Source organism: Leucopleurus acutus (genome assembly GCF_964270905.1).
Source record: "Leucopleurus acutus genome assembly, chromosome: 2".
Taxonomy (NCBI): domain Eukaryota; kingdom Metazoa; phylum Chordata; class Mammalia; order Artiodactyla; family Delphinidae; genus Leucopleurus; species Leucopleurus acutus.
Window position 1 is genome coordinate 2,277,136 of NC_139143.1, and position 144,179 is coordinate 2,421,314.

At 43.4% G+C, this 144,179-nt stretch overlaps 1 protein-coding gene, 1 long non-coding RNA gene and 1 pseudogene across 3 annotated transcripts in view; 1 reads left to right on the forward strand and 2 right to left on the reverse strand.

Moving 5' to 3' along the window:
* Positions 1–1,723: 1,723 nt before the first annotated feature.
* CAMSAP2 (calmodulin regulated spectrin associated protein family member 2) lies at positions 1,724–99,876 on the reverse strand. Its single transcript, XM_082832695.1, has 17 exons — positions 99,281–99,876; positions 80,349–80,608; positions 44,017–44,178; positions 35,359–35,442; positions 26,601–26,742; positions 26,169–26,308; positions 21,351–21,444; positions 19,239–19,323; positions 16,322–16,404; positions 15,985–16,054; positions 13,536–15,669; positions 10,429–10,565; positions 9,794–10,014; positions 7,740–7,812; positions 6,873–6,988; positions 5,249–5,367; positions 1,724–4,614 (listed from the first exon to the last, which is right to left on the reverse strand). The coding sequence occupies exons 1-17, from the start codon at positions 99,417–99,419 to the stop codon at positions 4,309–4,311; spliced, it is 4,365 nt and encodes a 1,454-aa protein (XP_082688821.1). The 5' UTR covers positions 99,420–99,876; the 3' UTR covers positions 1,724–4,308.
* LOC309978765 (glycerol-3-phosphate acyltransferase 3-like) lies at positions 59,257–61,240 on the forward strand (annotated as a pseudogene). Its single transcript has one exon. The product of its transcript is annotated as a glycerol-3-phosphate acyltransferase 3-like (transcript).
* Positions 99,877–135,612: 35,736 nt separating the features above from the next.
* The window catches only part of LOC309979127, an 18,518-nt gene continuing 9,951 nt past the window's right edge, over positions 135,613–144,179 (reverse strand). The window contains exons 2-3 of the long non-coding RNA XR_014327188.1: positions 137,815–137,982; positions 135,613–136,021 (exon numbers count right to left, since the gene is read on the reverse strand). This is a non-coding gene — a long non-coding RNA (uncharacterized lncRNA). The remainder of the gene's footprint in view (positions 136,022–137,814; positions 137,983–144,179) is intronic.

Below are 144,179 nucleotides of genomic sequence, written 5' to 3' on the forward strand. Positions count from 1 at the left end.
CGTCTTTTCAGGCCACAGCACCTACGGCAGCGGGAAAGGCTGCCCCGTGTGGCCCGGGCGGGGAGGGGATCTGAAATCCCCGGGCTGACACGGCGGCTGGGACGCCGTCACTTCTTAGCTTTGTGTCCCTGACAGAGTCACTAACCTTCCAAGGCCTCGGCACCCTCGTCTGTAAAATGGAGATGTCAATGCTCGCGTCTCCACGGAGAGCCAATCAGAGGACCCTTTAAGTCCTCAGGCGATGTGAAAGGGGACGGTTTCTGTTTGGTCGGGGCTGAGAGCCACGTTTCCTCACATCGACGTGAACCACCGCAGCCGAGCGTAACTCAGCGACACGCGCCCCCACTGCGTGTCTTCAGCCCGCGGTCTTCGCACCCCAGCAGATGCTCCTGAAGGAGGGCGAGGATTCAACACCTCAAGCCACAGATGGGGTGGAGCAGAATAAAGGCACCAGGAGCTGAGGCTCCACAGTGGCTTCGCTTCGTATGGTTAAAAAACCCCACAAAAACCCTTCGCGGGCCTTAACATACGTTTTTGTTAACTCAGTTGCCTTTACCCTCTTCAATGGAAAGTAAAAAAATCCTTTTTTTCTTTCTTTCCGACATAAATAGGAACTCACTCTTGTCCGGGCACGTGGAAGGGAACCCGGAGGTGCAGAGAGCGGGCCACCGAGACGAGGTTCTAGAGCCCCGACGTGAAGAGCAGCTTACGTACCCCCCAAATGACACAAATAGTTAATTTCTCATGCGTCTCTGAAAAGCAAAACTGCCATTTTAAGGAGATGCAGGTCTACTTTTTAAGCACCCGTGATTCTGAGGGAGGGCAGAGTTTCAAACTCACGCCCGATTCCTAGGTCAGAGCCTCACAGCCGTGTTCCCTTTGCTGTTATCTCTCCGCGTGGACAGGTTACGAAATAAAGGCGCCTGTTCCTATCCACCAGGCTACCTTCCTCTGCCCTGAGTAAGGACTCCCAATGAGCCAGGCCAGGGGGCACACTCCCGGGCACCACGGTTTGCGCACGCTTCTCTAGTGTCGCCTGAGTCTCACGGTTAAATACTTTTCAGTTTTGAAAATGGAAGCGCAACTCCGTGCTGAGGCCCGAGTGTCCTGTCAAAGGACCAAAGGCGGAGGACGCTCTCGGGCTTGGCAACCGCAGACGTTTCTTCAGGTGTGGAATTATGCAGGAAGGATTTCTGTTGTTGTTAACCGGTTGTTAGATCTTTCTTTTTTTTAACTGCTCTGCTCTGAACGAAGAGAATCAGCAAAATCAAAGTGAAACTTCGAGAATAATGGCCAAGACCCGGCTTCCCACCGCTGCCAGAGACGGGGGGGGGGGGGGTAGGCGGTGAGGGGGTCGCCTCAGCAGCCGTTCAGTTCCAAAGGTACAGAGGGTTAGTTCTGACACGATTACTAACTCACCAGAAGAAAGTGAAGCAACACGGACAAAATTAGTGTGGGACGAGCACAAACACTTACACGCCACCACACAGACCGTCTGAGCCGAGCACGGAAGGCAACAGACTTTCAGCACTGCCTAAGTCAGGGTTCAAACAACGTCTAGTGTTAGTGGCCTCTTATGAATATCTCAACTGTTCAGTTTAAACAGAGGTGAAGAGATAGGAAGAACGATATGATGAGTTTGCCCAAGTTCAAATATTACCCCCAAAACCCGTATTTTATTCAAGAAACAGAAAAGGTCATTTGGTGCCATGCTTTTATTCAAATGAAAGGGGAAAAACTACACGGTACCAGGAAGTAGCAAATAGGACAGTCCTTTACAGCACAGCATCGTAAAAAAACCTGTAAGCGATGCTCCGGGGCGCACAGTAAGCACACCAGACGCTGCACCGCCCGAAGTGCCCATGAAACCACAGTTAAAAAGCTGAATTCGGCTTTAAAAACAGCCAAATAAAAACGGTTAACAGTCGTTCGAAAGCAAAAGGGAAAAGCCGAGAGGAATGAAAAGCTTTCCAAGGCTGTGTCACGTGGCAGAATCTGACAGGCCGCACTGGTAACCGTTACGGGTTTGTTTGGCAAACGTGACTGAATAATTGTCCTAATAACGTGACCCTCCAATGATGAGAAGCACCAATGTGTTTCAATAAGGTTGACGGATATCTCCAGACTTTATGAAATAGCGTAATTTTCATGTGTATAATTTTCGAAACATAATTTTAAAAAAATCTGCAGACTTAAATATATCCATATTCTTTCCGCATGAAGAAAGCAAAACATACTGAGAGCAAGGAACTTCTGTGGCAACATTCACATTCTACCTTTAGACACTGTGGACATTGTTGGACACACACAAATTTGAGAATAAAGGGTGGTCCTGTCCGGTTTTACACAGTTAGTTCCTCCATTGTCTGGCAGCCAATTAAAAAAAATTTAATGGCCAAGTAATATCACCAAGAAGATTGCTTTGATAAAGGAAATTTAATTGATTGAAAAGAACAAATTTAGTAATGTAGAACGCTTATTAATTCTCCTTTTGTCTCTATTATTTACCACATTTTGATTAGATTCACTTACTTTTTTTTTTTTAAAACCAGTCAATCTAAACATGTATTTGACAATCATTTCCTTCTCATTGTGATAGAAACGGTTGTCTGAAAGGTAACATGTGCAGTCCCCCAGTTTAAATCTCCATATATTATATACACAGTATGTATACACTTAAAATATAAGAGTTACATATATCCTGGTCTCTTACATGCAAACAGTAGATCACAAATAGTTCTGAGCTACACACATATCTTGCACAGGTACTGGAAAAAAATCTGTGAATTTTTTTTTTTTACAGTTTTAACAAATATACATAAATATAAGGACATAAATTACAGTAAAATATTGACAGCATTTGAGAAAATGTTGACAACCCAGATGCACTGATGCCTAAAGGCCTTATAATAATAGAAAAGTACAGTTCAGGGACATCTCATTCCTACTCTTTTTAAAAAATAAGTAAATACATCATATGAGATATTAGTTATTTCTCTAAACCACTCAATTAGAGAAATGTATAAATTTTAGTCTCTACTTCCCGTGAAAGAAAACAGACTACACATCTCATATATGCTACAATACTGTCTTTCCCTCGAAGTTTACACGGTTGTCACAACACTGAAACATAACAGGGTCACAGAATCATTCAAGTCTTTTCCTGAGAATGAAGTTTTTCCCCAACTAACCCTCTGGTATACACTGTTAAAGGAACAAAGACCACATAGAGAAGATTTCAAGTGTGTACTTAATCTAAGCTGAACCACTTGAAAAGGATAAAGAAGAAGAAAAACTCAACGTAAGCAAAAGAATGTGAAGCTATTTTAAAATTAAAACGTAGCCCTTGGTACATGTTTAAAAATTCTAAATATAATTTTTTATATCAGTTATAAATATAATGTAAAGACCTCTTGAGAACTCATGGCAGGAAGTCTTACATCCTCTGATTCCGAGACTATTCTCCAAGTGTCCTTTACTTCCGCCAGCTTATAAAGTGACATACTTTCAGAGAGATAGGAAGCCTTTTCGTTAAAAGAACAATCCAAATTATTCTGAGTTGGCCAGAAGTGGTGTAAAAACAGCACTGATTTAATCAGCAACTTCTTATAACATCTTCTTGGTTAAGCTCATGTGGTTTAAGTGAACCTATAGCAGCTCTTCACGACTTCTCCTCTTATTTAATAGAGAAACATTAATACTTGAGTGAATAATAAATATGGAATTGTAAATACTCAGCAGAATAATTCTTGCAAATGCTCTAACACCATTAAAACATGAGGGTTGCTGTAAAACTAAACACTAGTGTTTCTCTCGGCATCCTAAGAAAGACGCAAGTTACCTCTGAAGGCCTATTTCCTACTCGCATGATCTCCACGTGAAACAAAATACAAAGGTATCTTGGAACAAACCCCCAGCAGAGAAAAACAGCAAAATAAACCATCTGAAGACAGGCATGTACGTTAAAAAGTTCTTTAAAAAAAAGCAACAAACAAAACACACAATTCGCAATCTTAGCCGTATTTCAACTAGTGTCCATATGAGAACTCAGTGCTTCGATGTATCGAATACTGAGCAGGCGAACCTCCACCTGTGAGCTGGACAGCGCGTCACCGCCTGGCCTATCACCCGTGTGGGTCCTCCTGCACTCCAAACACTGCGGTCTACATTCCAGTTGTCATGACAACAGAGCTGGATGTCCAGTTTCAATTAATAAAAGTCTGTTGGCAATTAGAAAGGTTTTCTATAGGCAGGAAAGATGAAGTGCAAATTTAGCATGAATGTTCTGAAGCGAGTATTTCCCGGTTCCTATGCTTTAGTGGGCAAAAGTTTCTTGGGCGTCACTGGTCTCTTGGTCTGCCATAAATGGCTGTGAATGGTAATGGCATCAACACTGGCAGATAAAGTCTTAGCGGGGATGTGGCTGAACTGTTTCCTGTCAGAATTATATTTGTAAAGGCCCTCGATCATCTTTTTAGTGATAGATTTAGGGCCTATCCCAGTCAGCTTATTAATCTCTTCAGTCTCTGGGCAGTAAGTGTACAAAGACCTGAACTGGCAGCCTGAATCCCGGAACAAGATTAGGAAGTTGTTGGCATCTGACTTCTCCATCTCCTTTAGGATAAGAAACAAAAATAAAAGCCCTTAAACATTTTGCCGAATATAATTTATATAACTGTGTTACATTGCTTGGCCAGTTTTTATGACATGTAATTTAAAATATAAGTTCTTAGTAGCCAAAATGAGGCATGCAATCCACGTCCAGCACACGGGGATTGAGATGTGTGCAGACCTTACCGCTGAGGTCCTGTTGGCTGTGCCGGAATTGTAATCCCGGAGGGACTTAAAAGGGCTGCAGGGTCTGCTAACTCTCGGTCTCAGTCAAACTGTCTCTACCACTAACAACCAGGCACTGGCGATCTCCTTCGCAACAGAGCTTCGTTTTAAAAAAGGCAGATCACGTTATCTGCATTTATGAAATGTGAATGAGTGACTCTGGGCAAGAAAATAATTTATAATTTTATATTATCATCTTAAGTCTATGCCTAGTCTTTAATAAAATCTGCGGTCTTCCAGAATCCCGTTTGAAAGTAAACTCAGTCTAACAATGAGAACATAGTTAACAGATCTTTCATATGCTGTTGAAATTCTAGGAGTCCCCTGAAGAGAATTTCCTCCTGAACTGAAAGAGAAGACTCCGACAGTTTTACAATGTTGCCAAGTCTAATTTTCATGCAAACATGCTTACCTCCAGTATTTTTTTCTTCTGACCTTCATTTACTTTTCCAGCCAAACAGCAATGCGCTAAAGCATTTTGTATTATGTGCTTATTGGACTTTGCACTGGGTTCTTTGAAGAGCTTTGGTCCTGTGGCAGAATTTAATAACAGTAATAAAACAAAAACAGCATTCCTACGTCAGAAATACGACTGTGTTTAAACTCTGTGATGGAAAACCACATTCTGTGCCTGAGGGCCTCTGGCTGCTCTGCAGCGGTCAGAGCAGGTCAGAGCACTGTTGCATCCGCAGGGACACCCCTGGGGGCCTTCGCGGGCCTTGCTGTGATCGTCACACTGCCCGTCTCACCTCTCTCTCGGGTTTGGTAAGGTGATTGGTGAGCTTAACGCACAAGGGGACCGCAAGTAACTTTAGCTTTTAAAAGACAAGAAAAAGCTTCATCTTTTTCTTCTTCCGCACCTCTGGGGTTTTTTCTTAGCATTTTTTTTTTCACAACGGTGTCTGTAAAGCACAGAAACCCTTTTTGCCACTTTGCTGGGACATTCGCGCTCGTGAAGGGCCGTGTGTTGGCAGGCTCCCTCCCCCTCACACTAACTCAGCTCTGCCCCGAAAGGCCCTCGGTAGTGTGCCGAGAAACTGGTTCTTTGGGAAAGAAAAAACATGAGCCCTGACCTTTACCTATTTCTAGAGTAAACTACTCCTACCATGGCTGACTCAGGGCCAGCAATTGTTCTGCAGCCGCATAATTCCTGGAATTTTCACAGTCAGCCCGTGAGCTGGTCTGAGCTGGTCAGGTGCCTGCCGCAGGCCTGCAGCTCTGGGCTCCCAGCGGTGCTGCAACACGGCCATTAAGCTGGCCTTGAAGGCTGACACGCTGCTGAAGGGGGCTGTCTTAGAGGCCATAGAACAGGGAGGGAAAGCTCACGCCAAGTCAGCCAGCTTTGCCTCCTTGGGCCTTTGGGGGCCGCTTCCGGGCCACACGGATGCAGGCGGGACGCGGGCGGTCTCTGCTCCTCCGCACTTCTCCTGTCCTCCCACCTACCTCTCCAGGGCGCTCACATTTCCTCTCCTGCTTCTTTTCTCTAGTTCTTACCTACTTTCCATTCCATGAGCTTTTCCTTCAATAACACCTCTGCAAACAGAGGCTGGAGGCGGGCCTGACGGGGACGTGCAAGGCTGGGTGCCCTCCTGGACCCAATGCATTCCCATGTCTTCTAGAGCCTCTCAACAGTTTTTCAAGACGCACCGTTCCAGATACTGAAATCCCAGCGTTAGAGCAGGGGCTCGGTGGACTCTAGCTGTTCCCAGTACTCAGGACCGATGCACTGCTGAGGGACCCTCTCTAAAACTTCTTCAAACCCAAACTACAACACAGAAACGGCCTGCATTTTTAAGGGAGAAGTAGAGGAATGAGGTGTTAAGTGGTACTACCTTTTAGAAACTTACCTTAATTCTTCTGGGACAAACCATATCACTGAAACCGACTTACCTGAAAGTGACCACCTGCGTTCACTGTTTCGGATCAGTCTTCCGTGTTTAGACCGAGAGGCAAGTCAGTGAACCTTTCTTAGCACAGCCTGCGGCTAGTCTCAGCCCCATGTTAAACTGTTTCCCTAAAAATGCACAGGCACTGACCTGTGTACTCTGTTCCAGAAGCCACAGAAGAAGTGGTCGAAGCGTTCTCCCAGTCCTTTTCGCCATTTCTACTGCCACAACGGCTTGGGGACAAGAAGCCTTCTACAGACTCTGATCTAAATAATAAATAACATTGTAATGCCTCAGATAGAGAAGAACATTTGGGGTTCCGAAGGGTGTACGTGGGCACCAAACACACTCAACCCAGAGGCTTTAAAACAAGACGACGGTGATAACTTCGCCTCCTTCACAGCCACACATCCAAGTCCTGAGGACGCCGCAGGCGCTCCCTAAGTGTCTGCTGAGTGACAGAATGAATGGTTTGTCCGCAGGACAATCGGCAATTAACGCAGTGGGCTGGTAATACAAAGATCAGAGCTCAGAGCTGATGACTGTCCCTAGAAACGCTCTTTTCTGTATATGGGTGTTATAGTATAAAATAATGAAATACTGATTTTTAGCTTCTAAGGGACATATATCCTAGAGAAAGAAAGAGACAGCGTACAAAAGAGATCTCTCCTAAGTCACGAGCAATAATTCCTTACTTTGGAATTATTCTAAAGGGGAAGAAAACTAGAGGCCGGCGCTATACCGACGAGGTACTTTCTGTTTTTACCATGATTATATCACAATCGTAGTGGCAACGACTGATGTACAATTACGGTTAATGTCTTATTGGTGTCATAATTCTAAAATCCTGAAAGATAAAAAACTGAAAGATGAACAGACCTCTTTACATATAAATTTCTTTGAACAAAAACCCAAACTGTCCTAGCGGGCAACACTTATAAACATTTGTGACTACGGTCCGTTCACTGGGAAATACAAAGTAACGTTTTCTACGAAAACGCTTATGCTGCAACTCACCTCGGGGTCCTCCTGCCTGAATGCACACTCTCGCTGTCGCCTGTGTTCAGTGACGCCAAAGAAAGGCTAGAGACTGAAAAGACACGACAAATTTGTGATCCTGAATAAAAACAAGATTAGAAATTCAAAAGGAACAACTGGAAAAGAGTCTGCTCATTAGGCAACACCAGCATATGAAAACGGAGCTCACGTAGTTTCTTTTCCTTTTTAGATGCATAATATGCTTGCATGCATGTACGCACAATTTATTCAAAATGAGCAAGGAACTACTTTTGAGAAATAATGAAGTAAGTGAGGAATTAAGAGGTACAAACTTCCAGCTGGAAGATAAAGGAGTCACGGGGATGAAATGTACAGGGTGGGGAACATAGTCAATGACTGTGTAATATCTTTGTACAGTGACAGGTGGTAACTAGACTAACCCTGGTGATCATTTTGAAACGTATGGAAACATCAAATGAATCACTATGTTGTGTAACAGGAACTAACACAGTGTTGTAGGTCAATTATACTTCAACAAACCAACCAACTCATAGATAAAGAGATCAGATTTGTGGTTACCAGAGGTGGGGGGAGGGAGGGGGAACTGGAAGAAGGTGGTGGAAAGGTACAACTTCCAGTTACAAGACAAACAGTCCTGGGGATGTGATGTACAGCAAGACGATTACGGTTTATAATTTATCTAACACTGCTGTGTGATACATGACACGAAAACTGCTAAGAGTAAATCCTAGGAGTTCTCATCACAAGGAACAAATGTTTTTCTTTTCCTTTAATGTTGTATCTATGCGAGATGAGATGATGGGTGTTCAGTAAATTTACTGTGGTCATCACTTCATGATGTGTGTAAGTCAGGTCATTATACTGTCTTAAGCTTATACAGTGCTGTATGCTAATCATATCTCAACAAGGCTGGAAGGAAAAAAAGAAATAATGACAAAATTAATTGCTGTTAGGATTTATTCCAGAAACAACGTGGTAATATGAGATATAATACAGGGATTATAAGGAAAAAGTTAACAGTAAGAAAAATTAACAAAGAAATTAACAAGAAGAATAAAATATATTTAGGAGTATCTAATTACCAGGTAGAAAATTAATTTATTAATTTCAGCCAATACTGGGTATCAAAAATTTTCACTGACTAGAAAAGGTAGAGTTCTCTTTATTTTTTGAATTGAAGTATAGTTAATTTACAATGTTGTGTTAGTTTCTGGTGTATAGCAAAGTGATTCACTTATATATAATATATATATATATATATATATATATATACACACACATTCTTTTTTCAGATTCTTTTCCATTATAAGTCTATTACAAGATACTGAATATAGTTCCCTGTGCTGTACAGTAGGTCCTTGTTGGTTCTCTATTTTATATATAGTAGTGTGTACCTGTTAATCCCAAACTCCTAATTTATCTCACCCACCCCGCCCCTTTTCCCCTTTGGTAACCATAAGTTTGTTTTCTATGTCTGTGAGCATTAGAGGTCTCTTTAAACAGTCAATGTTATGTTATTTTCCTTCAGTTTTAGAATTACTCTAGGAATTCTCTAAAATTTTCCATGGCATTTAGTTTTAATAAAGTAAACATTAAAAAAATAAGAATATGCATGTTGAATTTAGAAAAAAATATTATCTCAACTCCAGAAATTATAAATTTGGATTTTTGACCATTTATATCTTAAAGGAGGGACTCATGAACTCCTGATCTTATATTCCTGGTTATACTGACATGTTCTGTACACATTCCTGGCACACAATGCTTATCCTTCAATTTACCAGTACAGAAAGGGCAGTTAATGATCCAGGGAGCTGACGTCTGAGGGCGAGCTCCCTGCCAGGTTAGTGTTTAAGCTGGATGTTCACCCCTGCGTTTGCTCTGTTGGCCATATGCATGCACACATAATACACTCAAGTCACCGGAAGCATCCTCTGCTCGTTCTGGTTCTGCACACAGGGAGTGTGCAGTTCAGCCCCGAGCACCCCCTGCCAGCGTGACTGCCCGGGCTGCTGTGGCTATGAACAGACTCCTCACAATGCACGTGTTACCTGGAGGACCTTTTATGGGTGTTTTGGGGGATTCAATGTGGTCTCTGTGGATAGACTTCGGCCGCTGCTTTTTCTGCTTTGCTCCCTGAGGCCGAGGTTTGATGACCGTGTCCATGTCTTCCATGAGCTTCAGCTGCTTGCGCCTCAGGTACTCCTGCCGGATGAACTCCCGGCGGGCTCGCTCATCTTCCTTCTTCTGACGTTCTTCCTCGGTTTTACGCCTAGGAAACAAGCGGGTACATTTCTTTGTGCACAACACTGTCAGGTGTGCACTTACGTGAGAAGGAAGAATGATTCAGCCCCTGGGAAACTGGTTCATTTAAAATGTACTTGAGATAATTTAGGTCACTTAAATATACCACTAATAAGTAAGTACTTAAAAAATGCGTGTGTGTGTGTGTGTGTGTGTGTGTGTGTAAAACCCAGGAAAATTACTTTCAATTAATGTTTCTGGAGAACTTTAAGATGCCCCAAACTCAGGATAAAAATATGCAACCAAGTAACACTTTGGGAAAATAACTTCTAAAAAGCACCCCAAATCAGCGTTGTCTCTATATTCTGCAAAGGTCCCTAAACACCGTTAACAAGAGCCAGGGGGACACCACCTCCCACGGACCCCGCGCAGCAGCCCCCACCTGGTCTCCTCTTTCTTGTGCTCCATCTCAGCTTCCAGCTGTTGCTTCCGCAGCTGGGTCTCTTTCTCCCTTCTTAATCGTTTCTCCAACAAAGCTGCCCGTTTCATTGCCATATCATTTTCTGCTTTTTGATCATCCTAAGAGTGAATGTCATTGAGAAAGAGGAAACATCTGAGGCACCAATATCCTCATGTTCAATGCTTGTGGCCACATGGAGGGGTCACTCTTAATAACTGAAAATCCAAACTGTCTAGTGAAGCTCACTCCAACCGCACCATAGATGCACATGTTCCAAAATTATGAGGGGAGAAATGAATTAAAGTGGTAATACTTTTATCAAGTAACAGAGGACACAAACTTCTTTGATTACATGTTTTCAAAACTTAGGAAGTTAGCAAAGAACAACATAAAAAGGAAAAAAAAAGACAAAGTTTTTTTGGGCCCTGATAAATAACTGATAGAGTGGAGAGTTTCCCCACAATTTTTAAAACTGCATTTAAATTGTATTTAAATAGATGCTTAATATAGAAAACTCGAGTAAAAGCATCAAAAAAATGAGCTACCCAAAGCTGTATCACATAAATGAAGCTATTGCTGCATTATTTTCTTTAAAAAGTTGAGGTCCTGACAGTTTGCTTGCTGGGTTCTGAACTATACCACAGGTTTTTCCTTTGAAGAGAAGACGAGCATACTTATACTCCTAACCCCAGAGCTAGTTCATGACCTGTAGGTGTCCTGAGCCTGCCCCAGCTTCTACCTGAACGCTCAGGGAGCTCAGAAGTCAGGAAAGTAACCAGCTGTAGAAGTGGTTCCCTGTCGTAAGGATGCCTTGCTTATTAATTCAACAAGTGTTTCCTGCGTGTCTAATACATTCACAACATAGTGTCAGACATTACAGATACTAAAATATGAAAAAGATAGGGCACCTTAGGTTAAGGAGCTTCTAGATCCCACGGGGAAGAGGTACAAACAAGGTGCTTTGCACAGAAACCCAGAGAGAGATGAACTCTGAATGGAGAAAGTCAGAAGATACCATTCAAACAGTCAGTCCAAACATTCACACGTCTGTGTCAAACAAACTACACACACTGCAATTTGCCAGGCACTTTACTATGCTCTGGGGATAAGGAGATGCAGTGTCTCTAGGAGTTCACAGTCTAAGAGAAATCGTAACAGAAGCAAATCACAAGGTAGTTGGAAATTCTGGGTCAGCGGCATTACTATGAGGATGTTTAGGATACAAGAGACCCAGAGGAGAACATATTCACATCTACCCAAGGAAAGGGTAGATGAAAGGCTGCAGCAAACAGATGAGGCCTGAAGTTAGTCTTACAAAACATCCCAAACAGAGTTATGGGGGGAGAGGGTGGACCAACAGGCTTGGATCAGTCTGTGAAAGGCCCCTGAATACATGCTGAGGGGTTTAAGTTTATCCAACAGGCAACTCTAAGAGACTCTGTCGAGTTATGCTACCAAGTGGCAGTGTGACGAATGGGACCATGACAGAGGCAGAGAGCCCCGCGAATGAGCTATGACCACGGTCCAAGGGGGGAGTACTGGGCAGTGAAAACTGAAGTGAGGAAACGAGGGTAGAGATGGACTGTACGTTTTACACCCAAGGATGCCCCTCTGTTCTCCTTTCTCTGCAGGAGCAGAGGTAGCAAGGTCTCTAAAATTAAACACATCTATTACTGTCTACAGTAGCAGCCTATTAAAAAAAAATAGTAGTTCTACACGGTTAAGAGACAAAACACAGCCCACATTCAAATTTCTAAACATTAAAAAGGGCCGAGAGGGCCATCTCTCTATGACCAACTTCAAAGTAAGTTACCAGGTTCCAATATTTAATGATCCTAAGTAAAACTAGCAGTTGTAACTGCTTCAGTATTGCTGCAGTATTGCTGCAGTATGCTGAAGTATTCAGTTGTAAATACTTCAGTTCAGTATTTGCGGGTTTTGACCCCAATAGGACTGCTGTACGTTTCATTTAAAACCCAAAATTATAAACTGTTGCCACTGAGTGCTGTCTTCCTGTCTATATTCCCAATTGTGGAGCTATTCAGGATCACAAACTCTTTACTTCAGTCCCTTAACTAAAAAAAGGAACACGAGTAGCACACATATACATGTTTCTGATTATAAAGAACCCTGTATTATTCCCTATAGGGAATTTGGAAAAATGTAAAGATGAAAAAAGGGATGACAGGAGAAACATTTTTAAATAATATTAGGCTCTTCTGGTTCTAATATCTATGATAAATTTCAAGATCTTACCATCACGAGGTGATACTGCTCAGTATTTGTGTTAGTTGGCTGTAGTATTGTTTAAACACATGTCACATCCAACACCGACCCTGAGATTAGGGGTCATATGCTACACCTTCGCCAATGCTTCTAGAGAAGCTATTTCAATGACAACTGCTCCAATTATATACTTTTAAATGTTTCACCTTGCACGAGTCTGTCTGGTCAGTTTTCAAAAGATTTTTTTTTTTTTTTTTTTTTTTTTTGTACGCGGGCCTCTCACTGTTGTGGCCTCTCCCGCTGGTGGAGCACAGGCTCCGGACGCGCAGGCTCAGCGGCCATGGCTCACGGGCCCAGCCGCTCCGCGGCACGTGGGATCCTCCCGGACCGGGGCACGAACCCGTGTCCCCTGCATCGGCAGGCAGACTCTCAACCACTGCGCCACCAGGGAAGCCCCAAAAGATTTTTTAAAAAACAATACATACAAGGGAAGATGGTCAGTATTAAGAAAATAAACTAAAACAGACTTACATGCAATGCCAAGTTATGAGCTTTTTACAAAGTGGCCACTGAACATCTTTTGGAAGAGTGTGAATCACTTGGTTTTCAAAAGGCTTTGGTGAAAGTGAGAGAGTCAGAGGGACAAAAACAGCACGTCTAAACATGTACCACGATGTGATGAAAGGAGGACTGTTCTAGAAACCAATGTGCCCGAACAGAACTGCAGTCCACAGGGGCGGGCCAGAATACATTTTAGGGTTAATGGCAGACCTGGAACGAGAAGGGCGGCTGCCGAAGCAGCAAGCGCGCCAACTGAAAACACCCACCAGCGGAGAGGCCTGGGCCACGCGGGTCAGCGTTACCTTAAAGAAGAATCCACAGCATACTTTCTGGTCGTCATCAACTGGTTCTTTATCACTTTCTCCGTCATATTTTTCAACAGATACATCAGCCTTTTCAGGGGCTTTCAAATCTGAGAGGGAGACTTCAATCAGATTAGCACTTTTAGGAGCAGCGGGTGGGAAGGCAGGTCTGCAAGGAGGCTCTGCAGGCTGACTCACGCGGTCCTCGCTCCGGGCGGGCCGCGCCGGGCCCTCGGGAGCCGCAGGGGGCGGAGCCTGCGCCTCCTCGTCCTCCGGGGTGTGCCCGTGCTGCTCCCGAGGGCCCGTGGAGCCCTCCCCCTCCTCCTCCCCCTCCTCGCGTCCGGACTCCTTCGCTTCCGGCTCTCCGCCGCCCCCCAAGCACACGAAGGACCTGGTCTGAATGGGGACCTGACTCGGGGAGAACCTCCTGAGCCGAGGGAGGCTGTCCACAGAGCGAGGGGGCGTCAGCGTTCGGTGCAAGGGCGTGAGTTTCAATTCATTTGGCCTGGGAGTTCTCTGAGTTTTGACGGAGAAGGAGGCACTCTTCCTGGCAGCGGGCTGCGGAGACGGGTGGGCAGGGCGGGGGGCTTCGGCCGGCGGCCGGTGGGGCTTCCCTGCGCGGGCCGGCCGGTGCGGAGAGGGCGGGGGCGGGGAGATGACCCAGGCCTGCTGCTCGCGCATGTGCATCAGCAGCTCCTGCTGCAGCGCCAGGCGCTGCATCTCCCGCTGCAGGACGAGCAGGGAGGCGTTGAGCCTCTCGATGGAGCGCGTGTGCTCCAGCAGCTCGCCGTCCTGCGGCGGCTCCTCCGTGGGGCCCGCCGGGCTCCACGGCCCCTCGGGGTCGCCGGGCGCGCTCGGGGACGGCGGCCACCTGCCCACGGGGCTCTCCGTGCCCTCCTTGGGGTCCGCCGGGGACCCGCTCCTCGGCCCGTTCGCCTTCTGTGGCTCCTTCTCCGGCGGCCGCTCCGCGTACACTTTCCCGTCTTCCGCGCCAGCCGCCTCCTCCCGGGGCGGGGAGGGGCCGTCCCCTTTCCTTTTCACCACGGTGAGAAAGGCCGTCCGCCCCATCTTCTGCCTCTGCTTGGTGAACGCGGCCTCCATCTTCTTCTTCTGGGCCTCGATGGCCCGCCGTTTCTCCTCCAGCTTCATCCTGAGATGCACCACCTCGGAGGCCAGCAGCTGCGTGGTGTCCCGGCCGTGCGGAAGGCCCGTGTCCTCTGGGGTCTGTGCCCAGGCCACCACGTGAGGGATGTTGAGCTCCGAGCCCTCCGGCGTGGTCTTCTGAGAACTGCTGCCGCTGCTTTTTCCGTCGGTGTGATTCAGCTTCCTGAACTTCTGTTCGGCAAAGCTGGTCATCTTCACGCCGGAACTGGAGGAGGCGCTGCTACCGGGCTGGGACTTGGTGCTGACGGTGCTGGGACAGGGACTCAAGGCCTCTCTGGGGTTGTAGTCCTGGAGGAATTTGGATGTGTCGTCCACGTCAGAGTCCAGACTCACGGTGTAGTCTCTCAGGGAAGAGTCTTCATCCATAGTTTCCGGAATGTCCTCTGAAGGGACGTGGATCCCCGTGTCCACCTCCGTGTTGTCAGTGACGGGGCTCGAGGCGCCTTTCGTGTCCGCCATGCTCTCGGGACTGGACTGGCTGCGCGGGACGCTGCAGTTCAGGACGCCCACGTCCTGGCTGTGGAGGAAGAAGCCGTTGGCAAGCTGGTCCGGCCGAGGGGTGTGGGCAGGCTGCTCGGTGTCGTGGATTATCTGTAACGCCTCTTCGATGCTGGGGGTCCCGACCTGACTGCCGAACTCATCGAGGAGCACCCTGCTCTGCAGAGCTCCGTTCGGAAGCCTGTGAGCCATGTTCTGCTTAGAACCTACTTCGTTTGTGTTTAGGGGCACGTAGGCCGTCAGGTGGCCGTGAGAGCCCACCTGAAGTTCTTCTTCAATGCCTCCTGCTCCCTCCTCCCCATTTACTGGCTTGAAGGACAGATTTTTCCTAATGTTCTTGGATACACGACTGTTGTTCAGAGTAAGTCCTTCGTTACTAATAGAACGAGTGATTCCTTGGTTTGGAGTGGACCTCTGTATACTACTTTCTTTATCGAAAGAAATATCAAATGAAACGCCATGCACTGATGATCTAAAAAAAAATTAAAGAGAAAATCTTTAAATAATCCCAGAAAGGAAACAATCTGATCTCACTGAACAGCAACAGTTATTTGAAATTATGCTTCCTTTCTTTCCCATTTCTCATAATCACATTGTCCTCAAGGCGAGGGTAAGGCTGTCGGGCCACCCGTCACATTTGGCCCCTTTGGTCACTCTATCATCGGCCCACGTTGCCCTTTTCAAATGCAGGTACTAATTAAATTGCAATCTGGCTAACAAGGGGGTGGGGGCGGGGGATGAGCAGTTCTTGAGAACGTGAGTACACTAAAAATAAGTCTCTGTGTACCTTTTCTCCTTGGGCCATGTCCCTATGAAGCCGTCAACATAGGACATAGATGAAGACCTTCTTATTCCTCCTTCAAATGCATAAAAGTAAAAGTCATTGAAATCATGTAAAAAAAATTTAACTTACAATAAGTTAACAGATTTCACATAAGGTAAGTACATGTGGAGAAATAAAGATCATTTTGTTAAAAGCAAGCATAGAGAAGCAGCCCTTTTAGTGTGTCATATGTAACACTGTTTAGAAAAAAGAACTGGATATTTTTATTTACATTTATTCTCAATCATTTTCTAGTTAACCACTTAAATGGCATTTTCCTAGGCTTTTTCAAATACATTACCTGAGGCTGAAGGATGAGCTTGGGGACGTGAGTGTCTAGAAGGCAAATGAGGACGAGAGTGTGTAAGCGCAGCTCCTTCCCCACTGCAACATAAAATACACGTCAATCAAATGTCATAAAGTGTCTAGCTCTTGCATATAAATTTTAGATACAACAGCTGAAGTCGGAAACAACACTGTCACTTCTGACTCTCCATCCTAAGTGAAAAAAAAAAATAATAAGGAAACATAATATAGTGTTTAAACCAAAGAATGGCGGTGATTATATGTATCTCTATGTATTTTATGTCTTTTAGCCCAAGAGCTTGAAACACTACTTTCATGTACAGCTCAATGTCCTTATGAGACAAGATACGGCACATTATTTTCATTTTACAAATAGAAAGACTGAGAATTAAAGAAAGTAAAGTTGTCAACTTGCAGTATTCTGGTCGAATCTCAATCTCTGAAAGTACAGGAATGATGAATCCTTGTGAAAGAGCCTGGCACCCCCTGCTCGTGGGCAGTCTGCACGTCTTTAACACTTACATTTTTTCTGATTTAACTCCACCCTGTTCCAGTTAATGCAGCGGATCACACAGTCTACTTCTCAGTTTCTGACGACATTTGGCCACAATTTAGTTTTTCTTTTTCTACGTTTTCAGTCCACCACGGCCTACCTCGTAGCAGGTGGAACTAAGCATCCCGACCCCAATGGGCTGAGCCTAAGCTGGGAGCAGGACGCCGTGACCTCTGCAGCTCTCTGCGACCACACTACCTCTCGGCTAATGCAAACTGCGAAGGTGAACAAGCAGCTAAAGGATACAAAGGTAAGCCACAATGCTGCATTCTTATTATTTAATGAAAGCTTAATTCACGAGCTTTCCAGAAGCAACAACGCCCGGAGCACGTGCACACCTTCGCTGTCGCTTAGCTCCCACAGCCCCCGCCCCTGCCCCGCACATCAGTTTCCTCTCACTGGCGTCCCGGGTCGTTTCCTGGGAAACCCGGGGAGAGGACCCCACGCTGCTCCCTGTCTCGTCCGTCTCTCTCATCCCCGCTCCAGCAGCCTTTCCGCAACCTCTGCCCTTCCTACATCTACAACAGGAGCATAATCCTGAAGAGATGCAAGTTCAGTTATTAAAATAGGTTCACTCTTTTCTTCTTCCCCAAGTAATGGCTAAACTGTGGTACCTTCCTACAGTTGCCTTACTTCCCGCCTGCACAGATGATTTTGATGTGGGGTGATTCCCGTACAGGTTAGTAGCCAAGCGTGTGCAGTAGCTGCTACCAATGTCTTGCTTTGCTGTCTTCTTCCTTTGGCTTTTTTTCCTCGTAAGGTCACCATTCAGGTGTGATAACATTTGTAAATGTGGCTGCATTATTCCCAGGAAGAGCAGAAATCCTTGAATCCTTCCCCAAAAGTTCTACAATGGGAGAACTACAAATGGACCATATGGAAACTCATAGAAATGAAAGGATTACACAATGACTCTTCAAGGAAAAGGATTCAGACATCCATCTGGTTATAGGAAGTTCTTCTGCTGGGAGAAAGGAAAAAGGTAGCCACTCAGATATCTGAGAGACAGAGAAGGAATGAGTCTTCCAGAGAATCTTAAGACATTTCCCAGTGTCAGAAAGGTGGAAGGTCGTCCACTCAAGTTCCTAGAAATAATAATCATGGAATAACCTAGTCTTTAACTGGAAAGTTTCAGAGGTTTTAAAGATTTAACAGTACAAGAGTTACGACCCAGAATACTGAGTGTTTTCTAAATTTTCAGGGAAGGAAATGCCACTATCCAACCGACCCAGGAAAGCACTGAGGAAGTAGCGTGTACAAAGAAGTTTCCGACGGGATAAAACAGAGACGCTCCTGGATCAGCCACATTCTAACCTAATCCCTTTGTGGTAAATCTCGGGGGTGGTTACGAAATAGAAAACTTAGTGTAAGTAAGAAAATTTATAGGAGTCAATCAGAGGGTAAGGGAAGGAAAATGCCTTCTTAATCTGAAGGAAATACTTAGCGAGATGAGAAGTTCACAGCGCTAAGAAGCCCTACCGAAGGCAGTAAGAGTACTGTAAGGGTTCTGTCCATGCTCGTTAGCACACAGTGGAGAGAGAGACTTCTTAGATGTGAGGAGGGGGTGACAACTGCAGTACAAGTTCATATTTCATGCAGAAAGATTCAATTTCTTACTCATAATTTTTAAAATGTATTTTTAATAGATCTGCTTGAATTTCTAAAAAAAAAAAAAAAAAATCCCAAAATACATCCGTTTTAAACTTAAAATAAAAATCAGGTAAGTTAGGGAGCCCGAAGTCAATACACATTTTAGGTTCTAGTAAATACGCATTCAAAGTGCTTACAGGATCTGCTGAAAGACAGTTTCAAACAAATTAATGTCTCTATCACATACTTGGGTCAGAAGTCAGGACTACCCGGCTATTAAATGTTTACTTTGCTTCCAGTTCAGTTCCTGATACTGAGAACTAAAGCATGAGACAAAGATTCAACAGGACAATAAATATTCCACTGTGCTCTATGAATAGCTACAGTAACCAGCAAACAAAACAGTAGGGAAGACTGCCTCAAAGATTAAAAAATTATTAAAAAATGGAAAATTAAACAATGTCCCCCTGGCCTAAGGGTTACCTGTCGTTTAAGCATCATATAATCTCAATATAAACAAGTTATGCAGCAGAAGTTTAGTTTTAGGCCGATTTTTTGGACCTTCCCACCTTTCAGTGCGATTCGTAAAAGCCTATTTATGAAACATTCATTTCAGTGTAAATTTCAATTACGGTGATGTTAAAACAGGCTTTAATAGGGTAAGTTAATTGAAACGTACTTAGTTCAAAGTCCAACTGAAACTTTAAAAACTCTAATGTAATAAGATTTTGATTTCCTGAGTGAATGGAATCGATGTTCTGGACTCTACCTTGGGGTGAAGTCAGAGCTGTCCAAGGCGTTTCTCTGGGCAGCAGTTAAGACAGGATCTGAGGGCAGATCGTCCACAGGTTCAGCTACAGGAAAGGAAAAAAAACCCTCAGAATTACATAGTTAGCATGTTTCCAACACTGCTTCAGGAATTATGAGCCACTTATGTTTAAGTTTAACCACAATTTTCCTTATTACTTATAGAGAAATCTTAGCATATTTAATTTTCTCCTTAAATAATTTTCAAAAGGACAGATTTTCTTTAAACTGTTCTTGGAAGTGTTCTGGCTTAAAAAATCCACTTGACTGGGGCTTCCCTGGTGGCACGGCGGTTAAGAATCCGCCTGCCAATGCAGGGGACACAGGTTTCAGCCCTGGTCTGGGAAGATCCCACACACCAAGGAGCAACTAAGCCCGTGCACCACAACTACTGAGCCTGTGCTCTAGAGCCCGCAAGCCACAACTACTGAGCCCACGTGCCACAACTACTGAAGCCCACGCGCCCTAGAGCCTGTGCTCTGAAGCAAGAGAAGCCACCGCAATAAGAAGCCCGTGCACCGCAAAAAAGAGTAGCCCCCGCTCGCCACAACTAGAGAAAGCCCGCGCGCAGCAACAAAGACCCAACGCAGCCAAAAATAAATAAATGAATTTAAAAAAATCCACTTGATTAAGGCTAATTGGGAAAAAAAGGCTTAATATAAGATAAATAAACGTATTTAAAACAAAAATAAACGAGTGTCTAATTTTGCTAAAAGCTTTCACAGAACTTCAGTTGCACATGGTCACTTTTACATCTATGAAATAGTTGGTATTTTGGTAATCAATTAGAGACAATTTCATTGGTTAGTAATTAAAACCACTGTATAGTTTACATTTTTGTAAATAACGCTCATTTATTGTTTGCTTTGGAGGCCTAATGTAACAGCTGTTGAATATTTTGAATAGTGGGCTTCACAGATGAGATCACACAAAGCGACGTACATGAAAACGCTATGTTAACGGTGAAAAGCTGTACAGTATCGTTTGTGGTAACTACCGAAGACACCTGGCTTTACGCAGTGGCCTTCGGGAAGGGCCTCGGCTGCTCTCTAGGTCTGCCTCGTTACACGACAGCTCTGCCCTAAGCAGCTCGGAGGCACAACAGGTTAAACACTCATTTCCTGCATGTTTTCCAGAATTTGGCCTGGGACGCAGTGGGCCAGCCGACTGAAGGCAGCTCCTTCTACTCACCAGAGTGGTATCGCCCTCCCACGTCCCTTACCCACTGCCGCCTGAGTACGCAGTTTTCCCTCCTTCTTGATCTCTTGCTCTTCTTTAATATTTTTTGAGGGAAGGGGTGGGGATGGGGAGAAATAATAAGGGAAAATACAAAAATGGGGCACCAAGGAAAGCAGCTAGCTAGCTGGCAGGCACAGTAATCCCACTTCGTGCTGGGCAGACCGCTGGCAGCAGGAAGAGCCCAGAGTTACGACGGGGGCGAGTTCTCTAGTGGGCCCACACCTATCATGTGGAATTGATTTTCCCCTACAGAAATTAAACTCTGGTCTTATAATGGAAGCTGATGGAAAATTTGTTCTGCTTTCGAGAAAATACAGAAAGATTTTTTTTCTTCATTTCCAGAGATCTTTACAGTAACTCACCCCTTTATTTATATCTATGGGCAATCAATAGATCGTGGAACCGTAACAATCACAAAACCTACTAGGGTTAAGAATAAATATAACAAGCCCCTTTATGGTTTAAGGGCAAGCTCAAATTACAGATTAAAGCCAAGCCATAATTGGAGTGGCTTCTGGGCAACAATGTTAAAAACTCAGACTCTAACAGGGAACAAAAAGCTAGGGATGGGGGTAAAAGATGCAAAGAGAGGAAAGTGGGAAAACAGTTAAAGCTACAAGTCCCACAGCATAAGCCGTGGAATGCAGGGCTATTCTCGCCACCCCCTTTGCCTCCCCTACACCATGTCTGTCACGGAGAATTTAGTGGCTTTAAACGTTGAGAGAGACTTTATCAAGGCTAGACTAGGAAACAGCAACAGGCTTCCCTGTAAAAGAATAACCAGGTGAGGCTATCTGAACGCTCCATCCTGCTTGTTTACGGGAACATTGATCACCTCCTTGCGGACGAGCATCGCGGGGCTGGACGAAGGAGGGCTTCACGACCTCAAACCACCAGAAGAGCTCCGCCATGAACACCAGGTAGTTACTCTGTGCGAGAGGCAAGAAGTTAGGAGAGAAAGCAGGTAACGCCCGACCAGAAAGCAATGACAGGGAGTTACCTATTAAAACACAGCTCGAAATAGCACTCACCCATCAAAATCTGTGATTTTTTTTTTAAAGAAATGATAAAGCTTATAATCCCTAAGGCTGTGCCGTGGGTTACCTTCTCAGAAGCTTTCCATTCTCAGTTATATTCCTTTCTCCTGTATGTTTATTCTTCTCCTCAGCTGAGTCCTTCCTGCTTGGCTTTTACACCTGCTCAAACCTCTGCCACTGAACGCAGCCGAAACCGGCACGCGATCCTTCACCCTCCGGCATGCGCCCACGTGGCCTGCTCATCGCTTCGGACTTCTGTAACACCGGCCTCTCCCAACAACCTGCTCTCAGCCCTCCTCTCCCTAATCCACTCCAGTCTGGCACTCAGGCGCCCTCGCTCTGAGCCAGCATTTGCTCAGGTCACCAATGTCTGTGTCACTAAATGAAACAGATTTTTTTCGTCTTCGTTGCCCCCAAGCCCTCAGCAGCATTCGATACCCCTGATGTCTGAAAACTGCCGCCCACACCCACCAGCTATCGAACGGCCCCCAAAGGCATAACTGCACTTGCACATGCACTTTCTGTTTCTCTCACTGTGCCAGCCGTCTTCCCCACAAGTCTGATCAGATCCCATCCTTATTTCCCTGAACGGCAGCCACCTTCCCGGCGCACAAAGCAAACCTGGGAGTCACCGCGACACCGGCCTCTTTCTCCCCTCATACCCGATTCACCGCCGAGGCCTGCAGGTTCTGCGCCTCAACAGCCCTGGAATCCCCCCACTTCTCTCCACCTGCAGCGTCACTACCCTCACTCAAACTGTTTCCGCCTCTTGGTTAGCACACGGGCATTTCTTCTTCGGCTTATGAAGCCAAACTTTTCAAAATGAAACGCCCCTTCCCCCGCTCGCCCTCGCCCTTGGGAGACTGACGATAGTTTACAAGCGGGTACCTGATTGGGTCCCTTTTCAGTTTCCCCAGCTTCATCTAATACCATATTCTCCAGGGTTCCTCATCTTACCCATCAGACTATATGGTCAAAAGGACAAAGCTGTGCTCACTACTACATCTTCAGTGTTTAAGACAGTGCCTGGTACATAATAGATGTCCAATAAATATGTATTGAATGAACATATAAATGAATGAATAAACATATTATAAGAAAGGCCAGTCACTGGCAAAGCATCGAAATGTTGATACGGAATATCTCTGGGTAGTACGATGATTGTGATTTATAGTTTTTCTTTATACTTATCTCATAGTATACTTTCTAAAACCAAAGTACAAAATTATATCTAAAGCATCGGTGCTAGGTTCCAGCTCTACTAGTGCAGTTCACTGAAAGCTGTGTATATCTTTTGGAAAAACACTGTTTAAGTACCCCATAATTGTCTGTTGATAGGAAATTAATTACTATCTTAAGGACCCTGGAGCTCAACATCACTAATCATCAGGGAAACGCAAATCAAAACCACAAGCAGATACCAGCTCACACCTGTCAGAATGGCCATCGTCAAAAAGATAAGCGATAACAAGCGCTGATGAGGGCGTGGAGAAAAGGGAACCCTTGTGCATTGTTGGTGGGGATGTAAAATGGTGCAGCCACTATGGAAAACGGCATGCAGACTCCTCGAAAAATTAAAAATAGAACCACCATATGATCCAGCTATCTGGGTACATAAGCAAAGAAAATGAAAACAGATCTCTTGAGGAGATATCTGCACTTCCATGTTCACTGCAGCCAAGACATGGAAACGACCCGAGTGTCCACCAGCAGATGAATGGATGAAGATGTGGTGTACGTGCAGCCACAAGAAACAAGGGAGGTCTGCCATTTGCAACCACACAGACGGATCTCGAGGGCACTGTGTGAAGTGAAATAAGTCAGACGGAGAAACACAGACACTGTACGGCATCACTTGTACATGAAATCTGAAAAAGCCAGACCCACAGAAACAGAGTGGTGGTTCCCAGGGACTGGGGTAGGGGAAATGCAGGAGTACTGGTCAAGGCTGCAGATTCCCAATTATAAAATGAATACGTTCTGGGGATCAAATAATTATAGTTAATGATAACTGTATTATATACATGAGAATTGCTGAAAGAGTAGATCTTAAATGTTCACAACAAAAATGGTAATTATGTGACGTGATGAGGGTGCTGACTGATACTATGGTGATAATCTTTCTGCTGTATATAGGTGAATCAAATCAACAGGCTGTACACCTTAAACTTATACGATGTTATATGTCAATTATGGAAAAAATTTATTTTAAGCACCTTGGTAAGATAACTGTCCTAATAACATAACTGTAACGTGTCTGGCCACTAGATGTCAGCATAGTAAGAAATAATTTTCCCAGTAACTAGTTTATGAAGAGAATGTCTTTCTGAATTTATGATGATTAAACAGCAATAAATCTGTCACTATGTTCCTGGAATGGTACCAGATTAATTTCATTTAAGAGCTCTTCTTTGCTTCTTTCAGTTAAGACAGTCATGCAGCTGTACATTAACGTTCTTAAACACTGTAAATGACATCAAGGAATACAAACATACGGAACATAGAATAAAAAGTAAAAGTATGCTTTAACTCCTCTCCCTCAAATCCTAATACTGCAGTCAGAAGAAACCACTGTTAACAGTTCCGTGTTTATCTCTCTACAGACCTCTTCCCACGGCTCTGTATGTGTGCAGATGTGCATACAAACAGAAAAAGGATTTTTAAAATATATGTAAATTGCATCATGCCGCACATAAGGCGTGCTCCCCGCAGGCTTCCCTCAGTAACTCCTAGCGAGCTTTCCGCCTCAGTAAGATACCCCTGCCTCCTTCAAACAGCTGCTTTACAAGACGTTTCAAGTGTGGCCCTCCCAAGGTGGACTGCTGCCAACTCTTCACCGCCACGAACAATCCTTATACGTCCTTCTGTGCACTTTGAATGTGGTTAGACAACGCCCATCTGCCCTCTAAAAAGAGCACACCAGTTTACAAGTCCGCCACGAGGGGAAAAGAGGGCTCACTCCCTACTCCCCACAAACAGCTGTTACTCAAGTTAACAAATGACAAGGCGGCCAGCACCATGGACTGAGCAACCTCTTGCGGGCTTAGAGCCTTAAAATACTCATTTGAGGTCAAAACCGTGGTTCTGATAATTTAGCAGAGAACACAGAAAGTGACCAAAGTCTTCTCTGCAGATAAGTATCTATTTTTAAAGTGCCTGATTGAAGAAAATGTCTTTGTATCCAGATCATGCCCAGACTAAGTTGATCTAAACGTCAGGGATATATGTTATTTATTGGAAGTCCAAGGTATACAACTTAAGCAAATGTAACCTTACAATTCAATGTATTTAACGAGGTCATTTTTTTTCTTTGAGATCTCAGTAAAAGTATTTAAAATTTTTAATAGGAAGCGCCAGAAAAAGTATTAAGATAAATATGAAAATATCTCCTAACTTCCATTTTGGTAAAAACGGCAAAGTGTAAACATTCAAAATCCGTCCAGGTTTTTCTTGTGATGTGCTGGACAGTGGGGAGTGAGCGCTATTCTGGTCAGCAGGGGCAGTGGCTTATTCTGGAAACGCCGTTGCCCCTGGCTCCGCCAATCTGCCTCGCGGTAACCGAGAAACGGGTACAGGAGAAAGAGGCCGGAGAACAAGAATTTAGAGCGTCACGAGGCACTAGCGTTGCGCTGGGAGGGGTCCTTTGGCAGCTTCCATGAAGGTGGGCATCGCAGGCACAATTAGGACATAAAGCTGTCCCTCTCAGACTTCAAACAAATCGACTGTAAGATCGTTTATTCCTAAAGCCTTTAAACAGAAGTGTTAACTTCAGGCAGGTGTACGAGAGCCGTGAGGGAATTCTGCAGCTGCAGCTGCCGGTAACAACAAGGGCAGCGTTCCCACCATGAAGTTCTGGAACCTGTAGCTCAGAAGCCATCACGCCTTAGACACGCGTCTGTCTTCACCACTAGAAAGAACGCCCTGAAAGGATGGGGGTGGGGGGGTGGGGGTGGGGGTGGGTGTCTTTGTGTTGTCTGCTGAGTTATCCCAACCACCTAGAACACTATGAGGCGCTCAATAAACATTTCTTGAAAGAAAGGCACCAAGCAACGGCCCGAAGCTGAGAGGCCATGTGATGTCCTGAAGCAAGGGACAAGCGTATGGCTAGTAAATGCGATGACTTCCTAAAAGGTTCATTTCCAGGTAACTGTGATATTTCCTTCCCTCTTCCTTTCCCAAGGCTCTGCCTCAAGTTCTGGGACCTGAGGGCCCCTTCTTCCCAGACAGAGTCCACAGTCCTGCTGAGTGTCCCGAGCGGCCACACCTCCTGCACGCTCCCCTCAAGCGGCAGCAGCCCTCCAGGACCCAGAAACGCTTACTGGCCCGTCCTCTGTTTCGCTAACAACATCAGAACAATGGTTTAATTCTGTACTATGACATTAAGCTTAGCTTTGCACTACAAAAGAAACCTGTAGCTAACAGTGTAGGTTTTTAAGAAATAAGAAATAAAATAAAATCAGCAGAAAAATCAAACAAAAACGATTTTTTCAAGAGTTCTTTTGCCTGAAATTACAGTTAATTTTGTAAGCTTAAAGCAGCTATACTGTTTATGTACCTGGTTATATGTTTTTTCAGCAAACTTGAACAAACAAAGGGGAAGAGGATGGTTGAAATACCTTTATGGAGGAGGCGGCGTACAGCATGTCTTCCAGGGCGAAATGGCAACACTGGTTCAAATATTCTTGGCAAAATTCTTGAATCAGCTGCAGATTATAGAGGCTATCAGCCAATGACATGGTTTCTTTCAAGCAAATGTCTTCAAACAGGAAAAGAGCCAGGGTTAATTCTGATAATGTACATTTCATGTTCATTTTGTAATTACCTTAATACAGATACACAACTACGTAGAATCTGTCTGACCCACACACGTAACGGCAGTGATCACTACACAGAGGCTTGGAGACCAAGCACTCCTTCGCTCAACTACTTCCTAGAATTATACATAAATGTTCTTCTTAAAAGAAGCCGTCATTACTTATTAAATTTACTGCCTTAAATATTTCTTACCATCTATCCGCAGTTTCGAGACATTTCAGTGGAACACTTACCTTCTAATCTGACGACACCAGGACAGTAAAAATGAATAAGGGCAGCTAACGCACAGCCATCCGAGCCGTCTTTCAACAAATTTTCTACCAACGGAATGCAAGGCAGTTGCTTAAGCAATGTCTGCTCTTTCCTGTAACGAGCCTACATTTAAAGAAAAAAAAGGGTGAAACTGAATAAGTACTAAGCAACATACAGGAAAAAGACAGTATTGTAGATTCCAATGTATCAGTAATAAAATATAAGTCAAGAGAAATGAGAACTACTCACCAACATCCTTCTTTTCTAAACATCACCTAGACCTCACTTTACCAACAGCACTTTGGTTCTGAAGCCAAGTACTTAACGTAACATTACAGCGCTCATTTACGTGAAATTCACTTAGCCTAATTTACACGTGAAAGCATCACAAAATGGATTTTGAACACTTGTTATCCAAATCATCAGTTCTGCTCTTTTGCAGATGATGAAATTCTTTCACTTTAAGGGTAGACTTCACTTAGACCACACGTTCTCACATGGAAAGAGTGAGACTCGAGCTGAAAGAATGAGGAGAGTTGGGAGAGCGGGCAGAGGAATGTGAAACCATTCTTAAAGGAAATGTGGCGAGAAGAAACATCACGTTAGGAACTGGAATAATATTCAATACCATGAAGGTATTCTGGCTCCTCATCTGAATGCTGAGACAATGCAAATGAAGTGTAACGACTCTGCAACTGAAAAACACCCTCCTGGCTGAGGTTGCATTAACCAATACCAGAGCAAGTACGAGGGTTTCTGCTCCCTCGCAGAAAAACAGATGACATTCTTGTTTTCTAAAGACGGGCTGGCGTGAGTGGATACAAACGTGTAAGGCGGTTCTCTAGACATGAGACGTGCTGTAGAACTCAGAGGTCACGAGAACGAGCTCTTAAGCCAGATCACCTAGGCTCAAGTCCTGGTTCTGCCACTTCTTAGCTCTGTGATCTTGGACAAGGTACTTCAGTGCTCATTTCTCGCTTTCCCCATCTGTGAACTGGGGACAATCACAGTACCTACTTCACAGCAGCACGAAGGACTACAGAAGATGATGGACAGAAAGTGCGATGCACACACGGGCACACAGCGGGTAATCGCCAGTGGTCAGCTGCTACTAGCTATTAGCTCTCCTCAGGCCAAGAAAAGTAATGCTGAAGGCTTAATGAAGGTGCACACTGAAGTACTTTCTTAGCAAACTTTACAATTATAGTGGTTACTGATATTTAAATACAGCTTTTTTTAAGTAATCAAAACTAATTTTTCTTCTAACTCCATCTAACCTGATTATATTTCATAATTAAAATACAATTATGAAATATAATACTTTCGTGAGAATAACAGAAAAATATTATAATTTACTGAAAGAGAAAATTTACTATTTGGTGGTGAGGTCAGATTTCCTCTAAATGATATCCCTCAGAAGAGCACACACGTTCAAGGAGACATTTATCCCTATTTTCCTGTCACTGGCTACTCAAGAGCAAGGTTCATGGAACATCTCTTCCTCCGAAGATTTTCAGAGGAGCTTGTTCTTATGAATCAGTGGGGACTAGACATCTGTGTTTAATGGTATGTTCCAAACTCATAGACTACCTATATTCAGAAAAAAAAATCACACAGCTACACTACATAAATTCTTTAATTGATTACTGACTTTTACATAATCCTTAGAAAACGTCCTCATTTTGCTGCTGGCAGATGGTTTAAAAATCAGCCATGAAAAAAGAGGAGAGAGGAGGGGAGGAAGGGGGAGAGAGAAAGAAATCAGCCAGTGGCCTCTTCCGGCCTTACGCTGCCCCTCACACTTGGTAGTAAGCACCCTTCCAGGTCCTCTTGGGCCGGCTAGAAACAAAAGAGCCACCTCTTGGGAATCCCCTACATGGGCTGGGCTCAGGGCCAAACTTCCCAGATCTCCAGGTCTACCCTTGTTTTCGGCCCACGGTCTGAACTGGACTGAGCTGAGTGCCCAGCGTCATGGAACAAAGAACTGAACTGTGTGCTGTGTTGTACCGCACCCTGCACAAGGCACACACAGACACACACGTACAGAGCTTCATAAGGCTGCAGCCACAGAGGCCCACGGCTTAGACCAATCAGAGGTTTATACGTGGCACGCCAAAACATCTTCCTGAAGATTATATCCTAGGACAGGCATCAGGTAAACCAACTTTTAATACTCCCTGAAAGTTCATCTGCAGTTCACAAAGGTTACAGAGTCTTTTATACTTGAACATGCTCTATGCCTTACAAACTTACTGCTCTTTCTACAAATGGAGAAATCTGGCATTTAAAAGGGACATACTTTCCATCTTTCAACATTATGGTGCACTTCTAAGTTACATTTCTGTTTCTGAGGGTGTAAAATACTTAAGTGGTCTAACCCCCAGATGTCACCGTGAAAGATCAACTCTTCAAGTCAAACCAGAATTCAATCTAGCTCAGGTCCAGTGCTGGGAGGGACACAGAACCTGTCACTTCTTTATTACACAAAAAGTATCCTCTACAGTTCAGGCCAAAAGGAAATGATCCTTTCAAAAAGATGACTTTACAATACAAATAATTTACATGTGCAATTCATATTCACGTTTACTAACATTATTAAAACTAATGCAAACCTGTCTCCATACTTTTTTTGTTACCTAGTTACTGATGGTCTGTGAATACTGACAGACTAGCTTACACTTTAAATTATTTTTAAAGCTTCTAATCCAAAATTTGACTAGATTTTAAAAATCTTTCTGTTTTACATTATGATCAAAAACACCTTAAAATCCAATCTCTACTAGTGACTAACAGAATTCTACGTAATGACCATATCGGCAAGACATAAACGATACCATTCTACAATTACACTTCTGGAGAGCAAGTTGAAGAAGCTGTGCAAACTTACTGGAACCAATTTCCAAAACCATTTGGAAGGAGACTTCAGAGGAAGCAGCAGGAAAAAAGGGGAAGCAAAAGGTAAAGGGAAAATTCATCAGAAGTTTTTAAAATTAACAAGTTATAGTAAAGTTTCTGTTAGTGGAGTTCCAAGTTTATAGTTCTCAAAACATTTTTTGAAGGTTAATACTTTACAATTTAGCTTAAACTATAGAGGTTCCTAACGATAAAGACCACCACCTTCCCTCCCCTCTCTCCTCTCCCAACATGGATGTGCGTTTTTAGGGTACCCAGGACATGCTGTGTACTTCGGCAGCAAAGAATTTTACCTCCCAGTTCTGGGATCACATGTCACGTTAGAAACTAAATTTATATCACAAGAGGGAGTAGAGAGATTCTAGGGCTGGACTTGCAATCATTAAAATTCTTAGACGTTAGGAGGCCAAGTCTGATAAGGTAGACTTCTTCCCAGAAGGAAAAGAAGAAAGACTGTTTCGTAAGTGCATGAATAAAAGCAAATAACAATGTAGAATTGAACACAGTGATCATTTCTTTTAATGACATAAAGAATGTCTTTCAATTAATGGGGGATAAAAAACCAGTTGGCAATTCTCACCAGTTAGTATTTTTATAGAGTCTCTAAGGCAAGTAGCTACTAACACAAAGAGAATGTAAATGTTATTAATTTTACTATCTAGGGGTGTTCCAAAGAATATAATTTTATGTCTTTAAGAAGATGAATATACAATAAGCCCATAATTTCATAATTTGTAACTGTTTATCTTGGTATTTCCTAGCACAGTTTTCTGGCAGCCCTAAATAAATATTTGTTGAAGTGAACCAAACTAAATGGGGTCTGAGTTAAAATTCCTATTCAACTTCTATGCAGAAAGTTTTTCCTACAGAAATTAATAGCACAAATAACAGTATTCGGAAAAATAATATAAATGAGGTATTTTCAAGAACTTCAAAGATCAGAAAAATGTCATCTCAAGAATCAGAAAAATACCAGCTTCCCACAAAGAGATAATATTTCCAATAATGTTTTCTTATTGCATCGGGAAGAATAACCCTAATAATTTTTTTGCATGTATTTGAATCTCTCGTTTAACCAAAAGTTTTTGGCAGCTGCGGTCATAATAGCCATAAAAAGTGCACGAGCAGGACCAGAGAGCAGGAAGCCCCCGGGAACGCGTCAGGATTCCCAGTGAATGACAGGAATTTCAAAAACAGGAGTTCTCTCGTTTCTGAGACTAGAAGAATCCATAACACAGAAACTGACGATAACAAGAAACTACTATGGATTATACAAAACAGAAGATAAGCAAAGGAGTCTCTCGTGGTTCAAATGAGTCCGCATTTCTTGCAAAATATTCAATACTTGACCTTTTTACTAATTCAGACAACTCTGAAAGAGCTCCCAGTGGCTGCAGCTGGAAAAACGGAACAAGTCAATACCACAGACTGGATGGTAACCCAAACTATACAACACACACTGGAGCCCATAACAATACAAATTCACACAGACTGGATTGCACCACCAAGTACAGGGCACATACACACCCATCCACATTGATACAAATAAACGGCTGAAGGACATAAATAGATGGAGAAAGTACGAATCTCACTTACAGAATTCCAGATGGTGTATATACTCTTCCCTTCAGGGAGGGAGCTTAACTTCCCTCTCCTGGAACACGGGGTGGATTCAGTGACCCACTTCCAAAGAAAAGAGCATCAGAGGGGGAAACAGAAACTTTACAATGAAGGAGACCACTTTCAGCAAGTGGTCAAGGTGGACACCATCAGTGACAAATCGTGTTCATGCCACGTGCTCCCTGATGTGGCGTGATGAGATGTGAAGCCACTTCTGTGGTGTTCTTCTCAAAAGGCCCACAGGCCCAACCTCATCACAGGACACAGGAGACAAACCCCCATTCAGGGACACTGGTAAAACACCTGGTCAGGACACAAACTGGTATAATGTACATAAAGTCTGTAGTTTAGTCAATGAGAATGCACCAATGCTATCTTCTTGGTGTTGCCAAATAGGCCACGATTACGTAAGATGTTAACATTGGGGGAAACTGGACGAAGCTGTACTATCTTTGGAACTGCTCTGTAAATCTAAAATTATTCCACAACAAAGTTGATTTCAAAAATAAATACACATGAAATTAGGTGAAGGTGGGCAAAAGGCACAAACAGTTACAAGATAATAAGTACTAGGGATGTGATGTGCAGCGTGCTGTCAACACTGCTGCATGTTACATAGGAAAGCCGCTAAGGGGGTAAATCCCAAGGGTTCTCATCACAAGGAACAGATAGGTTTTTCTATTCCTTTATGCTGTATCTATACGAGAGGATGAATGTTCACTAAATCTATTGCGGTCACCATGTATGTAAGTCAAATCATTATGGCGCACACCCTAAATTTACACAGGGCTGTAGGTCAATTAGATCTCAATAAAACTGGGAATGAACGAATCAGTGAACAAATGAATAATGATGGACAGAAACAGATTATAACCCATTAAATAAAATAAGAATCCATCAGTTCATACAGATAATAAAGAGAGGATAGGTAGATTGATAAACAGATGAGGTCACATTTGCTTATAATAGAATCCTAACTAATAAACGTAGAAGAAATGATAAAGTTAGAGAATTGCCATTTTGTAACCGCCATAGTAAAAAGTAACTGAAGTAGGTATCGTCAATAAATGCTAAGTCTAGGAGGTGGGGAAACACTAAGAGGAACAGAATATTTACAGTCTCAAAGCACCCTCCTCTCCAATTACTTATTACGAAAGGAAAAATAATCGTCATGCAGTCAAAAAAACCCAAACAACATCTGAACCAACTGATCAAAATTAGTATCACCTAGTAGGGGCAAATGGATATCACACGCCTGTGGATACAATACTGGGAAAAGGACACACTTTACATAGTATTCTAGGCTAAAAAAAGCACAACTTAATCTAACGATGAGGAACTATCAGAAGAACTGAAATTGAGGAATATTCTATGAAAATGACCTGTATTCTTAAAAAATGTCAAGGTCACGAATGAAAAAGAAAAGCTGAGGACTGTTCCAGTTTAAAGAAGATGAGAGATACAACAGCTAAATACCTTACCTGACCCTGGACTAGATCCTGGACTAGAAAAATATATAAAGTTCAATTGGGATGACTGACAAAACTAGAACATAGGCTGTAAGTCTGATCAAAGCACTTTATTGACATTGTTACCTATCCTGTGGTCGTGTAAATGAATAGCTTTCTTCCTAGGAAATATACATTGAAATATTTAGGGGTGAAGGGGTATGATACATGCAACCTTCTTTCAAATGTTTCAGAAAAATGTACACATATATACGTCTGTGTGTGCAACATGTAATGCACAGAGCACACAAAATGTTACACTGATGAATCTGGGTAAAGGACATGTAAGGGTTCTTTGAACTATTCTTGCAACTTTTTGTTAAATCAGAAATATTTCAAAATAAATGTTCTTAACAAGTTATATTAAATCCATCCCAATCCAAATCTTTGTAGGGTCTTGTACCCAAATGCACAAGACTACTGATCTATAAAGCTGCTGAAGAAATCTCATTTTTATAGTACTCTTAGGCAAAGATTAAAATCACGGTACTAGGATATCTAACTAATGTATAAGTTTCTTCAGACCAAATCATCTTTATAAAATATTGCTTGGAGAAAAAAAAGTTATGGTACCATCTCTGAATTTTAAAAATGTTTAAATATATACATAAATGTGAAAGTTGATAAGGAAGAATTTTGTTTTTACAAGAATGTAAATCAAGAATATAATGATTATATTTCTAGCCAAAGCAAATAGTTCAAATGCCCAAAATCCCACTGTTGGGTAACAGAGCAAGGCTGCATCACCTACTCTGTGCTTGGCAGTGTGCTCTTCATGAGGACCCCTGTACTTCACAGACTATGTGAAATGAACACTTACCTTCACAAAGATTTTCACAATGAGAAAAAGGATAAAATTCATTTGAAAATGAAGGTATTGAATCTAAAACATGGCACAGATGAACTTATCTACGAAACAGAAAGAGACTCACAGACATAGAGAACAGACTTGTGGTTGCCAAGGGGGAGGGGAGATGGGGGAGGGATGGAGTGGGAGTTTGCGATTAGCAGATACAAACTATTGCATATAGGACGGGTGAACAACAAGGTCGTACTGTACAGCACAGGGAACTATATTCAATATCCTGGGATAAACTGTATGGAAAAGAGTATGAATAAGAATGTATATATGTGTATAACTGAGTCACTCTGCTGGACAGCAGAAATTAACACAACATTTTGTAAATCAACTAGACTTCAATAAAAAAGTAAATGAAAACAAATAATAAAAGAGGAAAAAAATGAAAATGAAGGTATAAATGCTATGCTTGTGCTCAAGTAAAAATGTGTACTGACCCAAATATTTAAGTGAAGCACACTCATTCATTCATTTACTCAATCACTCACTCAGCAAATACTGGCTGTGAGGTCAGTATGTACAATTCCATGGGCCAAGTGCTGTGAAAAAGTCAGAGTGACGTGATCCAGTAGTGTCTGGATACCATAGTTTGCTTTTCTTAAAGGTCACTTAATCTGCAGTTGTTTGGAACACAAATAGCATTTTTTTCCACAGAAACAAGGTTTACTGGATCCTATGTCAGCATATAAAATCCCCATTTAGTTTATAATGTGTATGCAAAACTACAGAATTAAATCATATATATAATAAACGAGGTTTCCATGGAAATCCTGTAACGCAGGATGATGCTGAACCTTATTCCTGATTAGAGCCAGGAGCAAAACGGGGGGTGGGGGGGCAGGATTAAATCCATCTCTAGGGCAAGGATTTCTACTACTAAAGGGAGGGAAAGAGCAAGGGGGGAAACTGGAAAGGGCTGGGGGACTCAAGGGACAAGGCGGGGGCAGAGCTGGGGGAAGCAGGGAAGCGGGTGCAGATCTCCACTGGGGAAGGTGGTCAACAAAGACAAGAATCAAGCCCAGGGAAACCACTGTGACCCCAAGCACCAGATTGAGACAGAAGTGTAGGTGGTCTCCGCACAACTTGCCTGGCGCAGCTGGTGATGCACAAACCAGCTTTTTCCCTTTCCCTCCTCCGGTCTCCTCTCTTACAGAGTATCAGTAACTAGCAGCATTCGCCCAAAATGAACAGACGTGCTGTATAATAATGAAGAGACTTAAAATAACCCAGATGGAAAATAAAGTCTCTGCATAAGATAATTTCTTATACCTCAATTCAAATGCTAGACAACATGTTTAGAGGGCTCTCATTATAATATATTAAAAGATGTAGGAAATATACTTTAGGTCTTAGTATATAACAAACACAAACACACAAGTGTTTGGAGAAAAAAACTCTAAGAGCCTGTTCAAGAAGTTTAAAGAATTAATCCGTGTTAATGTTTCTTCTTCCTTCACAAAATAACCATATGTACAACTTACAATTCCTGGAATGTAATTTTAGAGGCTGGTCTTACTACAAGTCATTATAAGGCTGATATATTGAAAAATGTTTTCCTGTTTCATATATTTTATCAAACAAAGACAAACCCATTATTTTTTGCCAAAAGAATGTCAGAAGCTGAGCTCTAGTCATTAACAAATTTTCCTAAACACCGTCATCCAATTAACCTTCATTTTGCACTGCTACTTACTTGGTATTTATGGAAAGGCTTTCTACGGTACAGTTAAGATCACCAAAAACTAATTTGATGAACACACTCTTAACGCTTCCCCAAACAGCACACACATATGAACACAGGGTCTCACAAAGGCGCCTTTTTTTCTTAAGAACATGTACCTTTTGGCCTCCTGAAGCTTCCACTGTGTGGTGGTCTTTCAATTTCTGTGTTTGTTCCATTATGTCTTTCAAATGTTCATTTACCTTAAAATATAAAAACATTAATTTGAATTTATAGTCAAATATAACAGTAAAATAACATGTACCTTAAAATGCCTGTGTTCAGATCTCTGATGTCAAATACCAGTACCATGCAAATGAACAGAATTCCATTTTCCCAACCAGAAAAAAGTATTTTACAGGTGTTCTGTTTGAAATTCTAAAATTCATGACTTTACCAAATACTTGTTGAGTACCTAGTACATGTCAGGTACTAGCTGGAGTGCTAGGGGGAAAAAAAGGTACTTGATAACTTCTGTTTTAATGCTTGGGAAACAATAAAACTTTTTTCAGTAAAAAGTTTACAATCTCTTTTAGGACTGCTAAGTGAAAATTATTTTCCTCAAAAACACTCGGAATCAAACTCTTTTTTTTTTTTTAAATGTCTTCCTTGTGTTTTATTCTTTTCTTTAAAATAAATTTATTTATTTATTTATTTTTGGCTGCGTTGGGTCTTCGTTGCTGCACGTGGGCTTTCTCTAGTTGTGGCGAGCAGGGGCTACTCTTCATTGCGGTGAGCAGGCTTCTCATTGCAACGGCTTCTCTTGTTGCAGAGCACGGGCTCTAAGCGCCCAGCCTTCGGGAGTTGTGGCACGTGGGCTCAGTAGTTGTGGCTTGGGGGCTCTAGAGCACTGGCTCAGTAGCTGTGGCGCGTAGTCTCAGTGGCTCCGTGGCATGTGGGATCTCTGAGCCGGACGAGGGCTCGAACCCGTGTCCCCTGCATTGGCAGGCGGATTCTTAACCACTGCGCCACCAGGGAAGCCCTGAATCAAATTCTTAGGCTGTGATCTCATAGGCATGTCCCTGGATCATGAGTAGGTTTTCATGTGGTCATAAGGCCACAGTTAAAATACATGAAAAAATTTTGCATATGGGAACTTCTTAGGGAGAAGAAGTTATCTTCTTCAGTTATCTTCCCTGACTTATCTATCAGATTGTTCAAACAGCCCATAATTCAAGATGATTAAGAGACACTCTGTCTAGTGCAAAAGTATTTCTTCAGAATAGTTCAAACAAGTTTGGATTCTGAGTCACTGATTTTAAGGTCAGTCCAGTAATAATAAGCAAATGCTCAAGTTAATTAATAATGGCATTCTGGAAACTCTGAATGGTATTATCAACCACTGTAACTCTAAACTAAATCAATAATTTTCTAACCTCTTCTGCTGCTTAAAATTCAGTTCAGTGCCTAAGAAAAAAAGACTGAAGAATTTGAATTTATGATAAATTTAACTAACAGTTACGATACACTCCGAGGCGTTAGAAGGAATTTAACCAACACACAGATTCATCTTGGGCTGTACTGCCAAGTAGGCTGCCGTGCTCTAAGATCTTAGGGCGCCGACTTGGCAGCGTAAAACACTCTTCCGAAGAGACAGCAGACGCAGAAGCGACCCGGCTCTGACTCAAAACCCCCACTCACAAGCCACGACCTTAATAATTTCCTGATACCTGAGCCCTCGTTGCCAGCTGGAATAAAACCTACTTCACAAGAGGTCTGGAGACGATGGCTCTAAGACGGTCCCCAGTGATCCCCCTGAGTGTGGGCAGGGCCTATAATTTGCTCCTACCCAACAGAATACAGCTAAGGGGATGGGATACCACTTTGGCGCTTACGTCTCGCACACTAAGACCCACTCTCTCCTGCTGGCTTTGAGGAAGCACGCAGCCATCCCTCGAGCTGCCCTACAGAGAGGCCTGCATGGTAAGGAGCTGGGGGCAGCCTCCGGCCAGCAGCCAGTGAGGAACCGAGGCTCTCCGTCCAACTGCTGGACCTAAGCCCTGCCAACAACCATGTGGGCTTGGAGTGGACCCTCCACACCCAAACTTTCCAATAAGACCCCGGGCCTGGGCAACACCTTGACCCAACCTTGTGACAGACCCTGAAGATGGAGCATGCAGGTAAGCAAGGTCTGGATCCCTGACCCACAGAAACTGGTAATCCTGAGATGATTATAATAAGTGAGTAAATAACTGAGCTACCAGAAGTCTTAAGCAGTTAAGTTTGTGGTAATTATTACAGCAAAACAACTAATACAGAGAATAAAAGAGATAACGTATAAAATGTACCAAGTAAAGTGCATAATACAGAGCACAGACCCCATAAATAGAAACTACTGCCATTACTTAGAAACAACACACCCCCAATGTAATTCCAGATATTACATGTCTGTAAGGGCTTTAACAAATCCTACTCAAAATACTTTAAGTTGATGTAATGGCATAAATCATCCAAAATACCAAACTCATGATTATAAGAAGATTTTACATGTTGATAATTCATTAACTTTCTAATAGGGAAACTACACGGAAAGTACAAGACCTGGTCACTTCAAGTTATTTAACCTACCTGGGTACACAAGACAGATAAATGAGATAATTAGCTTAGTAATTCTTAAGCCAGTTCCCAGATGCTGCTTAGAAAGTTCTAGCACTAAAGTTGAGTCATGACATTCTTTGCGCAACTCATAGATAAAAGTTAAAGATGTGTGTGTATCAGAGAGCCCATCACGACTTGGAGGCGGTTCACCACTGGAACGAGCGCTGAGGACCAGTGAACTAGAGAACATACAACGAACAGCCGGCGCTGGCATACGAATTAAAAATAAATGTGCTAAAACGTCACATGCATTTTTAAATATCCATTAATTTAAAAATGGACACTAGCTTTTATTTAATTTTTTTCATTTAAAAATACAAAATAGTCCTGTGTATCCTTGCCTTGATTCAAGTCTAAAGTCAGTCAATACTTTTTCCTTCCTCCTGAATAATACAAAAACCTTAGAAAGGCTTTAATTCAAATCACCTCCTCTCACCCCTCATGTTACTTTAACCTAGCAACATAGTTCTCCCTTTTTAAGGGCCTCAGAATTAGGCACGATGATGATTTTTTAATAACACTTGCTTAGATTTACCCATGTGCACACCAACCCCCATTTTTATCACTGCTTCCTACACCCCACCTCTTCCTCTAGGTTCCCCTTCTTTCTTCCTGAAGTACAACCTTTCAGTACTTCTTTCTGCAAAGGTCTGAATGATAGACCACCTCTGTCTGAACAAATCTCGATTAAACTTTAGTCCTGGGCCAAAGTACAGAACTCTAGGTTCATCGCTATTTTTCTTCGGCACTTTGATGATCTTGCTGCACTGTCTTCTGGCTCAACTATTACTGCTGAGATGTCTACTATCGCGTTCCTTTGAGAGAGACTGTCTTTTATCTGTGCTTTCTGCAGTTTCATTGCTATATATGTAGGCGTGGATTTATTTTAATTTCTCCTGCTTCAAACTCACGATGGTTCCTGAATTTGAACGTCTATGCCTTTCATCTATTGTAAAACATTTTCATCCACTGTCTCTTCAATTATTCTCTCCCCAGCCTACCCACTCCCTGTTAACTCCTTTTGGAATTCCAATCAGGCCTCTAGGCAAGTCTGTTAACCTCAATGTCATATATCCCATCTCATCTCTCTGGGCTGATTCTGGGTAACCTCTTCTCGTTAATTAACTCCCCTCTTCAACTATGTCTAATCTTCTGTTTAATCTTTTTATTTCAACGACTAAAATTTTCAATTTCTAAAGTTATATTTTATTCTTTTTCCAATATACCCTCCACGCTGCCTTATTCTTTCCTATGGCCTTTATTCCGTGTTTTATTTTCAGCCACTCAAGCATTTATTTTTGTCTTTTCAGACTGCTCTGCTCTCCGCAGCTCTGGCGTGTGGGCCTTGTTTGTCAGGTTTGCTGACTCTCCCGTGTACGTGACGGCATCTTCATCATTTCCTAAAGGCTTGTTGTTGGTACTTTTGCATCTGCGAGAAGAGTGTCCCTCCCCCACTGCTGGGGACTCCCACGGTTTGGGTGTAGAAGTGACCTTCAGAGCAACTTTACCGCTGCTGGTCTGCCAGGTGCCAGGAAGATACCACTGGCCTGGCACTGGGCTTTCTGGTCATCTGTCGCCCCCCCACCCCACGCTCAGTCCAGGAGACCTCCTCCCCAGACCTGGAGGGAGATGCAAAGTCAGCCCAAGACGACCCGACAGGCCGCATCTTCTCGCCAGGGGGTGGTTTAGGTGTGGGCCTGAGAACCACCCTCCTGGGGGAGGCCTTCTGGGGGGAAGGTTCCTTTGCTGATAGCAGCGCCCAGAAGACCCTACTCTCATCTTTGCCGGACACCGTTATGACTGCACGTGTACGACCTCTGGAATCACCGCAGCCATCGTAAAACCATGCGTGGAAGTAGCCCCGTGGCAAAGCTGGAACCCCTGCATTACTGATGACACTAACACCGACAGGGCCCACCTCCAGGTGGCACTTAAGAGCAACGACATCGCGGCCGGTGTGCTCGTTTCCACTGAGGGCGCGAGCTCTTGGTGGGTGTCCACAGAGGTCACGGTTCCAACTTCCCGCAACCGGCAAAACCCACGGCCTCCTCTGGCATCCAGCGACTCTCGAGTCCCGGCAGAGGCTCCACGGCCCCTGAGAGGCCACCAACGCCTGCAGCCCCACTTTGTTTCTGGCACCCGACAGTTTCCTTTTCTGTCTCTGATGCTCAGCTCTGTAGCATAAACCTTTCCAACTGCATTTTATCAAACACGTCCAGGAGTTTGTAACAGGAAGGGCTACTGCTGAATGTGACACGCTGCCAAAATAACTAAAATGTTCTGTCCCGGCAACATGTGTTACAAGGCGTCATAACGTCCATGCATCTTGAAGCATTTTGATGGATTTACCAATTATGGGGGGGAGGGGTTGACAGGGCCCAAACTTGGGAAAGTTTATAACTTTTTCTGGGTTTTTGGTTTGGTCCTTTTTCTTAGCATTTTCTTTTCTTTTCTTTTCTTTTTTTTTAAGTTAAAAAAGAAACACTTTCAAATTCAATATCAGGTAGTTGTAACTGATCTGTCAGTTTGGAAATATCCTCATGATTTTTTAAATAGTCCTTATCTGATTCTCTCCACAAAGCAAACTGGTCACACGTGAACATTCTGAACCACTATTCCTTCACTTACTCATCCACACAGTCAACAGCGACTTACTGAACTCCAGGCATTATATTAAGAGGCTATAGGGACACAATGGTGCATAAATACCGTCTAGTCCCCCGTCCTCACGGAACAAGGGAGACGGAACAAAAAAGGAAAAAAGGGTGAAAAACTCCCCCCCACAAAAGCAATCTGTAAGGAGTGGTACAAATCAATAAAGAGGAAAATCACAGGAGTGGGGAGACCTATCTTGGCAGGAACACTGTCCCAGCGGCGGCCTCTGAAGCGGCAGCCACGACACAGAGAGGAGGATGAAAGACAAGCAAAGGCCCTGCGGTGGGAAAGCCTGGTGTGTTCGAAGGAGCGAAAGAGAACGGGAAGGCTGGAACCCAAGGGGGGCTACAGATGGAACTAGAGAGAGGTGGGGCCAAGTAACAGAAGGCTCCTGTATTCACAAGTCTCGTGTGCCCTGCCTGACTTAGCCGTGACAAGCTTGTCCTCTGTGATCTTGCTTTTTTTAAGTTTAAGCTCATTTACAGTCAACAATGTTGGTAACTATTCTAGCCATGTAATTCCCATTTTTCTATGGTAGCTTTTTTTATACTTGTATTATCCAGAAGAAAAGGCAACTAGGTCAGGATGAGGCAAAATAAGAGCCAGCAGGAGAGCGGAAGGTGACGTCACACCCAGGGAACAGACGCCGGCTGGGGGAACCAGCGAGAAAAAGCCACTCTGAGCTACTCTGAGGTGCAGGTTCAACCAACTGGTTCCAACCATGACCTGAAAACTGAAGAGGACACGGCTGCCTAAAGGTGTTGGACGTTCCGAATCAGGTAATCTCCTTATTTTCCGTAGACTCCCAAAGCTCTGCAGTGCCGAGCCTGATTCTGTGGCTTAAACGCCCTCTTCGATGTATTAAACACCATCGCTTTGCCAAACACGGCACTAGTCCAGGCACTTACCACCAAAAAAAGAAAGATGGGCACAGTACCTGTCCTCACATCGATTATTCTAGTTTGTTCAAAGGATTAAACTCGGAAAAGTGCTATAAAGGAAACAGAGCATCACAGTAGAAAATAAGACTTGCCAGGTGCCTACTTTGGACAGGCTGCGAAGGAGAGCGCCATCCAAGCTGAGAAATGATAGCGCAGAGGCACCGAGCCGCGCAAGAGGCTGGGCGATGGGCCACCCAGGAACGGGAAGCATCGCGTCCAAAGGGCCAGAGGTGAGACGCGCAGCTGGGATGAAGGTCCTGACCTGGGTCGGGCTGGGGGGTACTTTGCCGGCACTGGTCCACTTGACATTTTCAGTGTAAGATGTGAACTCAGCATGATCCGAGTGGCCTGACAGCAACACCCTGGGGGTCCTGGTTCTGGTCCTGCTGAGGCAGCAGGTGTCACCCGGAGCTTCCCAGGGACACCGAGGAGAGCTCTGGACATGACGGCAGGGCCGGGAGGGGGAGCCGCTGAAGGAGGAGCGCGCCGAGTGCGGTCGGCCTGCGTGGCTCTGCCCTCAACCCACGCGAGGCTGAGTGGCTGGACTCGAGCAGGGAGCTGCAGCCCCGGTGGCTTGAGGAGCAAAGGGGTCAGTCACCGGCGTGGCTGGGTACCAAGGAGGAGCAGCCTGGCCGGAAGGACTCGTTCATGGAGGGGACCCCAACCCACACGGAAACTGCCACAGATCCTTGGCTGGCCTGCACTGTGCTAGCAGGAAGGGGCCCCGGAGCCCAGGGAGGGGACAACTGCTGGGACCCCGGCAGGGCGGGTGGCGTGGCGCTCGGGCTTGGGGAACGCCCGGCGGTCCCGAGGCTTCCCAAGGCTCACGTGTGAATTCGAGATGCGGACAGAAAAGCAGCCACTGGATTTGTCCAAACGGGAGCCTACAGTGGCCTCAGCAGCGACTTCAGGGTGGGAGTGGGGGAGGGGATGGAGAGGTTCCGTGAACAGAGAAACGGGGTCTGAGGCGGATGGGGAAGCTTTGTTTACCGAGAGGGGAGACAGCATACCAGCCTTATTTAGAGGACGACCTGACAGGGAGGGAGTCGGGTGGCGGAGGAGCGTGAGTGCGGCCCACAGACCAGCGCTGGGACATTACCAGGAGCTTCTCAGAAGTGCAGACTCTCCACCCCAGCCCAGACCTACAAGCTCCCAGGAGATTCTTTTTTTGTTTGTATTTTTTTTGTGGAACGCGGGCCTCTCACTGTCGTGGCCTCTCCCGTTGCGGAGCACAGGCTCCGGACGCGCAGGCTCAGCGGCCGTGGCTCACGGGCACAGCCGCTCCGCGGCCTGTGGGATCTTCCCGGACCGGGGCTCGAACCCGCGTCCCCTGCATCGGCAGGCGGACTCTCAACCACTGCGCCACCAGGGAAGCCAAAGGTGAACGTTTTTAATAGTGGGGGTGTGAGAGTGAGGGAAAAGAGTTAATCAAGAACGGAAGGTCTGCAGTGGGTCGTGAAGGCCACGTGGTTTCTGACGATGAGTGGGTCCAGGATAGGACCGTGATCCCTACAGCTAACGAGTGGAGGGCAGAGTGCCACACGGGCCTTTGACACTGACGCCCATACTACAGACCACGATGGCAGGTGCAGGAGTCTTCACACTTAGCTTCTTGTTACAAGCCCCATGCAAGCACTCAGCGGAGGACACCTGAAGATACAACTGCTTTTCAATCCGTTCGGGTCTGTCTTGCTCACAGATAAGGTCTGATTTCTCTGGGGTTACAGTTGTAAATGAAAGAGAATCAAGAGGAATTAACTATTCAAATTGGTAAAGGGAGCGACAAATCGACAACTGAAGCATCTTCAGAGCACAAATAAGTAATCACAGCTCTATAAAAATTTCCAAGAGGAGGAATCTACAATCTATATAGTCTTATGCAAGTCAGCCAAGCAAACCTAAAAATCATCTAGTTGGAAATGAGAAACTTATTTCATTCCTGGATGTAAAAAATACTTACTGAGCGCTTGCAGCGTATAGTTAGTTCCCTACTTGGAGGGCTCTGAGTTTTCTAATAATCTAATATGAACTAGATTAATCATTAAATGTATATTGTGGAATACATAAAATCTATTTCCATCATTTTAACAGTATATATATATTTTTAAGTCTAAAGGGAATGGGAAATTTCAGGTAAGATCGCACAACTTTTGTTTTCACTTTGATTTCAAACAAAAAGAGTAATGGAACCTGTCTTAGCCCGTTCAGGCTGCTACAACAAAAATACCACAGACTGGGTGGTCTGTAAGCAACAGAAATGTATTTCTCAGAGTTCTGGAGGCTGGGAAGTCCGAGATCAAGGCGCCAGCAGACTGTGTCTGGTGAGCCCGCTTTGTCACACGGCAGAAGCGGCGAGGGAGCTCTCTGGGGTCTCTTGATAAAGACAGTGGCACAGGTCCCACGCATGAGGGCCAGGCCCTCACGACCTAGCCACCTCCTGACACCACCACATTGGGGCTTATGACTTCAACATTTGAGCTGGGGGGCAGGGGGACACAAACATTCAGTGTGCAGCAGAGTGAGGATGTGTGATGTTTTCTGGTTCTGAGACTTTTTTTTTTACCTGAGGGAGCATATCCCTACCTTATTTATCCAGTACATGACGGCATCCTCAATGTCATAGGGCAGATCTGTGGCTTGGAAGAAAGCCGAGTACTGCTGAGCACACGCGGCCACCTTCTCCACACTGACCATCTCCACGGTGTAAGCCATCATGAGGGTGTCCATCATGGCCAGGTGAGCGCTCTGGAAACAGAAACCGAGAACAACCGTCAGAAACTGCTGCTTCTATATGTTTACATATTAATAATATTTCCGTACGAACAGGAGCAGAACGCGAGGCTATGGAAGACGAGCCTTGGTGAGAAAGCACAAATGGTCCAGGCCGGAGGCGAGCTGACGGAACGCAAGTCATCCATCACTCAGATACTTCTGAGGATCTATGCTCAAGACACTCGTCATCGCCTGCTCAGAGCACACTCCTTTTGCTCTTGTCCTGCCTTCGGAAATGTCGCAGTCATCGGCTCGGCAACGCAACTTCAAACTTCAGAGCAGTCTCTGCGTAGGTGCTCTCCTCACTCCTCTCGTCCACGTGGTAGAAATGTACACATGCTACTTGTAAGCTGTCTCTCAAGGCTACCCTCCTGGTCTGGTGGCTCCGCTCCCATTCCCCTGAACAAGGCAAAAATCCTGAGTTTCCTGTGGCTCCAACTTCTTCCTCACGCTCTGCACCCAGCACAGGACTTCTAGTCTTTCCTTTGTGGCTGCTTTTTGGGAGGGGTGGTTTCAAACAGAAACGTTATATGGGGGGAGGGGGTGTTTCTTAACATTTCCCAACATTACAAAGTATCTAAAGTCGAAAGTACCCTCTCCCCCTCCTGTTTCCCAAGCAGCGTCTACGGTTTGGTACGTATTCTTACCAAAAATGTAATTTTGGTAAGAATTTACACTGCTTCCTATTCTTTGGCGTCACAAACAACGCTACAACCTTGTGTGTCTCCAGGGACGATTCTCCACCGTGGGGCTACTGGGCCCGAGAGCAACCGCATGCTAGGTTTTGATGAATAATCACTTATCTGCTCTCTAGAAAGGCTGCAGCAACTTTCACATCCCCCAAGAATGTTAGCAAGGGTGCTTGTTTCCCCACGCTGTTTGCCAACATTAGACATCATTCCCTTTTCATCATCTGTATCGGTCTGAAGGTTAAACAGCCCACTCCTGTTCAGGCTTTGCATTTCTCTGATTGAGGACGGGCATCTTTTGTACGTTGGGCAATTATTTGTATGTTTTCCTCGGAAAACTGCTTGCTCGTGTCTTTGGCCTACTTTTCTCTTAGGTATACTCACCTTTCTTTATTTCTTGATTTGTAAGGGCTCATTATTTATTAGGTACATTAGCTCTGGACCATTCAGGTAGCAAATACTTTTTCCTAGCCTGTCTTTGGACTTTCAACTTTATTCGGAATGTATTATGCGGCAGAGAAGTTCTAAGTATTTACTCGGTAAAACCTGTCAATCTTAACGTTCTCCTTCACGACTTTGGAATTTCTCCCAAGTTTGCAAGAGGCTCCCCCCGCACACCCCCAAGAATATAGAAATAGTATCCTCTACTTTTTCTGTTATTGATACTTTAAATCCACATGGAATTTATTTTTGAAGATGTTATCAACTAGGGACTAGTTATTTTTCCACATCAGAGACGTCATCACATCAGAGACGTCATCATATCAGAGACGTCATCATATCAGAGACGTCATATCATGCTCCCCTGAAGTCTACCTCATCTTCTGTATAATAAAGTCTAAGGCCCCCCCCATCAATCCAGTTTTACAACCCGCATTTCCTTCCCCCAATCTACATTCCATTTAGAACTGCCTCAGAAGAGTGTCTGCTGCTCCCCAAACCTGTCGCCAGGCTTCCAGCTCCCATGCCCTCACCTGCTGTCGCCACCTCACACTGCAGACTAAGTCCTGTTGTTGGTCTGACTGTCACCCTCTTTCCGACCCCCTTTCCAATCAAGATGGATCATTCTTCCTACAGAGTGAGTATACTATTTATACTTGCATGAAATTCTCTTCTTCTTTGAGTTTTATTGTGATGTAACTGAAATGCCACGCTGTGTGAGTTGAAGACTGGACATACAGATATTGTGAAACGATGAGCACAAAAGGTTTAGTGACACGTGCACTGAATTCTGACTTCATTATCTGAAGCAGGGCACGGAAATCAGTATCTGTAAGAAGCTCCCCGGATCAGGCTAACGAGAAGCTGGCTGAGGACCACAGACTGTCTTGCTGCAGGACAGGCACCATCTCCCTGGTGAGACAGCGAGACCCCAAGGGCAAGGGCACTGTCTGAGCATCTTCGCACTCCTACACCTCACACGGTAACTGACAGCGAGCACGGGCTAAAGGAAGGAAAGGAGCTGGCCTACTGCTCACTGTAGAGGGCGAAGAGCTAGCTCGACTCTGGAGGCTGAGGAAGTGGGTTCTGACTTGGAGGTGGTGGGCCAGCGTACTGAAAGCTTAGCGGTGTTTACAGGAAGGCAGGCGCTCTGTCTGAAGCGGTGCTGTGCTGAGGGCTTTATTAACATACTAGCTCTTCCAGTTCCAATCTTTGCGGAAGTGAGGCTGGAGATAATATACATTTGTTATAACCCTTAAAGCTCTGAAGGAAGCATCGTTTATGTTTTTAATGTGAGGAAGCTGCAGCTCCAGAAATTAAATAGTTCGTCCAAACCCACGTGCTCCTCCTATTGCGTCGTGTGGTTGGCAGAAGCTAAGTCACGTACCAATAGTTAGGCAAGAAATATGTTCTGGAAATGGTAAACAGACATCATATGCAAGAAAGAAAAATCAGCATCATTATTTGAACCTCAAGTCATATTTTCACATTCTCCCTCTTTTTCAGGCGGCTACTGTCCAGAGAGAGACCCCAATTCCTTCTTCAGACTCAGAGTGGACACGGGACCAACCGCAGCGCGCCCTTCCACTCAGGTGATTTCTGCGTCCTCTCTCTATTCACTCGAGCCCTAGGGAGCGGGGTCCTGTCTTTCTCATCTTTGTTCCCAGCACAAGGTTTTGAGGGCAAAGTCTGAGTAATCAGTATTTACAGCATTACAAAGCATAACTCTTTTGAACAAAAATGTGGGAAAACATCTCAGGAGCTGTAAAACCATTCACCTCCTCTTCACTAAGACTCCTTCTCTTGGCAATTTATTCTACAGATACAATTTAAGGGAGAAAACGGAGCTGTAGGAATGAAACTGACCGTTACAGAATTGTAGATAACAAGAAAGGAAGCAATGTTACAACCACAATGAGCGATTTATGCCATCCTAAGCTATTTAACAATAGGGGAAAATGTGCACAATACAATGTTGAGTAGAAGAAACAATGCCATACCACAACAATGCTCAAAATAAATATATAAATGGGCAGACGTAAGTGTATGTACATATACACCTTGAATATACATATATATATATATATATAACAGGAAGGGAAAAGGAATGAATAAAAATAAAACTTACTTAGAAACGACCTTGTTATAATATGCAAAAAATACATTAAAAATCTATAGTTTACTTCAAAACTTAGGATAGTAAACACTAAGTATAATTAGTAACACATTTTCAGAACAAAGCTCATCGCACTGATTACTTCACTTCCTAAATTTAAAAACAGACTTAAAAAAAATTCCACTACAGTGTTTACAGATATTTCCATAAGACGTTCACCCACTTTTAAACTAAGAACCTTCAAATTTTATTATGATTTCTTTTTTACCCCTTAACCTTAGGAGGTAGAAGTAAATTTAGGAATTATATATAACAGAAACTATATACATAATGAATCTAGAAAGCATCGACAGTGAAAGATAAGCTGTAGGCTACAATCAATCCATTTGGAACGATTTATGTCTCTAAATAAAATACACGCATTTAATTGTTTACCCAAAGCATTGAGGTCAGAATAACAATAACGGCAGCTAGCACTGAGTGTTATGCTCCAGGCAATGTTTCCCGCATTTGTGTCAACTCACTTGATAACTCAGCGCTGTGAGATGCACTCTTATTAAACCTGTTTTACAGATGAGAGAACGGAGCCACCTGTCCGAGGTTACAGAGCCAGGAGGTGCGGAGCTCGCACGGCCCAGCAGCAGCCTGCAGACCCCAGGGCCGGGCACCGCGGTGGCAGTGCAGAGCCCGCCACCCAGGAGCAGCAGCAGAAAGGCTAGTGAGGAAGGAAAGCAGGAAGGTTCCCTGCATTTTAGTGAAAAAGGCAAGGACAAGGAGGCCCGGGAACTCACTGAGGCCTCTACTAGCTTCTAGATCTGGGTTACAGGTTACATTTTTGTTATCTCCGACCAGTGGAGTCTAGACAAAAATGATTACATTTAGGTATCAGAAATGAAGGTTACGGCTATTAAATAAAGAAGAGCATCGAAGTGTTGCAGGTGAGAAGGCTGTTAATGAGCCTCACAGATTAATAACATCCAAGTTCTACTATTTCATGGCTTTTTTATTCTTTTATCAGACGTAGGACAAAGAAAATATTTCCGAAACTGAACTCAGGCCTGTGGCGCAGTGGCCGGTGCACCAACCGTGTCCAAGCCCTCCTAGAGGGACACGGGAGGGAACAGACTTAACAGACGGACACGAACAGGAAGAACTGGAATTATTCTGCTAAAATGGCACACAACAGCGTATACACATCACGCTATAGTTTATCGAAGTTAATTCCGATTCAGAAAATAATATTTTACATGTCATTTATTTATATAAACAAGTTCACCAAAATTTTCATTTATCCTTCATTTACATGGAGATACAAGGAAAACAGCACTTAAAGCCCTACTGAGATACCACTTCCCACCAGGAAGGCTATAATTAAAAAAATCAGATAATAACAACCATTGGCAAGGATGTGGAGAGAAATGGGAGCCCTTGTGCCCCGCTGGCGGGAATGTTAAATAGTGCAGCCACCGTGCAAGAGTCTGGCAGTTTCTCAGAGTCTGCCCCAGCAGCTCTGCTTTTAGGTTCATTATACCCAAGAGAAACGAAAACGTGTCCACACAAAATCTGTACACAAATATTCAGAGTAGCATTATCTGTAAGAGCCAGAAAGGTGGAAACAAGCCAGACGTCCATCAACTGATGACTGGATAAGCAAAAACGATACAGCCATGATATTCTGAATGGAATATAATTCGGCAATAAAACGGAACAAAGCCTGACATAGGCCACAACATGCGTGAACCCGGTAAACAATGTTGTTTTCTAAAATGGATTGTGGCAATGCCTACACAACTCTGAATATGCCAAAACCATTGCACTGTACGCTTAGAATGCATGAACTGTTTGGTGTGCCGATGATACCTCAAGTCGTTACCCCCCCGAAAGATGAGATTGATTTATGATGCTCTGCTGACCCTTTTCCAGTGCAAAGACCTCAAAAATGACCGTTTAGGTCTAAGTTAGGCAGTTAGCTATATCCATGTGTTTGCAAAGTATCTTCAGAAGGACTTCAAGGTGAAGGGACACATTTTTCTGGACAGAGAAGTATTTTAGATATTATTAAAAAATAAATTAACATTTGCTTACTACCATAAGTTTGTTTTCTACATTACGTTAAGCAGGAAACATCTATATATGAATTGATGACAAAAAGAAAAACAAATAAATATGCTGAGTTAATTCTATTTTCCTCCCACAGATATTTACGTTCACTTTCTTTTTTTTTTTTTTATGTTCACTTTCTTAAGCCTCCAACTAATCTGGATAAAAGGTATAGTTTACTTTAAAAGATTATTATTTACGATCTTTCTTAGATACTGTTCATTATTTTAGTAGCTAGGATCTTAGCGATAGATTTCTATAGTTGGTATGAGAATAGAAAATTTCCAGAAAAACCATTTATTTCCAATCATATTGTTGGTCCCCTTATATGATAAGAAAATCTCAGCGTATCAAAAATTCAGGCTATCAAAAGTAGGCTGGACTCACAAGTGTAGGTAGTGTGCTACATGAGGGGCAAGTTTTTTGCTAACATCACAAGGGTCTTTGGCCCAATGAGTGGAGTTTGATAGTAATACTTGCTACAAATGTAAAAAAAAAAGTAGGCTGGTCCATGGAGCAAAAAGCACTGGCCTTAAAGACACAGGCAGGACTTCCCTGGCGGTCCAGTGGTTAAGACTCCACGCTTCCACTGCAGGGAGCATGGCTTCGATCCCTGGTCGGGGAACTGAGATCCCACGTGCCATGAGAGGCGGCCAAAAAAAACAGCGGCAGACTATCACTGAGACAGCAAAGAGTTTAGTTGTAACCTACTGGAGGATCCAGGCATGGCTGTTCCAGTCATAATGATGCTGTATTCTACCTGTAGTAAACACACTCAGGACCAAAGCGCGCCAGTGTCGTTCCGCTACACCAGACGGAATGGTGGAACTGGGCGCCTTGGCAAGGGAGGTGATGTCCGTGAGGTTCAAACTCTTAACGTGAATGACATTTGCTTGTGACCACACAAAAGTGATACATCGATTTTATTTGGACGCATCTGGTTAGACATGTGAATGGGGTAAAGAGAGAAAGGTAAAAAGTACGATTGCCAGCATGGGACTGTTAGCACAGTGATACTTATTTAGCTGCCATTTAACTCTGCCTAAATTGAAAACATACCGTAGGACACACAATAAAGCAGTCGAGAGTTCTCTTTAATCTGTGTCCATGAGGGCGGCACGAGCATCTGGCTTACATTCTGTCATCTGCACTTGGTGAATCTGATAATCACACACCCAATGGAGAACTGTTTCCGAGATAATGTTGAACCAAACTGATATCAAGCTTTATTACAAAAGGAACACAGGCAAGAAACAGTGCAGCCCAAATGTCTATCAAAATGCAAGTCCCAGGCCAATGAAAGAAATGCTGTCTCCTGAGCAGCTCCATCACTTCCTCTGGACTATATTTAACCTCAGCTGGCAAGTTAAGGATGTTTACCTGAGGCTGCACCGGGCGGACGCAGACAGGGACTGCACATTAGCAGCAAATAAATACGGTAAACACAGGAAATGGTTTACAGCAGTGGTTCTGAATCGGGCTCATCATCAAAAACCACAAATTTCCTGGCCCCGAACGTCAGAGGGGCCCCAGAATAGCATCCTGACAGGAGCCCTGCCCCCAAAGGCCCGCAGCACGACAGACTGACAGTGACGCCACTCCAGGCGCTTCCCGGGGCCCACCGCCCTCCAGGGTCTCCTCTCCCACGGCTTCTCTGCGTGAGCCTATGGTCCAGGAGCGCAGGTGGTGAGCAGCCTCGACCCTGCGCCTCCTGCGCAACCCTGGGCAAAGCCCGCAATTTCCTTATGCTTCACTACCCTCAACGGCAAAGTGGGCTGACAACAACAGTACGGGCATTTCGTGCCCTGACGACAACACGGTTTACGTCAAGAACAGGGCTGGGGTAGGCACCTCTGTGACCAGGAGGTAACCTGGAGAGCCCGGCTTCCACCGGGCTGGAAGCTGCCCCGGCACGCAGGGGAAACTGCACAGAAGCAAGTGTGGACGTGCTGCGTGCTTTCTAATTAGAGGCTGGCTGGTGGATGATGACATGATGACACAGATGGACGTGGATCTCAGCCAGCAGAGGTGGACCCGGGAAGCAGTGCAGCTGTCCCAGCCAAGACTGCACTCGGCTGGGGCTGCCCTTGGGAAAGGGCCCTGGGCAGGTGCCCCTCTGAAGAATGAAACAGGAGAGAAGGCTGTGGTGGCAGTTTTGGATTGGAGGCTGCCCTAAGAGCTCATGATCCTACGTGTACGTCTCCCCTAGCCTAGAAGCAGGAACACGATAAATATACCTGTGCCCATCTCCACATTAAAATAAACCCAAGGCTCTTTAGAGAACGGCTGATTCCAAGTCAGAGACAGGAAAAGCACAAAGTGAGCCTGGAATAGCTAGTTGGGTCAGAAAGAAGAAAGTATTCAAAGACTGCTGGGGAGCTGTTAAAAGGATACAGGAGTCAGCCTAGCGGGGCGTCCCATTGGCCAAATATGGGCCCACATGAATACAAAAAAGATTAACAACAAGGATGAATCATAACACAAGTAATCAAAACCAAAATGAATCCATGAGTCCACAGTGATGATCACTAAAGGGGAAAGGAGGATGAGAAAGCTTTTCTTCACAGAACAATGCCAGGTAAGAAGTACAAAAGGAATGAGAGAATTTTTAAATCACTATATTGCAACCACCACTGCAGTAATTCATTCAGGCACAGATCACCCAGAGATGCTAAAACCGCCAGGTGGTGTATCACTGGGAACACAATATGCAACAAATGTCAAAGTATCACTCCACATAATGCCCGCGGTTACAAAGGGAAAAGTGGTCAAACTAGAATCACCAGTAATGGGACATGATAAGATTTAATCAAGAGTATAACACATCACCTATTCATGTCATAGCGTTCATGTCGAAAGATCTTACTTGGGCTTCCCTGGTGGCGCACTGGTTGAGAGTCCGCCTGCCCATGCAGGGGACGCGGGTTCGTGCCCCGGTCCGGGAAGATCCCACATGCCGCGGAACGGCTGGGCCCGTGAGCCGTGGCCGCTGAGCCTGCGCGTCCGGAGCCTGTGCTCCGCAACGGGAGGGGCCCCAACAGTGAGAGGCCCGCGTAACGCCAAAAAAAGAAAAAGACTTTACTCTGAATCTTGTATTGATATTCTTATCCCACAAAATTACGTTTACAGAGCAAGCTTTAAATGCTGTCTAGCTAAAACAGGAGCTGCTGATACATGCACAGAATAAGCTGTTTCTGTTTACCTTTTTAAGTCCTAGGTAACTGTTGGTGGCTTTCTCCCCAAACCATACCACACAAGGAATGCATTCCACATGTGTATCTGTCCATTAAACAAGTCATCAGATGGGTACAGGAGAATGTACGGCCTTAATGAAGTTCTAATTAAGCGATACTTGCCAGTCCTGTTGCTACAATTAGATACAGAAACTGAGGAGTTTTTGATAAGCCAAAAAGAAAATCTATAAAAAATCAAGAAAAAGGCTTAAAGAATAAAAGGCCTTCAACTGAGGTACATATAAGCCCCCTAAACGATTGGTCAGTACACAGAGCAAAGAGGTCGGAAAACTGTCCTGGCATCAGTGCCATCCAGGTGAGGCAGGCTTCTCTGCAGCACCCCTTCCAGAAACAGCGCCACTCCTAAGAAATTTTAGGATCTAAAGTGAAGATAAATTTCATTTCTTTCAGTTACTATTTTGCTTTACCACACATTAAGTAACCATTTTTACAAGACATATGTAAATATATTATTTTGAATTAATTAACATACTAATATTCAGTTTACAAAAGACCCAGGAAGAGAAATAGGGCAACAGAAACCGAGCACAATTGCTAAAATTTACTGACCTCTTATCACAGGTCAAGTACTACATTAGATGCTTCCCCGGCCTACTCTAATTCATCCTCACAACTGTGGAAGGTAGACAACAGTGTTGTTCCTTATATAGACAAGAAATTGGACCGCAGAGAGCTTCAGAACCAGTCCAAATGCAGACAGCTATTTGCTGCCACCCGAGCCTGTCCTGCTCTAGCGACAAAGGGCTCCAGCACCACCACTCTGCCTCACCAGCAGAGACGCGTTTGCCAAAGGGCACAAACCATTTCTGCTCCAAACTGTAGCATTTCCTTTCAATCTTAAACGTCCATCCTTCATACACTTCTTTTAAATCAAGCTTTTTATTTTGAAATAATTACAGGTTCACATGCAATTGTCAGAAGTAACGCAGAGTTGCCACGTACCCTTTACTTGGTTTCCCCCGACGGTAACATCTCGTAAAAGCACAGCGTAACGTCACACCCAGGAGACGGCATTGACACAACTAAACTGCAGAAGCTGTCCATCCCAAGGGTCCCTCCTGTTGGCCTCTTACAGCCACATCTACCTCCCTCCTGCCCCTCCCTCTCCTTAGACCCTGGCAACACTGATCTGTTCCCTGTTTTTACAATTTTGTCCTTTCAGGAATGTTACGTGGATGCTATCATACACTATGAAGCTTTGGGGATGGGCATTTTTCACTCAGCGTATTCTGTGGAGATTCATACAAGCTGCTGTATTTCTCGATCGGTTGTTCCTTTTTATTGCTGAGTCCCAATAAAGCTCTTGAGACACTGATTACTCGAGATGATGACCGCTGACACTTTTATAAATGTAAACACATCAGCTTGAGCTACACGTTGAACATCCAACAGAAACTATCTCACGTACACTTTTAGGGGCCTGCTAAATAGATTACACTGAAGTACTAAATTAGTCAACATCATAGGTGGCTGAACTTTCCCAGTTTAACTGACCTTTCTTATGAACATTTAAAGCTCTAACTAAAGTTTGCACTCTTAAAAAGAAGGTTGTAATGGCACAAAGTAAGAAGCAGTTTATTTTTGGTCAGTATTAACTGAATTCTTGACCTAACCAGCTTATACGAAAGGTAAATGTCTGTGAAGGTGTTTAAGGAAATAATAACGATAGGTGGTAGCTGCCCCAGAACACGTCTTCGATGGACAGCACAGGAAAAAGTCTAGAAATGTAACAGACCGCTCCAGCTCTCAGTGGCATGTCAGGCTCTCCAAGCGGCGACAGGAGGCGGTGGGCTCAGAGATACCTGTACACGCAGGGTTATCCACTTCCTACCAAGCGTGCTCAGCCCGAAACAGACGAGCACACGCACGTGTGCACCTGTACACACATACAGAAAAATGCCAAGCCTTAAAGATTTCACAAGGACTTGTCGGGCAGTGAATAAAATGCACATCTTAGTTCTTGTGCTTTTGTATGTAATCTTCAGTTGACTATTTTTAACTCATGAGAAAAAAATCTAAGCTAATTTCTACTCATTTCTTTAGGTCTTGGACTACACATGGCATCACCCAGAAAGGTTTGCCTGATCACTGCTCCCCACCTCTGACTAGATTGGGCTTAGGTGCGTCTCTGGGAGGTTCCCCAGCACCTAGAGCAGCAGCAGGTCCCATGAAGCAGTTGCCTCTTCCCTGTCTGTCCCTCCTGCTGGACTCTACGTGTTCCGATGGTGTAGCTCTGTATTAACACACATTAGGTGATCAGCAGAGAAGAGCCTGCCGACGAATGAGCACGCAAGACACACACAGTGTAGCGCTGACTGGGAGAACCAGCCCTCTCATGACACACCCTAGAGAACTGAAAACAGGTATCCCAACAAGAACGTGCAGATGAATACTCAGAGCAGCACTGTTCACAGTAACCAAAAGGTAGAAACAACCTAAATGTCCATCAGTTTATGAATGGATAAACAGAATGTGTTCTACCCCTAGTTGGCAATAAAAAGGAATGAAGTATGGCTATGTGCATAGAAGAACCTTGAAAGTATCATGCAAAGTAAAGGAGCCAACCAAAAGGAGGCCACATATTGTATGAGTCCATTTATATAAAATGTCCAGAATGAACAAATCCACAGAGACAGAAAGGAGACTAATGGTCGCTGTGGGCTGTGGCAATGGAGTGGGGAGGTTCGGGAGGAACTGTTGATGGGCTTAGGCTTTCAGGTGTGCGGTGGAAGGTTCTGGAGCTAAGTAATGGCGATGACTGCACAACACTGTACTTAATGCCACTGAACTGTACTCTGTAAAATGGTAAGTTCTATGTTTTATATAGTTTATGATAAACAGATAAATAGATAAATAAACTGGTCATACAACCAAAACAAACCCCAAGATTTTTCCATTATTAATGAAAGATTTCAACCCATAGAACCAAAAATTTAAGTAAGCCCTTTGCAGAATATATATAAAGAAAAATGCACATAGGCATCTCATAGTCAAACTTCTGAAAAAAGGGGAAATCTTGAAAGAAGCCAAAATATTAATATATGAAGAAAAACAGAATTAAAAAGAGAAAGAGAGAAATCCAAAATTAGTTGAAGTTTTTAATACTTCTTTTTCAAGAATCAGTAGAATAACTGAACATAAAATCAGAAGGGGTATGGAAGACTTGAAAAGCATCAAGCAAAATGACCTGATGTTTACAGAACACGATACCAAAGAACAGTTCTTTTCAAGTACACATAAACACTCACCAAGACAGATTCAAATGCTGAGGCATAAAACAGTCTCAACATAGTTAAAAGGACTGAAATCATACAAAATATGTTCTCTAACCACAACAGATGTAAATTAGAAATCAGTAATAAAAAAAAAGGTATCTGGAAAACATCTAGGTACTTGGAAATTAAATCATCTGAATTTCTATGAGGCAAAGAAGAAATCACCAGGGAATTCAGAAAATATTTTGAACTGAATGGTAATGAACAACATTCACTGGTTTTTGACTCCATGTCAAAATTTGCAGGTTGCAGCTAAAGCAGAGCTTAGAGGGCAACTTATGGCTTTCAGTGTTTTTAACAGAAAAGAATACTTTTAAATCAATTACCTATGATCCATCCTTAAAAAGCTAAAAAAAGAGGAGCAAATTAAATCAAAATAAGGAGGAGAAAGGAAATAATAAAACTAAGAGCAGAAATTAATGAAACAGTAAAAAAGCAAAAAAAAAAAAAAAACAAAGTCCTTGAAAAGACACAAAATAACCAAAACTGACATAAGAAACAAAAAAATTTATAGCTGTAAATATAATTTACAGCATTTATAGCATTCACCACCCACCTAAACCTATTTTTTTAATGAAGTTGTAATTTTAAAACTTTCCCGCAAAGAAAACATCAAGCCCTGATGGTTCACTGGTGAATTCCATCAAACATTTAAGGAAGAAACAATGCCAATCTTAGACAAAGTCCTTCAGAAAACAGAAGAGGAAAGAACATTTTGCAACTCAACGTGTAAGGTCAGTATTACTCTGATTCTGAAACCAGACTAAGAAATTAGAAGAAAAATATCTTTCATACAAATGGCTGCAAATACCCTTGAGAAAATATTAACAAATGAAATCCACCAATATATAAAAGAGATAATACATCATGACCAAATGAATTTAACTCCAGGAATTCAAGACTGGTATAATATTTGAGAATCGATCAATGTAATTCACGTTAACAGAATAAATGAGGAAGCCATATGATCATATCAACAGAGGCAAAAAAAGCATTTGACAAAATACAGCACCTATTCATGATTTAAAACACACACATACACAGAATTCTTAGCAAGCCAGGAATAGAAGAGAACCTCCTAAACTTGATAAAGAACATCCTACAGATATTCAAAATTCCTACAGATAACATCATGCTTAACAATGAGAACCAAATACACTCTCCTTAAGACCAAGAATAAGGCAAGGATGTCTGGTCTCACCACTTTTATTTAACATTGTCTGGAAATCTCAGGCAGTTCAATGAGAGAAGGAAAAAGAAGGCAAACATACTGGAAAGGAAGAAGTAAATCTGTTTATTCATGAACAACAGGATCGTGCATGTAGGGAATTCTGACTACTCCACAAAAAGCCTACCAGGAACAAATGCAAGGTTGCAACATACAAAAATCAATGTTCAAAATTCAACTGTATGCCTCCGTATTAGCAATGAACAATTGGAAATTAATTTTTTAAAATTCCGTTTATAATCAAAATAAAAAATATGAAATAAAGTGAAATTTCACAAAATATGTGTAGAACTCATACACTAAAAACTACAAACACTGCTGAAATAAATTAAAGAAGACCTAAGTAAATTGGGAAAAGATAGCATGTTCACACAGGAGGAGTCAATAGTGCTAAAATATCAATTCTTCCTAAAATGATGTATAGATTAACACAATTCCAATCGATATCTAAGCTAAATCTAAGCTTTTTTGTAGAAATTGACAAGTGACTCTAAAATTTATGTGGAAATACAAAGAACCTAGGATAACTAAAACAATTTTGACAAAGAACAACAAAGTTCAATGACTGACACTGCCAGATTTAAGACTTATTGTAAAACTACTGTGATCAAGACTGAGTGGTACTGGCCTAACAGACACATGTGTCAAAGTCAGTCAGTGGGGAAAGGACGGTCTTCAACAAATGGTTATGGAACAACTAAATGTTCTGGTTAAATCAATAAATAAACCGTGACGCTTCCCTCCCATTATACAAAATAATAACAATCCAAAATGAGTCACAGAACTAAACGTAAAAGCTAAAACTATAAAATTCTCGAAGAAAAAACAGAGAAAAAACTCTTTTACAACCATGACATAGGCAAAGACTTCTTAGGACATAAAAGCACTAACCATAAAAGAGAAAAATTATAAATTGGTCTTCATGAAAATTTCTGGAAAGACATTATTAAGAAAATGAAAAGGTAAACCACAGACTAGAAGAAAATATTTGTAATACATATAATGGACAAAGGACTTGTAGTCAGAATATAAAAGAATTCTTAGAGTAAGAAAATAAAAAGCCCAATAAGAAAATGAGAAAAAGATTTAACACACAAAAGACAACGTATGAATGACCAATAAGCATATAAAAAACACTAAACTACATTAGTCATCAAGAAAACGGAAATTAAAACCATACGGAGATACTGATTCACACTAGAATGGCTAAAATTAAAAAAACAACACCAAAAGTGTTGACAAGGATGTGGAGCAACTGGAATCCTCATACACTGCTGGTGGCAAAATTAAAAATACAGCCACTTGGGCTTCCCTGGTGGCGCAGCGGTTAAGAGTCCGCCTGCCGATGCAGGGGACACAGGTTCGTGCCCCGGTCTGGGAAGTTTCCACGTGCCGCGGAGCGGCTGGGCCCGTGAGCCGTGGCTGCTGAGCCTGCGCGTCCGGAGCCTGTGCTCCGCAACGGGAGAGGCCACAACAGTGAGAGGCCTGCGTACCGCAAAAAAAATAAATAAATACAGCCACTTTGGGAAACTGCTGGACAGCTACTTAAAAGTTAAACACGTGCTTACATATGGCCCACCAATTCAACTCCTAGGTATTTACCCAAGGGAAATGAAAATATATGTCTTCACAAAAATGTACACAAATGTTCACAGCCACTTTATTTGTAATAGGTCAAGCCCTGTAAGCATCAATGTACACCAGCAGGTGAATGAATATTGTGGTTTTCATAAAATGGAATGATACTAGGCAACAAAAAGGACCAGACGACACATAACAACGTGACTGAATCAACAAAGTATGAGCGAAAGCATCCAATTTCAGAAGTTCGTTTTTCCCTGCAGCGGTACGTGCTGGGAGGTGGCGGCACTGACTCCTGGGAGCCGGGCACAGGGACAGCCGTCACCCTCGGACCTCCTCCGGGGACCCCTTCTGGGTGCGCCGAACCATGGATGGTGTGGGGCTGACTCTGACGCTAGGAGCTTCGGCCTCTGGGGTGTCTCTGGGCATCTCCGAGCTCAACGTGAAGACCCTGGTGAAAACTTGAGAGTGGACCACATTACAGATTGAAAAAGGAGCCTCAAAGGAGTCAGTTCTTAAAAACTCAGCTTCCAGAGATGAGTCACCCATGGAAAATGGGCTGTCCGGGTCTGCGAGGAAGGGACTTGGAGCTGTCTGACGTGTTTTATTTCTCCAAGAAGGTACTGGAGGCCACGATGGAAGGTGAAGTGACCCAGCGGTTCTCCTCAGAGGAGCTAGTGTCATGGAATCTCCTCACAAGGACCAATGTAAATTTCCAGACATCCGTCCGTGGCTCACCATGGTGTGGCGCTGGGCGTCACAGTGCGCTACTGTGTCCTACTGCCTCTGAGAATTACCTTGGCTTTCACTAGGTTTACAGCAAGTACCCTGGTTGGACAGCTGTCAGGAAGCAGCCTCAAAAACCGGCTGAGTGAACTTGTCCACTGCCGGATCTATGTTCATGCCCTCCCTGTACTACTCGCTATCATAACACGCAGTACAGACCCCAGAAGGGAGGCATTTGTGTTGCAACCATACCTTCCTGTAGATGTTTTATCTTGACAGTGGATGGATGCTATGCTACGGTTGGCCAGGTGCATGCATGGTGGATGGGAATTATTCAGAGCTATGGTCAAGGCTTGTCCACATGTCTGGTCCGAACGCTCAGAAATGAAGGCCTGACACCTGGTTACCAACAGACTAAAAGAACATATTGCTGATAAGAAAAAATTACCCATACTCATCTTTCCTGAAGGAACTTGCATCAACAATACTTCAGTCATGATATTTAAAAAGGGAAGCTTTAAAACTGGAGGAACCATACATCCAGTTGCCATTAAGTATGATCCTTAGTTTGGTGACGCATTTTGGAACAGCAGTAAATACAACACGGTGAGCTACGCGCTTTGAGTGATGACTAGCTGGGCCATTGTCTGTGCTGTGCGGTACGCGCCCCCCATGACCAGAGAGAAAGGAGAAGATGCAGCCCAGTTTGCTAATAGGGTTAAGTCTGCACTTGCTGTACAAGGAGGGCTGACTGAGCTTCCTTGGGTTGGAGGGCTGAAGAGAGCCTAGGTGAAGGACGTCTCTAAGGAAGAGCCACAGAAGAAGTACAGCAAGATGACTGTGGGCAACGGGTATCTCAACACGGAAGCAGACTGAATGCCACCCAGGCTTTCCAGAACTAGCCCTCGGAAATGGAATGTGGTGGAGCTTTTTTTTTGTGTGTGTGGGGGGGTGCACTGTTTTGTTTTACCGTTTTTGTTTTTTTATTGTTAATCTTTTCTACTGGATGACTGTCTCTACCTCTTTATGCCAGAGGCAGAATCCACGGTGCCCTTTTTGGCTTTTGTTGTTGTTACAGCATTAGCCTCATGAGCTGTTAAGTAGTTTACTGAGTTTCAACATGTTCTGCCTTTTGTAAAACGACTGTGTCACTGTGAATTGAATGAAATATTTGCACCGGAAAAAGTACTTCTAAAACATCTGTGGAACTCAGTTGTGTTTGGAACTCGTTGATACAGTAATTCTCAAGAAAATACCCCGAGCTGTGTTCATGATTAGCTTTCTCATGCCCCCTCCTCCCATTTCCTTCTATCACTTAAACATGGATTTCACATCACTCGAGTTACTGTTATGGTTTTGTTCTACTGCCAGGTTGAAAAGAAAAATGGAGGACAGTATTTAGGAGAAAGGACAGATTTGTGGCCACTTGATCTGAAAGTTGAAAGGAAATTAAATATTTTTTACTAGCGTGCTAGAAGAGACCTTCTATTTGGTGAGCTTTACCAAAGAAAACGAGTCCACGTTACTGTGTGTGCACGTTTGTATGTAGGCAACTTGCGAATAAGTTAGCCAGCAATAGGTGATAATGTTTTTAGTCTTCCTTGTTTGTATGCTAAAGATCTATACTTAAGGCCTCTCCCATCTACTGATTTGTCTGATCTTGTAACCAAACACATTTCAAATAGGAGCCTTTGACAACTGCGAATCCCACTGAGTGTCTTCAGCGGGGGCAGGAGTGAAGGAAGCACTGTTCCTCCCCTTCCACCCCTTCGTCCTTTATTGCAGAATTTTCCCAGTTTCTTGAACAGGAAAATAAGTGGTAAAACTACCTTTTGGAAACTGAGCTTTTAATTTTTTTAAAGGGGAAAGTAAGTGTTTCCCGACTCTGCAGCATAAGCAATGTTGATAGCAATATAGTGTCATCCAAGTGTTATTTCTCTTCTGGTAACCATGTACAAAATGTGACACCGTTTTACGGTGAATATAAGTAAATTCTACATTTCTAAAAAAAATAAATTAAAAAAATAAAAGTTCATACATTATGCTTTCATCTATATGAAATTCTAGAACAGGCAAAACTCACCTACAGGGACAGGAAGGAGACTGATGGAGATCTAGCATGGGATGCAGATAGGGACCTGACAGCAAAGAGGCACGAAGGGATTCTGGGAGCCAATAAAAACATTTTATATTTTAACTGGAGTAGTATTTACATGAGTGTATACATTTGTCAAAACTCAAACTATTTACTTTAAATAGGTACACTTTATTTAAATGATGCCTCAACAAAGCTGATTTTTAAAAAGAAAGCTCTGACCTGAAAGTCACTCAGACTTCATTGAGATTCCTCTTCTTCATCTGTTAAATGTGGATAATACATAATTTCTCACCCCACAAGGCATCAAATGAGACCAAAGTACATCAAAGTACTCTAGAAGTTGTTATGTGACACAATGATTTGTAGTGTTTTATTACTTCAGGTATTAGTCAGTGTATGACTATGGGATTAGCCTGCAGAATAATTTATTACCTAAAGATAATCTTCAAACTTCATCATAATCATTTTTTTTTATTATTATTATTTTTTTGTGGTACGCGGGCCTCTCACCGTCGTGGCCTCTCCCGTTGCGGAGCACAGGCTCCGGACGTGCAGGCTCAGCGGCCATGGCTCACGGGCCCAGCCGCTCCGCGGCATGTGGGATCCTCCCGGACCGGGGCACGAACCCGTGTCCCCTGCATCGGCAGGCGGACTCTCAACCACTGCGCCACCAGGGAAGGCCCCGTAATCAGTTATTTTTATGTTCCCCCAAACAAATGCTACATGGATCGATACTTTAAGGAATGAAATTAGGAGTGTGCCTGGCCCACTAAGAGTGGGGCTGCAATGAGCCACCAGACAGTGGAAGCAGGAAAAGACAGCCACCACGGGGACAGCAGAGCGTGCGCTGCTTTACGGAAAACCCACAAAAGTAGATGATTATATCCAACACATCGCGATTTAAGTACAGAACGTCTGTGTTTTTCAAACGTCCTAACCATAGTGACCTGGGCAAGTTTTATTTTTACGACCGTTTATATATGGCAGCCCAGGCTCGTCCACCACCACTCAACATAACTGCTGCCACCTCATGCCAACAACGCAGAATGACAGCTATGTTCTTTCATTTGCTAACCAATGTGACATTCCTAGTAGAGCTGAACCAGCCACATATGGTGTACTTCAAAGTATGTTTGTGTTTTATAGCTTTCCAGATTTGAAAGTTTTCCAGGCATATGGATATGCCGAGCCAAAAACTGCCTCAAATCTCAAAATCGAAAACAAGTTGCATAAAATACACCGAAATATGCTTCATCATATAAAAATAACCATCAGTAAAAGCTCCAGTTAACACTCAAAAAATTACCCGAAAGGAAGTTGGTCAGCAGATTTCTTTCAGCTGGGTACGTATGAAGACTGCACCTGACAGTACTAGCTTTACCAGAGAAAAAAAGAAAGTGAACCACACGAGGTTCCGACACAATCACAGCTGTTCCCTGACCTGCCCACCATGCAGTCAGGACTCACCTGCCAAGCACTGTCTACGGGGAAGAGACAAAGGAAGGTCATGATGTCTCTCCCTGGCGATGTGGAAGGTTACCACCCAGGTTTTTAGAAACTACAAAGACAAGTTAAAGTTGAACAACAGTGGGCAAAATGTCACAAGATTTGGACACAGCTATGGCAGAAACTCAAACAACAAAGTAAGAAGCAGGAACACCTTTCCTCCAAGCCACCAAGTAGAGGTCACCACTTCCTTCCAGATGAAGGCCTGTTGGCAAGCAGTGCCGAGACACACATGCCACAGCGGCAGAACTAAGACACCTAACTTCACTGAGGCCGGCATCACGGCCTCTACACATAGATACTGGCCAGAGGTAAAGAGCTGTAGATCTGGGAGGTACCTCACTAGGTAACTGGCAGGAAAACGAGTGCTTACATGAAAAGAGTTTAAATATGTATAGGAGCCAGTGCACTTAGAACAGATGCTGTCAGCACGAGACCCCCAAACTAATCTGGTGACGTAACTCTCAAGAAATGCTCCTACCTACGATAAAACGGTCAAATCTCCCCTATGTTCATTCTAAGGTGAAGAAATGTGTAAAGAGATCAAAAGACTATCAAGTTTTTTTGTTAACCCTCTGAGCTGGTAATACAATACCTTACTGTCCACATAAAATGACACGACTATAATTTTGGTAGACCATAACAAACATAACTCCTTTAAAACATTGATTTTTAATGACCCATTAAGTACTGACATTATTCAAATCTAAATTCTAGTTTAGATCACTAAAAAATTCAAGAAATAATGCTATTATTTATCAATAACAATGCTGTCTAACAAAAGAAAGATAGAAAAAAATCAGTTTTCCTTGTATTTTCAGGCTTTCTTCAGTAACGTTCTTATAGCTATATGGAAACTAGCAGTGTGGCATCAATTCTGCCAAAGATGGGAAGGAAAAGCTGAATATAAACAAGTGGTACCAGTGCACCATACTGCAATTAATAAAATGTCAAAATACCCAAAGCATTTCTGAACCTATATGCCTCATCGTTTTTTTTAAAGGAAACTTTTAAGGTTTTTTTCCAAAACTACTTTAGAAAAATCTATGAGATCACTCTTAATATATCATGATGTTCTACATATTGAACAGACAGGTTAAAATATTTTCCCAGTCTGGGATTTAAGACGAAAAGAATAATTACCGAGCAAAATGAGGATAAAAATCATTAAGAAAAATAGATGTCATCAGAACAAGAAGACTCCTGATACTATCCAGAAATGTTCAATTCTTCATCGCACACCTTTGTTCTCCACAATGTCTTCTGTGCATTACTTAAATATTGGTTGCTTCTAACAGTTCCATCCCTAACCTTCTCTCTTTCCTCTAAAACATGCCCTCCCCGGTCATCTCAATCCCATGGCTTCAGCTATCCAGGACTACCCAGGTGATTCCCAAATCTCTATTTTCAGCACACACCTCAACAGGCATATCTTCACTGGAGCGTGGCCATTCCCCGCACTGCAATTCCTCCTCTCCCCGTTTCCCTACCTCAGGAAAGGTCACTACGATATGCACTCAGCCTGCTCAGTCTTAGTGACACAGCCTCCTTTTCTATGTTTTAAACATGGAACTCTGATCACGTCACTGTTATACTTACAAACCTTTCAGTGCGGGGAGGTTCTAAACATCCATCAAGGAACTGGGCAAATAAATTATGGTCTTTGGGCTTCCCTGGTGGCGCAGTGGTTGAGAGTCCGCCTGCCGATGCGGGGGACACGGGTTCGAGCCCTGGTCTGGGAGGATCCCACATGCCGTGGAGTGACTGGGCCCGTGAGCCACAGCTACTGAGCCTGCGCGTCTGGAGCCTGTGCTCCGCAACAAGAGAGGCCACGACAGTGAGAGGCCCGCACACCGCGATGAAGAGTGGCCCCCGCTCGCCGCAGCTGGAGAAAGCCCGTGCACAGAGACGAGGACCCAACACAGCCATAAATAAATAAATAAAATTTTAAAAAAATAAATTATGGTCTTTTCACACCACAGAGTATTGTACAGTCTTGAAAAATGATGGCATCGGTCTATACTCATCAATATGGAAAGATGGTTATGACCCTTTCCAGGCGCTCTCCCTGCCCCTAACTCCACCGTCTGCCATGCCTTCCCAGCCCTAACTCTCCCTGCTCAGAACTCTCTGCTTAGTTTCTCCATCTGCTAACAAGCAAATTCCTTCCATGGTTTGTTCAGATTTCTGAAGCAGAGACTCTCATTGGCTTCATTTATCACCTTGGGCTAAGCAACTAGGCAGAAGCTAGGGGTCAACCACTCCTTGGATTTAATCTGCTCTTAGCAAAAACTGGCTCTGGCCAAATGCAATAAAACTCTGAAGTTACTTCATAATTGAACTATTTCTAGAGAAATACCACGTAACTCTATAATGAAAGAATCTGAGCAACCTAAAATCTACTGTAACTGGATTTAGTTTCTAAACTATATCCTTGGTATTAATAGACCTAATTATATCTCAGGCATACTTCACTTCATGAAAACAAACTGGTAAAAATGCATTAATTAATTCTGTGTTATAAACAGAATTAATTAATGTGAAATTTTTTTAAAATTTCAGCTTTACTGACATAAAATTGTTAAGACATTTAAAATGTACATCCTGGTGATTTGATATGTGAATATGAATTGTGAAGTTTTTTTGTTTTGTTTTGTTTTCTTACATCTTTATTGGGGTATAATTGCTTTACAATGGTGTGCTAGTTTCTGCTTTATAACAAAGTGAATCAGTTATACATATACCTATGTTCCCATATCTCCTCCCTCTTGCGTCTCCCTCCCTCCCACCCCTCCCTATCCCACCCCCCCAGTCGGTCTGAATTGTGAAGTTTTAAACGGCACAGCTGGATACAGAAAGCAGAGGTGGAGAGGGAAGTCAACACATGCTCATCAGCTGATTATCTGAAAGCAGACAGGCGCTTACTATATTAAAATGGTAAAGTAGAAAGCCAACAATCTCATCACTTAATTAGATTCTCAGGGCCTCCCTCCCCCAGAAGACCTCATGTGGAAGCTCAGTAAACATGCGTGTCGTGTCATGAATAATCAGAGCTCACGCTTTTCAAATCTGTAGGCAAACAAAAACAAAAACCACATCTCTACCACTCTCGGTTGTAATTCTGAATGACTTCTCTTTCAAAATAGATTTAATTCTTAATTTAAATATTCACTAACGTCTCTTCTTCCTTCACTGAGGCAGCATCTTCTCTGGGCCAGGAGCTGGGAACACAACATGATCAACACAGCCCTGATTTTGTGGAGCTGATTCGGCACAAAAAGCGCACTCCCTGTCGGCTGGATGGAGAACTGCGAAGTAGTAAATGATTTTTCCCTATTTAGAACTTTATCTGAGGAATTTCATTTTGGCTCCAGCATACAAAAATAAGCTGAACTCTGTGATTCACTCTTTCTAAAAAGACGACTTCTTATAGAGTTAAAAAAAAAAAGAAAGAAAGAAAGAAAAAGAAAAAGCTTTAGTAGATAAAGCCGTTTGTTGTGTGTAGGATCAGTACTATCTCTCCATCCTCATCTCCCAAACAGAAACCCAAAAGGCTTCAGAGTAGGGATAAAACGGAACCTACTGCAATCCAGCAATATAAACATATATGCTGTACACCTAAAACTAATACAATGTTCTATGTCAATTGTATCTCAATAAAAATAAAACACTGTAAGAAAGAAATGGAGACAAATACAATATTCTATTTCCTTCCAGATTATTATCCAAGATTTTCCACCATTGCTTTTCCAATTAGTTTTAAGTGTTTTTCTGAAGTAGCTTTATCATCCAGACAAACAACAACAACAAAAATCTAAACCCTTTTAATCATAAAATTGGCTTAAGGAAAAGGAAATACACTCTCTCTTCTAAGCCCTCACATCCTTCCCTTTAGTCCATACCCAGGAAAGGGAAATATTGATAAGAAATGGACTCCGGCCAAAGCAATTGTGAGAAAAAAGAACAAAACTGGAGGTGTCACGATCCTTGACTTCAGACTATACTATACTGTCATCAAAACAGTACGGTACTGGCACAAAAACAGACATATAGATCAATGGTACAGAATAACGAGCCCAGAAATAAACCCACACACTTATGGCCAATTAATCTACAACAAAGGAGGCAAGAAATACAGGAGGAAAGACAGTCTCTTCAATGAGTGGTGCTGGGAAAACTGGACAGCTACACGTAAAAGAATCAAATTAGAACATGTTCTCACATCATACACAAAAATAAACCTCAAAATCATTTAAAGACCTGAACTCCTAGAAGAAAATACAGGCAGAAAACTCTTTGACACTGGTCTTAGCGATCTTTTTCTGGATCTGCCTTCTCAGGCAAGGGAAAGAAAAGCAAAAATAAATCGATGGGACCTCATCAAACTTAAAAGCTTTTGCACAGTGAAGGACACCGTCAACAAAACAAAAAGGCCACCTACTGAATGGGAGAAGGTATTTGCAAATGATAAGGGGCTGATACCCAAAATATACAAAGAACGCATACAACTCAAATCAAAAACAAAACAAAGCCAAAAAAAAAAAAAAAAGACCAAAAGAAAGCAACCAAAAAAACAAAATTTTTCTTAAATGGGCAGAGGACCTGAATAGACATTTTTCCAAAGAAGACATACGGTCGGCCAACAGGCATCACGAAAAGATGCTGAACATCACTCATCATCTTGCTCATGACCAACCTCAGTGGCCTTTCAGTTCCTGAAACACACATCCAGGCCTTTAGCTTGCTGTCCCTTTTCCCTGGATTGTTCTTTTCCCAGATGTCACACATACTGCTTCTTTCTGGTATTTAGGTCTCAGTTCAAATGTCAACTCTCTGGACAAGCCTTCCCTGACCACCTCCTATGAAAACAGCATTCTTCACTCCCTCCACCTCTTTCTTTTCGATTTATTTTCTTCAGAGCGTTTACTACCATCTGCAATTATCACAATTTGTTTAGCTTTTCATCGCTCGTCTTTGCTACTCAAATATTAGCTCTGTGCAAGCAAGGCTTGGTCTGTCTCCTCATCTCTGTCTCCTATCGCCTAGACCTACAGTAATTCTCAACCAGGATTACTGAATGAATCAAGCAGTTCATACTGTACAAATTACAAGTCAAATAAATGTGGCCCTAAAAATTCCAGTTCCTGAACATGTTTCGTCCAGGAAACTCTTAGCAGGAACTTTATCATCCAGACGTGAAGCTGACTTATTTTGAGGCTCCCTCTGTCAGCGATGCTCTCCCCCTTGTCTCGGCCTAACTGAACCCTCACGGACACCTCTGCTCCTTCTCGCACACAAGGCTGCCCCAACCATTCTATCCATGATGGACCTGCATACGATTCCCCCGATCGCTCTGGCACATCATCCCGCTTTTATATGCTTCACAGTCCTTCCTCATCACTCTCTAAAGTTACCTTTTTAATCTGTTTACTAGCTGGACTGTTTACCACAAACTAAATATTTTAGCTTCAGGAGAACAATAATTAGCATTCTTAGATCCCTGAAAGTATATAAGAACTTCCTGAAAAGACAGGCCCCAGGGACGGCTTTGTAACACAGCTCACTTTGTAACACAGCTCATTAAAACCCTCTTTTCAACCACAGAACAGTGTGAGCTCAGAAGAAACCGAGTATTACAAAGATTTTTTTCCCCCATTACAGAAGCTCATTTATCCAGGTGTCTAAACACAGGCAAGCATTCAAATGGAACAGTCTGTAAAGTTTTTTTTTTTTTTTGGTAAAGTTTTTAAATAATCATCTATTTTCCTCCTTTAAAGCTCATCACTGACATTAATTAAAAACAATCTGCTAAACTGCTACACTCTACAAAGCTACAAAAATGGGTCGGTATCATGGGGATGGGGATGGGGGATCAATCTGTTCGACACAGACTGGGGTGTCGGTGGCTGCGAACCACTGCTGGGACCGTGCACCGCTAGACAGCACTGGACCGTAAGCGTGCAGATTAGAAAAATCCGCATTTCTACACCAAACCTGCTGAAACAGCTCACTGTTGGTGCTCCAATTATATATACTAATGCTGTATATATCATATAAATAAAGAAAAATCATCCTCTACAGTACTACCTACGTAAGTTTAGTAACCTACAGTGAATAGATAGGTATCTTTCTTCCCTTCTTAAAAGACGAAAAGTCCTAGTTAATATACATTTACTTCACCTTCAGTAATCATCAAAAAGTACTGCTGGCAGGTCTGTAATATCAGACAACTTCCTAAGTATCTTAGCTTTTGCTACTTTGAATATGTTATGGAGATGAGATTACAAACAGAAAGAATAAAACTTTCATTATTTACAAGTGAATTATCTATTTTACAGACAAAGTTTGAAGTAATTGGTTACACCACACTTTAGACACTAGCTCTGAAAGTCAAATTTTTTCAAAAGAATACGCATCTGAATCTGTAATGTATACTGCATTTCAAGTCAAATAAAATGATTAAAAAATTTTAATTGGAAAATAAGACAGATATCAAAGTGTTATTTCAGGAAAATTAATCTGGCAGCAGTATACCATAGAAATTAGATAAGATAGAAAGATACAGATATAGATATAGATATTTTTTGCCTCACTGTGTGGCTTGTGGGATCTTAGTTCCCAGACCAGGGATTGAATCTGGGCCCACGGTAGTGAAAACGCTGAGTCCTAACCCCTGGACTGCCAGGGAAGTCCCTAGGTAACATAAATCGTAAGGAGGCAAGTCCACATACAAACTCTATTCCCACAGTTCTTTTCATTAAAACAGATACACGTTGGTAACTTGTATATTAGAATACATTTTTAAGAAAAACATGAGTATGGTTATTTAGTTTTCAGTACCAAGACTGTCATTTCACCATTTTTTCTCTATAAAAAAAAAAAACTTAACTAAACAAGCAATTTTAAACGTGGGTTTATGCCCCACTCATGGTCATGCGTGAAGTAGGTTCAGTCAATTGCAGTCCACATTTTTTCCAAATAGAACAGGAAAAAACTCAAGTTACAAGGATAACTGTCACATGCGTTTATCTAGCTAGACCAGGCGTGGGTCCTGAGGCAGAATGTATTTCTAACTGTGAGTCTTAGTCAAGAGAATTTCAAAAGTCCAGGCCAGGTGGTTGTGATGGTCTCTTCGCTCTAAAACGTTTACTTTTACAGTTAAGTCTGTCCTCACCTGGAAATAAAGGGAAATGAGTGGCTTCTTTATTTAATGTTTAGCTATGTTTCTTTTAATGGCAGGCAACAGAGTCTGTGGAACTAATTACGCTAATTTAAACAACAACTGGGACTTACTGATGGGGACATTGAAGCAGGGCACAGACTCCGGGAGCGCTGGACCAGTGGGCTCAGGAAGGACAGAAACCGAAGGGCTCTGGGGCCTCGGCAGGGCGCCTGCAAGCTCGGCCTCGCCTTCCACCACAGTGCTGTGAGTTTCTCCCCGCACAATGCAATCAGCCCTCCTACATCAGGCAGCCTAACTCCTGGATAAACCAGCGACAGCAGGGAGGGAGTGCAGACACGGTCTCTGGGGAAACAAACCCTCCACCATCCCAATTTGTCTAAAACATCTGATTTTTATGGCCAGAAATTAACATTTCATTTTTAAGCACTATGTACTAGGCATAATATTTGGTTCGATATGATCAGTATACATAGTGTATGTGTATATTAAAACATTAAATTATATACCTTAAATATATGCAAATTTTATCAATAAAGCTGGGGAAAAATGAGAAATATAAAATATGTTTTCGGCAGATAAAGGAGACTGTGCACTATATGTAAGAGCAAGTCTTTTAAAATAATGAACATTACACTGAACATTATAATATGGACGATATTTTTCATTTCACATATTCTTAGAAACTTGGGTTATTAAAAGTTGTATTTTTCCAAAGCAATGTTGTGAAAATAAATCCTGGTGTAAAGCATTTTTAAAATTTAAAAATTATTTTGCAAAGTGAATCACTGTATTTTTAAAAGTCTGTATCTTCAGCTGTCACTAAATGAGACGTCCCTATGTAAGAAGAGTACCTGCTGTGATCTGAATGTCTGTGTTCCCCCAAAACTCCTATGCTGAACCCTAAAGCCCCAGGTGATGGTACGAGGAGGCGGGGCCTCTGGGAGATGGTCAGGTCCTGAGGTGGGGTCCTTGTGAACAGGATTCGTGCCCTTGTAAGAGAGGCTCCGGAGAGCTCCCTGCCTGTTCCCCCACGTGAGGTCACAGCGGGAAACTAGCAGCCTACAACCCAGAAGAGGCCTTCACCAAAACCCGACCGTGCTGACTCCTTGACCTTGGCCTTCCCAGCCTCCAGAACTGGGGGGGATAAATTTTGCTTGTTCATAAACCACAGAGTCTGTGGGATTCTGTTATAGCAGCCTGAAGAGACTAAGACAGCCCCTCGCTTGGGCGACCGGAACAACTCCCTTTCCCGCCGACCTCCCCTGCTCTTGGGGTTCCTAACCCTCTCCTCTCACCATTCTGTGTGTCTGCTGCACACCCTCTCACTGTGTCACATCCTGCTTCACGCTGACATTCTCTGCCAGTCTCCCCAGAATCCATGCAGAATAAAATCCACAAGGACAGGAACAAGGGTGGCAGCACAGCGTATGTGCAGAACAAGCACTGGGTCAGGAGTCAGGGAGGCCCGAGCCTGTCACTGTTCTGTCACCAACTGGCTACACAATCACCATCTGTTCACTGCCTCTTTGCACACCTGTTCCAGTCGGAACTGAACAAGTAGTTACTCACAACATCCATCCATAAAGTTTCCTTACTTGTTATAAAAAGAGATGGTAATAACTGCCCTATTTACTTTTCCTAGTTGTTACCAAAAAAAAAGTGTAAATGCTTTATAAACTGTTAAGCACTACAGAAATAGTAGGGGGTTTTTTGTGTGTGTGTGTTGGGGTTTTTGGAAGGCCATATGTATAAATGGGATGAGCGTGGGCTTGGGAGTCAGCAGATACAAGCTAAGCCCGAGCATCAGCATTTCTCACCTGTCTGCCCTTGGGCAAGTCAACTCACCTTTTGGAGTATCAGTTTCCTCATCTGTAGAACAGTGATACTAACACCTGTATCACATATTGCATGGATAATTAACATCTGTAAAGTATATTCAACTCTCCTCACACCTGACTTCATCCCCACAACCTTCCGCCTTCGGTCCTATCCCGTTTTCACACTACAGATCCTTCAATCCATGTGACTCCTCACCTCAGGTCTCCAGGAGCATCTTTAGGGCAGAGACCATAGACTTCATCACCAACGCCTAACCTAGAGTACACAGTGGGAGCTCAGTAAGTACATTAAAGAAGTGAATTCCCATCCATCTTCTTGGTGAAAACATAAATGTAACATAGCAAACTAAAAAACCAGACATTTCTAACAAAATGCATATCAATCTTACTCCATTCCTTAGTACAACAAAGACCCACTTTCACTTACATACATCCCTATGTTTTTCAACAGGTGCTAAGAAGAAAAGAGAAGCTGAAGACGAGACTCAGAGTAACCTTTACCTTTCTGACCAAAAATAAGACGTAAGACCATCAGCTCAAGATTTTTAAACTAAAAGGCTGTCCCTTTACTTATTTTGTTTTTTTAACCTATTAGGTAAAAGTATCAGCATTCAAAACCACCAGGAGCAACAGAGGATGGGGAGCTAAAATCTAGAGCCTGAGGCTCCCAGAACGAAGCGAAACCAGAGAGCTGGTTTTCCCAGCTTCTAGCAGTTAGCCAACAATTAATTACTTGGAGTTGATCTAAGGGCTAAAATCTTTTGGCCAGTCCTTATCCTAGGTTCTCTTCTTCATTTCCCAACTGAGGACTTGACTTCAGACTATATTACAAAGCTACAGTCATCAAAACAGTGTGGTACTGGCACAAAAACCAACATACAGATCAATGGAACAGGACAGAAAGCCCAGAGATAAACCCATACACTTATGGTCAATTAATCTACAACAAATTGTAGAGGTTTGAGGCAAGACTATTAAATGGAGGAAAGAGAGTCTCTTCAATAAACAGTACTGGGAAAACTGAACAGCTACATGTCAAAAAATGAAATTAGAACACTCTTTAACACCACACACAAAAATAAACTCAAAATGGATTAAATACCTAAACGTAAGACCTGATACCATAAAACTCTTAGAGGGACACATAGGCCAAACACTCTCTGACATAAATTGCAGCAATATATTTTTCGATCCATCTCCCAGAGTAATGGAAGTAAAAATAAACAAATGGGACCCAATTAAACTCAAAAGCTTTAGCACAGCAAAGAAAACCATAAACAAAGCAAAAAGACAACCCACAGAATGGGAGAAAATGTTTGCAAAGAATGCAACCGACAAGGGATTAGTCTCCGAAATTTTCAAACAACTCACGCAGCTCAACACCAAAAAAAACCAAATATCCAATCAAAAGATGGGCAGATGACCTAAAGAGACATTTCTCCAGAGAAGACATACAGATGGCCAAGAGGCACATGAAAAGATGCTTAACATCACTAATTATTAGAGAAACGCATATTTAAACTACAGTGAGGTATCACTTCACACAGGTCAGAATGGCCATCATCAAAACAATCTACAAACAATAAATGCTGGAGAGGATGTGGAGAAAAGGGAACCCTCCTACATTGTTGGTGGGAATGTAAATTGATATAGCCACTATGGAGAACAGTATGGAGGTTCCTTAGAAAACTAAAAATAGAAGTACCATATGACCCAGCAATCCCACTACTGGGCATATATCTGGAGAAAAACTTGGTTCAAAAGGATACATGCACCCCAGTGTTCACTGCAGCACTGTTTACAATAGCCAAGACATGGAAGCAACCTAAGTGTCTATCAACAGAGAAATGGATAAAGAAGATGTGGTACAGATATACAATGGAATATTACTCAGCCATTAACAAGAATGAAATAATGCCATTTGCAGCAACAGGGATGGACCTGAAGATTATCACACTAAGTGAAGTCAGTCAGACAGAGAAAGACAAATACCATATGATATCACTTACATGTGGAATCTAAAAAAAATGATACAAATGACCTTATTTACAAAACAGAAACAGGCTCACAGACTTAGAGAAGGAACTTATGGTTACCGGGGGGAAGGATGGGGGGTAGGGACACAGATTAAAAAAAAAAATCATCTCAATTCCACCTCAAAAACGCTTCTGCTGAAATTCCACGGCCTCCAGCGGTGTCTCTCCCATGGCAGAGTGACTGTAACACAAGTCTGATGCCCTCCTCCCTGGTTTAAAGCCCCATCACTTCCAGGATGAAGTGACACTTGGGGGACACAGAAGCTCATCCGTGCCCTGCCCCCATCCAATGGTCTGGCCTCGGTTCTCATCGGCCCCGACACGTACACTGGGCTAAAGCTGTGACGGTGCACACGGCTCTCAAACCCTTGGCCCTCACGCACCATCTACAACAGGCGCTTCTGTGCCCACCTGGCAACCCCTTCAGAGCCGTCAAGACTCAGACTCAGATTAGGACTGAGTTTGGTGCCTCTGAACTCCTGAAACGTACGTACTACAGTGTGCTGAGGTTTCTATAATCTCCGGTAGAAAGTGAGCCGCTGAAAGACAGGGACTCTGTTTCATCACAGCAGGTAATACAGAGTACACGACAGAAGCTCCGTAACTAAACTGAATAAATTAATAAACGGCCTGACTGACTTCAGTTTTATTATACATATAAAGGTTACTGTGAGATCATCTGGCGAAATAAGCACGAGTCGTCAAGTTATTTCTATGAGAAGGTAACTTGGAGTTCTAAATAACTGTTACAGATAAACTCAGACACAAGAAACACGGCTGTAAGATACCAAGAGATGCTGTGACTTTGTAACTGAGGCGTATACGCTACCTCGAAGTACTAATGGAGCCCAAACTAGGTACATGACCCATGGGAAACAGAAAGACCCGGCGCTATGCGTGAAGAAAGAACCCTGCTCAACGATAGCTATGAGAATTTAAAATAATTTTTCACAGACAAGCTCTGCTCTTAAGTTTGTAAGGCACTATTATACAAGGGTGACTAGAAATAAGTACCTTCTCAACCACTACTATAATGTTACACGTATAGAATCCTTTTCCTCTAAAGTGCAATTCTGAGCCTTCTTACATGGGGAAAAGATTTTTTAAAGCTTCTACATGGGTACAGGACCCCGAGTTCCAGCGACAGAGGTGCCAAGGAAATCCCAACAGCAGCTGCTGACCGGCCCAGTGTGCTGGCAGTTGGCAGGGAGGCAGGGAGGGAAAACAGGAGGAAGGAGGACTGCACGACGCTCCCCCAGCTCGGCTCGTCCGTTCCGCGCTTTCCGTGTGCGCAGCAGAATCGGTGGGAACCGGGGGATCACCACGCACAGGCTTAAACCACCCCCCAGGAAGACCTGACCACAACTGCTTCACCCGCCCTCCGTCCGCAGCCCTTCACACACGGCTACAGGAGCAGAAGCCGGGGCAGAGGGCTGCGCAGGCTTCCAGAGGCACACGGCCCTGCTCCCTCCCGCCTACAGCCCCCTCTCTCCTCCCACCCGCTCCCGTCGGCCCACCTCCCAGGACTTCCCGTACCCAGGCGAAGACGAAACTACAGCCAGCCGCAGCGGAGCTGGCCTGGATCCCGCCTCCGCCCCTCCCTGCGCTGGCTCCGAGGCCGAGGCCGCGTTCTCAAAGCCTCAGCTTCCTCACCCGTACAGCGGGGACCATACACTCTCCTCTAAGGACTGTTGTAAGATTCAAATTCTGTGAGACGGGGGATGAAACGTGGAGGCACACTGCCGGGCACAGGGTAAGCTAAACCAGCAGGGCTTCCAGGTGGGATGGTACGGGAACATGTATACAGATGGATATAAGCAAATCAGCACACAAAGTGCTTCCCAGTGTTTTGCCATGTTTTGCTTGCTTGACGCAGGCTGGAAAAAAAAGTCAACAAACCACCGCTACCACCACCACCACCGACAAAAACCCCAGAAAAACAGTATGAAAACTTACCCCATGATCCTGTAACCACAAAAAGAGCTACAGACCCTCAACTTCGGCTCAGAGCCTCCTCACCATCTAGGAAGCCCACCCTATCTTTCAGCCTCATCTCACATTTATGCCTCCACACAGGCAGCACTGTAAGTAGTGACATATATGCTTTCAGTTCCAACTTGGGTCAAGAATTCCTTCAGGGCAGTCACCTCTGTCACCCACCCCTTTTCCCAACCACTGGAAGCCCATTAACCATTCATCCTCTGAAGCCTTTCCTCATCCTCCCCGGCAGGAATCGTCACGCCCGTCTGTACGTTCCCAACGCCTATTGCTTACACTCATACTTAGAGCACTTGTTTCATGCTAGTTAGCATTTTTGCCAATCTTCTTCCTCACGGGATTCTAAGTTCCACATCACTCAAGTGGAGGTGTCAGCGGTCAGGTGAATGCACAGACCACAAAACGTAACAAAATAGAGTAACACTTCTTTACCTACAGGAATGTCCTTCTTGAGGGTAAACAAATATTTCAGTCATCTTTCTGTGTTCTAAACACAGCTTCACGGGCCTGCCGCGACTACAAAGCAGTGTAATGGACAGGAGCAGGGATACGTACTAACTTTCTAGCTTATGTTTTCTGAATATCCAAAAACATCCCTTATAACAATCCTGACAGTTCACTGAGAGAACATTTTATGCCTTACTTATCAAATGATTTATCGGCCCACTTTAATTTCCATTAATTAAGCAGAGTATTAAATCCTTTTGCTACTCATTAAAAGAAAGCACTTCAAAATAAAATTTTTGTTATATGAGGATGATTGTTCCAAAACAAGATCTGATCAAATAATAAATGGTATTTTATAAATCAAATATGAAAATCAATCTCCTTGTTTCATATCACACATACTATATACATTTACTTTGTGGAGTTTCATAAACATCAACTCTTATTTCCTACATATACAAACGTGGCTGGAAAGCTGATTTACAACCAAGAGTTTGATTCATAAGCAGTCAACGGTTTAGACAGCATGAGTCCACATATTAAAGTGCTCAAATCCGCTTCCAATTACAGCAGTCTAAATTAGAAAGTCACAGTTTTAGCTCATTCAGATTCTAATTCTACTTTTGCTACTAAATAACAGTGCTACCCTAGGCAAATCACTCAACCTCTCTAAATTCTAAGTTTTACGTATTTGAAATGACTCTGGATTAGATCAGATTTCCCAGATCCCATTCTTATCATACAAATCACCTTGAACACCTGTTTGAAAATACATGTGCTGACCCCTCTTCTAAAGGCTCTATGCTAGCAGCTCTGCCTTGGGGGCCAGGGGGTCTGTGTTCAAAGTTCCCACGGACTCGTGTTCCCCAGGCTCCTCCTGTTTGGGAAGTCTTCTACTACACACTGGTTTCTGATCTCTAACGCTCTTTATGGCTCTAAAGTTCTATGAATTTAAGATTTTATGACATGGATCAAATCCCCCAGCCCAACCTGATGGTATCGAACACAGTCCACACGCAACTTCATTTCGCTGTGCAGGAAAGGTCAAAAGCTATCATTCTTAACATCGGGCTCCATTTGCTGTACAAGTCCCTCAACTTTCAAGCCATCCTACACACCAGTATTTGTGCTGACAGATAATCTGACAGCTAACGTGATCTGGGTCAGAACACACTTCTGGTGGAAGGCGCTCCCCTGTGGTTTTAAGGCACACAACTCGCTGTACGTTTAACGCTGACTCACGTGGTAGCGTCAGCTCTCAGAGCCTGTGCTTCTAGCCCTGCAACTGTGCCTGGTTCACAATCTGTCCTTTACTCATATATGTGTGACAGCCATCAGGCAGACCACGACTCTACAACCCCTTCTAGCGATCTGACAGATAATTCAGTTAATAGTTATGAATAAACTTTAATACGTCATAACTATTAACTGGCTTTGAAACGTAATGCCTGAAAACACTTGCCCATGGTTATAAATACAGAAGAAAACATTTTAAAGGCTATACTCTCAAAATCTGTCTTTAAAAGCACTGTGATAGAAAGCATGTGCTCTGCAACGGGTGTTGTCATTTTTTTAAAAAGGCACTGCTTTCAATCCCCACCCACCCCAAGTTAATAAAATCTGGTTCGTCAAACTTGCCTTAGAATGATATTTCTGCTACCACCACACATTTCTTTCCCCCAAAAGGCTGTGAGGCAGCATACAGAAATAAAAGATCTCAAACACACCAAGATAATTTAGAGGTGGGAAGTGTGGTGGGGGTCAATATATTCAGTACAGTTAAACATACCAGTTTTCATTATACTTCTCAAAAAGCAGGACAAGGCAGGAAACTGATTCTTACTACTGTCAAACCAGACCAAACAGTTTCTCAGGAAACAAAGCTTTTACTAGTACTCTGAGAAATTTTCTCACATGGGTCTTAGAAAAATAGTTAGAGTACGGCATCATCAGTCAGTCAAAATTTCACAGCAACTGGAAAACTTTAAATCAAACTGTAAGAAAAACTGAAAGTATACAATTAAAACACAGCTCAGTAGGTGTGACACCGCAAGGGTGAAGGTGATGTAGTCAAGCATGAGTGCCTGATGCCCACAGACAGAAGCCAGACCCAGAGGACCAGAGGCCGTATCATTTACATCACGTTCCTTAAATCTCATCTACTGGAGTCAGATTTAATAGCAGGGTCGATACAGAGTGAAAGAAACCTGACAGGAATGCGATTAGTCGTCTACCAAACTGCATCTTCACACACACAAGCTGCACTAGGAAAAATAATGAAGAAAATGTGGTAGGTTTGTTTCACTCTTATTAAAGAAGGTCTAAAATAGATAACCTCCTCTAATGCTACAAGGACCAGGTCATGTGACGTGTATCTTTGGTACCTGAAAGAACGGGTACTGAGCAAACACAGACACAGACTCAACGTCGCGGACGTGCTTTATAACCATCCATTTGGCCTGAACGATGGAAGCAAAGATAATCAGAGCAGGAGCATCCCACTAGCGCAGTGACTGCAGAGAGGTGGCGGTGAGCGCCTGTGGGGACACCTGAGCACAGAGACAGGTGCACAACGATAGGGGGAACCCGCAAGGTGGACCTGAAGCCGTCAGTGAGAGGTGAAAATCTCACATCTGATAATAAACACTCTTAGTTTTCCTTAATAATTCTATTATACATCTATTACTAAATTCATTAAGTTTTTCTTGAGACATCATTCTCCATTTCTTGAAAGTAACTGTTTTTTTTAAGAAGGAAAATAGGCAGAAAGCAAAAGCGGGTCAATCATCTCTTTCAGCACTATATTCGGGAAACTAATTTTCGTTCATTCTTCGAAATTCTTCAATTTCAAAACTTCATATCTTCTTCTTGTATATTTCTCTCCTTCCTCCGAAGTAAGGAATGTCTCATACAAGAGCATGATTTAATTAAACGTGCGAAGCCGCTGTTCTAATGCCATTCTTGACGATGCCCAGCGGTTTGTAAACCTGGGCTACAGCGGTACCGCAGATTGAAGCGGCATACGAGGCACCTGAGCGTCTGTGTGTCTCCACAGACTCTCATGAGAGAGGCCTGCCTGCTAGTCCCAAGCCAGCGCAGAGCCCTTCATTGTGTGTTTTCCACAAGAACGCATTCAAGTTGTTAAATAAACTAAAGTATCTGATATACAGACATTTACCAAGAGGTCATTCAAGCATGTAAATGAACACTTACAAATCCCATCTCTTTCCTAATGAGAATAAAAGGATGCACTTCACATCTCTTCTAGTCTCTAGGATGGAAAAAAGTTTTTAAATCAAAACAGAAATCACTTTCCTTTAGTTGGAAATTATGTAATTGTTTCTCCCAGGCGTTATAATAGCACCAAACATTCCAAAACAGTTTATTAAAATCTTCCTTAATTTGTTCACTTTGCTATACACCTGAAACACAACACTGTAAATCAACTATACTTCAATTTTAAAAAATCTTCCTTAATCTGAAAATGAGTCTTGTGAGAAAAAAGGTATTTTTTAAACTCTAGGCAGGGATGCCAATGCAATTGTAAAACCTATGTCCCTCTGCATTATAATACAAGTCACAAACGAACACACTTGAAGCAAAATAATCTTGGGTGTATAGACTCACCATCTGTATGGGCTTCTTGTGGAGATCTCGTTCTGTTACCAACTTCTCTTGGTCAGTGACATAAAGACCTTTCTGTGCTAAAGCCTGGATGACAGCGTCATGGCCCAAAAGGGGTTTGGCGGCGTCGCTCTTGAGAATGAGGCTCCCAGCGCGACAGTACAGTTCAGCCGAGAGAAGCAGATTCACAACAGGCGGCTTGATGTGTTCCTGGTCATACTGATCTGTGTAAAATGGCTCTCGAAGCTCCTCTGGCACATTTTCTACAAAGATTAAGGGGAAACAATTTCTTACAAGGCTTTTATAAAAGAAACACAGTTTATCTAATAATCATTCATGTCTTAAAAGTTAAGATTCCTTCTAAAAATAACAATAACCCTTTAGCTGAAAAGATGATTTAGTCGACCTTGGCAGGTAATCTGGAAAGAGAAAGAGAGAATTTTCCTCTACGGAAGATACGGTTCCGAGAATATTCTAAAAAGCGACTCTACCAAGCCATCAAGGAGAGCCGTCTTCTGAGTCCGGGCAGTCTGCGGAAAGTATTCCCACGTGCACGCTGGAACACAGAGATCAAGCTACAAGGCTCCGAAGAGCCCATTCCGGCGGATCCGCTCACATTCAAGCGCTCACGATCACAGCTGCTTCCGGGCACCGCTAGGCCTCGACGCCTGGGAGTAGAAAATCCTTTGCCCAAAGCTGCCCGGCTCGCCGGCTGCCAAGCAGGACGCGCCCACTGCGCGCCGTCCCTCCGCCTCCCGCCGCCTCTGGCCTCTCCTTCCTGCTGGCCCGCGGAGGCTGCTGAGGGGCAGCTACAGCTGCGGTTCTCGGAGAACCACCCTTACAGGTCCCGAACGCCAGCAAGCCCTGTTTCCTCCGCCTTCCCACGACGCCCCGCCCCACCCCAAAAAGCCTTCCTGGGCACCCAGCTGCTCCCTTCGAGGGAGACAGACAGGGCAGCTGGGCGATGGGACGGCCTCTGCGCTTCTCTCTGGCGGCCAGGCCATCGCCCGGGAAGAACACCAGGCAAGGACGGGCGTCGTCCCCCGCGAGGAAAGGCGGGCATCTGAGCAGGAAGCTGGCGCAGAGCCACAGTCACAGAACCTGGCAGCTCTGGCCCGACACCAGCCAGGCCCCCGCCTGCCTCCTCCGGAGAATGAGGGCTCGGGGCCACCCGCCGCCCATCGCGGCTTTGAGGAGCCTCCTGAACAGGCAGCTTCAGCGTGAGCCCGACGACGCCACGGCGCTCAGCCACGTCAGCCTTCCAAAAGGTGTACTCGCGAGTATTAATATACTCCGTAGCAATTTTACCTTCAAGTTCTTGACAGGTCCTATCATTTAGAAAAATATTTTCATCAAATAACAGTATCATAATGATTGCACGTTCACTTTCTATATGAGTATGGTTCTGGGGAATTCAAGGATTTAGAAATAATCCTTACCCTCAAGGAGCCAGTAGTCTACAAATAATCTAGACAGACAGGTAAAGTTCAGCAATTCAGAAACTGGAGACAACACTAAGCAATAAATGATCAAGGGGCTTCCCTGGTGGCGCAGTGGTTAAGAATCTGCCTGCCAACGCAGGGAACACGGGTTCGAGCCCTGGTCTGCGAAGATCCCACATGCCGTGGAGCAAATAAACCCGTGCACCACAACTACTGAGCCTGCGCTCTAGAGCCCGCAAGCCACAACTACTGAGCCTCTGTGCCACAACTACTGAAGCCCGCACACCTAGAGCCCGTGCTCCACAACAAGAGTCACCGCAATGAGAAGCCCGCGCACCGCAACGAAGAGTAGCCCCCGCTCGCGGCAACTAGAGAAAGCCCACGCGCAGCAACGAAGACCCAACGCAGCCAAAAATAAATAAATAAATTTAAAATGAAAAAAATAAAATAAAAGAGAAAAGAAAATCAGAGGAAGCATCAACTCCAGAAGCAAGATCATAAACTTAGTTTTACATATGCTGAGTTTGAAACAATAGCAAAAATACCCAAGTGGAAATATCCAAAAAGCAGCTGGGAATACAGGACTCTGGAAAGAGGTCAAGAGTAGATGTACCAATTTGGGATTTTGGAGACATCTAAAAATATCATCCTCATTTAATAATTGAAAACACTTTCCTTCCTTCATAGCTGCATTAACCAGTAGTGAGCCAGCCTTAAACTTAGCAGCTGCCTCAGCGTGACACATGAGCTCCGCTGTAATCTACAGAACACGGTGCTGGCGCTCACTTAAATTCTCGTATCACAGGAGCTAAATGGAAGCTACTCGTAGAGCAAATTTAAAGGGAAATTATTTGATTTGAAGACAATTATTATAAAATGTATACATAATAGATTTTTTTCCCCTATAACAATAAAAAGTGACTAATGCGGTGACTTGGTACCTAAACATCTGCTGTGCAAAGAAAAGTGACTGCTCATCATCAGGGTTGCAAACTTCACCGCACCTGTACATCCGCTTACATTTATTTACGGCTTTTACATCCATTCTCACACACGATCTTTATTACAACTTGGTGGAACTGTCAAATCAGACAATACACAGAAAAATATCAGGAATGTATAATACTTAAAAAGGGCCTTTATGCGCGGGCACTGTCACAAACATGCATTCTGTCGTTCAATACTAACAACCCTCTTGTCCCTATTTTACAGATAAGGAACTCAAGAAAGGTTACCTTGCCCAAGGACACATAGCTGATAAGTGCAGAGTCTTAGCTCTAAACCTTGTAGCTCAACAGATTCAAAAATAACAATGGTCTGCCAGGATCAACAGGCTGGAAGGTGGAAAACATACAGCTTAGGGGCTATTTTCATTTTATTATGACGAACCCACAAATCTAAGTGATGAAAATGTAAGTTTCAAAAAGATCTCAATGCAAGGAAAAGGGAAGGAATCCAGCAAGTCAAAGAATGTTTCAAGAATATGACAACATATATATGGAATTTAAGGGAAAAAAAATGTCATGACGAACCTAGGGGTAAGGCAGGAATAAAGACGCAGACCTCCTAGAGAACGGACTTGAGGTTATGGGGAGGGGGAAGGGTGAGCTGTGACGGGGCGCGAGAGAGTCATGGACATATACACACTAACAAACGTAGTAAGGTAGATAGCTAGTGGGAAGCAGCCGCATGGCACAGGGATATTGGCTTTGCGACAGCCTGGAGGGGTGGGATAGGGAGGGTGGGAGGGAGGGAGACGCAAGAGGGAAGAGATATGGGGACATATGTATATGTATAACTGCTTCACTTTGTTATAAAGCAGAAGCTAACACACCATTGTAAAGTAATTATACCCCAATAAAGATGTTAAAAAAAAAAAAAAAGAATATGACAAAAACAGATTATTCCACCCCAAAAGAATGCAGAACTGCATACTGAGTATTGTAAAGTAGGTCACTTTTAAGAACAAGTCTTCAAGAACTAAATATGCTTAAAAGAAGACTTCAAAAATGTCTATCATTTTGCCAACAGTACAAGACTATCATTTGTTAGAAAACAGTTTGGACTTGTATCACATTTTTAAAACAAATGACCTGAAACCACATATTAGAAAATGAACAGGCAAAATCAAAGATAAGAGGTTTCACCCCGCCCCTCACCTCCAGAGCACAAGAAGGTAAGAAATTAATGCTTCAAGAGACGGAAACTCCCAGAATTGCAAAGGATAAGAGACAAGTTTTCCTTGTGCATCAGGACTTAAGCAAGAACCTACCCTACTCATGTTGTTGTAAATCCTGACTAGAGCTAAGCTTTGAAATTAACAATCACCTGAAATGCTTGGGCACAGGCAGAGGGCACAGAAACAGTCTTGCCCAAGGCACTTTTCTATAAAGCTGAGTTAGTACTAGTTGCATCCATGCACCAGCAAATGACACAGATTTCCTTAAAACAGTGAATGGTCAGGGTGTAAGGGGAATGCAATTCAGAAATATCAGCACTCAACCATGGGAACACTGCCTTATTTTCCAAATCTAAAAATTATGTCTAAGGCAATTACTAAGACAGAATTTGTGAGTTTCAAGAACTCCAAGTAAAAGTAAGCCCTACACCTGGAACTCTAAATTAACCAAAAGACACAAAAATGGTCAGTTAACATTTTTTTAAAAAATCATAGTACCGGTAATCAAAGAAAGTTACAATGAGACTTTGCCTATCAAAATGGCAAGTAATTTTTAAACCCACAGTAGACAAGGATGTATTAAAATGAGTACCTCACAGAAATCCAAAAGAGGGGAGGGCTTCCCTGGTGGCGCAGTGGTTGAGCATCTGCTTGCCAATGCAGGGGATACGGGTTCGAGCCCTGGTCTGGGAGGATCCCACATGCCGCGGAGCAGCTGGGCCCGTGAGCCACAACTACTGAGCCTGCGTGTCTGGAGCCTGTGCTCTGCAACAAGAGAGGCTGCGACAGTGAGAGGCCCGCACACCGCGATGAAGAGTGGCCCCCGCTTGCCACAACTACAGAAAGCCCACGCACAGAAACGAAGACCCAACACCGCCATAAATAAATAAATAAAGCAAAACTGTCAACAAGTAAAAATAAACACTAGTATAAAAAAAAAAGGGATATATATATATACTATAGCTGATTCACTTTGCTGTAGAGTAGAAACTAACACGTTGTAAAGCAACTATACTCCAATAAAAATTAATTTAAAAAAAAAAGAGTACCTCCTACACGACCAGAGGGCAAGGACCATAATTATTCCCCATAATACAAACTGTAGCATCTTAGTGCCTGATACATGGCGAGCACGAAATAAATATTTGATGAATGAAAATGTTATTATTTTTTTTAAATTTTAGTCATCAGTCTTGTCCTAAAGGGACTCGATTTCAAATTTCCCCTCAACTCCCAGATTCTGTACTAGTAATCCTAATTTACTCCGAGTACCTGCTTTGAAAAACCTGACAGTTTTCCCCTAGGCTACTCTTTACTTCTGCAATAGTATCCCTCTCAAAACCAAACCTTTTCCAGTTAACCTACATTCACTACCAGCAGGAGGCAGCATGACAGAGTGGGGAAAACGGGCTTTGGATTTAAAAGCTGTGTCTTCCCTGACCCGGGACCGTGAGTGCAGGAACTGCCTGTCCTGAGTTCGGGCTCCCCAGCCTGCACAGGTGTGCAGCCATGGTCGCCCCTGACTTCAAGTTCCTCCACCTCTGGGCCCACCACACCGCAGACGCTACAGGGTGCCACGTCTGTCCCTCGGGGCCTGGGCACCAGCTACTCCCCAGCCCCTCACCCTCCTCCCACGGTCGGCCCTTCCCATCGGGAGCTCAGTCAGTGGTCATCTCCCAGATACACCTTCCCTGACCCCACGCAGTCATCCTGTTTCAATGACTACTATCCCATAATATTTAGGTTAGCCTGTTTCTACCCCCTCCCACTACAATGCAGCCTCGAGGAGAGCGGGATACTTTTGAGACACAGGGACCTCTCCTGAGCTCCAGGTCCTCACAACCCTTCACAAACCCCAAACCAGAGCCTGGTTTCTCAGAAACATGGAAAGGGCGGGGGGGGTCCGAGCGAGCTCTGTGGGGCTGGACTGAGATGGGAAGTGTCAGTGTGGACACATGGTGGTTGGCATGTATCTGTGACAGAGAGAGTCACATCTGCACGTGCGTGTTTCCTAGCTCTGTCTGCTAAATCCCAGCGGCAATAAGCCTCGCACCTATATCTCAGTTTCTAATACGCCTCCCATTAAAACGAACCAGGACTCCTCCAGAAATGGCTGTTTCCTCCCGGGCTGGAGCAGGAAAACTGCAAGATCAGCTAAGAACGTGTGTGTGTGTGTGTGCGTGTGCAAAAGCTAACAAATGATGGGACCATGTCAAAAGTTCACAGGATTCAGAAGGAGATCCCACTGACCAAACCTGAGACAATCTGAACATCAAAATAAATAATGACAATAAAAGATTAGACCCCACTGAATAAAACAAGAATGTCCACCCTGATGGAAACAAATAAATGAATAAGTATGTGAAAGAAAAAGAAGGGAAAACTCTTCTTTGTAGTGGAATACCAACTAAAAATGGGATAAAATAAATGGGATAACAACTGATTCAAGCAAGAATCATTCTGGATGCTAAATTGGTGGGTTTGATGAACAGGGTATTTCAAATTATCTCCCCACGAATTGCTTCTTAATTAAAGATGGAAAATAATAACTTTATAGCGGAGAGAAGTGGCAGATACCGCCTGAAGCGAGTGATCAAAGTCTGTACCACCAACTGAACGTACATCGCGTGCCCCTGACACAACCCACACTGAAAACACAGCACCTCTTCTGTGGTCGTCCCGCCAGGTTTGTATAACTTGAATCCATCAAGAAGACACGTTAGATCCAAATGAGGGACGTTCTATAAAATAACTGGCCTACTGTTTTCATAAGATAAAAATACATTTTAATAAAGGGAGCAAATCAACACTGCAGGCTCAGACATTTCAGGGGTACTGAGAACCTGGATTTCCTACTTCCTGACCCCCCCCTCCCCAGCATCTCGGTGCATGAGGGAGGATGTCAAGCGGTCTGATCCTGGGAGCAACAGAGGGTAAGGAGACTGCGCTCTGTCTAGATACTTCTCCTCTGCGGCTGCCTGGCTGCCCAGCGGTTCATCTCTGGTGCCTCCCGGGCATCCCTGCCCAAGCCCCCTGAGGAACGCAGGGATGCGGCCAGGCAGGGGGCAACGAAGCACACCTGCTGCTGGAGAGACAGGTGACGGAGGTGGCAGGGATGAGGGGGTGCGAGGGTGGGTCAGCTGGAGGCGAGCAGGGAGGGAAGGAGGGAGAGTAGAGAGTAGGTGGTCAAAGGACAAGAAGGAAGAAAGTCAAAGAAGACGGGGTGGCACCAGGGGACAGGAGCGGGGCGGGGGTCGGGAAACGTCTCCGGTTACTGGGTCTCCATCACTTCTTGTCTGGGGCAGGGGTCTGTGTACTGTTCCTTCAGACTATCTAGGTTTTCTTGTTGGGACACTGCCCGCAGCCACACCAGAATCTCATCGTCGTCCCAGTCATGGAGCCCAGGGGCGGAATGAGGGCCCAGCGTTCCAGAGAGGGCAGAGGACCACGAGGCAGGAGGTGGCCCAGGTGGAGCCTGCAGGGAACTGCCTGCTTGTGCCAGGGGCACCGGGCAAAGACAGTGCCCAGGGCAGGGGCCTGCCACCCAGCTCAGCAGGCAGCTGGGGCGCTGAGGCTTCACCATGTCCGTATCATGGAAGACAGAGACAGACTGAGACGCCGTTCCAGGTTAAGGAGCCGACGGAGACAAGTCTACTAAATGTGATGCCCGATCCTGGACTGCATCTTGGAATGGGGGAAAAAAGCAGCAACACAGGACATTAAAACAATGGCAAATCTGAATAGGGGATGTGGATTAGATAATACGGGGTCGGAGTTAAATTTCCTTATTTTTATAATTTTACTGAGATTACCTGAGACTCATTGTTCATCTCTCATCAGGAGAGAGCCTGAAGTATTTAGGGGTAGAGGGTACAACGTCTCTAATTCTTTCCCAGACAGCTCAGAAAACATTGCGCGCGCGCGCGTGTGTGTGTGTGTGTGTGTGTGTGTGTGTGTGTGTGTGTATACAGACACACACGGATTTGTGTGGGGGAAGGGGAAGGGAGAAAATGGGACAAAAGGTGAACAACTGGTAACCCTGGGGAAAGGGTATGCAGGAATTCCTTGTACTATTCTTACGCATTTGAAATTACGCTGAAGAGAGTCATGAAACCTCAGAGTGCCCCAAATCAATCTTCTCCCCAAGCGTAATCATTCCCGGGGTTCCCTGCGTCACAAAAGTACAGCGGCATCTAGGCGTCGTCCCTCAAGCCCCAGACCAGATCCATCACCAAACCCCGCCCACCCCTCCCCTCCTCGCAATCTCAACTCCCACCTCCTGGTCCTGGCTCTCGGAACTTTGCATCTGCACTACTGCATTACTCCTCAACTTGTCTTTGCAATGCTCACACCTGTCCCCACTCCAAACCATTCTCTACTGGAGCCAGAATCTGCTTACTTCCTGTAGGCAAACTTGAGCGGGTCACACACCCTGCCAGACCTCAGGGTTTTCGATGACCTCTGCTTCTTTAAGGACTCAAAGCCTTCCTCTGACCTACAAGAAAGACATGGCCCTGCCCCTGGCGGCCCATTCAGTTCCTGGAACCACGCACGCTCCCTCCCCCCACAAAGCCTTTGCACATTCTCGTCACCACTGTTCACATGCTCTTCCTCCCTGTTCTTTCCTCCCTTCCAGATTCTCGGGGGCCAGTGATCCATTCAGTTTGGTCCAATAAAGGGAAAGAACAGAACAGTTATCCTGCCTTTCCTGTACCTCAGAAAATGCACTTTTACTTCCGAGGCTATCCAATTCTGTTATAAAAGATGCTTAAGTTTGTAAAATATATGTGAAACCTCTTAACATATTTGAAGTATAGATAAGTACTAGTAAGCAAAAAGTTGTTAATCACGGACAGAACTCAAAGAATTTACCAAATAAAGGTTAAGTGGTTAGCAGCATATGTATGTTAAACATAGTAAGGAATGGAAAAACCAGAAGATACCTAATATTCATGAGGTCCCAACGTGCTAACTATTCATGATACACCAGGCAATAAATATTCATGATATATTAAATAAACATGAGGCTAAACAAACAATAGGCAATGAACACTAAATATACATGCACACTTAAAATTCATGAGTGCTTAACTGGGCCACCCATCAGTGACACACATTCTGGCCTGCGTGTGCTCTGCCCAAGGCGCACGGGACCCAAGCCTATTCATCAGGCTTCCCGACAAGCCACAGCTGCGGCAGGCATGCATGTCCTCTGCGTCTCTGACGGAGCAAGTGTGCGGCCTTGTGTCACTGTGGGCCTCCTTGTTCAAACCTCAGCGCTGGTTGCTGCAACCGTACCATCTGTGGGCAAGGCTGATGGAGCACAAAGAACGAGGTGTGGTGTGCTGCAGGATTCGGGGAGGGTGTGTTAATCCACCCCACCTTTCTTTGCCCTCGCTTCTCACTGTAAACCGATTTAACAATCCCTGTGATTGAAGCTCTCTGAGTTTGTCTGTGAATATTCCTGCTCCGTGACCTCCAGGGTGGCTGCCCGGCAGTTCGCTGTGGAAACTTCTCCCCCAGGGCACGCAGACATTTAATACAGGGAAGAGAATTCCCACTAACAAACAAAGAAGCCATGACACAAAGAGAAATAACGAGACATTAAGTGCCTCCTGGTGGAAGTACACAAACCTATGGAGTATGCAAAAAGAAAAAAAAATCAAACTTGAATCTGTACAATTCTCTACATTTAGCTGTCAATGTATAAGAAATACAGGGGACAAAAAGAAACCTGTTAAACAATCTCATGGCGATCCAGGCCGTGGGAAACGACAGGACAGATACTGTGGTTTCTCCAGTAAGTAAACTGTAAGGAAAACAAAATCAGATGGGGGGAGCTGACATATTTAAAAAACTTAGACATACCAAATTGCAAAGGCTGGCCCCTATTCAGATACTGACTGGAACAAATGAACTGTAAAACAGAAAAATGAAAACAAAAAGATGACCGGTGACGTGGAGCGGTGTGATGCTGGCAGCACCACGGCAAAGTTTAAAAGGGAGCGCCTGGGGACTTCCCCCGCGGTCCAGTGGTTAAGACTTCACCTTCCGAGGCACGGGGTGCAGTTCGATTCCTGGCTGGGGAGCTAGGATCCCACATGCCTCCGGGCCAAAACAAAAACCAAAACATCAAACTGAAGCAACACCGTAACAAACTCAATAAAGACCTTAAAAATGGTCCACATCAAAAAATCTTAAACAATAAATAAATGAAAAAATATAAAAAGGGAGCCCCTGGCTGCCGGAGACACTAGTATGTTTACAGATGCAATGACACGATGTCGGGGACTTGCTTTAAATAGCCGGCGGCTGGGTCGGGGGTGAGCCGCCGGCCGCAGAGGTCAGACGCGGGGTACAGGGAGCTCGCTGTCATCGTAGCTGTTTGGGATGTGCCATCGTCACATGGCTTTGTCTGCTTGAAGAGGAAGGAGGAGGCGGGAGAAGGGCAGAGAAGTTTCTCTGAGGAGCCCTGGGTGCCGTGGGAAAGGACGTGAGAGAGGGCGGGGCGCGGGAGGAGGGCTTCCCACCCACCCCCCCCACACCGCTGCCGTCCGCCGACCCAGGTGCGCTTTCCGTGGCGCAGCGAACATGCCTCGGCCGCCCCGCCCGCTTCGCTCCCCCGCTTCCCCTCCACACCTTCTGCCGAGCTGCGAAATCCCGAGGTGCCTCCGGCCGCGCCTTCACCCCCAGGCTGGGCCTCCTGTGCCGCTTCCTCGCTTCCCCTCTGGTCACTCTCTGCGGCTCTCCTGTCTTGGGGGCCTCCCCACACTCTCCCACGGGGTGACTGGCACCTACCCACCCTGTGTGTCTCCATCACCACCTCGCCTCTCATCCCCGAGATCTTCTGAGCCCCACCTGAGCGGGACTCTTCAAGGGCCCAACGCACGCCCCACCGTCTCGGCGCTGCTCTGTCCCGCCCTCTTTCCTTCGCACACACAACCTGGCCCTCTCCCACTGTTCTGTTGCCCAGTAAGGAAAATCAGTCTTCACACGCCCCACAATATCATCTTTCCTTCGCCGTGTCCAACCAACCACCAGGTCTTACCTTTGACGCGCATCCACCTCCTTCCGTATCCATCCACCTTCAAGCCGCTGCCACCTCTCACCTGGACGGTAACAACTTCCTAACTGTTCCCCCTTCACAACCCTTCGTCTCCCTCCAATGCATTTCCTGCTCTGTATCCAAGAGATCTTTTTCCTTGTTGTGGCCAAATACACGTGACATTAAAATCACCATGTCAGCCATTTGTAAGTGCACTCCCAGAGATCTTTTGAGAAACAGTCTTCCAACAACATTACCAAGTTTAAAACACAAACTGAGTGGCTCAGGGTCCAGGAGGGAAGGAGATTTTCCACTAGACCTAGCCTTTTACACCTCTGGACTTTTGAATCAGTGCCTGTCTCACCTCTTCAAAAACTATTAAGTGTCAAAAGTAAAATTTCAAGAACTTATAATCAAGACCTCTAAAGTCTATGTTAAAAAAAAATGGAGGTAGCTAAAAAAGAAAAAAGGTTATTTCTGCTGTTTCAAAATCTGTTACAATACAAAATTCTACAAAACGCGTAAATTAGAGAAAAATTTACAAGCCAGCACCCTCGTCATATGAATGTCATAAAACAAAAAGAATGGAAAACAAGAAGACAGTTGTGAAAGAGAATCTTGAAAGTAGCAGTAAAATGCCAGCAGACAAAAATGAAACCATCTACTTTGAAACGTTCCTTTGCTGAGGACAAATGTCTTTTAAAGTATTTCAAACATTTCAAATATTTTTTATTCCAAGAGCCTAAAGTACTTAAAATTTCCTTGTAACTCCCATTTAGAGACAAAATGGTTTGAAGGAGAGGGCTGGGAGTGGGAGCGGGGTTAGATTCAAAATAACTTTTCAAGATCATACACACATGTTCCCAGGAACCTATATTTGTTAAATATGGAGTAAGGAGACGAACACTTTTTCAGTGAACTGAAATTCTATTTCTTTATCTCAAAAAACCATTTTCAGGTGCTTCATAAACACGACTAGGCCTAACACTCAGGGTGCGACCGTGACGGTTACAGAGGGACTTCGGTTTTCTCTCTAGTGCTGGAGTCCCAGCCTCTGTTTTATTTTTCCCAGTTCATAGTTGAAAAAGTTTATTTTTTTTTAATCTTTGAATTGTATTTTATTTATTTTTGTATACAGCAGGTTCTTATCAGTCATCGGTTTTATACACATCAGTGTATACATGTCAATCCCAATCACCCAATTGATCCCACCACCTGCCCCCCTCCACTTTCCCCCCTTGGTGTCCATACGTTTGCTCTCTACATCTGTGTCTCAACTTCTGCCCTGCAAACCGGTTCATCTGAACCATTTTTCTAGGTTCCACATACATGCGTTAATATATGGTATTTGTTTTTCTCTTTCTGACTCACTTCACTCTGTATGACAGTCTCTAGATCCATCCACGTCTCTACAAATGACCCAATTTCGTTCCTGAAAAAAGTATTTTGAATAAAAAGAATTCTTTGAAATTATTAAAGAAATACAATCCCATTCCACAATGGGAAACAGAATATCCAAAAGTAGCCTAAGTGTGAGATGGATCAATTCATGTTTCAATGTATATGCTTTTTCTTCTAAAGAAGGCAAAACAAATGCTTATTATCATGACTATTTGGCAAGCAGGGGAACTGAGACAAAGACTTTAGGAAAAAGGCCCCCAAAAAGGGAGCAGGTGGTAGAAGGAGAGCTGAAAAGACACTACAGTGTTGGGGTGTCGCCCTTTAACCCAGAATGTTACATTGATGCAGAATCCGTGTTTAAAAAGAAAAGGAGAGACCCTGCAAGGCACAGGAAGGAAAGTGCTAAACATGATCAGTGAATACAATTATTATCTCGGCAGAAGCACCACGCTGTGGGTACTAACAAATGTGTAATATTAATTTAAAGATCATTATTTGTAATTTACCAATAGAAAAGGTCCATGAACTAGAACCTAAAAAACTAGATCCACTGGGGTGGGGGGTGGGGACGACCCTGAAATGACAGACCGATGCTAAATATGTTTCCTATTTCTGTACTAACTAATCAAATACAAACAGGTTTGCTGAAGAAAAATTAAATATACTTTTAAATTCCACAAAAAACAAAAATTTAAGACTTACTTTTGAACGGTTTTCACGCTTTCTTTGCGCCTTCACTTCCAGTATTATACTACAGAACTGTAATGAACTCTAGGCACAGAGGTATAACACAGAGGTCAAAATACAAACTTTAGTATCATAAAGGTTTTGACTCTAATTTTTGTTCCACCATCTACAAGCTGGATGATCAAGGGCAAGTTATTTAACCCCTCTAAACCCATTTCCTCTTTTATAAAAAGGGCAAACTGTCATAATTCCTAAATTCTTATTTTCCATTTGAATATCTGTGAAATCAGGACATGTTGTAACAAATTTGTACTTCAATGTCCAAAAAACCTTTTTAAATTGAAGGTGTATCTCACAGTCTTCATAGCAGTGATTCTTAAGCTGGGGTCGTATTGGCCCCGGGAGACACTGGCGATGTCTGGAGACATTGCTGGGTGTTACAACTGGGGAAGAAGCAGGAGTGGGGAATACCACTGCCACCTAGTGGGTAGAGGCCAGGATGCTGGTAAAACCCTACAGTGCGTAGGACGGCCCCTCAACAAGGAAGGAGCCAGCCAGAAGTTCCGCGGTGGGAAACCCTGCCTTACAGTGGCAGACGAAGAAATAAAATAGTATCTACTTAATAGGGTCGTTCTCAGAATTAAAATAAGGCACATAAAATGTTCAAAACTGTACTTAACACAAAGTATGTGCTCAATAAATCATAGTAGCTTTTCCAAAAATCCAACGTGCTTAGGATAATTTATTTATCTACTAAACAAATACCAAATTCCCTAACGTGGTCCTTCAAACAATCCCAATTTACCTTTCAAGCTGCATCTCCCACTACTCATCACACAAACCTCCTCCAATCCTACTGGGCTATGTTGTTGCACTAACGGTACTCGGGTTCGGAGCTCTGTGCCGGCACACAGACCACGTGCTCCACCCGCCACCCGTATTTGCCACTCAGGCATGGTTTAAATACCTGTAGCCTTTGACACTGTTAATAAGACCACCCGCCTGGAAACGTTCTCCTTCCAGGGCCTCAGTATCTTTACACTTTCTTAATTCTCTTCCTAACTCTCTGCTCTCATTCCACCTTCTTTTCCTCAGCCTCCTCCCAAAACTATTCTAAGTGTTCACCACCCTGGATTCTGTCTCAAAGCTTTTCTGTCGCTCTATGGTGTCATCTCCTTCTGATTTCAATCACACTTTATACGCAGAAGATTCCCAAATTGCTATTGTGTTGCCTCACCTGGTCAATCATACTCCCTACCCACATTTACAGCTACCTACCTTACTAGATTTCTCAGATAAGGTATCTGGCCAACACATCAAGCTTAAGGTTCCCCAGAACAAAGCCGACTTGCCATTTAACTTGCTGCTCGCCATCTCTGCCAGCGGCACTGGACTCACCCTTCCCAGTCACCAGATCTCAAAAGCTCAAGTAACCTCATTCTCCTCGCCACCTCAGGGGGCCTCATCCTCCCCCCTGCACCCCGAATTCAGTCATTTAGAAACACTAGGGATTATACCTTTGCAATGTTTTTTCTATCTTCTGCCTCTTTTCCATTAATTTGACTTCTCCCCAAACAGCACATGGTAAAGTGGGAGGCCTGAAATCAGGTTCAGAGCACAGCACCATAAGCTGGGTGGCTTTGCGTGAGTCCCTAACCCTCTGGGCCTCACTCCCTCATCAGTAACACTGGAGTGATGGACAGTTTCCACCTCTCAAGGCCGTCATGAGGATTAAAATGAGATGATACATGGAGAGTGACCGACACACAGTAAGTACTCAATAAATATTAGCAGCATTTCCGCGCGGCTGCTTCAAGCTCTCACCATCTCTTGCCCAGGCTCCTACAAGAACTTCCCAAACAGGCCTCTCTGCAATCAGTCTCTCTTAACCAGAGTGCTGTCCGCTGACAGCACATCCTTCACACGTGCATGAGAGTCAGGTGTGAGACGGGATTTCGAGAAAACGTGTTGGGATATATAAAGAAATGAAATAAGGGGTATTTAAAATAGCAGATGATTTTATATTCTCCTATATGTTTTGTAGTTTGTATCAAACTACACTGTATGAAAGGGAGAATGATAGTTGATAAAGTTGAAATGATAAAGTGACACTAGGAATTGGGCCTTAAGCTCCATGTTTCGAACTCCAAATGCTGGGAATTCCCTGGCAGTCCAGGGGTTAGGACTCAGTGCTCTCATTGCCATGGCCTGGGTTCAATCCCTGACTGGGGAACTGAGATCCTGCAAGCCTCACAGAGTTGCCTCCAAATGCAAGAATTTAGTAAGGAAGAAGGTCATAAAAGGGTTTGCACCCACCATTTCCCTCAAAGCACTTAGAGCAAACTCAGTAATATCACTGCTAGATGGGTTAAGCTGTTCAAATACAGTAGACACAGCACAGTTCAACTTGCCCCTCTTCCGCAATTGCTTAAAGTATCTATTTGGTTTACAGATTAAAATTCACCTAAACAAACTTATTCTTCATTTGATCAAAACCGTACCTGCATTCTTCCACAAAATAAACTATGAAGATTTGAGTTATGTGGAATATTTTTAGTGTAAAGAAAAAGAATATGATTCCAAGCTCTGATAGAAGACTTCAAATTAAGTAAATACTCCATTTGCTTTCTAGGTACTACAATGCTAGCGCTTTATTTACTTTTTATAGTTCAGTAACTTCATTCTGTGCCCAAAATTGATTTCTAGCTATCATTTTAAATGAATTTTCCAACATAGGGTTTAAAATTGACTTTTTTTTACTATGTCAAAAGTTAGAAACTTTCTCACAGAAAAAGACTAAATTGGTGACTGAGGACCGGATATGTCATCATTAAAGAAGCGATTTTAGTAAATCATAACTTAAATTTGGGCTAATGTTTTGAATGATTAGCTGAACACCACCAGCAATACCTCTGAAATATGTTGTCTACTATCATCTGCCATATAACAGTGTCTGCAGCAAATGCACAAAATTTACATCAAAAGAAATGAAACATGACATTTTTTCAACTCACTCCATATAAATTTATACTTTCAAATACTGTTGATTAAAGAATAAACAAAATGCACAAAGATAACATTCTTAATAATATAATTTCTCGTTACTAAGTGACTCTTAAGGTCTTCTGAGCTTGATTTTCATTCCATTTTGAATATGACTTTCATCCACTCTAACTGTTGCCAAGACAACTGCAAGTACCAACAACGTTCATCTAAGCCATCTGAGAGTGTGTTAAGATCTGCCCATCCTTTAAAGAAAATAAATCAATAAGACTTCTAACGCGTGCTGTATGCCCATTCTGCACACTGGCAGATGAGGGGCTTACTCTGCAGAGTAGGGTAAACAGCGCAGACTTAAGAGTCAGAAAGACCTGCACTGGCCCGCAGGATCCACTGCTCGCCAGATGTTTAACCTTGAGCAAATTCATCTGAGCTTCTTCCCTCACCTGCAAAATGAGGACAATATCTTTCTAGAGGGATGCTGTGGGAATAAACGAAGCAATGTGTTTGAGGTATCGGGCATACAAGAGGCATGCCTGCCCTCACCAACGCCATACCCTTTAGGCAGACAATCAAATCAAAGCTCACGTCTGCCCGTACTAAAACTGTGACCGTGGGGAAGTTGTTTAACCTCTCTCTGCACTGGCGTCCTCTCTTTTTTAAATGGGGAGTACGCTACCTACATCACAGAGCTGCTGTAAGTCCCGAACATACAACATAATGCAAAGCATCTAGCGCAGTGCCCAGGCACAACACACATTCCACTGACACTCTGTTTCTTCCTCTTCTCTTCTTCGCCAAGTGTGTTCAACACTTGTTTCTCAAGTGGTCCAGGATCTAGTAAACTTGCCTGACAGGCATCCAGAGAGTAGGCCGTTTTCTGGTTAGGAACCCTTGTGAATCCAGGGCAACGCTGTGACATCTGTACTACAAGTTTCCTCTCAGTTTCAGAAGGAAAGAAAATATTTTTGCTATTCCCTCTGCCTTCCATTTGGAATACACTGCTTTTCCACAGAGGTCACTATATCAATTTTACTCTTTCTATCTTTTCTAAATACTTAAATAGGGACTTCCCTGGCAGTCCACTGGTTAAGACTTCGCCTTCCAATGCAGGGGGTGCGGGTTCGATCCCTGGTCGGGGAGCTGAGATCCCACATGCCTCCCAGCCAAAAAACCAAAAACATAAAACAGAAGCAATATTGTAACAAATTCAATAAAGACTTTAAAAAATGGTCCACATCAAAACAAAATCTTTAAAAAAAAAACCCCCAAACTTAAATAGCTTTCATTTCTCTTCTAAATGGATATTAGCTTCAGTATGCTGCTTAAGTTAAAACCAAAATACATCAATTATTTTCACCACCGATATCAGTGGTGCTAGAAAACAAAAATATACTAACACTTTGTGTTTCCTCCGAGGTGTTACTCTACACATTTAGTTCCAAAGAAATCTTTAAAATCTAAATTATTTCAAAATAAATTTTTTATTATATTTACTCCTGATGCTAGTTTTAAAACCTTTAACATCCCTGGTGGCGCAGTGGTTAAGAATCCGCCTGCCAATGCAGGGGACACGGGTTTGAGCCCTGGTCCAGGAAGATCCCACATGCTGCGGAGCAACTAAGCCCACGTGCCACAACTACTGAGCCCACATGCCACAACTACTGAGCCCACTTGCCACAACTACTGAAGCCCGTGCACCTAGAGCCCATGCTCCGCAACAAAGAGAAGCCACCGCAATGAGAAGCCCACGCACCGCAACGAAGAGTAGCCCCTGCTCGCCGCAACTAGAGAAAACCCCGCACGCAGCAACGAAGACCCAACGCAGCCAAAAATAAATAAATAAAACCTTTAACATCTTTCTACTTCAATATCAAAGCATGATAATTCAAATAAAACAGAAGCTGTCATAAGCACAAAATCACTGTAACGTGAAGTTTCCCTCAAAACTAATTCAAATAGTTTTCTAAACACTGAGATTCATTTGCTAGTTAACTAAATATGCAGCCCTGATAGTCACCTATGTATGTATCCAGCTGTGTATGTTTAAACAGTAAGAATGAATTAAAACATTTACCCACAAATTTTCACGGCCCTGAAGTTGGAAATAAGCCATCCTCTTCCCCTCAAAAAAAACAAAACAAAAAAACCCCTGTATTTAACATCCGGAGAAAAGTCTGTAAATACTAAGAAACTTCTCAATAAATATTTTACACATCCAATCTTTATGAACTAGGCCACAGAAATCTTACAAAATAACTCAAAGTTATCAGATTAAATTACCTTCCAGGAGCATCTCCACATGAGAAGGTAATGCTTCCAGAGCTCCACAACATGGGCTCCTAAAGCAACAGCTAAGGAATTACAACAGGAGGCCCTTTTCCTGTCATTTTGCAAAGACTGGGTAAAGGTGGGAGTGTCTGACGCCTACTGTCCTATACAATTTGTGTCAACAGCACATGCCCTCAAAAAACTCTTCTGTTAAAAAAAAAAAAAATCCCACAGTAGGGAGTTGTTGTTTTTCTTAATTTATGAAGCCAAAATGTTTGGGAAAAGGAATGTGTCTGAACACGAAGTAAAAATAGGACGTGACACTCAGCAAGCTAAATATTAAATAGCTGGTTTAATAGAGGCTGAAACGTGTACGGGAGGACACGGGCTTCAAAAATGACGACAAAAATTAATATTGCGCTCCGACAGAGGCCACGGTACAGTCCACGGATCCTGAATCGCAGCCATGGTTACAAATGTCAAAATCAATGTAGTCTGTGTGCCATCCACCTCCTTCCAATAATAACGAAACCAACTCAGATTTCTCGGTGGTGTAATCACAACTATGACTGTGGGGGAAATGAATGCAGCACAATGAGGAAAATACCACAAATTAAAACCACCCCATGTAAAAACATGACAAAATTGGTCACTGGGAGGGGGAAAAAAAAAAACCACCCACTTTTGCTATCCAATAAAAGAAATCTGGCTGCATCCCACCTGCCCAAATTAAGGGCTTCTGATTGAAGAGCAAACCTGCGTTATCCCCCCTCCTTTCTTCTCCCATCGCGTCTCCGAGCCTGTGCGCGGAGACACGCGCGAAGGGGACCAGAGGATGGGAAACAAAACGGGGACGCGCGCAGCCTGCGGGGACGGAGGGATGGAGGGATGGGGGGCGGGCACCACGTACCTGTCCCGAAGGCCTTGGCCACCAGCCAGGCCAGATTGCAGGCGATTTTGGCCCTGGAGAAGTCATAGTGGTCGAAGGGCTTGATGGCTGGAACAATGAACGTCCTCCTCCCGTCCCGGGGGTCCGCAGCATCCCCCATCTTCACGCGCTCGGGGCGCCGGCCCGCCCTTCACATGGTGCTGCCGGCCGCGGGGTAGGCGCTGGGGGGTGGGGGTCGGGGTCTGGGTCCGGGCCGGGATCCGGGCCGCTCAGAGCATCGGCCCCGCGCGCCCGGCCCGGGATGAGGCGGCGCCGCGTCCGGCCGTCCCGCGAGCCTCCCGCGAGCGCGCGTGCGGGCGCCTCCCCTTTGTCTCGGCGCGGCCGGGCCCGGGCGCGGCGGGGGCGTCCTCAGCGGTCACGTCGCGGGGGCCGTCCCGCCATCGCGCCGCCCGCAGCGCCGCCCTCCGCTCGCGGCCCTGCCCTCGGGGCGCCCGCCGGCCGGAGCGCGGGGCCGCTGGGACTCGCCGGAGACGCGGCCGGGGGACTCGAGCGGCCCCCACCCGGCGCAGCCGGAGCCGCCGCGGAGAACGTCAAAGTCCCTGCGGCGCGGGCGCCGACAGCCGTCCCTGCTGGCGCCCGCTCCCCGCCGCCGCCGCCGCGCTGCCGCCCCGCGCCCTCCGCCTTGCGGACGCCGTCAGCCCGGAGCTCGGGCCCCGCCCGGCCAGCCCTGCCCCGCGCTTCCCCTGCGGCCGCCCGCGCTGTAGCCGCCTCCGCCGCCGCAGCTGCGGTTTTCCAGCTGCCGCACTGGACCGAGCGGCGGCGCGGGTCTGCGCATGCGTCCTCGCGCGGCCCGCCCCGCCCGCCGCCCCGCGGGGGTCCAGGCGGCCCGCGGAGCATGCGCGGTGGCGGCGGTGGCTCTGCTGGTCAGCCGAGTGCACATCCTGGCGTCCTGGCCCGGCGTGAGGCGGCCGCTGACCCTGCTGGAGAGGCGGGGAGGGAGGGGGAGACGGGCCTCGCTGTGGCTTTCGTGTTTTCGCGACGCAGTGCTGAGGCACAGAGAACTGATGTTTAGTAAAATGCTTATTCGGTGACACACGCTTTGCTGCCAACTTGTGCCTAAACAATTCCATCTAGTCCTCGAAGTAACCCGAGGGGATGGGTGTGATCGCTGGTTGACCACAAAGGTATAGAGGTTAACGTGGGGTGATTAAGTCACACGTGGGGCTTGACCACGATTGAGGATCTGGGAAGCTCCGCACCGGTGTTGATTTCACGACTTCAGGATACTTTACTCCATGCTCTCCACTTAAATGTCCTCTCTCGGGAGGGGGCACATCCATCAGCGCCTCCAAACAAAGCATCAGTTCCTGCACGGAGCCAACCGCATGACCTGGCATCCACAAACCCTTGTGGCTGCATTTTGTCAGAGCCGCTCCGTTTTCCCGAAGGGGCGTCTTCTCAGATGTCAGTGTCCTGGCTCGGCCGTACTCCTTCTGTCCCCTTGGCTCACTCCTACTCGGCCCGCAAGGCTCTCACAGGAATCACCTCCTCCTGGAAGCCTTCCCTGACAGCTCTTGATCCTCCCGGTCAGGGCTGCCAGGCAGGTGCTCTCCTGTTCCCAGAGCACCGTGTTCTTGTTCCGTCCCAGCTCTTGCACGTACTGTACATGCAATCATCTAGGACTTGTCTGTCTTCCCACTGATGACAGCGTCTATCTCCCGCACCCGTGTAGGGCCCAGCCCATAGTACTTGCTCAATTAATGTACAAGGACTCGGGATGGATATCATTGTAGTTCACTCTTGTTGAGCTTATTTAACTCAGAATTCCTCACATTATCTCCTTTCAATACATTATTGACTTTTAATTGTCCAACCCTGTGTTATCCTCATTTCACACACATACAAAAAAAGGAAAGCTCAGAAAAATTTGAAAATTACCCCAGATCACACAACTAGTAAACTGGTTGACCCAAGATTTGAACCCAGGACTGTCTTACTGCAAAGCCCATGCTTTAACTACCAGGGCTTCTCTGGTACTCCCTGCCCTTAAGATAGAAGCAGGACATATGAAGTATGGGGGGTGGGGAGGGGGCTTTGGACCCTACTATCTAAAAGGGCAGCTCCACTGGCAAGCAGGCCCCTTTGACCCCTACAAATACTCCCCCGGAACGTAGTGGGGCATTACAGATAAACCTACTAACAATAGGGGCTACAAAAAGAACGTGAGTGACAAGAATAATACACCACAGGGTGGTTGATGTCATTTTTCAATGAGTGAATGAATATTAATAAAGTATTTCTCATGGGCCAGGCCTTTTGCTAGATCATTCAGGGGATAATAAAACTAGCATATGAATAATAGTTGACACAGCCCATTCATATGATAACGACCTTAATTCTCACATCCATGCTGTGAAATAGGCGTTATTACTATCTTCCAATTCTAGATACAGGACTGAGGATCTGAGGGATTAAGTTGCCTGGGCAAGATTTCATGGCTGATTCATACCTGGGGCTGGCTTCAAAAACAAGCACAGGTCTTCTGGCTCCACTCCCAGGGCTCCTTTCCCTGTGCCTGTTCCCTCCCCAGATTATGGAGGTTGACATGTACATAAATAAATACAATACAATGATGGAAGCGCACATAAAGTGCAGAGGGGACATCCGGATAGAGGAATCAGGGGGGTTTCGTAGAGACTCTGTTAAACCAAATGCACTCAAGTTCACCTTCAATGAAATCCTAAAGTGACAAGTCAAATTAAGAGAAACCTATATGCTGGAAAGGTTGAAGAGAGACACCCAAGCATTTCACCAGTCACCGTGACCACCTGCAAACCAATGCAAGATTCTCGAGGCCAGAAGCCACGCCCAACCAACTCGATGCTGTGTTTGTGACCCAACACAGTGCTTCACTCGAAGAGGGTGCTGGGCGAATGCTTGTTGAATCTTACGGAAAACAATTTCAACCTAAATAAACACAATGAGGAAGAGAAGGGAGCACAGACAGTTGTTCTGCTTGTGCTTTGATTCAGTGGTGATGCATTTAGTGGCGATGGCATAACTATGACCCCAATTGGGCAGGAGTGTGTGTAGGAATGGAAAACAAAAAAATGCCCACACAAAGAGTAGCTTTTTCTTTCAGGGAGGCTGTGAAACTTGGGGTCATAGTAGGAGGCTATTATTAACAGAGAAACACCCTGAGTACAAAGGAGGAGGATTTACTTTCAGGGAGACAGACACTCTAATAGGGTGCTCTTTGTGATACCTTCCGAATGATCCCTTTTAACAACTGGAAATCTCTGCAGAGTACCGCTGTCAAAAAGAAACGCTCTCCGCGGCCTTCTTGAGGTATCTGACTTCATTAAAAACCAGAAACAAAACCCAATGATTCTTTGGGCCAACTTGTCCAACTGCACAGCCATCCCTCTATTTTTTATCTCCAGGCTTGGAATCTAGCCATCAGGCAACAGTTACACTATTCCTACATGTCTATTCCTCATCCTCTCTGTTTTAAAAGTTGATCTCCTTTCTCCTGGAAAATCCAGAGTGTCAGCCAGACTTCCTTCCTTGGGGCCGTCCTCCATTTCTCTGTCTTTGGATAGACTCATACATTTATTCATTCATTCTTAAGCCAATATTGATTGAGTACCTGGGTGCTGAGACTGCAGTGTGGAACAAGGCAGCTGAGAAAGCGAATTTTGAATGGGAAAACTGAGAGATCTCGGGGCCTGGGCAGCCCAGCTCTCCTCCCGTTGTCATGATTACATCTTCGTAGGCTCAAAGCCTTGGTACCTCACCCACAGAAATCTTCATTGCGTCCCCTCGGAAACAGAGAAACACTAAACACTACACTACACTAAGCACTACACTAAGTGCACGTTATTTCTTTAACTGAAGGCGTGTATTCACATACTGTCATCCATTTTCAATTAGTTACACTGACAGGAGCTAACGCTTGTTGACACTTTCTGGGTATCAGGCCCTGCTCCACATACATTAACATTTTTAACCTTCACCACAGCCCTATTTTCCTCATTTGGCAAATGGAATAACCAAGGTACAGAGGACTTAAGGAGGTGGTGGAGACCTTATGTTATTTTGAAACTCAAGGAACTAGAATAAGTCACCTTTGAATCATCCAAGTTAAGAAGGACCGGCAGGGGTGGGGTAGGTTTAAAAAGGACAAGAATGCTAAGCTAACCGATGACAATAAGAGGTTAAACTGGCTGAAGTATAGCCGCATCTGATAAACCAAGTTGGGGTAGGAGAGTGTGGGCCGAATGGCGGGCACTCCATCATTTCGAGACACGGTTGTGGTTTTCGTCCGCAGAGCTAACAGAGTTCTACAAGGATTACCTCATCAACCTTCACAACGACTCCAGCAAGGCCTGTGTGGTCTGAGGCCAAGTGTGGAGCTGCAGCAGCTGAAACACTGGGATCCCCGAAACCTGCCAGCGGGGCGGGAGGTGAGTCAGTGTCTAAACCCAACCGTGAAGCCTGGCCCTCAGCTTCCCAGGGGCGGCCCTCCTGTTTCCCAGATCCCTAAGACATTTGTCCTTTATTTATTCCCTGCTCAAACCTGAGTCTCCAGTAATGGGCAATGCTTCTACCACTTTCAGAATCATTGAAGACAGGTAAGGATGTTGGAGGAAACAGAAAGAACACCAATCTGGGGGAATTCCCTGGTGATCCAGTGGTTAGGGCTCTGCGCTCTCACTGCCGGGGCCGGGTTCAATCCCTGGTCAGGGAACTAAGATCCCACAAGCTGCGTGGCGTGGCCAAAAAACAAACAAAACGAAAAAGGGAGTGAGGGCTTCCCTGGTGGCGCAGTGGTTAAGAATCCACCGGCCGATGCAGGCGACACGGGTTCGAGCGCTGGTCCGGGAAGATCCCACATGCTGCGGAACAACGAAGCCTGCGCCACAGCTACTGAAGCTCGCGCACCTAGAGCCCGTGCTCCGCAACAAGAGAAGCCACCGCAGTGAGAAGCCCACGCTCACTGCAGCTAGAGAAAGCCTGCATGCAGCAACAAAGACCCAATGCAGCCATAAATAAATAAATAAATTTATTAAAAAAAAAAAAAAGGTAGTGAGGATACTGGGCTCCACTACTCTTTGGGCACATGATTTGGGGGAACACATGTCACTTCTCTGCTCTCCGATTTCCACTTCTGTAAAACAAAGGAGGTAGAGTTATGCAGATTCTAAGGTGCTCGCAATGCCAACAGTCCACAATGGGAGGGTGACATCTCTGTACTTTACCAGACCATAACTGAAGGTTTAATCAGTCAGCTGGCTAGCACTCAAGATTTAAATCTTTAGAGCGGAAGTTACTTTTTTTATTTCCAGAAAGCATTATGATAGGATAATGCAAAAAGGCTAGGGGAGGTTACAGGACAAGAAATGGGGTCCTCCAGTGAAGGCAAGGACCAAATAAAAACTGGAAGTGGGGGCTTCCCTGGTGGCGCAGCAGTAGAGAGTCCGCCTGCTGATGCAGGGGACACGGGTTCGTGCCCCGGTCCGGGAAGATCCCACAAGCCGTGGAGCGGCTGGGCCCATGAGCCATGGCCGCTGGGCCTGCGCGTCCGGAGCCTGTGCTCCGCAACGGGAGAGGCCACAACAGTGACAGGCCCGCGTACCGCAAAAAAAAAAACAAAAAAAAAAACTGGAAGGGGACTTCCCTGGCGGTCCAGTGGTTAAGACTGCGCATTCCCAACGCAGCAGGGAAGGGGGCACGGGTTCAATACCTGGTGGGGGAAGATCCCACATGCTGCATGACTCGGCCAAAAACAAAACTGGAAGGAGTCTAGCAAGAGGGAATGGATGCAGCTGTTTGTGGGTAAATCCAGCAGTTCTGCTACTTGAGTCATCAAGGTCTAGAGTTCTGGAACGTCGCCTAGTCACTCATGAAGATTTTGTTCTTTTTATCAAGTTCTTGATGGAAACATCCCACATATCCACCAGTAGAGCATTGTGTCAAGACTGATCAAATAAATTACGCTGTACGTCGGGATCATATAGAGAGATCTCCAAGACATCATATGGTCAAGTAGAAAGAGGGGTGCAGAGTAGTAGGTTTTAGTTGGTATTTCGAAAACGTGCCTGATATGTTACTATAAATTCAGATTATGAAGAATCAGGTATATATTAAAATGTGTGAAACTATCATAAAATAACAATAAAAAAATTCTCGGGACTAAAAAAATCCCGAAAACCAAAACCAAAAATACCTATTCATTGACTCTCCATGGATATTCCTGAACATTTGAACAGAAATTGGAGGAGTAGGTGAGAGACCTAGGTTTCTCTTTATATGCTTTGGTACCTTTTGATTCATAGGCAGCTTTACCTATTCCAAATATTAACTTAATCTATTTTAAACTCACCTCTTCACTCTTTCCTGCGATGTGGCTTCAGCTCCCCCGGAACCACTGACACTGTGCTCACAAAAGTCCCTCAGGAGCTCCCGTTGTGACTCCTGTGCTCCTGTTTCTTTGGCCCCTGTGACGTGTGGCACTTACAACTGCTCCTTTGTTCCCGAGGCCATCTTCTCTCTCAGGTTCCGTGGGCTCCGGGAGACCCGTGTTCTCTCTGCTGTCCTTCCGAGCCCAGCAGAGGAGATGGTCAAAACTCAGCCCTTGGTCCCCTCCTTCCTCTACACTCCTGCTCTTGGCATCACAGGGATGTCTTTATGGCTTCAACTCTCACCACTGGACCAGGCGGTTCCCTAATCCGCGTCTCAGCTTCTGCCTCGCACGTGCTGCTATCGTGTCGTTGTCCTTGAGTCCTGCACCCAGCCAATGCGAGTATCTCTCACTTCCGTTCCCTCTCATCCACTCCCACTATTTCTCACTTTCTGAGCCCACAGGTGAATGTGAGAATCTTCCTAAACCTGGATTTTGGTGATCCAGCAAATATCCACGACCAGCAAACTGTCATGGTTTCCGACTATGTGTCTGATACTGTCCTAGGCCTTTCCCATACTGCGGCTTATTGAACTGAATAATACGATAGCACGTCATCGAGGTATTAATCACATTTTACAGCCGGAAAATGGAGGCCCAGAGAGAGTAAGAGAATTCCTCAAGGTTTCATGGGGAGAACAGCGCGGACGCTCAAAGTCACGCCTCCTGATTTCAAGGTCAGGAATCTCTCCATCCGCACACACCTGCTTGCTTGCTCTGCTTGGCTTCCTAGATGCGGTCTAAACATTTGCCTTGATTCTGAGGATCCCCTATGAAATGGCCTTCGCTATGTTCGTATTTCCCCAGGACTCTCCAGTACATATCGAGCCATACTGCTCTCAAGACCTTGAACATATTGAATCCTTTCCCAGGCTGACTGGTTTGGATGATTTTTTTTTTAACCTCCTTCCATAACACCCTCCACCAGACCAACGTGAGCTATGGAAATCCTCTCATCTTTCAATATCTGCCTCAAATGCCACCTTCCCCATGAAGCCTTTACAGCCCCACCCTTGGCTTCCCGCATCGATCTGTGCCCTCTCATGGTAAGTTTTGTCTTGAATTATAATTCTTTCTGTGCACCATAAGAGACAATCTTCTCATGCAGCTCAATATTAAAATGAACAACCCAATCAAAAAATGGGCACAAGACCTAAAGAGACGTTTCTCCAAAGAAGACATACAGATGGTCAACTAACACATGAAAAGATGCTCAACATCACTAATCATTAGAGAAATGCAAATCAAAACTGCAATGAGGTATCACCTCACACCGGTTAGAATGGGCATCATCAGAAAATCTACAGACAACAAATGCTGGAGAGGGTGTGGAGAAAAGGGAACCCTCTTGCACTGTTGGTGGGAATGTAAACTGACACAGCCACTATGGAGAACAGTATGGAGGTTCCTTAAAAAACTAAAAATAGAATTACCATATGACCCAGCAATCCCATTACTGGGCATATACCATGAGAAAACCATAATCCAAAAAGACACATGCACCCCAATGTTCATTGCAGCACTATTTACAATAGCCAGGACATGGAAGCAACCTAAATGCCCATGGACAGACAAATGGGTAAAGAAGATGTGGTACATATATACAATGGAATATTACTCAGTCATAAAAAGGAACAAAATTGGGTCATTTGTAGAGACGTGGATGGATCTAGAGACTGTCATAGAGAGTGAAGTCAGTTGGAAAGAGAAAAACAAATATCATATATTAACGCATATATGTGACATCTAGAAAAATGGTACAGATGAAACCGGTTTCCAAGGGAGAAATAGAGACAGATGTGGAGAACAAACGTATGGACACCAAGGGGGGAAAGCGGGGGGCAGGGTGGGGCAGTGGTGTGATGAATTGGGAGATTGGGATTGACATGTATACACTAATATGTATAAAATGGATAACTAATAAGAACCTGCTGTATAAAAAATAAATAAAATTTTAAAAAACAAAAAAAAAAAGAGAGAAGAGACAATCTTATTCTGCTTCATAACCTCCATCAGTGCCTAATATATAATAGACCACAGCAAGTATTTGTTGAATAGAAGAATCAGTGAATTAACAGGTAACAAAAAATACACATTAACACACATTCTAAGACCGTGAAACAGACCAATATAACTTAACTAGCTTATATGGGAATTAAAAATGGAAAGTTAATCTCAATACTATACTAAGTCGTTTCCATTGGTTCCTAAATACTAGTCTATTACGTTTTATTAGAATCTATAGTGAGAAAATGTAGTGATTTTTTCCATAAACTAATTTTCTTCCTCTGAAGGACTATTTTTTATCATGAGATTGTTCCCTTCCTGATTTTTTTCTGTTAAAATGTCCTTTCTCTCAGGGAATAACCATGATTATTGACGATGGTTGAGCTTTCTGTATCATTTAGAGAAATGAAAAGTGGACAACCCTGTATTTTCTCCTCTCCAGTTTATTCACTTATTCATTCATTTGGGAACCATCGCTGCTCTGTGAAATCCCAGTCTGGAGGTCACTGCTCTAATCGACCGAACTAAGTGAATTAGTCCTGCCTAGGCTTCTTAAACAAAACTGGCTCCAAATAGCATTCAGAAAAACAAAGCACAGATGTGTTATTTTTGTGTTACCATATTTGCTATGGAAACAGTTATCACTCTCATTTCAAATATGTTCGTATTTGAACAAGTGATGGCATATGGGCTAAATTTTCCTTCCTTTTTAGTCACTAAAAATATACATCAATTCTTCCTTTAAACCTCTTGTTAGGAGTTATGCTTCAACTTTTGTGGACCTCTTTCTAAATGGATTTCGAACTGTTGCTGAAGATAGGAAATGGTCGTTCCTTTCGTGATGCCCTATAGACAGCTAGAAAAATGTACTGCCCCCCCCCCCCCGATGTTTGATCTTTTGGGCCAGGCTACTGGGAGGATGCTGGATATATGATTTTGATGAACAGAAACAAAATATGGTGGCTTCCTTCTCCAGATTTAGTTTTCTCATCTGTCCCCATCTTCCTTCCCATTTTCTACATCAGAGAAAGGCAGCTTCCTGTTTAGTTTCTTCTGTTGTTGATTTAAAGGTTCTGGATAAAACTGGAAGAGGAAAATTACAGCTTGGGCTTGAGCCCTTTTCCTTTGAAAAGGAAAAAGCCTGTGGCATCCAAAATGATATTGCTTATGGCGCTTGGGTAACTCAACATTATCTTTGCCACTTGAGAAACACTTGGGGTCTTCAAAATCAAAGCTGGAGTTGAAAAGGCAGGAGAAGCAACAAATGGCCCAGAGGGTTAAAAATGTGCAGAGATCGTCCTCCACGATTCCCAAACAAACGAGGTGTCCTTGAAAACAGAAGAAAGACTCTGGAGCTTTAGCTAATCCATTTTAAATCTGCTTAAACCTGTTTCTTATTGCATTTTAAAACATTTTTTGATACATTAGTGGACACAATTCAGGATAATAACAACCATTTGTAAAGAAGTTCAGGAGATTTTTATTTGAAGGTAAATAGGATCGGAAATGCTCGGAGCCACCTGGACATGTGCGAATAGCAAACCATTTTCTCACCGCTGATCTCGTTTGTCCACGTGAATATTCACAGAGCGGGGCTGGTTCAAGCAGGTTGGATACTTGGACATCATCTAACTTTTGATTTCATTTGAAATGAGTTTTGTTGTTTACCTTCCACAGGCCACTTAGCTAGTCTGGTTAACTTTTGGGAGTGAGGATGGAAGTGAGAGATGAGAGCAGAGACGTGGTGGGTAGGATCGGAAAAAAAATGGTCGGAACCACAGCCTGTTCCCAAATCGTGGCCAGCACTTTTTAAAGTATGTATTTTTTCATTAGGAAAAGGGAACACAGTACAGATAACTTCAGGAACCCTACATTAATACTAAAAACAATTTAGAATATGGTCTTCTAACTGCAATTGAGTATATTTTTTATACTTAAAACTCACAATTTTTTCTCACGGTGAAAGCAATCCACATTTATTTCTTTGATTTAGAAAACACAGAAAAGCAAATGGAGAAAAGAAACACCTGTAATTTCACCACCCAGAGATATGCTTTGTATATACTTCCATATATTTTGTACCAAAGTGAGATCATATTGTATATCCCATTTGTACCTTGTTTCTTTCACATAATAGTATTATTAATATACCTTGATACTAATAATTATTCATCTAAAACATCAATTTAATGCATAGTGAATTCCATTGTTTGGATGCATTACTTTTGTTTGTAACCAAACCCCTGTTACAGGATATTTTTGTTATTTCGATAATTTTTGTTTTTATGATAAAGCTGTAAGGAATACCCTTGAACATACATCTTTGCTTACTTCGCTGATTATTCTTAGATATGGATAAGTTCTTAAATGTGAATTGTCCATTCATTTTTGTTGCCTTTTGATATATATGCTATACTGTTCTTCGGAGAAGTTGTACAAATTTTCATGCATACCAGCAATAGGTAAGAGTACACATTGTTTTTAAATTCGTATTTCTTTAATTGCTAACTAATGATGTGAAACATTTCTTCATAATTTTATTTGCCTCTTTTCTCTTATAAGACTAGTTTCCCATTTATCTATTACAGTATTCATCTTCTTGTATTGATTTGTGAGAGACATACTATATATTAAATATATTAGCTTTGTCTCTCAAATAGTCATTTTTCCAAATGTATCACTTCTTTTTTTTTAACTTATTCCAATGGATGCACCATTTGTTTTATTTTACTTTTTATTGGAGAATAATTGCTTTACAATGTTGTTAGTTTCTGCTGTACAGTGAAGCGAACCAGCCATATGCATACTTATATCCCCTCCCTCGTGGACCTCCCTCACCCCCCATCCCACCCATGTAGGTCCTCACAGAGCACTGAGGTGAGTTCCCTGTGCTATACAGCAGGTTCCCACTAGCTGTCTATTCTATACATGGTAGCATCACTTCTCTTTTAATGTTACTTATAGCATTTTTTTTTCATTCGCACCACGCAGCTTCTGGGATCTTAGTTCCCCGACCAGAGATTGAACCCTGGCCCTTGGCAGTGAAAGCACCAAGTCCTAACCACTGGACCGCCAGGGAATTCCCACTTATAGCATTTTTTTTTAACAAATGTATTTTTAAAAATTTATTAATTAATTTATTTTTGCTGCGTTGGGTCTTCGTTGCGGTGTGAGGGCTTCTCATTGCGGTGGCTTCTCTTGTTGTGGAGCACGGGCTCTAGGCGCGCGGGCTTCAGTAGCTGTGGCACGGGAGCTCACTAGTTGTGTTTCATGGGCTCTAGAGTGCAGGTTCAGTAGTTGTGGTGCACGGGCTTAGGTGCTCCGTGGCATGTGGGATCTTCTTGGACCAGGGATCGAACCCGTGTCCCCTGCATTGGCAGGTGGATTCTTAACCACTGCGCCACCAGGGAAGCCCTGCCTCTTCCTTTTTTTAAATAGGTCCCTTGACAAATATTCTTTGGGGGCCATCAGCTACAATATGTTTTGTGTCTTGAGGTAAGTTCTTTCCTTCAATAAACTGTTTCCACCAGACACTTCCAACTAAACATCCAAAAGGATAGTATGTCGTTTTACAGAATAACTGTATGTAAGAAAGCAATAAAACCTCAAAATAATGATGTGTTGTAGCAGGACCACATTATAGTATGACTGCACACAGAACTATCTCTTCTGAAACATAATGACCAAATACAGTAAATGTTTGAATTGTGCTAATCTATAAGTTACATACCACCCTAACATCCAGGCCCAAACAGAATTCCAACGTAAGAAAAGAGGGTCATTGCCTTAGTTTTAAATCTCTTAACGGAGATTAGAAGCCGCATTCAATTTAGGAAAACCACTCAGCACTGCTTCAGTTGATGAAATGCTGGAATAACAACTGTAATTCCAAGGACTGTGTTGTGTTGCTTTAGACATTCCAAGGGGGCTAGAGAACAATGCTGAATAGAACAATGAAGGGGACAGTCTAGCCTGGTGGAAAGACAGACTGAGTGGCCTCAGAGGGCTTGTCCAACCCTTGAGCTCTGTGACACTTCAGTGGCTTCTCACAGTTTCATGAAAGTTAATAAAAATGGTTTTGTCATCCTCTTTTTTAAAAAATCTATTAATTATTGTAGTTTAGAACAACATTACATGGTCTCTACTACAAGGTGTTTTTTTCAACTGATTCAGTAGGACCCCAAGTACTTTTTGGCAGAGGAAATTCTCTAAAAGAAAACAAATTACCACTTTTTCCAGGCAAATATCTTAGTTCTTTCTAAATCCCAAATGGAACTATAACTACATTATGTAAAAGATGCTTGCCAAGAGCATGATTGGGTTTTGATCAAAGATCTTATTGAAACACACACTTTCCTAATTGCATCCTTTCCCCAAACTTCTTACAATAAAAAGTGAGAGCATAACTAATGGAGAAAGTCAGGCTCTACACAACATGCTCGGTTTGCTTTACCTGGTGTGTGTGTTTTCAGAATTTGTAAAAAAAAACAAAACAAAACAAAAGAAAAAACCTACCACCACAACAATCCCCTGAAGCAAAGTTGTATGACGAATAAAGTGTTCCAGCCAAGTTATACATCTCTGCAAAGGGAGGTTTGAATGGCAAGCGCTGGGCAGGACGGAGCCCTCAGGTCAGCAGAGCTCCGGAACAAAGAAGCATTCAGGAGTCTCCAGGACACTGCACGCTCCAGTCTGTCACTAGCTAAACATGAGGCTGCTGGAGCTGTTAGTGGGTTTGTCTGGAAAACTCAAAGGCATGGAAAGAAACACATTGAAGGGTGCCTGGCATCTGCCCATGCACTGCACTTCTGATAGACCAAATATTATTTTGGTACATGGATTATTTCATTAGCTAATAATGAGCTTTTTCCATCCAGCAAAACTAAGACACTTCAAGCTCAGTGTATCATGCTCCCCATTTGGTTTTTGTTTGCTTTTTCCCCTTAACTTCACATTCTGTCTTAAAGCACATAACCACTTCCTAACCATCAACGTCAAACAATCATCAAAAACCACAGTTTACTGTTTAAATTTGATATGTCATTTATTTTAATATGTCATTTTTTTTTAAAAAAAAGGCAATCATTGCAATCATCTTGGAGGTGTGCAGAGGCCAGCTTCTCCTCTGCAGGTTGTACTCTTCTTTTAGGGCCTAATTAGAGAAGATTCCTTTTAGATACTTTACTGGATTTCAAGGAATGAGTTACAGAGAATGTTCTCCCGGAAAAGCAGAAATAAAAATAGTATGAGAATGGATTAATGTAACAGTTCTCAACATTTTTTATTCTCAGCTGTCCATTTTTAATTCCCTGTATCATTTGTCAATTTAAATACCTAAAACAGAAGAAGCATGCCCACTTAGCCTTTTTAAAGAAGGCTTAGGGTTTCCCTGGTGGTGCAGTGGTTGAGAGTCCGCCTGCCGATGCAGGGGACGTGGGTTAATGCCCCGGTCCGGGAAGATCCCGCATGCCGCGGAGCAGCTGGGCCCGTGAGCCACGGCCGCTGAGCCTGCGCGTCCGGAGCCTGTGCTCCGCAACGGGAGAGGCCACAACAGTGAGAGGTCCGCGTACCGCAAAAAAAAAAAAAAAAAAAAAAGAAGAAGAAGGCTTAAAAATACAAGAGGAAGACTACACAGGTGTAAAAGTTTAATTCACTATGTCCCTCTGCTGCCTTTTTGGGGTTTTTCTCAGCCTGGGTGAGCCCCTTGAACTGCCCTCGCACCCCACCCTCACCCAGCACCCCTTCGTGGCAGATGGAGACCCAGGTGCATGAGGTGGTGCTGTGAAGAGAAAGAATCACTGCATCCAGGTGCCCTCAGGGCCGTGCGTTCTTCCAGCTCTGCACTTGACCACAGGGTGACTTACCTCACTGGGACTCAGTTTTCCCATTTCGAAGTAGGGTGTTGAAGAAGGCGTTAGGAATGGCCTAAGTTAAATTAAATCACATTTGGCATCTAAGTCTGCCTTTTAAAATAGTTTCTATAATTACGTGACGAATTACCCACTCTATACATATATACAGTGAAATACTACTCAGCCACAAAAAAGAATGAAATAATGCCATTTGCAGCAACATGGATGGACCTAGAGATTATCATACTAGGTGAAGTAAATCAGAGAGAGAGACAAATATTATATGATATCACTTACATGTGGAATTTAAAATATGACACAAATGAACTTATCTACAAAGCAGAAGCAGACTCACAGACATAGAGATCAGACTTGTGGTTGCCAAGTGGGAGGGGATTGGGGAGGGATGGACTGGGAGTTTGGGGTTGGCAGGTGCAAACTATTATATATAGTATGGATAATAACAAGGTCCTACTGTAGAGCACAGGGAACTATATTCAATATCCTATGATAAACCATAATGGACAAGAATATTTTTTTAAAAAGTATATGAATCACTTTGCTGTACAGCAGAAATTAACACAACATTGTAAATCAACTCCACTTCAATAAAAAATACTAAAATTGAAAAAATGAAAATAAAAAAAATTAAGGTTCTGAACTTTAAAAAAAAAAATTACCCACTCGTATTATTTTCAATTTGCTCCCTTTATTTTTGGTCTTGGGCCTGCTTATTTAAAACTTATTTTCCTTTCCTCTGGTTCCCTTCTCTCCTGGTTGCTCAGCTGTATTCCTCTCTATCCCTATGCTCCCCGCCAAGCCTGGTTCACTTTTCACTTCACTGTTCTCCCAATTTTATTAAATATGACTGCGTCTTCACTCTTTCACCCTAGTAACGTAATTTTGGAAAACACTGCTTGATTTTAAATGATTTCTTCATTTGCTGTGTTATAAGTAGAAAATGCTAGTATTAAATCAATGTATCATAAGACATTCCTACTCAAGTTCAAAATGTTAGAATAATAGGACTTGTATTCAGCAACTACTGCAACATTCGAAGGTATAAATCAGGCAGGACTGGTTTTAACTTTGTTTTAAAATATTTCAGGAAACTTGCTTAGAATATTTCAAGAACACTACAGAAAGTTACAGAAAATAGCATAAAGTACTGACCATTGATCTTTGTCAAATCTGAATATTTTGCTATATTTGCTCCAAGTTTTTAAAAATAAAATGTTACAGGTACAGTTAAAACCTTCTGTATGTTTTCCCCATCTCATTCCTCACCCTCTGCTTCCCATGTATACCTTATACACTGAACGTTTTTTCCCTTACTTCTTTTTATAATTTTATTACATGTGAGTGTGTAACAAATAAAACACATTACTGACATATGCTTTTAAATTTTATATTAATGATATCAAACCATCTTTCAATGTTAACATTTACCCATGTTGACCCACTCAACTCAAGTTCATTCTTTTTTTTTTTTTTTTTTTGTGGTACGCGGGCCTCTCACTGCTGTGGCCTCTCCCGTTGTGGAGCACAGGCTCCGGACGCGCAGGCCCAGCAGCCATGGCTCACGGGCCCAGCCGCTCCGCGGCATGTGGGATCTTCCCGGACCGGGCCACGAACCCGTGTCCCCTGCATCGGCAGGTGGACTCCCAACCACTGCGCCACCAGGGAAGCCCAAGTTCATTCATTTTGATTGTTGTATAACATCCTTTTATATGAATATACTACGGTTTATTGATCCACTTTACTATTAGTGGATATTTAGGCGGTTTCTAATTATTTGCTATTGCAAAGTGTTACAGTAAATATTCTTGTACCTGTTTTCTTGGGCACGTGTGTGAGAGTTGCTGGGGGTTACAAAGATGCACCTTTTCAACCTAAATATGTATTTCTCAAAGGCTCTCAAAAGTGTGTGTTTCAGGGGACTTCTCTGGTGGCAGGTGCAGTGGTTAGGAATCGGCTTGCCAATGCAGGAGACACGGGTTCGAGCCCTGGTCCAGGAAGATCCCACATGCCTCGGACCAACTAAGCCCATGTGTCACAACTACTGAGCCTGCGCTCTAGAGCCCACGAGCCACAGCTACTGAGCCTGTGTGCCACAACTACTGAATCCTGTGTGCCTAGAGCCCGTACTCTGCAACAAGAGAAGCCACCACAATGAGAAGCCCGCGCACTGCAACGAAGAGTAACCCCTGCTCGCCGCAACTAGAGAAAAGCCTGTGCCCAGCAACAGACCCAATGCAGCCAAAAATAAATAAATTAATAAATGAATTAAAAAAAAAAAAGATGTCTCCTCGGTTGTAAAGAAGTGTGTGCGTTTCTCCTGGTCCACATCCATACCGGCTCTTGACATCATCAGATGTTTACATTTTTTCTGATCCGATGTAAGGAAATGCAAGATCATTTTCGTTAGAATTTGCATTTCTCTGATTGCAGGTGAGTTGGATCATTCTTGTTTCATGTTAATTGAATTTCTTCTGTGACCTGCCTATTTTCACCCTTCGCTCATTTTGCTTTTGAGTAGCCTTTATTTTATTTAGTCTTTTCCTTTGTGCATTGTGTGCGATAGGTATGTTATTTTATTTTTTCCCACATGATTGATCAGTTTTGCCACCAATTATTGAAGTGTTTGTCCTTTCCCCGCAAATTTGTAATGTCATATGCAGTTTCCATGTAGGAATGGTTCCATTTTGCAAATTTTTTTTTTTTTGCAAATTTTTGTTTGGTGTTTTTGATCTATTTTCCCATCACTGAACCAATATTAATTATAATAGGCACAGTCATAACTTATAATAAGCTTTCTTACATGGCAGGGAAAATTCTTTTACCTTGTTCTTTTTCTCTGAAAGCATCTCTTCATATAAATTTTAAAATTCATTTGCGAAAACCCTGTAGAGATTTTGGTTGGAGATACTATGAGTTCGGAGATTCATTGGAAGAGAACGGACATTTTTACAATATTGAATCTTCCAATAAACAAGATATAGCTCTACATTTATATGTCTCCTTTTATTTATTTTGACTAGTCTCAGATTATTTTTTTACAGGTTTAGATTTACTCCTAAGAATCTTATGGGTTTGGGTACTATCATATTGATGATATGTAGAAATGCAATTTGGTTTTCCAAAACTCTATTTTTAGTTCTAGGAATTTATCGATTCTCTGGATTTTCTATGATAACTGTGATAATTGGTCATTTGGGAATGATAGTTTAGTTTCTTTTTCTCCAACTTTTGCACTTTTCTTTTTTCATCTCTTACTGCTGAGGCTTAAACTTCTAACACAGTGATGAATGTAAGTTGTGATAACAGGTACCTTTCATTTGTTCTTGACTTTAAAAGTCATGCTTCTAACAATTCACAACTAAGTACCATGTTTGCATAGGGTTTTCGTAGATACCCTTTACCAGATTAAGGAAGTTCCTTTTTATTCAAAAAGCTTTTTGTTTTGTTTTAATCAAAAGTGAATATTATCACTTGTGGTGTGGGCTACGTTAATGTATTTTTGCACTTATGCGCATAACTGAGATTATCTCTAAGTTTCCTTCATATTCCTTCCACGACATAAAGATTACACTATGAAGATTAGCTTCATAAATTTTGTCGGTACACATTCTTTTTCTAGTAACTGAAATTGATTCTGTAAAATAGGATTATCTCCTTGTTGGCAGTTTGACTGAACTTTCCTGTGAGACTGTCCAGGCCTGATAGTGTTTTTGTAGGAAGGATATTAACCTTTGAATGAATGTATTTAAAGGTTAAAAGTCTATTCAGGCTTCCTACTTCTCTTGAGTCAGTTTTTTTGTTTGTTTGTTTGTTTTTCTTTTGCGGTACGCAGGCCTCTCACTGAGCACAGGCTCCAGACGCGCAGGCTCAGCGGCCATGGCTCACGGGCCCAGCCGCTCCACGGCACGTGGGATCTTCCCGGACCAGGGCACGAACCCACGTCCCCTGCATCGGCAGGCGGACTCTCAACCACTGCGCCACCAGGGAAGCCCTTTTTTTCCTTTTTTAATGTGACTATTTAAGGCCATAAACTTCTCTCTAAGAACTCCTTAGTCTTTGACCCACAAATGCTGATGTATATTATTTTTCAGTTATAAGAATTGTCTAGTTTATATTATTACTTCTTTCTTGACACGATAATTATTTGTGCTTTTATTAAGAAAAATTTCAAAGCGCTATGTTCTGAGAGCACATCCTATGTAAGATATTGATTATTTGATATGTGTTAGGATTTTTATTGTGCTCCTGTGTGATGTATTTTATATATGTTCCATGCATGCTTGGACGGACTGGATTTTATCTAATTGTTTGTTGCAAGGTTCTTTATATGTGCATTTGATTGAGGTTGATCCATGTTTTTTCCAAACATCTGTATCTTTTCCAATTTTTGTCTGCTTTCTATGTCCATTACTGAGAGAGGCATATTCATATCTCAACAATATGCTTGTTCATGTTTCAGTTTCTCCTTGTACTTTGGACAACTTTGGCTTTGTATACTCTGAAGCTATGTTATTAGGTGCCTGCAAGTTTAGTGTTATTATGTTTTTCTGGAAAATTGTTTCCTCTTATCATTGGATAGTTACTCTCTTTGTCCCCGATAACGCTCTTTGGCTTCATCACGGAGCTTTCTTTTGTTAGAATTTACCTAACATAGCTTTTCCCATCTTACCTTTTCACCCTTTTGGTGTCCTTACATTTTAAGTTTCCTGCTTATTGATGAGAGACAAACAGGTCGTCCTTGAGGCTCATTCCCTCCTACATTTGGTAGCTTAAGGAGGAAGTAGCTCAGCAGATTAACTCGATGGAAGGACAGGCTGATATCACGTCCTAGTAGTGCCAGCTTCCTCTTCCTAATCAGTCCATTTCTTCCATCAAGAAGGTCCCACTGTTTTGCTGTAAAATAGATGTTCCTTGCCTCTCCTTCCAACATCCCTAGAAATATGTAGAACAATAAAGGGGGGGCCTCTTTTTGGAACCCTTGACACATCACAAAGTCCCCACTTGAGCACATTTCTCTGCGGGATAATGAGAGATGGGAAGATCGTGTGCCCTCTGTTGTTCTCGGCCTCTAAGTTTCCTCAACAAACAGCACTTTAATTTTCCATCACATGTACCTAGTGGTATATATTAGTCTGCTCAGGCTGCCAGGACAAACACCATAGACTGGGTGGCGTAAACAACAGAAATGAATTTTCTCCTAGTTCTGGAGGCTGAAAGTCCATGATCAAGGCTCCAGATGACTCAGTTTGTGGTGAGAGCTCTCTTCCTGGCTTGCAGACAGATGTTTTCTCGCTGTGTCTTCACATGGCCTTTCCTTGGTGTGCACATGTGCACACGCACGCATGCACACACACACACACACACACACACACACACCAAGCTCCCCGATAAGAACACTAATTCTATCAGATCAGGGCCCCACCCTTATGACCTCATTTAACCTTAATTCTTCCTTAAAGACCCTACCTCCAAATAGAGCCATACAAAAGGCTTGAGAAAAACTCCAGTATAAGCAGTGAGAGGTAAGGTAAATGATGTAAGGTTATTTTTATATTTTTTTAAATTTAGAGAATTTATCAGACACATTTAGTCAAATATCTCCTAATAAATTTGGTATGAAAATCTGAACATGCGCTAAGTCAACTATCACATGAAGCGTTAATCATTCTGTTATTACTCTAATGTTAGTCAAGAAGGGTTTCATCTTGCATGACATCTATAATATACAGCAAAGTAGATGAGGAGATCATCTTAATGCATTCTGTAACTCATTCCTTAAAATTAAATATCAATTATAATCGTTTTGCCTAAATTCTAAAGTGTCTCTTAAAGGAACTTTGAAATTACTACTCTATTTTAAAAAATAAGTTTATTTATTTATTTGTTTATTTTTGGCTGCATTGGGTCTTCGTTGCTGTGCTTGGGCTTTCTCTAGTTGCAGCGAGCGAGGGCTACTCTTCATTGTGGTGCACAGGCTTCTCATTGCGGTGGCTTCTCTTTGTTCCAGAGCGAGGGCTTCAGTAGTTGTGGCTCGCGGGCTTAGTTGTTCCGCGTGTGGCATGTGGGATCTTCCTGGACCAGGGCTCAAACCCGTGTCCCCTGCATTGGCAGGAGAATTCTTTTTTTTTTTTTTTTTTTTGGCAGGAGGATTCTTAACCACTGCACCACCAGGTAAGTCCTGGAATTACTACTCTTATTCAATATTCAGAGAGGGAAATTTTGATGACAAATCAATAACATATTGCTTTAAATATTTTATAGAAAGTGTTTTAAATAAGATACTTGAAATGATAACCACTTTTTCAATAATCAATTTCCAGTACTTGCATTTAGGTGCAACTTTGCCTACCAAAAACCTTGAAAGAGCTGACGTACATCTACACTAGCAATAAAAACTGTCGTAAGTCCTTTAAGTGGTGCTTGGGTGAAATCAACTTCTAAATATTCAGCTACAATGAATGGCAGGGTTTCTTAATCAGAACTGTTTTGGTTTTGGGCAATAGAAATCTACTCAAGCCATCTTGAAAATATACTATATAAAGGGTTTATTATAAGTAATTAGGTTATCACAAGGAACCTCAAGAATGGGGTAATGTGAAGAATTAGACAACTAAACAAGAAAACTAAATTAGAAAATTAAGCCTCTGCATTCTTACTTGGGGACTCTGTGGTTTCCCGTGTTCATCACATTTCTCTCTTTCTCTCTGCAGACCTCCTTCCCTGTGCTCATAGTCAAACATTTGCCCCCATTTGCTCTCAAGTATAATCATAACGTAAACCTGAAAATGTATGAAAGGACTCTCTAATTTCAGGTAGTCATATCTAACAACTAGGCTCAAAGCTCAGGAGTAAAGGTGATTTTTTCAACAATTATCTAAAAAGTTTAGAATTCTTATTTTCATTCACCAAACTCAGGAAGGAAACTATTAATTTTCGAGTTGGTTTATTGCTGGAGTTTCATGAGATTAAAAGCAAGTTTGAGGGATGTGATGGTTTCTTTTTCCAAATTACCATATTTGGAAATATAAGACATGCTCCAATTTTACAAAGAAATCCTTCATTGGGAAAATTAAATACTTGTCATCACACGTGTATTGATCCTGCCTTGCCTTCCACCCCTTCTTCCCGGGACCCCTTCATCAGTCCCCGGCCTCTGGCCCCCGTTGCTTTTTGCCCGCGTCCCAGGCAGGACTGCTCACTCTTAACTGTCCCTCCTGAGGTACTAGCTGAGGTCAGAGCCCGGGCTTTCCACCACCAGGGATAAAGATCACGTGTCGGACATGTTGCTTTAAACACTACAAATTAACTTTAAACAAGTGAGGGGAAGATGGAGGTTGGGCTGACTTATCTGTGGAATAGGCAATTCAGATCCAGGTGATGACAGATAATCTAGACAATTCCATTTCTGGACTTGTTTTCCTGAATTAGCCAGACAATTAACTCAGCAATTAAAGCTCACCAGATAATCTCATCATCTTTCATTCGGCAGCTTCTCGAGACGAAGCATGGCTACTTGCTTCATCGGGAGCAAATGCTGATTTTGTCCTTAACCTGCCCTGTGCCGTCATAGGGCACAGAAGACTCCTGGTGACTAACAGAGAAAGAATTGGAAAACGGGAGTTAGGTACAAGTTTCAGCCTTTAGAGGATGAGGAGCCTTTGGGTTAAGGCTCTCCTTACATCGTTTGAATCTTTGAAATGAATCACGACTGATTCATGGCCCAGCTATTTTGTTTTATTTATTTATTTTTTTACTTTATTTATTTATTTATTTATGGCTGTGTTGGGTCTTCGTTGCTGCGCGCGGGCTTTCTCTAGTTGTGGCGAGTGGGGGCTACTCTTCGTTGCGGTGCGCGGGCTTCTCATTGCGGTGGTTTCTCTTGTCGCGGCGCACGGGCTCTAGGCGCGTGGGCTTCAGTAGTTGTGGCTCACAGCCTCAGTAGTTGTGGCTCGCAGGCTCAGTAGTAGTGGCACATGGGCTTTGTTGCTCTGCGGCATGTGGGATCTTCCCAGACCAGGGCTCGAACCCATGTCCCTTGCACTGGCAGGTGGATTCTTAACCACTGCGCCACCAGGGAAGCCCCCCAGCTATTTTATGTCTAAAGGACTGACATCTTGACTTTTAAATTGACAACAGTAAAAAGTGAAAGTCTTTCTTTGAGAAACTGGTATCCTTTCAGATCATTTCTGTATCTCTCCAGAAATGATGTTGCAAAAGGCTAATGATATATAATCAGATTTACAGAGCAAATCAGTTCACATCATTTCATTTGGTTCTACTAATATGTTTACTGGTTATGCAGAGGAAAATATATTGTTGTTCCCGTCTCAGAAATAGAGAAAGTGGCACAAAGCCCTTTTAGAGTCCTGGCAAAACAGGGAGTGAGCCGGTGGAGCCCCGCCCCCCATGGTTTGAAGTGCTATCTTTTTCCCCTATTTCCTGGCTCTTCTGTGTTGAAACGCTTCATGCCTTCAGTCGGGAAATGCCTTCATTAGAAATACAGTTTAGTCATTCTGGCCTTTCGGAAGTGGTTGTAAAATGACCGATCCTCGTGTTTTGGTTTGTGTTGGGATGTTTCAGGGCTGGGCGGTCCAGGAGATAATTTATGGGCAATAAGGACTTGCAGGAAGCTCCCAGGAGGCGGGAAAGCACTGAATTATCAGCACCGGCAACACCACCAACAAACACTCCCGAGAATCTACTGCAGGCTAAGTCTGGAGACAGAAGACCAAAACAGACAAACACATAATCATGATGTAAACACTGCCCTCAAGGAGTTTCTAATGAGGTGTGGGGCATAATCGTAAACGTAGATGACAACGTAAAGTAATAAGGCAAGGTGTACGGTGAGCACTTTTTTCAAGTGAAATTTGGGTGGTGTGGACTAAGGGTACTTATGGGGGTGGAACCTCTTATTTTATTGCCAGTCAGCAGATGGAGCTCAGAAGAAGGGGTGATTCTTAAGCACCTGGGCTGGTTGGTTAGACCTTGTGGAGGAGGCGTGGCTTGAAAGGAAGCCTTCAAAGAACATTGGAGCATAGACAGGCAGAAAGGAGGTAAGGAAGGCATAACAACAAAACAGGAGATGGCATGGGTGTGGGACTTCCGCGTAATGTTAGTTGGAATAGAGGGAATAAGTCATTAAGAAATAAACTTGGGGGCTTCCCTGGTGGCGCAGTGGTTAAGAATCCGCCTGCCAAGGTAGGGGACACGGGTTCGAGCCCTGGTCCAGGAAGATCCCACGTGCCACGGAACAACTAAGCCTGTGCGCCACAACTACTGAGCCTGCGCTCTAGAGCCCGTGAGCCACAACTACTGAGCCCATGTGCCACAACTACTGAAGCCCGTGCGTCTAGAGCTCGTGCTCTGCAATGAGAAGCCCACGCACCGCAGCGAAAAGTAGCCCCCGCTCACCGCAACTAGAGAAAGCCCGCGCGCAGCAACGAAGACCCAATGCAGCCAAAAATAAACAAATAAAATAACTAAATTTAAAAGAAAGAAACTTGAAGAGCACGTAAGGGCCAGATGGTAGAGGGCTCTGAATGCCAGCTAAGGACATACGAGTTTACAGGTAGCGAATGGGCTGAACTTGGTTGGATGCAATTAGGAAGTGATTTTACTTATCACCACTTGCTGAAAACATACTCCAAATAGGATTTCTCTTCTTCACCCCTTGAGTGACTTTTTGAGCAAGGTCCATAGTTTTCAGGGCAAACTTAGGGCTTTGAGTAAATATAAATAAACATGCCAATCCCTCATCCGGTCAGAGCTCCTCTCTTGCCCTCAGCTCAGGCCAGACCTCTGGTTTGGGAGCCAGCAATGGGTGGGCGTCTGGTCTGTTCCTGCTCTATATCCTACCCACCACTGCGCTTGGCTTCTTTAGGGTTGGAGACAGTGGCAGGTAAGGGATTAGAGGGAAAGTGGCAAAGTCTATTTCTCAGATCTGGTGATGTCTGTAATTCTCATTTGGCCACCTAATGTGTGGCGCGCGTCCAAGTGCTGGCTCTTTCACACAGCATGTAGCGAGGTCTTTGGAAGTCCCACTGGATGTCCTGTTACAGCACTGTTCCTGGCCTGTATCACCTCCATCCCCTGGTGGATCACCCAGAGTATCCCTCTGTAGGGATCTAGGCAGATGGTTCTCTTGGATGGGGCTCCTCCAAGATCATCCTTTCCCAGCTACTCGCCATGGTACTCACTTTGTCCACCGGAAACATTGCACATCCTTGCTCCAGGATTGGACGATGCTCTCCGGAACAGCAGACTGTTCCCACTGCTGCCTTTTCTTCCTGCCCTGACACCATGGGCAACTCCAGCTCAGCTCCCCACCCGACGAATTTTCCAGGGCAGAGTTAGACGTTAGTCCCTACCTTCGTCCTGTATGACCCAATTTCCTGGGGACATTTTCTCCCTCAAATGTTACGTTCCCACATTAGTAGCAAAACAGCCGGCTGGAAAGTGAGATTCCAATCTCCCCTCTTGTAGATGGCGCCAATCTCTATAAACGGGTCAACTGGGATCCCTTCTTTTGGTTTGGAGGTGGGAGGGGAAGCAAAACTACAAGACTTTCTACTCACATTTGAGTTCCCTTACTACCAAGAATCTCACTGAGGAATCTCTTCTGTTATAAAGGTTGGAAATGGGGGATGGTACTGATTATTGATGGATCCGTTTGGTCACCCCTTAGTTAGTCCTGCAGGGATGTGGCTAGTCTCTTTCTTAAATGTGGGTGCATTGTCACCCGTTGTCCAAGCCTTGAGGCTTTCACTGAAATATTGAGACAAAATCTCCTCTCACCTTCTGTGACATGGGAAGTGGGAGTCCAAGGAGGAGGAAGACACGAGGAAAGGGAACACATTTAAATTCTCTTCATTGCAATTTGCTGAGCACTCCAGTGGTCTGTCTATGAGCTTCTGCAAACCGTCCTAAATGATTCCATTGGCTTGTTGGCTCGTTGGGCTGTGGCTGCCTGAACTGAACTGGAGTGGGCACTCACAGGCCCTAAAGATTGCAGTTCTGTCTCTTTGCATCATCGGTATCACAGGTCCAGCCACACGAGTCCATCTACCTCTCCTGCTTCGCATTAAGAATCACTCTGATGCTTTATTTTCGAGCAGTTGCTATCTAATATTCTTTCAAGCTGAGATTAAACGAATATTTATGCACCTAAATGTGGGTATTATTTTCTCTCCCAAGTTACGTTCCTTAAAGTACATCCGTTTTCAGCCACGAATGCCTGTATCCCATCTCCGAAATGAGTTTTCAGTACATTCCTCTTTGATGTGTGCTCTCCACAAAGATTATGGCATGCATTTGAGGCGTCATGTGGGAAAACTTGGGGTTTATGTTTTTTTAATTTTTAAAAATGTTTTGAACACTTCTAATAAGAAGTGCAATAACATGGAACGAACATATATAAAAGACAAAGCTAATTGTCTCCTCTTTTTTCTACCTCTGCCCCAACGCCATCCATTCACTGCTGCTACCCTGAGATAACCAACGTCAGTATTTTAACACATATACAAATATATATTCAGATACGTTGGGGGTTTATCTGTTATCATACTTTATACAGTTCCAGATTTTCCAAGATTCAGTACTGAATCCCAACTTGCTTTTAAGTACCCTTAGCCCATGCAGCCCAACTTACATTTTGTTAATCTGACAGTTTATCACAGATTTCTCTGCAAGTTAGTAGATCTACGTCTGTAACAATGTTTTCTAATTTCTTCATACTTAATCTCCCTCACACATGCCATTTTACATAGAAGAGTTTATTCCGTGTATACTAGAGTACGTTCACTTTGCTTAGTCTTTCCATATTATTTATTTATCTGCATCCTCTCCTTCTCTCCTCTCCTGCTCCCCCATCCCTCTGACCACCCCTTTCTCCTCCAGGGAATTTGTGCAAACAAGATGATGCATATTTTTCTGTGTTTTTCTCCAGACATATAACTATACATAGATATGTAGATTTTAAACCATTATTTGCTTTGCAAAAATGCGATTATATTATATACTTTGCTCTCAAACCTTAGTTTTGTCTTGCAGTAATGTCTCATCCAAATCTCTTTGTGTCGACTGGCAGAATGCTAATGCATTCTTCTTCATGGCTGCACAACATTTCACAGTGTGAATGAATGTAACATATTCAGCCATTCCTCTCTCAGTGGACACTTTGTTTCAAATCTTTTTCACTATGAATGACCGCATGTGGGATCTTCATTGAGGTATGCAGGATCTTTTGTTGTGGCACACAGGCTTCTCTCTAGTTGTAGCATGCAGGTTTTCTCTTCTCTAGTTGTGGTGCGCCGGTTCCAGAGTGGGTGGGCTCTGTAGTTTGCGGTACACGGGCTCTAGTTGGGGTGCATGAGCTCAGTTGCTGTGGCACGCGGGCTCAGCTTCCCTGCGGCATGTGGGATCTTAGTTCCCTGACGAGGGATCGGACCCATGTCCCCTGCATTGTAAGGCAGATTCTTTACCACTGGACCACCAGGGAAGTCCCCTATTTCTGAGTTCTTTATTCTAAACCATTGAACTACGTGTCTTTCCCTCTTCCAAATCCACACTCTCTTAGTCACTGTAGCTAGATTACAAGCCTTACTATCAGGTAGAGTGATTCCTCCCCTTTTATTCTTCTTTGTCAAGAGAGTTTAGCTATTCTAGGATGTGTTCCATATACATTTTAGAATAAGCTTGTCTATGTCTTAAAAAATCTTTGCTGGGATTTCGATAGGAACTCCATTGAAGCTACAGGTTGATTTGGGGAGAACTGACATCTTTACTGTTTGGTCTCCCAGTCCGTGAACACAGAATGTCACTTTATTTATTTAGGTCTTCTTTTATTTCATCAACATTTTACAATTTTCAGTGTACAGATCATCTACATGTTTTGTTAAATATATACCTAAGTATTTCATTTTCTTTGGGGTGATTGTAAATGGTATTGTGTTGTTGTGGGGTTTTTTTTTTGCGGTACGCGGGCCTTTCACTGTTGTGGCCTCTCCCGTTGCGGAGCACAGGCTCCGGACGCGCAGGCTCAGTGGCCACGGCTCATGGGTCCAGCCGCTCCGCGGCATGTGGGATCTTACCGGACCGGGGCACAAACCCGTGTCCCCTGCATCGGCAGGCGGACTCTCAACCACTGTGCCACCAGGGAAGCCCGGTATTGTGTTTTAAATTTCTTTTCCACATGTTCATTGCTAGTATGTGGAGATACCCTGTGTTTTGTGTGTTGATCTCTTATCCTATGATCCTGCTGAACTCAGTTCTAGGGTTTGTTTGTTTGTTGCAGATTCCTTGGGATTTTCGATTTTCTATGTACACAATCGTGTTATCTGCAAATGGGGATAATTTTATTTCTTCCATTCCAGATGATATGCTTTTTATTTTATTCTTGCCCTAGAGCAGCGACTAGACTTTCCAGTACTACGTTGAATAATAAAATAGTAATAAAAGGGGACATCCTTGTCTTGTTCCCAATATTAAGGAGAAAGCATTTGGTCTTTCACCATTAACTGACATTTTAGCCATAGGATTTTGTAGATTCTTTGTGAAGATGAGTTAATTCCTCTATTCCTATCTTGCTGAGAGTTTTTTTTTTTTTAATCATAAATGGGTGTTGGATTTTGTCAAATGCCTTTTCTTTGTTAATTGATATGATCATTATGATCCTATGATTTTTCTTCTTTAGTCTGTTGATACAGTGATTACATTGATGGATTTTCAAATGTTGAACCAGTCTTACATACCCAGAGTAAATCCAACTTGGTCATGGTGGATAATTTGTTTTAGATACTATGTTGGAATCAATTTGTTAACATTTTGTCAGAATTTTTGTATCTAAGTTCAAGAGAGATACTTGTCTGCAGTTTTGTTTTGTTTTACTGTCTTTGATTTTATATCAAAGTAATACTGGCCTCCTAACACGAGTCAGGAAATATTCCTTCTGTTTCTATTTTCTCGAAAAGACTATGTAAAACTGGTATTAATTCTTCTTTAAATGTTTGATGATCTCTCCAGTGAAGACATCTGGGACTGGATTTCTTTTAGGGAATTTTAAATTATAAATTCAGTTTTTTAATGGCTGTAGAATGATTTAGTTTCTCTATTTCACCTTCATTGAATTTTGGTAGTTGGTGGTTTTTAAGAAATTTGTCCATTTCTTTTAAGTTGTCAAACTTATGAACATAAAGCTGTTCAAGGGATTCTTTGAAGGATTTAGAGTAGCATCCCTGATATTGTTTTGTGTCAGCTCTCTTTACTTTTGTCAGTCTTGCTAGAGATGATCAATTTTAGTGATTTTTTTTTTAAGAACCAGCTTTTTTTTCATTGATTTTCTATGTTTTTCTATTTCCAATTTCATTAAATTTTGTTCTTTTTTTTTTTTTTAAGTCTCCTTCTACTTGCTGGGGCCTTATTTTGTTTCTCTCCTTTTAGTTTCTTGAGGTAGGCACTTAGATGACTGGTTTAAGACCTTTACTTGCTTCTAATGTGTGTGTTTGATGCTATAAATTTCCCTCTCAGCACTGCTTTAGCTGCATCACACATACTTTGATATGTTGTATTTTTACTTTCCATTATTTATATTTTTAAAAAATTTCCATTGAGACTTTCTCTTTGACCCATGGGTTCTTTAGAATTATGTTGCTTGATTTCTCCATGTGCAGAGGAACTAAGACCTCTGGCCAACAGCCATCCAGCTTCCTGGTCGTATGAGTGACCCATCTTGGGTGCAGATTCTGCAGCCCCAGGTAAGTCTTTAAGTGACTGTAGCCCTGGCCCCACTGTGAGTTCATCTTTGTAGCCTCCTAGCTAAGCCACTCCTGATCCACAAAAACTGTGAGAGATGATTAGTATTGCTTCAAGCCCCTAAGTTCTGGGGTAATTGTTATCTGTCATGGATAATTTATACAATGTAAGCTCTGTTCAGATTAATTTGTTATTTTTGCTCACTTTCACAAGTTTTTTCCTCAACTGGTGGTTTGTCTATGATATATTCTCTGAATCCTTGTATATTTACAAGTATCTTTCATTCAAACTGATGGGTAAGTGATAATTCACCTGGGTATAGAATTCTTGGATTTCGATCCTTTTCTCTTAGTACTTTGCAAAGTTTGCTCCCCTGTCTTTTAACCTCCAGAACTGAAGATAAATCACATGCCTGTCTGATTCTCTTTCTTTATAGTTTGCTCATTTATTTTCCTGGAAACTCATAAGATTTTATCTTTATGTTGAAGTTCAAAAATTTTACTCATATATGCCTAGATATGGTTCTCGTTATTGTGCCTGGAACTTAGTCAGCCGTTTGAAGTTGCAGACTCTGGTCTCTCTTCAACGCAAAAATATTTTCTTCTATTTTTATCTCTTCTCCACCTGCTCCTTGCCCTCCTTCTAGAATCTATCCTCCAACGTCTATCTTCCAAATCTCTTATCTTTATGCTTTTGTCTATGCAATTTCTATCTCTTTGTGCTTTTGCTCTGTCATTTGAGATTTTATTCCATTGAATTTTCCAGGCCTCTAATTTGAGTCTCAGCAATGGCCTTCATTTTACTAAAATTTTAGTCAGAAAATAAAGGTTTGATTTATCTAAAGAGCCTCTTTTATGCTGCACATAGATCTCCTTCGTGTTCTTATTAGTTTTTTCTTACTGTTTTCCTTACAAGTTGTTGTCTGTCTCTTCCAGTGGCTCTATTTCCTAAGGGACTTAATCTGATAGTTTGATTTGCTCCTTCTCTTTCTGGTTGTGGAATCCTGGGAGAAGCTTAAGTATCAGTGGTCCAGGGAGGATGGAAGGACAATGGTCTCTGATTGTCTGATGGCATGGCAGCAGACAGGTCCTCAGGAAGGAGACCCTTTTGCTCCCTGATCTCCTTTAATTCTCCTGGCCTCGGTTTGATTCTTCTCCAGCTCTTTGGGGTCAACAAGAATATACCCATGTACAAGGGGCAGAAATCAACCTGCTGGCAGGCCAACTATCATGGCACAATCAGGGGGTCTGTCTACTAGACATCATCGTTTTTAGTTCTTCACATCAGTTCTATCCTACCCTGACCCCCAACTCCCGTCCTGCCCAGAGTGAAGGCGGCATCACACAGGTCGGTGATTCCCACCCCTCTTGCCTACTGAGTGGCCCCAGCAGAAGGAGTTGGAATGCAGTTGGAGTTAGAAGCAGAGGGAACGTGAGAGACAGTAAGCTACAATCTTTCCCTTGCGTAAATTTGAAATTAATTATTTTTTCACATTCATTCAGATCATCTTTCATGCTAAGTAGACAGAGTGCAAATAAAGTTTTTGTGAGTCATCTAAATATAAAAACATACCTGGAACTAAAATTCCAAGAATGTTTTATAGACTCCTTACAGAACTCCAGCCAACCAAATGATTTTTGTTCAGACGCTCCAATGTGAATGTTTATATGTAGACATCAAGCATGAGAAATGTCAGACCTGGCATAAAAACGGAACAAACGGCAGAATCTATGGTTTTAGAAGGGAACGGTTATTTGATCTCTGTGCAAACCTCAGCATATTTCTTCTCTCTCCCTTTTTTTATCCTCTGGAAAGCTATAATTTGAATTTAAGAGCAGTAGTTAGGAGCAAAATGCTAATCAAAATCAGAAAACCATACATTAAACCCTCTCATGAGTGAGGCACTATGTAAAGCAGAACCCAGCAACCGTTCTGAAGACTCGAGGCACTTTTTCTGACCCCAGCATCAGCCCCTCACTGTGCCAAGTTTCTTCTTGCTGATCCCAGGATTTCCCCAGATGGCTCCCCCCCTTGGCTATGAACAGTCTGGTTTCTCTTCCAGAAATCCCATTCTCCAAGGTTAGCCTCAAAGGGGGCTACTCCTGCCGTTTTTTAAGCCAGAAACAAGCCTTTTCATTTGAAGGGTTTTCACTCCTCCACGTTATTGAGAAATAGGGAATTAAAAGTAAACAAATGTTGGAAAAGTTACAGAAGTTTAAGCACTTACCAAAAGTTATCTTAAATACGTGTCCTTAGGCCGCAGTAAAATGTAGCTGAGGCTGGGATGCCTCATCCAACGTCTCTCTTTGGTTGATCACATAGAGAGCTGTAAGCGCCAGCCTTGCGGGGCTTCCCCCTTCTGCTTCTATCACCCTTATTCCTCTGGCTACAGCTCAGGGAGACTTCCTCGCCCAGGCCCCCACCCTGAGCCCCTCTCCTTTTCTATCAGGTTCGGATATTCTGATGATCTTATTGGAGTAGAACTTCGGGTGCCCTAGTAATTCAACCAAATGCCTACAGGCATTTGAAGTGGGTCATTTATATCCCCAGAGCAGTTGTGTCTATAACCTTCAGACAGGACATGTCATTAAATTATCCTTTAACAAGTATCACAGATGGAGGGAATTATAAAGCAATTATGAAGTCAGTGTCCTTAGTTTTCAGTGACAATCAGGCTCACGTGTAAGTCACAGCTCCAAATCCAAGTGGGGTAATGTACGTTGGAGAAGCGGTTCAAAGCAAATTCAAATGATTAAGGACTTCCCTGGTGGTGCAGTGGTTAAGAATCCATCTGCCAACGTAGGGGACACAGGTTCAAGCTCTGGTCCAGGAAGATCCCACATGCCGTGGAGCAACTAAGCCCATGCGCCACAACTACTGAGCCTGCGCTCTAGAGCCCGCGAGCCACAACTACTGAGGCCATGCGCCACAACTACTGAATCCCTCGCGCCTAGAGCCCACGCTCCGCAACAAGAGAAGCCACCACAACAAAGAGTAGCCCCTGCTCGCCACAACTAGAGAAAGCCCGGATGCAGCAACGAAGACCCAATGCAGCCAAAAATAAAATAAATGTTTTAAAAAATCAGAAAGAAAATTCAAATGATTACTAAAGGTCTGGAAAATAAGAATATACTAAGAAGATAACTAGTTTATCAACCTTGGTACTATTAACACTGGAGGATAATTCTTTGGAGGGCTGTGTGCATGTGTGTCCATGTGTGTCCGTGTGTGTGTGTGTGTGTGTGTGTGTGTGTGTGTATGTGTGTGTAGAACCACCCTGCGCATTGTAGGGTGTTTAGAGCATCCCTGCCCTCTACCCACTAGACGCCAGTAGCATTTGCCCTCCAGTTGTGACAACCAAAAAAGGCTGCACACATTGTCAAATGTCCCCTGGGGATAAAATCACCCCAGTTGAGAATGACTGGGTTAAAGGTTAAAGATATTCAGCACAGGGGGAGAGAGAAATTAGGAGTTTGGGATTAACATGTATATATAGAATAGATAAACAACAAGGACCTACTGTATAGCACAGGGAACCATAGTCGATATCTTATAACAACCTATAATGGAAAAGAATCTGAAAAAGACTATTATGTATATATACAATTGAAAATATATACAATTGAAAAAATATATATATACATCTATATATAAAACAGAATCACTTCGCTGGATACCTGAAACCAACATAACATTGTAAATTAACTCTACTTCCATTAAAAAATGGTTTTTAAAAAAGAAATCATAAAAAAGATGTTCAGCACTAAACAGAGCTTTTAATACAGGGTTCAAATACATGAAGGGGCCTCACACTGACAACAGTCAGTAGCTTTCTAATTCCACTGAGGACAGAGGAATTTCAACCCGACGGATTTGGATAAAACATAGTTGATTAACTTCTTGTGAGGCTTGTTACGTAACTACATGGGTTACTGAAAAGGACGGGAATTCCCTCCTTTGCCCATCTTTTTTAAAAAATTAATTAATTAATTTATTTATTTTGGCTGCGTTGGGTCTTAGTTGCTGCGCGCGGGCTTTCTCTAGTTGCGGTGAGCGGGGGCCACTCTTCGTTGCAGTACAAGGGCTTCTCTTCGCAGTGGCTTCTCTTGTTGGGGAGCATGGGCTCTAGGCGCGAGGGATTCAGTAGTTGTGGCGCGTGGCCTCAGTAGTTGTGGCTCACGGGCTAGAGAGCGCAGGCTCAGTAGTTGTGGCGCCCGGGCTTTGTTGCTCCGCAGCATGTGGGATCTTCCTGGACCAGGGATTGAACCCATGTCCCCTGCACTGGCAGGTGGATTCTTAACTGCTATACCACCAGGGAAGTCCCTGCCCATCTTTAAGATGAGATAAACCCTTTGTTTCTAAGGTAACTCTGATGCGGTCGTTCGTTAGAGAAGATGTGATAGAACACCTTTGCATTCCCCTCTGCCCGCGTCCCTTAATCTCGCACAAGGCAGGAGCCTTGCAGGGTTCACGTGCCTGTTACCAGCACCACCCTGTCGGTCAAACGGGCCTTTGCCAAACAGACAATGTGAAGTATGAGTGTTGTTATTATTTTGACCTTATTAGGAAGAATAGAGGAATCCATAAAAGTGTCCTTCAGTGTTTTCTTTTGAAGATACATCTTAAAGGGCTTGGAAGAAGTCTATCGGTTCTAAGTTCCACTGGGTATTATATTACCCTGAATTATTTATTCAGTGTAAGTGGTAAGAAGAAGTATTGTTGGCGTCTTTTAAGAACCACAGGGTGAGAACAAGAGGTCTGTGTAAAAGGAGAGTTTGACTTCCTAGAAAAGAAGCTGTTAGAAAGAGGAAGGAATGCCTTGATGCCTTTTAAACTTATTTATATTCCCACGTCGTTCCAGAAAGATTTCAGGCTGAATTGTTGATAATGGCGGAATTTTCAAGCTCTTAAATCTACAGTAATATTCGTTACCGAGCAACGTGTGGCAAAGAATTCTTGCAGCCTGTGATCAGGCTAGGGCTTCAGATTCTGCCAGCACAGTGCAGAACAGTGACGCTTTGTATATCTCTGCTATATAACAGTTCATTCATGCGAATAGATGAACTAGTCAGATATCTTACTTGGTTTTTAATCATCTTACTTAATTATTTTAATTGTTTATTGTGTTATTTTCCATTTAGGAGAGTTAGGAATAATCTCAAATGTATCAGTTAGGATTTTTTTTCTATTGCAAGTTACAGAAAACCCACTACAAACTGGTGTAAGGAGAAAAACGAAACAGGGATGGAGAAGAGGATTTCCTGGATCTCCTAGCTAAGAAGCCCCAGTGGAGAGCAGACGCGAAACGTGGCTGGATCCTGGGCTAAAGAAAAAGTTCTTTCATTGTCATATGCTCCACATGGCAAGATGGCAGCAGAATTAAAGGAACCTGCTTTTCTAGTAGCTGGAATGAGTCACGTGCCAATCCCGACCCAGTCACGCTCGTCTAGGGACTGCGGGGTTCTGAGAGGTTTGGCTAGGTCACAAGTCACCCCCAGACTCCCCCTCAACCAGATGGACAGAGAGGAAGACTAGATTCCCAAACAAAACCCGGAATTGTGACTGGAGGTGGACTGAACGGGTGTTAGCCGAGAGTAAACGTCTTTCACACACGTTCCTTGTATTTGAATATTTCGGTGAAGCTCTCAGTTTAGGACGGTTACGCTGCAGTCTGTGCTCCCTGCTTATCTGGTGTGAAACTCCTCGGATTCAAGCTTTGTTCAGCAGTCAAAGCGGAGTCCCAACGGCCAGTGTCAACTGCCAGGCTAGTTGTTCTAAAGCATCGGGTGCCGGGCTGTGAGTGCGTCCGTATGGTGAGCTAAGAGCGTTCCTTTAGATGAGGACTTTGTTTTTTGTTTGTTTGTTTAATTTTTATTGTATATTGAAGCATAGGTGATTAACAATGTTGTGTTAGTAAGACCAATATACGATATCGATATGCGGAATCTAAAAAGAAAGATGCTACAAATGAACTTGTTTACAAAACAGGAAGAGACGCACAGACTTAGAGAATGAATTTAAGGACTTGCCTTGTAACATCACGGAAACCTTCGCTGGCACAGAGTAGCTGCTGGAGACGAGAGGCCCTGGGGCAGCACCTGCCCACCTCCAGGCAGACCCCCCAGAGTCGGACACTGAAGGCTCTTGGCTGGAGGACCCGACCAGACACCGTGGAATGCCCAGGCGCTGCCCGAGGCCCTGTCCCAGCCGAGGGCGAGTCCCACTCACAGACGTCCTGAAACCATCACCAACCAGGGACCCTGCTGGCGCTGAGCTGCCTCCTCCCGGACTTCTCCTTGGCGAGGTCGGTACCCCTTCTCTGTTCTCCCTGCTCTTACTAAGCTGTGCTGTGTGCTCACCACGTGCACTAAATCCTATGATTCCTGAACCGAATACTGGCTCCGTTCTGTGTGTCTCCACTCCCGTGACCCTTACGCAGCCTCACCGCTGGGCCTGGTGACAAAACCAGGACACACTGTCATCATGCTATGTGGTCGCATAGATTCTATTTAGAGTTATCGTGGCGGAGACGCCAAGAGCCCCCCACGCTGCCTCTTCCCTCCTTCCAGAGCAGGGAAGGTTTTACCCCGGCGCCTGGGTTGCCGGACACACACTACCTCCCCAGCTCCCTGACAGCAGGTGCAGCCACGTGGCAACGCTCCAGCCAATGAGATGCGAGGACAAGTGATGTGTACAGTCGCTAGGTCTTGTCCTAAAAGTGAGTGTGGGTGAGGCTACCCTTTTCTAATAACATACCTATATATTTTAATATAATATACATGTAATTTCTTATATATAATTTATACTTCATTATTTATTATATTTTAAAAAATATATAAACCTGTATTACCAATATTTCAAAGAGCAAGCAATGTTTACCCTGGGGAAGAGAAAACTTAAGAGAGTGGTTTTAAAACCACTTTTAGGGACTTCCCTGGTGGTCCAGTGGTTAAGACTTCGCCTTCCAACGCAGGGGCTGTGGGTTCGATCCCACACCCCCTGCAGTGGGGGAGCTAAGCTCCCACATGCCTTGCGGCCAAAAAACCAAAACATAAAACAGAAGCAATATTGTAACAAATTCAATAAAGACTTTAAAAATGGTCCATGTCAAAACCAAAAAATCTTTAAAAAAATAAAATAAAACCATTTTTAAAGATTTTAGTGTATGTTCTTGCTTTCTCACCACTGAAATAAATTTCTAACCTCAACAGAGCATCACGGCATCTAAGGAAAAGCTTGGCTGTTCCAAGGAGCTGACATTGTCCAATAGGACGGCTGTCCCCTCACATTCCCTAGACTCCAGGTAGGAATCAGTGACTCGGGGTGGGGATGAGAACACTGTCTGTAAGACTCGAAGTGCTGTCCTGGGAAATGGGGAAGACTGGTTCCTGGTGAGGCAACAGTGAAGCTTCATGAAATGTGGCTGAGATTTCCTGCCATTGGAGGTGTTTATAGAGAGTGGATGGTTACCTACCAGGCATGCTGTCGAAGGACCTCACACCTTGCCTTTCCACCTTCACTTGGATTGCACCTTAATTTGAAAAGTGACCCCGTGGCGTATGGCCCTGGGAGACCAGGAGACAGTCTTGCTGCTTTGGAGTCAAAACCGCACCAAAGGGCTTCACTGGTTGGTTTGAAGTATTTGGTCTTCTAAACTCTCGTTCATTCCTATGAAGACATACAGAAAAAAAAAATTCCAAAGACAAAACAAACAAGAAATCAGAACATCACCATCTTCGCCAGGCCTGCTCCAACCCCCTTGACCAGCGTATCACTTGCAATCAACTCTGAAGAATCAAATGTGTAAAGACCAGGGAGCTCAGCACACTCATGAAGTCGGTGACTTTTAGAAAAATCATCACCTTCGAGCCGTAGATGTTTCACTGACGCCCGCCCTTGGGAAACAAGCTCATGAACTCAGCAAAGTCTGAGAGTCTGTGACTGATGAGGTTTAATGTGCTGACTTGTAAAGGGTGTGAGCTCTGGACAAGAAGGTTGAACTAAAAGGCACACCTCTTTAATTACAGGATTTAAGCCAAGAAAAGTCAAAGACAGTGGGTGGGGTTTGTGACCCTGTCTCTGCCTTTAGTAGAGAAAGCCTTCTGGGTAGCTCTTGAATTTTTTTCTTTCTTAACGACCAGTTTGTTTAAGAGCCAAATAAGGGTCACGTGTTACATTCAGTTTCTATGTCTCTTCTAAGCCATGGGTTCCTCCTCTGTTTCAGTCAGGCTCACTTCCTTTCTTTTCCTTGAAATGTATTTGTCATTTTTTCCTGTAAGTTTTTCCACAGTCTGAACCTTGCTAATTGCATGCCACTGATGTTTAAAAGCCTCCTCTGTCTCTTCTATTTTCTGTAAATTCATACATCTAGAGGCTCAATCAGATTTAGGTTCAATTTCTTTGGCATGAATACTGTGTAAGTGGTTTTGCGTGCTTCCATCAGGAAGCACGGAATATCTGTCTGTTTCTGTGACGCTGGGATTGTTCAGAGAGCTCAGGCCCTGCCAGGCTGACTCATAACACTGTAAAGTTCTGTCCTTTTTTCACCTAATGCTTTTAGCAGCCGTTGGTGATCTTTGCTTACACCCGCTCTTTCACTGGAGGCTGCAGCCCTGTGATATTTCTGGATCTATGAGGCCTGCTTCGCTTCTTAGCTGGAATCTCTCTACAAAGGGAAACCATTTCATCAACGAGTGGTTACCCTCAGGTACAGTTTGTACAGGAAGGCCAGACAAGTGTTTGATTCTTTCTTTTTATTTATAAGTTGTTAGAATGATAGGTTGGTTCCTAAAAGAAAACTATGACTATTTCTTCTACTCACAAAACTTCTGAGGCCAGATGTGTGGGATTCTCTGTCCCATTAAGCAATTCTGACACTAACTACCCAAAGTTAGTGCAGACGGGCTAGAGGCACAGTCCCACGAGACCATCCCCAACTTGAGATGCTAGTTGCAAATCCCGGGTACCTGTACTTCTGACCAACCAGCTATAAATCGGAGATCCCCACAACCCTCACCTCAGCTTGATCATTTGCTCACAGAAGTTAGGAAAGCACTTACTATCACCCATTTATTACAAAGGACACAACTCAGGAACAGCCAAAGGGACAAGATGCCCAGGTATGGGGGGAGGGGTGGGGCATCCATGCCCACCACTCCCGGGACTTTGAAGTGTTCACCAGCCCAGATGCTCTCCGAAACCTGTTGTTTAGGGTTTTTACGGAGGCTTCATTTCTTAGGCGTCATCATCGAGTAAATCATTGGCCACTGGTGATTAAGTCCACCTCCAGCCCCTCGCCCCTCCCCCGAGGTCAGTGGGTGGGGCTGAAAGGTCTGACCCTCTAATCAACCCAGCCTCCCCTCAGTCCCATCCTTAGGGTCTTTTCTAAGTCACCTCATTAACATAAACTCAGGTGTGGTTGAAAGAGGCCAGTTATAAACAAGCAAGAGGCCTCATTTTACCCGATCGCTCAAGAAATTCCAAGCGTTTCAGGAGCTCTGTGCCAGGAAGCCCGTGTAGACACCAAACACATATTTCTTATTATGTCACAGTTCCCTGGCGTCCTCTGTGGGTGACTCATGGTTCCTTCTTTTCTTTTCTTCTTTTTTTCTTGTCATTATGAAATCTATCTACATAAAAGATAAACATAAGAAAGGCTCAGCAAAATGATTTATTACATTCATTTTCCAATGTTTTACGTTGTAAAAGGAAATCGATTCCACATCCTACCGTATAACATATTTAAGCTACTACGGTGTCTTAATCTGTTCCAGATGCTCTACCGAAGTACCACAGACTGTCATTCTGTAAACAAAATTTATTTCTCATAATTCTGGAGGCTGGGAAGTCCAAGGTCAACACCGTGCCAGCAATTCGGTGTCTGGCGAGGGTCCAGTTCCTCATTCATAGACGGTGCCTTCTCACCGTGTCCTCACGCGATGGAAGGGGCGAGGAAGCTCTGTGGGGTCTCTTTTATGAGAACACTAATCCCACTCATGAGGGCTCCACCTTTATGACCTAAGCATCTCCTCAAAGTCTCACCTCCTAAGACTATCATGTTGGGAGTTAAGATTTCAACAGATCAATTTTGGGACGACACAAACATTCAGATTAGAGCATATGTTTTTTTTTAAAGTAATTGCAAGGTAAACTAAATACTGATATTTTTACTCACAAGATGAAAATTATAATTATAGACATACAAATTGATACTTGGCTATTTACAGAAAGCAAGTGAGGTAAAGTTGCAGCAGCCACATTCGTAGGGAAATCTTATTTGATTTAGGAAATGTAGCATCTTCACGTTTCTCAAAGTTGAATCCTAATCCAGAAGCATTTGTAATGCTTTTTAGGAATGCTCCAAGTGGCACACTTATCTAAATCTATTACCTTGCAGAGAAACAAGCCAGCCAAGCTTGTGGCACAAGCTTTTGTGTGACCCACTCTTGTAAAAGGGAGATACTGGGGCTTCCCTAGTGGCGCAGTGGATAAGAATCTGCCTGCCAATGCAGGGGACATGGGTTCAATCTCTGCTCCGGGAAGACCCCACAGGCCGCGGAGCAACTAAGCCCGTGCCCCACAACTACTGAGCCTGCGCTCTAGAGCCCGCAAGCCACAACTACTGAGCCCTCGTGCCACAACTACTGAAGCCCACATGCCTAGAGCCCGTGCTCCGCAACAAGAGAAGCCACCACAGTGAGAAGCCCCAATGAGGCAACGAAGAGTAGCCCCTGCTCGCCACAACTAGAGAAAGCCCGTGCACAGCAACGAAGACCCAATGCACCCAAAAATAAATAAATAAATAAAATTTTAGAAATAAATAAAAAGGAGATACTCTAGGTGTAGGAACGAGAACGTTTAAGGTGGAGAATATTAGGGGCCAGGAACTCCCTTTGGTTGTTATCTTACCCAATGAGAATCTGCAAACAGCTCCTGTTAGCAGCTCTCTCTACTCTGAGAGCCACCAATTACCTTAAACTGGAAAATAAATTCTTATCGTTTAGTTGGTAACTTGGTAGATTATTACATCCTTGTAAATCATTCAAATATTTTTGATGTGCAAAGGCCTACAAAGGTGTTGGTGACAAAAAGGGGAAAATTCAGGGTCTCTACCCTCAAGGAATTACAGCAGGTGAGGCAGACAGGAGACAGGCAGGCAATCTTAGCAAAGGGCTCTGATAAAGCCTCAGTGTGATTCTTTTTCCTCCAAAATAAGTATTACATAATAATCCCGAGTGGAAGCGTGTATCTTGTACTTGACAGCATTTCTCCGACGCGCCACCCTCTGGTCTTTTGCTTAAGCAAAGTCTCCAAGGGGTACACACACGACTGCATCCTCCGCTCTTTGACACAAATCTGGGCTGTTACGTAGCAAACACTTCTGACAGCGGGTTCTAGCCCAGCTGCGGGTCTGCCTGCATCGCCATATAAGGGCTTTCCCTTTTCCACCTTAGAATTCAGGGGCAGGTCACAACTGCAAAGATGTAAACGTTTACGTAAGTGGTCACTGAAAAACCAGCGCTGGTTTCCAAGCTTTTTTCCATTTTTTTTGAAGCTCCAGACAGAGTATTTAAATGAAATCACCCCTTGGTAGAAAACTGAAGGCTGCTACCCACATTCCCAATTTCCAGGCGCCTCTGCAGAACTCCGGCTGTTTCTCAGAACACTGACTTCAAGGATAAAAATTCAAAAACATAAGCAAAAACCTTCAACTTGAAATTTCTTGCAAAGGCTTATGTTCATGCTCTTTAAGAACATATATCTTCTTGCTTCACATAATAATAATAATTTCTATTTTATACTGCTTTTAACTTTCGGAAGTGTTTTTCTATGAATTATAGCAGATTTTGTGGTCTGGTCCCCCCGCCCCCTTTTTAATGTAGTTATTTCTAATTTCATGGCTATGTCTAAGAAGAAAATTTGATATTATTACCTATTCATGGATTTTTCTCACTGTTTAAGCAATGTAGCCTTTTGACTAAGTAGATCTCTTTTAAGCAAGTATGACTTGAAAGTTATTTTCCTTAAGCCCAGTTATCATCTGATACTGATTGATCCACCCACCTGCAAAAAAGAATTAATCAACATATTAACATATGCTATAATAAAGAGAAAATCTCCAATTCTTTAAAATACTTTTATATAATCTTTCAGACTATTTATAATCTATTTTAACACAGTCATTTTAATTCCCACAGTATATTATTATACTGTCAAATTGAAATTTAAGATTTTTTTTTTTTTTTTTTTGCAAAACACTGTTGCTTGTATTTATCACTGTGAAGGGATTACCACCAAATGCTAACCCATCATGGGGTAAGGGAAGGATGTGCTAAAGTGGATTAAAGTATTAAACCCAATTTGTGAAACCACACTGAATATATTACCATTGCAAATTAAGATTTTTAAAGTGCAGAGGTTCTTGGGATGCAGCAAACAATGAAAAGTCAAAAATGGAAAGGCATGCAGCCTGGTATGAATCACCACACAAGACGAGAAAAGTAGAAACACCCACCAGATATCATTATTTGATGGAAAAAAAAACCAAAAACGTTCCTCTATTTTACAATAGAGGACAGTTAGAAGATGTAGGAATGGCTTGGGAGAATGGAGCAGTTTGCTTCTGAAGACAGTGATTTAACTTAAGAATGGTCTTGGGGCTTCCCTGGTGGCGCAGTGGTTGAGAGTCCGCCTGCCGATGCAGGGGACGCGGGTTCGTGCCCCGGTCCGGGAAGATCCCACATGCCGCGGAGCGGCTGGGCCCGTGAGCCATGGCCGCTGAGCCTGCGCGTCCGGAGCCTGTGCTCCGCGACGGGAGAGGCCACAGCGGTGAGAGGACCGCGTACCGCAAAAAAAAAAAAAAAAAAAAGAATGGTCTTAAACCCAAGAACTTCTATACTTAATTCTAAGAAGTTCCCTTGCTGAGACAACAAACCATTGAAACGAATAACTTTCTTTTTTCTTACGACTAGAAATGCTTGTTCACTGCAGGGGATACAGATGAACAAAAAGATAAAAACCAGCATAAGCTCACCTTCCAGGAAGAGCTACTATTAACAGTTTAGAAAGCTTTCTTGAGATTCACATACCGTACAATTCACCCATCTTAAGTGTATAATTAAATATTTTAAAATATGTGTACTGGGTTGTACAACCATCACCACAGTATAATTTTAGAACATTCCATTACCCCAAAGAGAAACCCATTAGCCATCACTTCCCATTTTTCCCCACCACACAGCGCCCCCTACTCAGCCCTAGACAACCACTGATCTGCTTCCTGTCTCTGTAAATTTGCTTATTCTGGACCTTTCATATAAGTGGAATCACAATATGTGGTCTTTTGTGACTGACCTCTTTCACTTCGCTTAATGTTTCCAAGATTCATGCAAATTGTAGCATGTACCAGTACTTAATTTTATATTGCTGAATAATATTCCAATGTATGGATATGCCGCTTTTTAAAAATCCATTTATGACGCACATTGGATTGTTTCCAGGTTCTGATGGTCGGGAATAATGCTGCTATGAATATTCCTGTACAAGTTTTTGTTTGAACACCTGTTTTTGAGTCTCTTGGAGTGTAGGAGTAGAATTTCTGGGTTACATGGTGACTCTATGCTTAACATTTTGAGCAACTGCTAGACTGCTTTCCAGAATGGTTGTGTACCACTTTACACTCCCATCACCAATGTAAGAAGGTTCCAGTTTCTCCATATAACACTTTTTATTGTCTGTCATTTTTCTCTTTTAAATAGCAATCCTAGTTGGTGTGAAGTGGTATCTCCTTGTGGTTTTGATTTGTATTTCCCTAATAAATAATGGTGTTGAGAGTTTTTTTCTTATGTTTATTGACTATTTGTATATCTTCTATGGAGAAATGTCTATTCAAACTGTTTGCCCTTTTAAAAATTGGGTTACTTTTCTTTTTATTGTTGGGCTGTCAGACTTCTTTATATACTCTGGATACAAGCCTCTTATCAGATATATGAATTACAAATCATTTCTCCCAATCTGTGAGCTGTCTTTTCACTTTCTTGATATCATTTCTAGCACAAAAGTTTTAAACTGATCTATTTTTTTCTTTTGTCCCTTGTGCTTTTGGTGTCATATCTAAGGTTTTGCCTAACCCAAGGTCATGAAGATCACTCCTATGTTTTCTTCTAGGAGTTTTAACATCTTAGCTCTTACATTTGAGTCTATCCATTTTGAGTGAATTTTTGTGTATAGTGCTAGGCAGGGACGCACCTTCATTTTTTGCATGTGGATATCTGGTCCCACCACCATTTACTGAAAAGACTATTCTTTCCCCTATTGAATTTTCTTGGCACCCTTATTGAAAAACAGTTGACCATAAATGTAAGGATTTATTTCTGGACTTTCAATTTTATTCCACTGATCTAAATGTCTACTATTAATATTTGCCACAACTCCTCCCTCTTTTTTTCTGGGTATTTATTAATATTTTTCAAAATAATTGGATCATACTAAATACAGTTTTTAACCTTTTTTTTTTAAAGAAATCACTAACATCCTCTCATGTCATTAAATATTCAACATAAGTTTTAATGGCTGCCTTTTATTCCATTGTACAGATATACAATATTAATTTAATTCCCTTTTGGTGAATATTTAGGCTGTTACCACAACAACATTATCATCAAATGACGTAAAAAAAAATACACCCAAAATATACCTTATGTGTATCAGTAATTAGTTTATAAGGAAAAAACCTAGAGTGGGAATTGCTATGTAAGAATATTTTTAAGTCCTTGATACATATAAGAGCTTAAGCGTCCCTCATTGAAATCTTGACTAATTCTAAATTCACAGTTTATCATAGACTTACACAAAGAGGGACATCTCAAAACTAATAGTTTTTGATAGCTTGACTTAAAGTCAAATAACCAACTCTTCCCCCTGTATTAAATATCTCAGTTTAATGTTATTTTCTTCTCCTATATGAAGTACTGATTTGTTTTGCTGCACTAGGTAAACTGTCACTGAAAGTGAACATTTCAAATGAAGCAACTGAACGAAACCACCAAGGTTTGTGGCAGATGTGCTGAAGTTAACCCCACAGTACAGAATCTAAGTTGGATACGATGGGAAAGGAAGACAGAAGATGGCATACATGTTGGGAGAAAATAGAGAAATTAGTAGACTAGTGGTCCCAGTGTGGTTGAAAAATGATCACGGCAGGAAAAGTAGGGCAGGGAAAGCTGGGAGGAAGGAATATTATTGCCAGATAAAAGAATATCTGAATTGCCGCTCTCAATATGTCCACTGCTGAGAAATTTAGAGTTGCCTTGGAAAAACTTAAGCTCTCTTGAGGGGACTTAGCTGGTGGTCCAGTGGTTAAGAACCTGCCTGCCAATGCAGGGGACGCAGGTTCGATCTCTGGTCCGGGAAGATCCCACATGCCGCGGAGCCACCAAGCCTGTGCGCCGCAACTACTGAACCCACATGCCGCAAGTACTTAAGTCTGTGCGCCCTAGAGTCCATGTGCCACAACTACTGAGCCTGCGTGCTGAAACTACTGAAGCTCGCGCGCCTAGAGTCCATGCTCCGCAACAAGAGAAGCCACAATGAGAAGCCCGCGCACTGCGACGAAGAGTAGGCCCTGCTCGCTGCAACTAGAGAAAGCCCGCGCGCAGCAATGAAGACTCAACACGGCCAAAAAAATAAAAAAGAAAAAAAAAGATCTCTTGAGAATATAATGTCCCAGAAACAGGCCTAATCTTGAAAGGGACAGTCCACGCAGCATCTTTCCCTCTGGAAAATGGACGCACACTGGCAGATTTCTAAGTGTTCCAACGGGCATGGC

What these genes read in the sequence shown, in the direction of transcription:
- CAMSAP2 (XM_082832695.1), bottom strand. Translation starts at nt 99,419, where the DNA reads ATGGGGGATGCTGCGGACCCCCGGGACGGGAGGAGGACGTTCATTGTT. An exon ending in AAGCTTCAGGAGGCCAAAAG is followed by an intron (nt 26,743 to 35,358) that starts GTACATGTTCTT and finishes CTTTAAATGTAG; the next exon opens with GCTCGTTACAGGAAAGAGCA. An exon ending in TGGTGTCGTCAGATTAGAAG is followed by an intron (nt 26,309 to 26,600) that starts GTAAGTGTTCCA and finishes TCCTGTTTGAAG; the next exon opens with ACATTTGCTTGAAAGAAACC.